The sequence below is a fragment of the Eleutherodactylus coqui genome, chromosome 6, assembly GCF_035609145.1.
Source record: "Eleutherodactylus coqui strain aEleCoq1 chromosome 6, aEleCoq1.hap1, whole genome shotgun sequence".
NCBI classification, from domain to species: Eukaryota; Metazoa; Chordata; class Amphibia; order Anura; family Eleutherodactylidae; genus Eleutherodactylus; species Eleutherodactylus coqui.
The window spans coordinates 231,377,647-231,505,561 of NC_089842.1; the positions used below are offsets into that span (position 1 = coordinate 231,377,647).

Sequence of the window (127,915 nt, forward strand, 5' to 3'; positions counted from 1 at the left end):
CTATCCTCTACCTTGGGAACCTTGAAGCTGTGTGACAATGCATCAGCTTTGACATTCTTGGACCCTGGCACATATGTAAATACAAAATTGAAACACGAAAAAAACAATGCCCACCTTGCCTGACGAGCGTTTAAGCGCTTGGCGGACTCCAGATAAACCAGATTCTTATGGTCCATGAGGACTGTAACAGTATGACGAGCGCCCTCTAAGAAATGTCTCCACTCCTCAAATTCCCATTTTATGGCCAATAATTCCCTGTTGCTAATATCATAGCTGTGTTATGCCTGATTGAACTTCCTGGAAAAGAATGCACAGGGTTGAAGACCAGGTCGGACGGGAGATTCCTGCGAGATGACTTCTCTCACACCATGCTCAGAGGCATCGACGTCAATGATGAACAGGTGATCTAACTCCAGCTGCGCCAACACCGGTACTGTGGAGAAAGCCCTCTTGAGAAGTGCAAAGGCCTTCTGCGACAAGGAATCAACCCTAGCCCTCTTCTTGTTCCTGCCAGTCAAGGGTTTAGCCACCACCGAAAAGTTCTTAATAAATTTCCGATAGAAGTTTGCGAGCCTCAAAAAGCATTGTAACGCCTTTAAGTTGGTGGGTTTCACTCAATTGGCGATGGCTTTGACCTTGTCCGAGTCCTTCCGGAGGGCCGATGGAGAAATGACATATCCCAGAAAGGTAATTTCCTGTACACCAAAAAGGTATTTCTCTAATACCTTGCCTGACATGGCTCTCCTAATCAGGAGAGAATATCAGAATGTTATCCAAATATACAACCATGGACGTGCCCAGTATGTCATGAAAAATGGTATTGATAAAACCTTGAAAAATAGCTGGCACGTTACATAACCCGAATGGCATGACTAGAAATTCAAAATGCCCCAACGGAGTATTAAACGCGGTTTTCCATCCCCCCCCCCCCTTCCCCTCTGATACGGTTGAGATTGTAAGCTCCCCGAAGGTCTAGTTTGGAAAACCAACGGACCTCTGCAACCTGGTTGAGGAGGTCAGGAATTAGGGATAAAGAGTACTGGTTCTTGATGGTTATCCTATTCAAGGCTCTATAATCAACACAGGGCCGGAGGCCACCATCCTTCTTCTCCAAGAAAATTAACCCTGCCCCTGCGGGTGATTCGGAAGGACGTATATGTCCCTTGGCGAGACACTCAGTAATACACTCCTTCATTGACTCGGGTTTAGGAACGGTTACATTATATATTCCCCCCTTAGGGATCTTGCGCCGGGTAATAAGATCAATCTTGCAATCCCATTCCAGGTGCGGAGGTAATGTCTCAGAAAGTTGGTTGGAACACACGTCAGAAAAGTCCTCAATATACGGGGTAACACCTTTACCTTACGCTCTGTGGAATGCTCCTGGATGGAGACCAAAAGCTCACCACAAACTTGCCCCCACTGTACTAGATCAGAGGTGGACCAATCAAACTGGGGGTTGTGCTGCCGGAGCCAGGGTAACCCAAGGACTAAATCAACGGAAAGGCCCTCCATCACCAGGAATGAACAAGCCTTTGAATGTAGCGCCCCTACGGACAAAAATAGTTAATGAGTTCTCTCACTGATTAACCCTGCTGACAACAGAGTGGAATCGATACTGAGACCCGGATGGGAGGATTCACTGGTAAAAGAAATGCAGTCATAGACTTGACAAACTCAAAATTAACAAAGTTTGCGGCAGCCCTCTAATCAATGAAGGCCCAACCATTGAGGATTATACAAAATAGAGAACAGCACTAACAATTTAGAACATTCCGGAAGTAACTGAGCTCCTAGGCGATCCCTCTGGGCATTGCCTAGGAATGGAAGTTTTCCGACGGCTATTTCTTGGGGCAGCTCGGGCCCCGATGACCTGGACCTCCACTATAGGCATAATCAGTTCCTGAGCCAGAACTCCTTGTGCTCCTTTGGGGACAAGGAGCCCACTTCTATTGTCTCTACTCCGTTGGTAGCTGAGGTCAAGGGCGGATTCTCGGACCAGGTCACAGGTGGTTCTGTCTGAGTCTCGGGCACTAAGACGGCGGTCGGCCTTTACCACGATAGCCATAGCCTGTTCTAACATCTCGGGTTTGGGTATGACAACAACAGATCTTTAACAGACTCAGACAACCTAGTCAGAAACAAATCTTTCAGAGCGCAGTCATTCCTTTTGGACTCCACACAAAACTGCCGAAACTGGGAGCAGAACTCTTCCACACGATGTCTTCCCTGCCGAAGACTCAATAACTTACTCACGGCATATTCCTCCCTATCTGGCTCATCATAAATCTGGCCAAGGGCCGTAAAAAAGGTATCAACTGATTGGCGGGGCTGTGAGTCGGAGGGCAGCGAGAATGCCCAGTTTTGAGGGTCACCTCTTAAAAGTGAAATTACAATGCCTACCCTCTGGTATTTCAGACCTGACGAGTTGGGGCATAATTCAAAATATAATCTGCACGCTTCGCGGAAACCGAAGAATTTCCTAAAGTCACCAAAAAAAAAACGTCAGGTAGCTCAATCTTGGGTTCGACCCCAGAGCTGCAGCAATAGTGACAGGAGTACTAGCAATGGTGTGCTCCTGATGCTGGAGTCAAGTGGACAGATCTTGCACCAACCCTGTTAAGGCTTACACCTGATTAGCAATGGGCGCAACAGCCTCCATATCAGGGTTCAAACGGGAAGGTCAAAATAGGTTCCAAGCAACAATATGGCCAGTGTTTCTGTTAGGGCTGGCCAGGGCAAATGGACAGGGAATCCCTACGCCAACCGTCTCCCAGGTCCCTACCTACTTGCCCCCCTGGGCTAGGCCCCAGGGCTGAACTTGTGTCAGGGACCCCAAGAAGGAGGGACTGGGTGACTGACAGGTGGGAACCATGAGCTGACTATGACAATGATGCGCTAACTAGAGAATAGTCGAGAAAACAGGCTCAAATCAAAAAGTCACGAGCGGAGTACAGGAGGGCAAAAATAAAAACAGAGTCGGATGCAAGCCGAGGTCAAACCAAAAGACACGTTCCAGGTACAGGAGGGTAAGGCAGAAGCAGAGTCAAATGCAAGCAGAGGTCATACACACTATGATCAGGTCAAAGATTGCAGGTGTAGTCAGAAACATGTCAAAACAAACACTGGCACAGGAGTCTGGGCCAGCAGGGTTTATATGCAGACCTCCCAGCCCAGTGGGGCGGGGATAAGTCCCATGATGACTGGGGGGAGTCATAAAGCCCCCTCCCCCAGGCTACACGCATCCACCTGAGTACCGCACGGCCGACCAGCAGACTGGCGTGCCCACACAGGACGCAGGACGCGCCGCCGGCCACCACGACCAACACCAAAGCAGGGGGAACCCCAGACAGAGCCCTCAGACTGGGCCCCAGCCACGCCAGGATGAGCAGCCTGCACCAACCGGACACTGGCACCCTTAGTGGTAGCCCCATCTCTAACACATACCATATCTGTGATGGCCATATGTATGTGTATAAATATGCATGTAGCAATCCAAATAAGTAAATTTAAATGGCAACTGTAATCTGGTGCATTCGTTTCAACCAGGGCCACTCTTCTGTAAATAATTGAGGAGGCTGACTCCCACTGCGCCGCGCAAGTTGAAGTTGGTATTCCACTATAGCTCTACGCTGCTCATAGAGTCTGGCCAACATGTGGAGCGTAGAGTTCCACTGTGTGGGCACGTCGCACAGCAGTCGGTGCACTGGCAGATTAAACCTATGTTGCAGTGTCCGCAGGGTGGCAGCGTGCGTGTGGGATTTGCGGAAATGTGCGCAGAGCTGGCGCACCTTTCCGAGCAGGTATGACAAGTGGGGGTAGCTTTTCAGAAAGCGCTGAACCACCAAATTAAAGACATGGGCCAGGCATGGCACGTGCGTGAGGCTGCCGAGCTGCAGAGCCGCCACCAGCTTACAGCCGTTGTCACACACGACCATGCCCGGTTGGAGGCTCAGCGGCGCAAGCCAGCGGTCGGTCTGCTCTGTCAGACCCTGCAGCAGTTCGTGGGCCGTGTGCCTCTTCTCTCCTAAGCTGAGTAGTTTCAGCACGGCCTGCTGACGCTTGCCCACCGCTGTGCTGCCACGCCACGTACACGCAGACCTTAGGACTGACACAGGCAGGCCAAATATAATTTCTTTTCCTTTTTAGCTTAGGGAAGACCCCACTGCGTGTATTCAATGAATAATAAATGTCTTCTGGCCCTGCCTACACAATTCTATCCCTGTAGTATTAATGCCGGGTGCAATGCTCTGCACAGCCGGTTTTGAGAAAAAAAAAAATATGCAACACTGCTAACAGCAGCCTGGACAGTACTGCACACGGATAGAAGTGGCCCTAGAAAGGACCGTTGGGGTTCTTGAAGCCTACACTAACTCCTAACACTCTCCCTGCCTAACCCCCACTTCTGTCCCTATTGCTGGGCGCAATGCTCTGCAGATCCAATTTTGGACAAAAAAAAATAAATTACTGTGCTAACACAGTACTGCACACTAGTAGATGTGGCCCTAAGAAGGGCCGTTGGGGTTCTTGAAGCCTACACTGACTCCTAACGCTCTCCCTACAGCAGCACCAGCAGCAGCACTTTCCCTCAGCTAAGTCACAAGGCATGTGTGGCGAGCCGCGGGAGGGGCCGATTTATATACTCGGGTGACATCTGATCGCCCCAGCCACTCACAGCAGGGGGGTGGTATAGGGCTTGAACGTCCCAGGGGGAAGTTGTAATGCCTTCCCTGTCTTTCAATTGGCCAGAAAAGCGCGCTAACGTCTCAGAGAGGAAACTGAAAGTAACCGGAACACCGCATGGTACTCGTTACGTGTAACGAGCATCCCGAACACCCTAATATTCGCACGAATATCAAGCTCGGACGAGTACGTTCGCTCATCTCTATAAATGAATAAATGTAAAAAATGTAAATTGGACAATTCTTTATTACACCCATGTCCCACACTAAGAATGTGTTTTGTGTCAGTGGCCACCAAGGTTATATGTAACCACAAGCTTTTATTGTGATTGTTTCAATTTCATTTTTGTAAAAATCTTCCAATTACTTTATAAGGTTGGCCTTGTGCTAAGTAAAAAGGCAAACATAAGTGACTGCAGTACAGTTCTGTTTTAGAAAGTCAACTGTAAACATTTTCTGAAGATAATGAGATACCAAAAAAGAAGTGTCTGAGCAGATGAGTGTCCATCCTTAACAGAATGACAGATAATATCAGATTTTGAGGTCAAAAACCTGCTCTTTTAACGTTTGATATAAAACATTTGTCAGCTCTGTGCATGTCTGAAATGTCATATATATATATATATATATATATATATATATATATATATATGAACTGTGATTTATTAGGAGATGCTAACCTGTAGAAAATGGGGGAGGGGAATGGGAGTTGTCAAAAAGAAGCAGAAATTGAATGCATAGGGGAACACAACTGGTGGCGGCCTCCTGTACTCGCCCATTCCCCTTAGCACTTTATAAGGTAGGATCACTAATAAAGATTCTTACTTTGCGTCTGGTGGAGTTCCTGATCATCACTGAAGAGTATAGAGCAGGTCAGAGGATTACACTTCACATGAAGACATGGACTTGGAGCAATTTCTAATATTTGCTGGTTTAGCACTTCTGTTCTGCAAATCTGATTCTCAGATAACTGCACAAGCTCCAAATGAAGGTAATGTTCCCTGCATGATATTTCTACTACTTTAGTATCTTACGTGATATTTCACCCAGAACCCTTAGTATTCTTCCACACATTTTACTTCATAAAATTAGTATATATTCATGTGCATCAAGTTTAAATAGTAAATATTTTAAGATGATTTCTGGGAGTCAACTGTAACATAAAAGTTGTAAGTTTTCCATCAATAACATTTTGCTAACTTTATTTGTCCTGTGTCATCGCCAGAATGTTACAACATTTTAATCTTCCTTTTATGGCCACAATACTGTGACCTCAAACTTCTACAAAACTGATTTAATTGAATTTCACTTTAGGTCATTTTCATACAAATTTAGTATTTACTACACCCTTAATACTGATGAGTGTCCAAGCCCAACAGCAGGTCTTTGGACCCATACTGAATCGTAGTTTCCTGTGATGTTTGAGTTTTGGTCAATAGTCCTCCAGTCAAGCACACATAATGGTCCATACTACAGGCTCATACATACTCCCATAACATGCTCATGATAAACTGGCCAAATAGTGTTTTGGATCCAGTTCTCACTTTGACACAAACATTGCCACAAATTTTTTGTGTGTGACTCCAGCCTTAATGCATTTTTTTCTGTGCAGTAGGAAAAGTTTTCATTGCTCTCCAGCAGCCACAATGAAAGATAAAAACTGTAGACTTTAATAATCCATTAATAACATGATGTGCACATCGACAGCATCCAGAACTCACACATTGCAAACTGTACTTGCCTTTTTAATCATAGCTAATTACTGTGCTGGAGGAATGGGTACACATTTTCTGCTACATGATGGTGAGCTAATTTCTTTGTACTTTGTATGTATAATATGCAATATTTTATACACTGTAAGGTATATAGTGCTCAGATGTAACATTACATAGTGATGTAGATTATTACTATTTGTAAAAGTGATTTTTTTAACAATACATTATACTTGTTTTATTATGCATAATTGTGCCATACTGTATATACAGATGTGTCCTCCCTTAACTTGTCCCTTAACTCAACATATCCCATGATGTGTGGCATGAGATAAAAAAATAAACTGCATGTGCATACACTGAGGAGCTGGGAGGGCAAGATCTTGGCTTGTCATGGTGGCACCTACCATGCTCCCTCCCAGAGGGCACACATAGCCAAATCCTGGGCAGCACTGGGCCTCTTCTGGAAACCCCCAGCATAGGGATGCCCAATAAACATTAGGACAGGTGATGGGGTTGTCCCGGGTGGCGCCACCATTCCAGTACCCACCGGCATGAACATCGGCAGGGAAATAACTGAGCCACAGACAAGGTTATAGTACCTCAGGTCCCTGGGAATGGCCAGGGCCTAGAATAACTTTAATGGTTGATAACTTTAAGCAATGCAAGGCAAAATCAGCAGTATTCCAAATGCAGGCAAAGAGAAAAGATTGGAGATAAGCGAGCACCAAAAAGCTCGGGTGCTCGTTACTCGAGCCAAACTTTTTGTAATGCTCGAGAGCATGTTTCAAGTAACGAACCCCATTTAAGTCAATCAGAGACTCGAGCATTTTTCAAGGTGACCCATGCTCTGCATAGGGAAGGGTGTGTGATTCACCTGAAAACATCAGAAAGTGATGGAAACACCACAGAAATGGATAGGGAACATAGGGAAAGGGCAGCATGCATGGATGCATCTGAGGCTCCCAGGTCGCACTATTAGGCCAAATTGTGGGCAAGAGCCGGGTGCTCACCCCCCTAACAATTTAGTTGGGCCAGACCATAATCAGTAAGGCACACGCGCTGGCACATCTTAGCTAAGCACCACACTAGGTGGAATGAAGGCCAATCACTGCCTGTGGGTGACACCACTGCCTCTTCTCCTGTGTTACATGCTGGCATTGCTGTCCAATACCCCCCAGGACACAGGCATGATCCTGCATCCACAGCATACTGAAATTTTTTCCAGCGCACTGTTCAGCTGTCCCCATCCCAGACAGGGTAAGGCGCACCCCTTCGCCTACTCAATAGTCCACAGCGTACTGACATTTTTCCCAGCGCAGTGTCCAGCTGTCCTCATACCACATGCTCGCTTGATAGCCACCCCACCCTCATGTCTATTTATAAGTGTGTATTGGGTGAGGAGGAACGTGAGACACACACTGCAGAGGGTTGGCAGGGCCTGGCAGCGACCCTCTTTGAAATTATGGGTGATAGCCCACAATGCTGATGAGAATTGCTGATAAATTAACGTATGATCACAATTCCAATTCCATGCCACCTCTGTCACAAAATTTCATGAGCCACAAACGTAGGCATAAGGGGGACTCAGATGACAGTACTTCTACACATCTCCACAATTCAACAAACCATTCTAAAACAAAATATTTTTTTACCCAGCGTGCAGGTGAACCCCTGAAAGATTTGTTTACCAAGAGTATAGGTGAACCCTTGAAAGATTTGTTTATTAAGGCCTCCTTCCCACGAACTCGCGGCGAAAATCCGCTGCGTTGCCCGCAGCTATTAGGTTCTATTGAACCTAATAGCACAATGCTCACGATGCGTAATTCCAGCGCGGAATTACGCACCGCGATTTCTCCCGTCCTCACCCGCAGCATGCTCTATTTTCTGCGGGTGAGGGCGGGCTGTACGCACTGACGGCTTCCATTGCAGTCAATGGAAGCCGTCCGTTCACGCTATCTCCCGCTGTAACCAGCGGGAGATAGCGTGAAAAAACGCTTTCCCGCCCACCGCCGCGCGTCATATGACGCCAAATGACGCGGCCGGCCGCGTCACGTGACACGGCCGGCCGTGCACGTGACACGGCCAGTGACGCGGCGGTGGTGGGCGGTGACGGGCGGTGACGTGGCGGCGGTGGGCGGGGAAGCGATTTCACGCTATCTCCCGCAGGTAAGTATAGGGGCTCTGGGGGGCGCCGTGACGGGCTTCACAGCGTAATATTACGCGGCGGAGCCCGTCACGCTCGTGGGAAGGAGGCCTAAGAGTGTAGTCGAACCCCTAAAAGATTTGTTAACCAAGAGTGCAGGGGAAACCCTGAAAGATTTGTTTACCAAGAGTATAGGTGAAATTCTAAAAGGATTTGTTTACCAAGAGTATAGGTAAATCCCTGAAAAATTTGTGTACCAAGAGTATAGGTGTACCCCTGAAAGATTTGCTTACCGAGATTGCAGGTGAACCCCCGAAATGCTTTTTTAACATAGAGCTTGTACTTGCTAAATGGAATCCAGGTGGCGGTCCACGAACAGGCAAGCTACCGCCTGTCCCAGCTGCTGCCTCTCCCCGAGGGGCTTTTAACCAGTGCCCCAGGGAAAGACAGCATGTACTATGAAGAAATTAGAGTGGCCAAACCAGGACAATTTATTCTGTCTCAGTGTCAGATAGCTGGACACTGCGCTGGGATACATTTGTGGACTCTGTGGGGGTATGAAGCTGGAACCAGCACCTTTGCTGAACTCTAGTGGTGAACCTTTTTAAAATTGGAGGCGGCCCTCAGATAAAATTGTTTTGAGAGAGCCTGGAGACAGCCCTCTGAAAAAATGATTTTTACAGAGCCTTTTGGCACTCTGAAGAATTGGCTGTTCAGCGTGCTGACATGCTAGTTTAGGAGGAGAAGGAAGATCAGAGAAGGATAGACCAAGCTACTTCTACCCTTTTTGGGTTGCTAGAGGGTGCATGGTTCTCCAGTTCCATCTTACAGATACTTTATGTTAAGCTGCTTTCCACCGCTGGAGAATATGATGCTTATGTTAAGCAGCTTTCCACCGATGGAGAACTCTGGGGAAATCCAGGCTTGGTTCATCTTAATAAGTGTAAGCCTGTCGACGCTGTCAGTTGACAGGTGGGTACACTTATCCGTGATAATCCCCCAGCAGCACTAAACACTCTCTCTGATAACACGCTAGCGGCAGGCCAGCACCTCCAAGGCGTACAGCGCAAGTTTGTACCACGTGTCCAGCTTTGACCCCCAATAGTTGAATTGAGCACAGGGATGACGGAGGAGGTTGGTACGGTCAGCTATGTTCTACCTCACCATCTTTTTACACTGTTCCCTCCTTTTCAGCCTTGACTGGGGAGTGGTGACACAGTCTGGCTGGGGTGCCATAAAACTGGCAAAGGCCTTGGAGAGTTTCCCCTGCCTGCGCTGGACATGCTGCCTGCTCCCCTCATCTCCCCTACTAGTTGGCCCACAGAACTACGTCCTCTACCGCTAGCATTGTCAGATGGGAAGTTTAGTATCAGCTTTTCCACCAGGGCCTTGTGGTATTGCATCACTCTGGTACTCCTTTCCTCTTTGGGAATGACAGTGGAAAGGTTCTCCCTATACCGTGGGTCGAGAAGGGTGAACACCCATTAATGTATGTTGACCAGAATGTGTCTAACGCGAGGGTCACGGGAAAGGCAGCTTAACATGAAGTCAGCCATGTGTGCCAGAGTCCCAGTACGCAACACATCACTGTACTCACTAGGAGGATGACTCTCAGTCTCCTCCTCCTCTTCAGCCCAAACATGCTGAACAGATGTGAAGGAAGTAGCATGGGTACCCTCTGCAGTGTGGCCAGCAGTCTCTTCCCCTTTTTCTCCTCCTCCTCCTCCAATATGCGCTGAGAAACAGACCTGAGGGTGGTCTGGCTATCAAGCGACGTATTGTCATCTCCCATCTCCTGTTCTATCTGCAAAGCATTGGCCTTAATGCTTAGCAGCGAGCTTCCCTGCAGGCAAAGCAGCGGGATGGTTACGCTGATAATAGCCGCATCGACGCTCCTCATTTGTGTTAATTTCTCAAAGTATTCTAACACCTGACAGATGTCAGACATCCATGCCTACTCCTCTGTGAAGAAGTGCAGAGTCTGACTACCACTCCGGTTGCCATGTTGCAGCTGGTATTCAACAATGGATCTACGCTGCTCGTAAACCCTGGCCAACATGTGCAAAGTTGAATTCCAGCGCATGGGCACGTCGCACAACAGTCAGTGAACTGGCAGCTGGTTGATCCAGGGATTAGTCTGATTGCAATTAGGGAGTCGGGAAGGAATTTTTTCACTAAAAGGATTAATTTGCTCCTGCCTCTTGGGGTTTTTTGCATTCCTCTGGATCAACAACATAGGAGGATAAACAGGCTGAACTAGATGGACATTGTCTTCATTCCGCCTTACATATTATGTTATTATGCCTGGTTGGAGGTTCAGCAGAGACAGTCACAGATCTGTGTGGTCCATCAATCCCTGTAACAGCTCTTGGATGGTGTGCCTCTTGTCACGTAAGCTCAGGAGTTTCAGCACGGCCTGTTAACGCTTCCCCATGGCAGTACTGCAGCACCTCAAGCTACTGACTGAAGGCAAAATGCTCACAGATGGTAATTGAGAGGTGGAGCAGGAGGGGGGGTTGGAGGAGGTGGCATAATAAGCCAGAGAAACCATGACCAAGGTAGGACCCGCAATCCTCGGTATGGGTAGCACGTGAGTGGACCCAGGGTCAGACTCGGACCCACCCTCCACCAGGTTAACGCAATGTGCGTCAGGGAGATGTAGTGTCCCTGCTCGCCGCACTTGTCCATGTGTTGGTGGTTAAGTGGACCTTCCCAGTAACCACGTTGGTGAGGGCACGGTTGATATTCCGTGACAAGTGCTGGTGTAGGGCAGAGTCGGCACAGCGGGAAAAATTGTGGCGACTGGGGACCGAGTAGCGAGGGACTGCCGCTGCCATGAGGTTGCAGAAAGCCTCAGCTTCTACCAGCCTATATGGCAGCATCTCCAGGCTCAGCAGTTTGGAGATATGCATGTTTAGCGATTGAGCATGCAGGTGGGTGGCTGAATATTTGCGCACACGTGCGCTCTAATGTTTGTGCTATGGACAGCTGAACACTACACTGGGAAACATTGGTGGAGGCAGTGGAAGACCGTGCAGCCAAAGGGGTGGGTGCAGGGTGGGACACGCTTGTGCCTACATCCTGGGAGGGGGATGGCATCTTAGTGCCAGCATGTGACACAGGGGAAGAGGCAGTGGTGTGACCTGCAGGCGGTGAATGGCCTTCGTTCCACCTCATCGGGTGCTTAGCTATCATATGCCTGCGCATGCTGTTGGTGGTCAGGCTGGTAATGGTGGCTCCCCTGCTGATCTTGGTGCGGCACAGGTTGCACCCCACTGTTTGTCGATCGTTCGCACTTCACGGTTCCTTGCGTTTTAGTGAGTCCCTACACTAATATAAATGCATCACAGAAGGGGAAATTAAAAATTAAAAACAATCACAGAAAATGGCCGTTACTTACTGAGTGAAGACTGCATATAGATGCATCCTCCCACCATGCAGGTTGCTGACTACAAAATGGAGGAGCAAATAACACCTGTGCAGGACACCGATAAGACAGCCACTCACACTGCCTCTTGATATAGAGGGGGATGGCTGCTTGGTGTATACTCCCACACATAGAGGATACATGGTGCCAGACCATTCTGATATAGGTAGTTCACCATGCAGATCAGCAACCTATTAATGACGCCATGCTAATTCGGCAGGTTGCCCTACATTTCCTTCAGTGAACCACATTGGTACTGCCACCCTGGGCTCCCCGTGGAGTCTTAAAGCCACGCTGCATGTGAATGATAGATAATAAATGCAAGACATTGGTTGGATGTTGGCCAAGATACATGAGCCTCACTCAGTAAGTAACGGCCATTTTCTGTGATTGTTTTTAATTTTTTATTTACCCTTCTGTGATACTCTAGAGTGAGGAACTAAAGTAGCGCGAGACTTGGGTAAGACACACGCAGGCGCAATAGATATCAATGGATGTCGGGGGTTTCCGGCAATAATGCAAGAGGAGGGTAAGTCCCGCACAGCCGCAGTAGCTTCTATATTACACTGGGATGTTTCCCTGATTATGACAACATGCCGTCGAAAAGGAATGCTGTCTGGTGAATTATTGCACCATAGATGCTGCTTGGATCTATACTGAAAATCTGCACTACTAGGCCTTAGTCACACGGGCGTTTTTTCGCACGATTTGCGCATCGCATGACGGATGCGCATGCGCAAATCGCGTGACCGACGCCGTAAAATCGGCCGAAAAAACGCCCGAAAATCTGCTCCTAGCCGCGTTTCATTAGAAACGGGCCGGAGCTGTCCAGCGCATTGCATTCAATGGAGCCGGCAATGCAACCGTCTCCATTGAAAGCAATGGGCTGCCGGCGAGCGCTGGATGAATTGTCGGGAAGGGCTTAAATATATAAGCCCTTCCCTGCAATTCATCCTAAAATGTGTTAAAATAAAAAAAAAATTGTATACTCACCTTTCCGCTGCAGCCGGAGTTCTGCCGCGGCCGCTGTCAGTTCTTCTGAACTGCTTCTCGGCACTATTCAGCTGGCGGGGCTTTAAAATCCCCGCCTGCTGAATGATCTGCCTCTGATTGGTCACAGCCTGACCAATCAGAGGCAGGTTTCACTCACACACCCATTCATGAATGTGTGAGTGACTGCTGCCTCTCATTGGCTCAGCGGGACCAATCAGGGGCAGCTCCCGCTGAGCCAATGAGAGGCAGCAGTCACTCACCCATTCATGAATTCATGAATGGGTGTGTAAGTGAAACCTGCCTCTGATTGGTCAGGCTGTGACCAATCAGAGGCAGATCATTCAGCAGGCGGGGATTTTAAAGCCCCGCCGGCTGAATAGTGCCGAGAAGCAGTTCAGAAGAACTGACAGCGGCCGCGGCAGAACTCCGGCTGCAGCGGAAAGGTGAGTATACAATTTTTTTTTATTTTAACACATTTTAGGATGAATTGCAGGGAAGGGCTTATATATTTAAGCCCTTCCCGACAATTCATCCAGCGCTTGCCGGCAGCCCATTGCTTTCAATGGAGACGGTTGTATTGCCGGCTCCATTGAATTCAATCGGCAAACATCGTTCTTCTCTGCCACAGCTGTTACAGCTGTGGCAGAGAAGAATGATTTGTATTCTATATGTTCTCTATGGAGTCGGCGCTGCTGCCGCCGGCCCCATTGAGCGCATATAGAGAAGAGAACAGGAATCGCAGATCGCACATAGGTGCGATCTGCGATTTCTGTTCTATAATTTATCGGACGAGCGCATAAAAAGCGCTCATGTGTCCGATACCATTGCAAAGCAATGGTTTTATAAAATCGCCGGACGCATGCGCAAATTGCGGCTAAAAACGCCCGTCTGACTAAGCCCCTAATGTGTGGATTTTGATGCAGAATTGAAATTAGCAGAATTCTGCATCAAAATCTGCAATCTGATAGAAAGACATGGATGGGGCAGGAAAAGGATATAGAAATGATCTGCTCAGGAGTAATAGTCCAAGATAATATTGTGGTTAGTTGTTGTGGTATATAATTATATAGCCATCATGGTAAATGTGTTTCTTCTTATTCAGACAGTAATCAGCTGAGACTGGTAGATGGTCCTGGTCGATGTGCGGGCAGAGTGGAGATTTATCATGGTGCTAGATGGGGGACGATCTGTGATGACTCCTGGGATAAAGCAGATGCAGATGTGGTCTGTAAGCAGCTGGGCTGTGGTCATGGTGTCAAAGCTACAACTGGAGTCTACTATGGGAGAGGAACCGGGGATATCTGGCTGGATGGTGTAGAATGTAGAGGAAATGAGACACACATCCGAGACTGTCCAGCACAGCCGTTTGGTGATCATAACTGTGATAATGAAGAAAATGCTGGTGTGCTATGCTCAGGTAAGAGTTTTACATGTTCTTATCTTTGATAAGCTAAATTAAAATACGTATACATATTTATATTGTGCCATTTATATATCCGTAATATATGTATATAGTTACATTGTGTGAGGTGTGAGGGGCGTAGTGGTGGATGGTCGCTACGTCGCCCCTAGGTACCGGTACTATGCATAAAGGGACTGGAGGAAGGTCATGTCTCGCTCTCAGACATAAGAAACCAGGAGCGTAATGTGGTCTCCAGCAAGCAGTTGCTGGAGATCTAAAATATCCGGGCCTGTTTTTTTTTAATGGATGGCAGGTTGGTAGTGGGGCTGTCCATTCCACCTCCTCCACTCCAGGGTGTGGGCGAGCTCAATCAGCACAGGTGCTGAGGCTGAGCCAGTGCTAGTGTGCACATAAATAGAAGGTGCACGGACACAGAAGAGAGCTAAGATGGCTGCTGGGTCCTGGCAGCCTGTGTGACCGGCTGGACATAGAAGCCCCGCTGTGCGCCGCACCTGTTACGTTCGACCTGATTAGGCCGGGACGGCCTGATCGCTGGATTGTGGTATATTATTTGTTTGCCTGATCGCTGGATTGTGGACTATTATTTGTTTGCCTGAAACTAAGGCTGGACTTTTTATGTTTCTATTATAAAAATAAACGCAGGACACGCCTGCTTTGGATTGCATCCGCTGGCGTTCCGTCTATGAATATTGCTAAACCCGCACACTACCGAGCTAATCTGCCACAATTGGCATACTTTGAAGTTATTAGGGTACATTCATACAAGGATGCATATTCTGTGTGGAACACATCTGCTTCAAACTTTGCATGGCTCATATGTGGATTTTGAGGTGTATTTGCAATGGCAAAATTGACCCTTATGGCTTCTTCACATGGATGTGATTTAGTCCCATCATGGGGCCGTGACAATCATGGCCACTTAATGGGATGCAACAAAACCATTGATTTCAATGGTTTTATTTTCATTAGTAGTATTTTTGCCCGTTAATAGTATGGCCGTGAAAATATTGGCAGGACCAATCTTCCCACAGTTTTTTGTTTTCAAACTTGCATGCTGTGGTGTGGAGTTTGAACATCCCGGGGAGAAAAAAATCTGTCCATGTGCAACTATACTCCATAACAACGAGCACAATTAAGCATACGACCATGTGTTTTTGCCCCCAAGATCTGATGCAAAATCTGCAAACTTTAATTTTTTTTCTATACCAGTGGCCTATTTCCGGGCGTCCTTTGAGTGGGACGCCCAGAAATTTTCCGGGACGAGCTCCACTGCCCATAGTGATATAGCCTGGACGATTTCCAGGCTATGTTTCACTATGGGACCTGCAGATCACAATTCCATAAGCTGTGGCATTGTACTCTGCCTGCACAGTCCCACACAGAACAGTGCAGGACTTTAAAAAAAGAAGCAGGAAGATATTACCGATCTGCCAGCAACCTCCTGCTGCTTTTTTTAGACTCCTGCACTGCTTTGCTTACCGGTTGCCACAGAGACCATCGGCTTGTCACAAGCCGTCCAATGGTCTCTGTGGCAGGGAGAGCTGGTGCTAGGCTGTCAGAGGATAGCCAGGCACCAGCTCTTACACAGCAGAGAATGGAGAAAACCTCTGATCTCTGCTGTGTTAGCCATTTACATGCCGCAGTCTATGCGACCGCAGCATGTAAAGGGCTAACACCATCGGACCCCCGCAATGTGATCAGGAGGTCCTGATGGATCTCTGTGAAAGTCCTCTAAAGGGACAAAAATTTCAAAACAGTAAAAAAAATAGTAAAAAAATTATAAAAAAAATAAAAATAAAAACACCTTTCTCCCTTTACTTTGTAAAAAATTAAAAACAAAATTACATATGCGGTGCCGCTGCATTCATAATGACCCAGATAAGGAGGGTAGTACATTATTTAACCCCTTAATGAGGCGGCCCACTTTTTTTTCTCACTTTTCATTTTTTCCTGCCCCCTTTTAAAAAATCACAACTCCTTTATTTATTCATCGACGTCGCTACATGAGGGCTTTTTTTGTGGAATGAGTTGTATTTTTAAATGGTACTTTTTAAAGTACCATGTAATGTACTGAGAAACTTTTAGAAAACTCTAAGTGTAGTAAAATTTAAAAAAAAATTACATTCCAGCATCCTTCAGTGTGTTTTGTTTCTACGGAACACAAACTGCAACAAAAATGACATGATAACTTTATTCTATGGGTTGGTACGATTACTACGATACCAAACTTTTTTTTTTCAAAGACATTTAATGTTTTAAAATTATTTTCTGCTGCATCTTCCGCATGCAATAGCTTTTTAATTTTTCTGTCGACGTAGTTGAGCGAGAGTTCATTTTTTGCAGGATGTCCTGTACATTAGTACCAATTCGGAATACATACGACTTTTTGATTGCTTTTTATTGCATTTTTTCTGGGAGACAGGGTGACTGAAAAAGTGCATTTCTGGCGTTCTTTTTTTTTTTTTGGACTACGTGAAACGTGTGTGGTAAATAATGCACTTTGATAGATTGGACTGGATTTATAGACACGGCAATACAAAATATGTATTTTTCTTTTATGATTTTGATTTTTTATTATAGAAAAGGAGGGTGATTTAAACTTTTGTTACTTTTTTTTAACTGTGAAAAAGTAGCAAAAAAGAAAAAAAACTATTATAATTTGGTATTAGCATAATTGTACTGGCCTTTAGAATGACTTTAATATATTATTTATGCTGCTCAGAGAATGCAGTGAAAAATAAAAATAAAAAACATGCCAGTATTACAGATTTTGTTAATCTTGCCCCTAGAAAAAATGCAATAAATAGCAATTAAAATTTTACATGTTCCTAAAAATTAGACAAATGAAGACTAGAGTTCACCCCACAAAAACAAGGCCTTCTAGAGCTGTGGCAATGTAAAAAAAAAATCATAGGGCTCTTAGAATGTGGCGACATAAAAGGAAAACTTTAAGAAAAAAAATGTTTTAAATGTCCAAAAATAGCAAAACATAAAAAAACTGTATAAACTTGGTATCGCCGGAATCGGGCTGACTTAGAGAATAGTGTTATCACAATATTTATTCTGCATGCTGAATGCCGTAAAAATGAAATTCAAAAAACAAATGGCAGAATTTCTTTTTTTTCCCCTAATCTCCCTACAATTTTTTTACAAAAGCTATACAATACATTATATATACCCCAAAAATTATGCAGTTAAAAAGTACAATTTGTCCTGCAAAAAACAAGCTCTCATAAGGCGGTGTCAATGAAAAAATGAAAAAGTTATGGCTCTTGGAACGTGACTGGAAAATTAGTTGAAATAAAATGATTGGCCCATTTAAAAAGCCTGCCTTGGTGAGTCTGATAGGGTGGTAAGAAACTCGCCACTGAAGGGGTTAAATAACATATGAGCTTTTTTAATTTTATCAAGGTTTTGAAAGCATCTGGTTTATAAACTTTTAGCTAAATTTGCAGTTTCCTTAAAGAATTCTAGCTTTTTATTTCTGTGCTAAGTAGACCTTCCTGAAGTCGGGTTTAACTGCATACTTATCTTGCATTAGTACACTCCTATAAAACGCTTGTCATACCCTCACATTAGAAAATGGAAAATAGATACTCTCCTCTCCCTTGAAGTTACATATAGTAAAGAGAACATGTGCTAACATGCAGGGCACCACGGCAAAGTTTAAAATGTTTTGAGGGTGACAAACGGTTTCATTCCACCATAATATTTATTTTTGCATTTGGTGACAAGAAAAAAACTTTTAACATAGTTTATTATGTGCTCAGTGTTTCACAATTACAGGATGATGACGATGATAATGCAGGGTTAGAGTTCCCATGAGACATGAGAGGTCTCCATCTGTGGAGTGGACTTGCAAAAAAAAAAAATGTCTATTAATAAGAAATAAAGCTATATTATAGACAGTTGATCAGTTGTCAGTGTAGTAGTCTTCAGCTGTATACAAATAATGTAGATCTGATATATCTTGCTGATGATTACTAGTTAGTTTTCTGATAAAATGTGAGGTTATTTGGATAAGGGATGCGGTCTAGGGTAAAACAGGACTCATCATTTCTGTCCAGTATGTTCATAACATAGAGAGTCACCACACATAGAGATCGGTAACTATGTTTAAAGGGTTGGTCAATTTATAGCTAAAATTAACAAATGTGGGATAAAGAAGTAAATATACAACCTATTGATATATACTGTATTTCTAAGTTCTTTTCTATTTTATCTATTTGAAAACCAACAACCCCTTGCTGAGAAATTGCTACAAATGAAGGGGTATGTAATGAGACATGTCATTGCCTCCTCCATTGAAGCACACTGCACCTGCTTTTTGAACTTGTACAGTTTCTGGACATTGAGAATCTAGCACAGTGTGTTCCAATGGAGTAGACCCCAAAACAGGGGTTTTGTACATAGATATTCTGGTTTAGCATACATCCCTAGTCATATTGCAAATCCTTTTTAAGGGTCAGATATGGACTCATAAGTTCGCTATCATTCTAGTACGTAGGTGGCACTCTGGAAGATTATTCCATTTCATTTGAATGGAGGAGGCGGCATGACTATCCTAATCACACGACCCTTCATCTGTTGCTATCTTATGGAGGGTCAAGTTGTTTGTATAGACAAAACAATATTAAAATGTATCTACATGGAATGATAATCATAAAAAAAAAATCCCTGGATCATTAGAATTTAAACTATTATCGTTCAGTATAAACAAAGCCAATGAAAAACAATAAACAGTAATTGTTTTGCTTTTAGTTCATCGTTAGAGATGAGCGAACGTGTCCGTTACGGACACATCCGCACCCGGACACCGGCTTTGCCGAACACTGCAGTGTTCGCGCGTAAAGGTCCGGGTGCCGCCGGGGGGCGGGGAGATGCGCGGCGGCGCGGGCGGCAGTAGCGGGGAACAGGGGGGAGCCCTCTCTCTCTCCCTCTCCCCCCCACTCCCCGCCGCACCCCCCCGCGCTGCCACGGCGGCCCCCGAACTTTTTCGCCCGAACACTGAAGTGTTCGCAAAGTTCGGTGTTCGGGCGAAAAAGGGGCGGGGCCGAACATGTTCGCTCATCTCTATTCATCGTTCATTTTATACAGGCATAAAAATCATTGTTAGTTCATTTGCTAAATGTTAGCTTTAAACACCGATCGTTCAGTCATTCCCAATCACTAGTACAGAGAAAAGAACAACTGACCAATACTATTAAAGGTTTTTGTTGTTGTTTTTTTTTTTTAATTTGTATGTTTAAAATAACTGCCCGAGTGAATGAACAAATTGTCATAGGTTGCTTGGACGAATGATCTCTTGTTCAAGACCCCTAGAATCTTGTTCCACATCCAAGAACCAACATCGTTACAGATAGACGGCTTGAGATAGAAACTTGATGCCCTTCTTCATAGGGGTTGTTTTTAGGATAACAAGGCTGATCAAGAAATATTTGTGTTTTCTACCTTATGAATGAGGCACTTGCATTCCATAATAATGTTCTCGTGTTGTGTTGTAGTTTACTGACTACTGACAACAGACTCTAAATCTAGAAATATATATATTTATATTTTTTACATTTGCTCATGTTATCGGACCACACTAGTACCGATCTTTTAACGTTGTTGTCAGGTTTCAAATTGGTAGATATGGAAGCCCATGATAAGAGGATTTTCAGCAGTATCTATAAACAACGCAAAGTAATTTGTGCTACAGCAAGATGCTTCTCATGAGAACTCAAGAGAATTCTGTTTATTTGAAGACATTGCAAGTTTTTATACAGAAAGAGAAAGTGTGTTATCATTTAAAGGTTATTATTACAAAGGTTACAAAGATTATTGATCAAAAGGCTTATTGACATCTGCTGACAAAACAGTCTTAAAGGTCTTAAGGCTCGCCTAGATAAGGAAATAGCTGTGGTCAGGGAATTGATATCTCATTGTAGTATATTTCTGCATATTTTCTATGTCTTTATCTCAATATAGTTTAGTATTGCTGACTTTTTGTTGACTTTCCTTATCTTATGACCTTTGATTCCGGCACTACACAGCATAGGTATAGTTTCTATGTAAGATTCAATAGTTTAAATAAGATAAGAAATACATACACTTATTGTAACCTGAAACTTAACAGTTTATGTGCCGTGACACTCACGACAAAATAATACAACTCTGGGCAATATTAGACAAGTCGTTCATTACAATATATTCACACACGAAAAAAAAATATTTAAACTTGTTATATTGATGAATAAGTAAAACTTACAAACAAGTGCAGTTTCAATGTTCTGTTCCAGATCATATAGTAAAATACTTGTTTATACCAATGCAAAGTTCTAGAGTGCTTCATGACATTCTAATATTACAGGAAAATCAAATATGCATACTGATATTCTAGAAATTTAAAAAAGGGGAGTGGAGGGGAGGTTGGAGTCTTGGAAATGTATGAAGCAGAGACATATGTATGTATATTATATATAACACAACCTATTATTTAGATATTCCTTAATTTTAAATAGTTCAGTGAATTTTGGTTTATCATTCTTTAGGTCACATACAATACCAATTATTTGACGGGCCTCATCGGTGTTCAGGCTATTTAGTAGTACAACATGGTGAAACTTGGGAATCTGTTTGTGAGATTGATGCAGAGCTAAAAACAGCCAATGTCCTCTGTAGAGAGCTCAACTGTGGAGAAGCAGTGCAAACATCATGGACCTTTAGAAGACCTGGACCAATATGGAGTGAGCAATTCCATTGTGTTGGTAATGAGTCCAGGCTATATGACTGTTCAAGACAGGACAGAGAAGGAAACTGCACCAAACAAGTTCCTGCTGTTATTAAATGTAAAGGTATGTGATACTTCTTTGTAACATTCTAATTCATATAACATCAAAAAAGCTGTGGATTTTATAAATCAACTGCAGGGAACACTGGAGTATCTCTGCAGGATTTCCAGGCTAATTTAGAGTTGAATACTGCTTTCTTTCCTATTTTAAAACATTTGTGCTGCTTTTTCTTTCAAACTACCAGAATTTTTTTTAACCACCTTACAGTTCACCCTGAACAGAGCTTGTTCTACAGAAAAAGGACATTATAGTTTTGGATAAACTGAGCTTGTTTTAACTCAAGTTGGGGTAGCTCCAGTTCTATCAGTGCTACCAACATGCCTACTCTGACACTTTTAAATGAAGCATAGCTGTTGCAGTGATAGAGCCAGAGCAATAGCCCTTTGACGTGGGATCAGGAATGGTGTATATACCGAAGGGTGGCTACAAGGAATGAGCATGCTGCATGTAACACCTGTGCTTCTCCCATTTATACCAGAGAAGGGATAATATGGATCCAGCACAGTAAATTTAATTCATAAATAGAGATGAGCGAGCACCAAAATGCTCGGGTGCTCGTTACTCGAGTCGAACTTCCCGCGATGCTCGAGGGTTCGTTTCGAGTAACGAACCCCATTGAAGTCAATGGGCGACTCGAGCATTTTTGTATATCGCCGATGCTCGCTAAGATTTTCATTTGTGAAAATCTGGGAAATTCAAGAAAGTGATGGGAACGACACAGAAACGGATAGGGCAGGCGAGGGCCTACATGTTGGGCTGCATCTCAAGTTCTATGGTCCCACTATTAAGCCACAATAGCGGCAAGAGTATGCTCCCCCCCCCCCAACAATTTTTACTTCTGAAAAACCCTCATTAGCAAGGCATACCTTAGATAAGCACCACACTACCTCCAACAAAGCACAATCACCGCCTGTATGACACTCCGCTGCCACTTCTCCTGGGTTACATGCTGCCCAACCCCCCCCCCCCACACGACCCAGTGTCCACAGCGCACACCAAAGTGTCCCTGCGCAGCATTCAGCTGCCCTCATGCCACACGCTGGCCTCATAGCCACTCCACCCTCATGTCTATTTATAAGTGCGTCTGCCATGAGGAGGAACCGGAGGCACACACTGCAGAGGGTTGGCAGGGCCAGGCAGCGACCCTCTTTAAAAGGGGCGGAGCGATAGCCCACAATGCTGTACAGAAGCAATTAGAACTCCAATCCTGTGCCACTTTCGTCAGGAGCTGCAAACATGGGCATAGCAATGGGGAATCCATGTGCCACACAGTATTCATTCTGTCAAGGTGTCGCATAGTTCAATCCACAGTGCAAGGGGAAAGCCGTCAGCGCTCTGCCCCCTACCTAAGTCAGTCAGTGCCTTTGTGCCAGACAGGTCAAACACCGCAATGGGAACTAAGTTTGCACCAACAGCATAGGTGGGTCCTAGGAAACCCAAGACATGAACAAAAAATTGATCTGAGCGGCCAAACATGGCAGACTTGCACCGCACCCACGACATAGGCCTCGACCCACATCTTCAGCAATCCTAGGCAGGAAGCGGACTTTCACTGCACCCAGGACATAGGCCTCTGCACAAACCCTCAGCAATCGCGGGCCTACTGCGGACTCCAATGCTAGCGTAGCTGTGCACGTCTCATTAGCGCTGTATTGCTCCTGTAGTTTGTCCCAATGCAGTGCCCCGGATAGTAGAGCTAACGTCAGATTAAATACAGGTAGGCTTCGGCCCACACTGCATGCCCCAGTCAGACCGGGGTTTTTTATAAATAGTCACAGGCAGGTACAACTCCGCAATGGGAATTCCGTGTGCACCCACAGCATGGGTGGCTCCCTGGAACCCACCGGCGGTACATTAACAAATCCCATTGCAGTGCCCTGCTCAGCAGAGCTAACATTAGATTAAATGCAGGTGGGCTTCGGCCCACACTGCATGCCCCAGTCAGACTGGGGTTCTTTATAAGTAGGCACAGGCAGGTACAACTCTGTGTGGACCGACAGCATGGGTGGGTCCCAGGAAGCCACCGGCGTTACATAAATAAATCCCATTGCATTGCCCAGCACGGCTGAGGTAACGGCAGATTAAACGCAGGTGGGCTTCGGCCCACACTGCATGCCCCAGTCAGACTGGGGTTTTTTTATAAGTAGACACAGGCAGGTACAACTCCCTAATGTGAAGTCAGTGTGGACCCAAAGCATGGGTGGCTCCCTGGAACCCACCGGCGGTACATAAACAAATCCCATTGCAGTGCCCAGCACAGCTGAGGTAACGTCAGATTAAATGCAGGTGGGCTTCGGCTTTCTTGTGTCGTTAAAGGTGAAATTCTTCGACTGCCTCCAGACGGACCAGTGCAAAGGTATTTGCCAAGAATGTTTTCATTGCTGGAGGAGGAGGGGGATGTTTTTGAGGCACTATGTGTCCTCTCCACGTGTCCGTGGTTATATGCACATTAACAGTAACCGCGTTGGTGGGAAATGGCCTCGCCGCCATCATGTCTTTGGGAAGCCTCCATTTCCACACCCCAGTGACATAGCATTAGCAGCGGTATAGGCAGAGCCCAAAATTAGTAACATTTCAGCGGTAGCATTAGAGACAGGCCCCAGTAACATATCACTAGCAGCAGTATAGGGGGAGCACAGTATTAGTTCCATTTCAGTAGTAGTAGCAGTCAAGACAGGCCCCAGTAACAATTCCGAAGCAGCAGTATAGGGGGAGCACAGTCTTAGTTCCATTTTAGTAGTAGCAGTCAAGACAGGCCACAGTAACATTCCCGTTGCAGCAGTTTAGGGAGATAGTCCCTTTCACATTTCAGTAGTTGCAGTATAGACAAGGCCCCAGTTACTTTTATGTAGCAAAAGTGTAGGCCAATCCCACACACCTTGCTGTACCATGAGTGCAGGCGAAGCCCATAAAAATTACTAGGATTACACTGTAGGCGATGGCCCCCAAAAATTGGTGTACCAACAGTACTAATGTACCTCAGAAAAATTGCCCATGCCCAACCAAGAGGGCAGGTGAAACCCATTATCGCATTGGTTTATGTGGCTTAATTTTTAACTAGACCTGGAGGCAGCCCAGTTAAAATAAAAATTGGTTCAGGTGCAAGTTTCAACGCTTTAATGAGAATTGAAACGTAAAAACATTGCTTACAAAAGTAATATGACTGAGCCTTGTGGGCCTAAGAAACATTGCCCGTTCGGCGTGATTACGTGAGGTTTCAGGAGGAGGAGCAGGAGGAGCAGGAGGAGGAGGATGAATATAATGCACAGAATGATGAAGCTAAAAGTTCCCCGTTTTTTATGGTGATAGAGAACGATGCTTCCATCCGCGGGTGCAGCCTACGTATTGTTTAGGTACTGCTGCTGTCCGCTGGTGGAGAAGAGAAGTCTGGGGCAATCCAGGCTTTGTTCATCTTTATGAGTGTAAGCCTGTCGGCACTGTCAGTTGACAGGCGGGTACGCTTATCCGTGATGATTCCCCCAGCCGCACTAAACACTGTCTCTGACAAGACGCTAGCCGCAGGACAAGCAAGCACCTCCAGGGCTGACAGCGCGAGTTCAGGCCACGTGTCTAGCTTCGATACCTAGTAGTTGTAGGGAGCAGAGGCGTCACGGAGGACAGTCGTGCGATTGGCTACATACTCCGTCACCATCCTTTTACAGTGCTCCCGCCGACTCAGCCTTGACTGGGGAGCGGTGACACAGTCTTGCTGGGGAGCCATAAAGCTGGCAAAGGCCTTGGAGAGTGTTCCCCTGCCTGCGCTGTACATGCTGCCTGATCTCCGCGCCTCCCCTGCTACCTTGCCCTCGGAACTGCGCCTTCTGCCACTACCGCTGTCTGATGGGAATTTTACCATCAGTTTGTACACCAGGGTCCTGTGGTATAGCATCACTCTCGAACCCCTTTCCTCTTCGGGTATGAGAGTGGAAAGGTTCTCCTTATACCGTGGGTCAAGCAGTGTGTACACCCAGTAATCCGTAGTGGCCAGAATGCGTGTAACGTGAGGGTCGCGAGAAAGGCATCCTAACATGAAGTCAGCCATGTGTGCCAGGGTACCTGTATGCAACACATGGCTGTCCTCACTAGGAAGATTACTTTCAGGATCCTCCTCCTCCTCTTCCTCCTCCTCTGGCCATACACGCTGAAAGGATGACAGGCAAGCAGCATGGGTACCCTCAGCAGTGGGCCAAGCTGTCTCTTCCCCCTCCTCCTCATGCTCCTCCCCCTCCTGCTCCTCTAAAACGCGCTGAGATATAGACATGAGGGTGCTCTGACTATCCAGCGACATACTGTCTTCCCCGTTCCCGAGCGCAAAGCGTCTGCCTTTATGCTTTGCAGGGAGCTTCTCAAGAGGCATAGCAGAGCAATGGTAACGCTAATGATTGCAGCATCGCCGCTCACCATCTGGGTAGGCTCCTCAAAGTTTCCAAGGACCTGGCAGATGTCTGCCAACCAGGCCCACTCTTCTGTAAAGAACTGAGGAGGCTGACTCCCACTACGCCGCCCATATTGGAGTTGGTATTCCACTATAGCTCTACGCTGCTCATAGAGCCTGGCCAACATGTGGAGCGTAGAGTTCCACCGTGTGGGCACGTCGCACAGCAGTCGGTGCACTGGCAGATTAAACCGATGTTGCAGGGTCCGCAGGGTGGCAGCGCCCGTGGTGGACTTGCGGAAATGTGCGCTGAGCCGGCGCACCTTTCCGAGCAAGTCTGACAAGCATGGGTAGCTTTTCAGAAACCGCTTTTCAGAGTCACCACCAGGTTACGGCTGTTGTCACACACGACCATGCCCGGTTGGAGGCTCAGCGGCGAAAGCCAGCAGTCGGTCTGCCCTGTCAGACCCTGCAGCAGTTCGTGGGCCGTGTGCCTCTTCTCTCCTAAGCTGAGTAGTTTCAGCACGGCCTGCTGACGCTTGCCCACCGCTGTGCTGCCATGCCGCGTGACACCGATTGCTGACGACGTGCTGCTGCTGACACATCTTGATTGCGAGACAGAGATTGCGTTGGAGGAGGAAGAGGAGGAGGGTGGTTTAGTGGAGGAAGCAGATACCATCACCGAGCTGGCGCCCGCAATTCTGGGGGTGGGTAGGACGTGAGCGGTCCCAGGCTCTGACTCGGTCCCAGCCTCCACTAAATTCACCCAATGTGCCGTCAGGGAGATATAGTGCCCCTGCCCGCCTGTGCTTGTCCATGTGTCCGTTGTTAAGTGGACCTTGCCAGTAACCGCGTTGGTGAGGGCGCGTACAATGTTGCAGGAGACGTGGTCGTGCAGGGCTGGGACGGCACATCGGGAAAAGTAGTGGCGATGAGAACCGAGTAGAGCGGGGCCGCCGCCGCCATCATGTTTTGAAAGACTCCGTTTCCACAAGCCTATACGGCAGCATCTCCAGGCTGATCAATTTGGCTATGTGCACGTTTAACGCTTGAGCGTGTGGGTGCATGGCGGCGTACTTGTGCTTGCGCTAAAACAGTTGCACTAGCGACGGCTGGACGCTGCGCTGAGAGACATTGCTGGATGGGGCCGAGGACAGCGGAGGTGAGCGTTTGGGTGCAGGCCAGGAGACGGGCGTGCCTGTATCCTGAGAGGGGGGTTGGATCTCAGTGGCAGGTTGGGGCACAGGGGGAGAGGCAGTGGTGCAAACTGGAGGCGGTGAACGGCCTTTGTCCCACCTTGTGGGGTGCTTGGCCATCATATGCCTGCGCATGCTGGTGGTGGTGAGGCTGGTGGTGGTGGCTCCCCGGCTGATCTTGGCACGACAAACCTTGCACACCACAGTTCGTCGGTCATCTGCACTCTCAGTGAAAAACTGCCACACCTTTGAGCACCTCGGCCTCTGCAGTGTGGCATGGCGCGAGGGGGCGCTTTGGGAAACAGTTGGTGGATTATTCGATCTGGCCCTGCCTCTACCCCTGGCCACCGCACTGCCTCTTCCAACCTGCACCGCTGCCGCACTTGCCTCCCCATCAGAAGACCTGCCCTCAGTAGGCTTGGGAAACCAGGTGGGGTCAGTCACCTCATCGTCCAGCTGCTCTTCCTCCGAATCCTCTGTGCGCTCCTCCCTCGGGCTTACTGCCCTTACTACTACCTCACTGATAGACAACTGTGTCTCATCGTCATCGTCCTCCTCACCCACTGAAAGTTCTTGAGACAGTTGCCGGAAGTCCCCAGTCTCCTCACCCGGATCCCGGGAACTTTCCAAAAGTTGGGCATCGGTCATGAGAAACTCCTCAGGTGATAGAGGATCTATTTTTTCGCACTCAAGGCCCGGACCCGAGAACAGTTCCTGGGAGCATGCCTGCTGTTCTGAATGTGTCATTTGCTGGGAGGGAGGAGGCTGGGAAAAGGGAGGAGCAGCAGCGAGAGGATTCAGGGATGCAGCAGTGGACGACGTAGAAGACTGGGTGGTGACGGTGAATAGTTTGCTGGATGCACTTTCTGCCATCCACGACAGGACCTGCTCACACTGCTCAGTTTCTAATAAAGGTCTACCACGTGGACCCATTAATTGTGAGATGAATCTGGGGACCCCAGAAACTTGCCTCTCTCCTAATCCCGCAGCAGACGGCTGTGATACACCTGGACCAGGAGCTCGGCCTGTGCCCACACCCTGACTTGGGCCTCCGTGTCCTCTAGGCCTACCCCTACCCCTAGCATGGTGTATTACGAGTAGAGCAGAAACAGAACGCTGTAATTAAATGTGCCGCTTATTGGCCTGTGGTTGGATGCTGACTTCGCTTACGGAACGCACAGCAGAGCCAGGAAACAATTATGCGCAAACCTGTAGTCAGACCTAGGTGCGTATGACTGAGCTACTGGGATTCACAGGGCAGAACCAGTCAAGTGGCCAAAGGCCAGTGGTAGGCCTTAAGTATTTTGCTTCAATTTTTTAAAATGGTGAGGTGAAAAACCAGACAGACACCTTATGCAGCGTATATATGTATACTCTTTCCCTCTGGCGGGATGACGGCGATCATGTAACAGACACAGCAGAGCCAGGAAACAATTATGCGCAAGCCTGTAGTCAGACCTAGGTGCGTATGACTGAGCTACTGGGATTCACAGGGCAGAACCAGTCAAGTGGCCAAAGGCCAGTGGTAGGCCTTAAGTATTTTGCTTCAATTTTTTAAAATGGTGAGGTGAAAAAACAGACAGACACCGTATGCAGCGTATATATGTATACTCTTTCACTCTGGCGGGATGCCGGCGATCATGTAACGGACACAGCAGAGCCAGGAAACAATTATGCGCAAGCCTGCTGTAACGCTTAGCTGGGTAATAATGAGCGACTACTACGCCCAGCACACACGCAGTAAACTGAAGACGGTCACAGGCAGCCCAAATATAGTATTTTTTTTCCCAATTTTTGGGAAAAAGCCCACTGCCTATATAGCCTGTATATGGATTTCCCTGTTGGAGGATGACTGTGATTATTGAAAGCACAGTGCAGCCAGAAAAAATTATGCCCAAGGCTGGGTATTAATGAGCGACTACTACCCCCAGCAAACACGAAGTAAACTGTAGACGGTCACAGGCTTAGCTGGGTAATAATGAGCGACTACTACCCCCAGCACACACGCAGTAAACTGAAGACGGCCACAGGCAGCCCAAATATAGTATTTTTTAACAATTTTTGGGGAAAAGCCCACTGCCTGTGATATAGCCTGTATATGGATTTCCCTGTTGGAGGATGACTGTGGTTATTGAAAAGCACAGTGCAGCCAGAAAAAATTATGCGCAAGGCTGGCTATTAATGAGCGACTACTACCCCCAGCACACATGCAGTAAACTGAAGACGATCACAGGCAGCCCAAATATAGTATTTTTTTACCAATTTTTGGGAAAAAGCCCACTGCCTATATAGCCTGTATATGGATTTCCCTGTTGGAGGATGACTGTGGTTATTGAAAGCACAGTGCAGCCAGAAAAAATTATGCGCAAGGCTGCAGTAACACCTAGCTGGGTAATAATGAGCGACTACTACCCCCAGCAGACACGCAGTAAACTGAACACAGTCACAGGCAGCCCAAAGATTTTTTTTTACAATTTTTTTGAAAAAGCCCACTGCCTATATAGCCTGTATATCTCTTTCCCTGTACCACTGTCCCTGCCTCAGCAGTACTGCCCCTATATTCTGTAAAACGACTGCAGACTGAAGACGCTATGGTCTGCATGCCCGATATACAAAAAAAAAAAATTGTGCAAAACTGCTAAAAGCAGCCTCAACAGTACTGCACACGGTCAGATGTGGCCCTAAGAAGGACCGTTGGGGTTCTTGAAGACGAATGTAACAGCCTAACACTCTACCTATACCAGCCACAGCAGGACGGCACTTTCCCTAATGTCTCTCAGCGTGCATCTGTGGCGAGCCGCGGGCGGGGCAGATTTAAATACTCGGGGGTCACTTGATCTCGCCAGCCACTCACTGCAGGGGGGTGGGATAGGGCTGGAACTTCACAGGAGGAAGTTGTAATGCCTTCCCTGTGTTTCTATTGGCCAGAAAAGGGCGCAAATTTCTCAGGGTAGAAAATGGAAGTGACTCGAACACCGCGTAGTGCTTGTCTCGAGTAACGAGCATCTCGAGTACCCTAATACTCGAACGAGCATCAAGCTCGGACGAGTACGTTCGCTCATCTCTAATCACAGACCATCACAAAACCATCTTTTATTGTCTCCTGGGAAAAAGAGTTGGGCGTCTCCCTATCTCAAGATGATATCAACTCAATATTAGGAACCTCTCCTTGCATCGCGACCCGAGAATCTCGCTACAAACTTCTTGTCAGGTGGTATAAGACCCCGCAGTGGCTCCACGCTTACAAATTAGCACCACAAGACAGATGTTGGAGATGCAATAGAGAGGTGGGGTCCTATCTCCACTTATGGTGGAATTGCACAAATTTGAAGCCCTTCTGGAGGGGTGTGGAGGAAATTCTGAGGAGAATTAAGCCAAGTTTCTCACTCTCACCTGAGGTATTCTTTCTATGGAAACCTACCTCGACGTTTCATCCCCGAAGAGATAAATTGATGGCCTTTCTTATTGACTCAGCAAAGGCACTGATCCCCCTGCACTGGCGATGTGATGCACCCCCCTCCTTGAAACAATGGAAGGAGAAAGTGGATAGACTTTTTAATCTCGAGGAGTTATCGAGCTGGAATAATGGCACCCAAGACAGAATCCCTAGGATCTGGAATCAATGGCGTAGTTTGAGGCTCTTGGACATTTTCTCTCATTGAGGCATCCCCTTCTTTTTCTCCTCCGGCCACCTGACTCCCCCCCCCCCCCGGTCTCCCCCTACCCATCCATCCCCCCTCAATTTTTATCTGTGATTTTTTCCTTTTCCTTTTTATTTACCCCGTCCCCATGTTGATTACTTGATAGGCAGGCAACCCTGCAAATTACATATTCCAAATTGTACGCAAGTAACCTTTTGTATTTCTTTCCTACGACTTAAGTGGAAGATCGCATTCGTATATTGTAGAGATGTTGACTGCCTATGATACCCTGTTTGTTTTGTAATGTAAAACTTTAATAAAAAATTATTTAAAAAAAAAAAAAAAGAGATCGGTTGTCTTTTTCTTAGCACTCCTTCACACGGGGAATGTGATTTTCAGCTGCCCCCATCATGGCCACATCACATCCGAAAATCATATGAATGGGAGGCAGCCGCGACCAAGTTAGTCGGCCACCTTGTAATGTATATCGTGCATTAAATATGAGCCATACAGAAGTTATTCACTTACCTGCTCCGTTGCTAGCGTCCCCATCGCCATGGATCCATCTAATTCTGATGTCTTCTTCCTTTTTTAGACGCGCTTGCGCTGTGCGGTCTTCTCCCCTTCAGCTCGGTCCAGGCACGAGCGCCGTTCTGGCTCCGCCCCCTTCTATGCGGCATTGCGTAGCTCCGCCCCGTCACGTGTGCCGATTCCAGCCAATCAGGAGGCTGGAATCGGCAATGGACCGCACAGAGCCCACGGTGCACCATGGGAGAAGACCCGCGGTGCATCGTGGGTGAAGATCCCGGCGGCCATCTTGGTGAAGGAAGAAGTAAGAAGAAGGAAGAGGTCGCAGAGCAGGGATTCGGGTAAGTAATAATTTTTTTTTTTTTTAACACTTCCATTGGGGTTGTCCTGCGCCGAACGGGGGGCCTATGGAAAAAAAAAACCTGTTTCGGCGCGAGACAACCCCTCTAAGGCCTTAGTCAGACGGGCATTTTTTGCCGCGATTTGCGCATGCGCATGCGTCCGGCGATTTTATAAAACCATTGCTTTGCAATGGTATCAGACACATGAGCGCTTTTTATGTGCTCGTCCGATAAATTATAGAACAGAAATCGCAGAACGCACCTATCTGCGATCTGCGATTCCTGTTCTCTTCTCTATATGCGCTCAATGGGGCCGGCGGCAGCAGCGCCGACCCCATTGAGAACATATAGAAGACAAATCATTCTTCTCTGCCACAGCTGTAACAGCTGTGACAGAGAAGAACGATGTTTGCCCATTGAATTCAATGGAGTCGGCAATACAGCCGCTCCATTGAAAGCAATGGGCTGCCGGCGTGCGCGGGGTGAATTGTCAGGAAGGGCTTAAATATATAAGCCCTTCCCTGCAATTCATCCTAAAATGTGTTAAAATATAAAAAAAAATTGTATACTCACCTTTCCGCTGCAGCCAGAGTCCAGCCGCGGCCACTGTCAGTTCTCCTGAACTGCTTCTCGGCACTATTCAGTCGGCGGGGCTTTAAAATCCCCGCCTGCTGAATGATCTGCCTCTGATTGGTCACAGCCCTGACCAATCAGAGGCAGGTTTCACTCACACACCCATTCATGAATTCATGAATGGATGAGTGACTGCTGCCTCTCAGCACTGAGTCAATCAGGGGCAGGTCTGACTCACATCCATTCATGAATTCATGAATAGGTGTGAGTGAGACATGCCTCTGATTGGCTCAGCACTGAGCCAATCAGGGGGCAGGTCTGACTCACACCCCCTTTACACCCACTGCAGGACGGCCGCGCGGAGCTCCGGCTGCCGGGAGAAGGTGAATATATATATATTTTTTATTTTTACACATTTTAGGATGAATTGCAGGGAAGGGCTTATATATTTAAGCCCTTCCCGACAATTCATCCCGGGCTCGCCCGCAGCGCATTGCTTTAAATGGAGCCGGCTCTATTGCCGTCTCCATTGAATGCAATGCGCTGGACAGCTCCGGCCCGTTTCTAATGAAACGCGGCTAGGAGCAGATTTTCGGGCGATTTGCGGGCGACTTGCGCGCACCGGTCACGCGATTTGCGGATGCGCATCCGTCATACGATCCGCAAATCGCGTGAAAAAACGCCCGTGTGACTAAGGCCTAAGGGTGTTTAAAAAACAAGAAAAATCTTTATTGCTCTGTCATGAATTGCTTCATTAAGCATAGATTTATGTATGAGAACATTTGCACATGTTACAAACGTTCTTTTTCCAGCAGAATTACACAGCATATCACACATTTCCTAGCTTATTGTATGCATGTTTTTGCATCCCTCATTGACCTCTATTGGCATTTTTGGTTCACAGATGCGCAGGAAAGTAGAGCATGCTGCAAATTTTTCTACGCATCCGTGTGATTCTGGCCTTGAGGGCTTATTTACAAAAGCATATATCAGTCGGGTTTTCACTAGTGTTAGCTGATTGTGCTATTTGTTCTGTTTAAAAAATGGAATGGAAATGGAATAGAGTTAGGGTGACTACTAGAGATGAGCGAGCACCAAAATGCTCGGGTGCTCGTTACTCGAGTCGAACTTTCAGTGATGCTCGAGAGTTCGTTTCGAGTAACGAACCCCATTGAAGTCAATGGGTGACTCGAGCATTTTTGTATATCGCTGATGCTCGCTAAGGTTTTCATTTGTGAAAATCTGCAAAACACAAGAAAGTGATGGAAACGACACAGAAACGAATAGGGCAGGCGAGGAGCTACATTTTGGGCTGCATCTCAAGTTCCCAGGTCCCACTATTAAGCCACAATAGCGGCAAGAGTGAGACCCCCCCCCCCCACTGTCAGCGTAAAGATCGTTCTCCTCTGCCACAGCTGTAACAGCTGTGGCAGAGAAGAACGATGTTAGCCCATTGAATTCAATGGAGCCGGCAATACAGCCGACTCCATTGAAAGCAATGGGCTGCCGGCGATCGCGGGATGAATTGTCGGGAAGGGGTTAAATATATAAGCCCTTCCCTGCAATTCATCCAGAAATGAGTAAAAATAAAAAATATATATATACTTACCTGGTCCCGGCAGACGGAGTTCAGCGCGGCAGGCTGCAGTTCTCCTGAACTGCTCTGAACAGCTGTGAGCAGTATTCAGCAGCCGGGGATTTAAAATCCCCGCCTGCTGAATGAGATGCCTCTGATTGGTCACAGCCTGACCAATCAGAGGCATCCCTCACTCACACCCATTCATGAATTCATGAATGGGTGAGTGAGGGCTGCCTCTGATTGGCTCAGCGCAGGGACAGCTGAGAGCTGCCCCTGAGCCAATCAGAGGCAGCCCTCACGATTTCGCGGTAAATAGCGATTTTGCGTGATCGCGATTTTAACATTGCAAATTCCATAGACCCTTGCAGAAAAAAAAACGCTGCAAATTTCGCAGTGAAAAAAAACTGTAGTGGGTAGTCACCCTTAGGGCGCCCACCCACTGGCAATTTGCGTTTCTCTGCGTTTTGCGTTTTTTCTCCAGTGCCATTAGAATTGAATGTACTCCCACCCACTGGCGTTTTGCGTTGCGATGCGTGGCGTTTTTTAACATAGGAACTGTCAGTTGCATATGTGTCCTTATTTTTCTCCTAATGCACCCATGAAAGTCAATGGAAATTAATGGAAACGCCGTGAAAACGCCGCGAAAACGCGGCAAAAAACGCCGCGAAAAACGCACGGAAATCGCTCACGCCGAGCCGATATACATCGTCCTCATGTGCAGGGGGCGAGGATGGAAGAGCCAGGAGCAGGAACTGAGCTCCCGTCCCCTCTCTGCCTCCTCTCCACCCCCCTGCACTATTTGCAATGAAAGGAGGCGGGGCGGGGGCGGGTCTAAGTTCTGAGACTTAGCCCCGCCCCGCCCCACCTCTCCCCATTGCAAATAGTGCAGAGGGGCGGAGAGGAGGCAGAGAGGGGGCGGGAGCTCAGTTCCTGCTCCTGGCTCTTTCAACCTCCCCCCCTGCAGATGAGGATGACGTATATCGGCTCGCCGTGAAAACCGAGCCGATATACGCTCGTCTGAATCCAGCCTTAAATGGAAAAATACAGAAATATATGTTTTTTTCATAAAACCCATTTAAATCAGTTGAGAACAAGACGGAAATGTTTAATTTAACTTTTATTTCCATTTCTTCCCCTCAAATGGAACATAGATAGGGAAATGTTCAGCTGAACCAAATGCCAGTGTGCAGAAGCCCTTATTCTGCTCATGTTATTACATATATACAATACAGTTCTGTGTCCCAAAAAATGTGTACACACTTCAACAGTGGTTTGATGTCTATATAAGGGCTTATTTACACGAGCGTATAGCAGCTGGCGTTTTCACGGCCAGACGATATACACTTCGATCTGAGCAGTGCCCCCCTTCCCTCCCCCTCACCGCCTCTCTCCTCTCCTCTGGCTGTTTGCAATGGCAGTTTATGGGACGGGGTGGAGCTAAGCTCTCACCCCTTGTCCATAGCTAGAAATGGGAGTGGGCGGAACAAAGCAGAGCTTAGCTCTGCACCCGTCCCGCCCCCACTCCACCCCCCCATTGCAAACGTCGGAGTGGAGGAGAGAGGCAGAGAGACAGCGAGGGTGAGGGGGATCTCATGCAATTTTCTCAGCCATGTGAAAGTGGCCTTAGGGAAGAATGTGCAATTTTCGGAATCACGCACAAATAGGACATGCTTCGATTTTTTGAACTCACAGTGTCGTTGCGAGCAAAAAATTGCTCATGTAAATTATTTCATTGACAATAATGGGTCATTTTCCTATGCAAGTTCAATCCTAAACACATTCCGACGGAAGTTGCATAGGAATATCACCTTTATTCACTTGCCTATATTAATAATCAGTATTTTGTAAGCCAAAACCAGGAGTGGGTCCAAAATATGGAAGAAATGCAAATCTTTCCACTTTATTTCTCTCTGTATGTTCCACCCCTAGCTATGGCTCACGAAATACTAATAAAAAATTGTGACTTGATGTTGTAGATCAGAGGTCCCCAACTCCAGTCCTCAGGGACCATCAACAGGTCATGTTTTCAGGATATCCTATAGTAAGAACACCTGTGGCAATGTCTGAGGCACTGACAATAATTACATCACCTGTGCAACACTGAGGAAATCCTGAAAACATGACCTCTTGGTGGTCCCTGAGGACTGGAGTTGGGGACCTCTGTTGTAGATGATATTCCTGGTATGTGGGGTGTAATAAGAGATATTATTATTGGTCGCTGCTCTTAGTGATTTTCTCATGAAGACTTTTGTTACAACAAGAAGTTGGCTCAAGCTTTTCTAGTCTACAGCAATCAGCTGTGATCTCCGGAGCCACGTCTGGGGATTCTGATGAATTGCTACCCATGTGATGCAGAACTTACCAGATCCACCATGTGCCCCTTTTTATTCTGGGCCATAGAGAAGGACCCCCAAGCAGTGGTCACTTCTCTAAGATGTGCACTGTGCTTAATGGGTATATGGAGAGGGAATGTCATGGTGAGATGAGTGCTGTTATATTAGTATTTACTCATTTTCATGGATTTTTATATTTATTTCTGTTTATTTTCACAGCTCCAGTGAGACTTTCTGGAGGAGACACTGAATGTGAAGGATTAATGGAAGTAAAATATCAAGAAGAATGGTGGGGAGTGAATTTTTACACTAGCCCGGGAGAAATCATTGCTAATGTGGTTTGTAGAGAGCTTGGATGTGAAACCACAAATGTACAACATCGTGCGACCAGAGGGAAGATATTTATGGATGTTTACAGGAGGAAAATGCACATACAATGTATGAGTGAACCGTTTTCCATCTCACAGTGTAAACAGTATATATATGATGGTCTACATCCTTCAGTAGATCTGATTGGAGTGAAATGTTCAGGTAAGAGACGATGCTTTTCTCCCCATACATCACACACCAGACCGGATACAGCATTATACCTGACAACATGTATAATAACTGCACCAAGAACTGGTGAGAGAATGACACTAAATATCAGCCAGACAGCAGCTTCATCCAAAGATGTTTTTTTTTCTATCAGCTATCAGTCCCATCATAGAATGGCAGAGTTAGAAGGGACCTTCAGGGTCATCTGGTCTGATCCCCTGCTCATTGCAGGATTCACTAAATCATCCCAGAAAGATATTTGTCCAGCCTTTGTTTGAACACTTCCATTGAAGGAGAGCTCACCCCCTCCTATGGTAACCTGTTCCACTCATTAATCACCCCCACTGTGAGAAAGTTTTTTCCAATATCTAATTTGTGTATTCTCCCTTTCAGTTTCATCCCATTGTTTCTAGTCTTTCCTTGTGCAAATGAGAATAGTGTAGATCCCTCTACACTGTGACAGCCCTTTAAAAATTTGCAGACCCTTTCCAATCCACTGTCTGACGTCTTCCAACATTCTGATGGAAGACTGTACAGCACTTTTGTTGGAAGATGTCCGGCATGGTATTCTTACTGCATATTACTGGCCGCTTTATTGTCGGGGGCCTCTCAGGAATGTTACATACTGCAGTACTGGCTCTAGTCAGCAGATGGAAGCATTGAAAAATGGCAGAAAGAGAAAGCCCTCTAGGAAACCCTGAATCCAAAATTTGATTGCAAAGGGTTAAGTCTCCTCTCAGCCTTATTTTCTGCAAGCTAAACATTCCCAGATCCTTTAACTGCTCCACATAGCACATGATTTGCAGACCGCTCGCCATCTTGGTAACTCTTCTCTGAACTTGCTCCAGTTTGTCTATGTCTTTTTCTGACCACTCTTTGAGTACGATCACTTAGCCAGTTGTGAATCTACCTAACAGTTGCCTTGTCAATCCCATATTTGCTCATTTTTTCAATAAATATGGTATGAAATACTTTGTCAAATGTTTTACTAAAGTCCAGATATAGTATATTTTCCTAATCAACCCAGTTGGTAATTCTGTCATAAAAGGAAATTAGATTCGTTTGTTTAAAGCTCTTTCCCGGGATTAGAAGTCAGGCTCACAGGCCTGTAGTTTCCTGGATCCACCTTCTTCCCTTTTTTGAAGATAGGGACAACATTTGCCCTCTTCTAATCTTCTGGGACTTCTATTGTTCTTCAGAAATTTTCAAAGATTATGGTGAGTGGTTCAACAATTACTTTCACTGCTTCCTTTAGCATCCTAGGATGTAATTCATTGGGACCTAGAGACTTGAATTCATTTAAGTTAGCTAAGTGTTACCTCACCCTCTCTCTGCTTATAGATAGCCTGTAATATTTTATTCACCCAATGGCATAGGGAAGATCAGTTGATGTTCCATCTACTTTCTGAGAGAAAACAGATACAAAAAAGGAATTTAAAAGTTAGTCCTCTTCTTCCTGAGTGGTTACGGGGGACAAGAGGCCAGACGCTACGTCATTGGGTATTTTGGATAAGTTTAGGTCTTTTAGGAAGGAGTCAATCTGGGATGTAACGTTAGCTTTAGTCAACGAGGTAAGTGGATCGCGGAGGTTATAGAGGCGGGAATAGAACTTTTGAAATTCCAGAGCTATTTCTGCTGTGGAGGTAAGCTGGTGTCCTTCTTGGGTTTTAATGGATTTAATAATGTTCCGGGAGTGGGCTTTTTTGATAAGGGATGAAGTGAACTTGCTGCCTCTGTTGCCCTGGGCATAGACTGCGTGTTTGAGAAAGAGACATTTCTTATTAAATTTGGCTTCCAGAAGTAATTTGAGTTCCTTTCTAAGCTTAGTTAATTTGTCTTGTGTTATCTTGATTTCTGAGTGTTTTGCCTTCTGTTCTAGTTTGGCGATTTGTTGTAATTTGTTATCAATCTCTTTTTGTTGCCTTTTCTTAGTTCTAGATCCCAGGGTAATCAGGAGTCCCCTAACAAAAGCCTTATGGGCTTCCCACACTAACGGGAACTGATGTTCTTCTGCGGTATTAATACGGAAATACTCTTCTAAGGATTTGTTCAGTTGCTTTCTATCCTGTTCTAAGTCAAGAAGGGAGGGGTTTAATCTCCAGCGCCATTCCCAGGGGGCGGAGTTAGGTACGTTTAGGTCGATATGCACCGATGCATGGTCTGAGATGAGGATCGAATCAATCCTGGCTCTCAGCGTAGCTTGTAGAAGGGAAGGGGAAACAAAGATGTAATTGAGGCGATGAAAAGACGTATGGACTGGGGAGTAGAAGGAATAGTCCCTCAAAGTAGGGTTCATACACTTCCAAGCATCCACGATCCCGATTTCTGCGAGGGTGCGGGCGAGTCCTCTCAACTTCCTCTGGGAGATCTGAGACCTCCCGGTAGAGGAGTCCATTAGGGGGCTTAAGTTTAGGTTTAGGTCACCTCCCAGGAGGATAGGGCCGGAGGCAAAGTGCCTAAGGGTTTCTAGTTGTTTGATTAACCCTGGTATCTGGTCCGTATTTGGGGCGTATAGGTTGGCAAGGGTTATTCTGGAGTGGTTTAGGGATCCCCTCAAGAATAAAACCCTGCCCTCCTGATCAGAATAACGAGCTTCACATGAGAAGGCGATAGCATTATGTAGGAGGATTGAGATGCCCTTCAAGGCCGAGGTAGGGTGGGTGCTATGAAATCCCTGCGGGAATTGCTTGTCCGGAAGGGACAAACACCTATTTCCCCTGAAGTGGGTCTCCTGCAAGAAAACAATCTTAGATCCGTACCTCTTTAGAAGAAGTGCAATGTGGTGCCTTTTGGAGGGCGAGTTGATCCCTTTGACATTGAATGTAGTGATACGCAAGGAGGTATCCACGGCGGCGGCATCCGGCATGCAGCCGAGGTGATCACAAAAGTGTGGAGAGAGGAAAGAGTTAGATTGGGGTTGAGTACTGGTGCTAGATTGAGTGATCAGGCCTGCTACAAAGGCTCTGTGAGTAGAAGGAAGGTGGGGAGGGGAGGAAGGGCACAAAGGTTGGGGGGGGGGGTGGACCAGGAACAATTACACACAAACAAATCAAATCAAGTGTTATGAATTGAAAATACGAGTAGAGCGAGGCCTATAATCGTGACCTCACTCTTAACTGAGGGCTAGTTGTCTGAACTTCAAAATCGGACAACAGACAACCGCAAATACAGCCTGAACAGTCAGGCGCCCACGAGGTCTCAATGACTTAAGGCTTAAAACATTTGTTAAATAGCAGCTCTCAAAGGACAGGAGATCAAGACCGCAAGGCTACTTAAACTTAAAAATACCAATTTTATAAATTTTGTGAAAGGAAACAGCTATTCCAAGAACGGGATCGGAGAAGAAGGCAATCGGCCCTGCCAGGGTGTTTCTTCTTTTCGGGGGGTCACCTCCGGGTGGCCGAATAGGCCCTTAGTCCCACACAAATGGCCCTGTTACAGTGCAACTATGAGGAGGGGTTGCTCAAATCAAGTGTCCTCGTTGTAGAGGGGTTCTTTGGGCTTTTTCTTTTTCCCCCTCGGTGATTTGAGGGTACCAGCCAGCTGCCACGATTCAGGGGGAGTCAGTTTTGGGAGTTTAGGAAGCTCCGGGAGAGGGAGCCAACAGGGCAGATCTATTGGGTCGAGCTCCAAGTGCTCCCAGGTCATCTGGAGACTGGATATTTAGTCGGCGGCCATTGTGGGTGATGCCGATGCCAAACGGGAAGAGCCACGAATATTTTATGTCCTTTGCCCTCAGGACATCCATAAGGGGGCGTAGAAGACGATGTTTCGCCAGCGTCGAGGGGGACAAGTCCTGGAAGATCTGTATAGCAGAGTCTCCGTAGTTGAGGTCTTTATGAGATCTTGCAGCTTTCAGGATGACTGAGGTTTCTTGAAAGGAGAGAAATCTGCAGATGACATCCCTTGGGGGCTCCGAGGAGGAGGGGGGGGGGGGGGGGTCTAAGTGCCCAGTGGATGCACTCTATAGTTATGGAGGAGGCTCTGTCTGCGCCAAGTAAAGTTCCAAAAATTTCCATGGCTACTTTGGGGAGAGAATCCCAGGATTCAAGAAGACCTTTGAAACGTATATTACAGCGCTGATTGCCGTTCTCTAGATCTTCATGCATGACTAGTGCTTGATTTATATGATCATGCTGGTCTTTGAGGACCTGGGCCATTGCTAGTGCATGGGAGGAGATCGCAGATGAGGATGATTCCAGATCCTCTACTCTGCGACCCATATGTTTTATCTCCTCCTTTATTTCCACTAATTCAGCCAGTACAGGGTGAAGAGCATTTAATATTAGCTCTATCATAAATCCTTTGGAGATGTTTTCCCTGTCCTCATCATCGGAGGAGAGCTCTCCCTCCCCCTCCTTACTGTGCGCTGCAGCTGCCTCATGAGCCGGCGCCATCTTGGAGGCTGGGTTTGGGGAGCGAGCGGCCCGTTCTTTCAAGTACCGCTGCATTCCAGGCTGGTTCTTCATGGATCGGGGGGTACCCAGCTGCTCAGTGCCTTTATCCCTGCAGGTTTTCCCCATGTCCGCGGGTTTGTGAAGCAGTGAGCGACCTCCGTGGGTGCCGCGCTGCGGGAGCTCAGGACTCAGGCGGCCATCTGACTCGGCAGTCAGGCTCCGCCCCTCAACTTTTTCCATTTATGACAATCAATAATTGTGCCAAATATCACGTTTCTATGACATTGGGAAGTGAGGGAATTAGATTCCGTACATAAAAATTGGACGCTAATTCTTTTGCACTTAGTATTGAATAATCGAGTTGGGACCCATTAACTTTTCCAATTTATGACATAATCAATACTTGTGCCAAATTTCACGTTTCTGTGACATCGGGAAGTGAAAGAATTAGATTCTGTACGCAAAATTTGGATGCTAACTCTTTTGCGCTTAGAATTGAATAATCGAGTTGGGACCCATTAACTTTTCCTATATTTGACATAATCAATGCCCGTGCCAAATTTCAAATTTCTATGACATCGGGAAGTGAGAGAATTAGATTACGTACGTAAAATTTGGAAGCTAATTCTTTTGCGCTTAGAATTGAATAATCGAGTTGAGACCCATTAATAGAGATGAGCGAGCACCAAAATGCTCGGGTGCTCGTTGCTCGATTCGAACTTTCCGTGATGCTCGAGAGTTCTTTTCGAGTAACGAACCCCATTGTAGTCAATGGGTGACTCAAGCATTTTTGTATATGATCCATGCTCCGCTTAGGTTTTCATTTGCGAAAATCTGGATAACCTACGAAAGTGATGGAAACGACACAGAAACGGATAGGGCAGGCGAGGGGCAACATGCATGGATGCATCTTAGGTTCCTAGATCTCACTATTAAGCCACAATAGCAGCAAGAGTGGCCCCCCTAACAATTTTTACTTCAGACAAACCCTCATTAGCAAGGCACACCTTAGCTAAGCACTACACTACCTCTATCCAAGCACAATCACTGCCTGCGGGACACACCGCTGCCTCTTCTCCTGGGTTAAATGCTGCCCCCCCCCCCCCGCACGACCCTGCATCCAGAGCGCAGACAAAAGTTTCCCTGCGCAACCTTCAGCTGCCCTCATGCCATACGTTGGCTTCATAGCCACACCGCCCTCGTGTCTATTTCAAAGGGGGGCGATAGCCCACAATGCTATGGAGAATCGATGAGAAATTGACATTCAATCTTCATTCCAATCCTGTGACATCTCCGTCAGGAGCTGCAAGCGTGGGCATAAAGGGGACTCAGCTGCCAGCCCAGCACTTCTACACATCTCCACAATGCAGCAATACTCTGTCTGGGAAGTATGTGAGCAGGCCCTGGGTCAGCCTCTGTCCCAGCAAACACCTTGTGTGGCCCAAGGTGCTGCGAGTGACATAGCAATGGGGACTCCATGTGTCCACACACTACTCATTCTGTTTGGGTGTCGGATACCTCATTGACAACGCAAGGGGTAAACCACCTGCACTCTGCACCCTACCCAAGTCTGTCAGTGTTTTGGGGACAGACAGGTAAAACAGTTCAATGGGAAGTATGTGTGCACCCACAGCATTGGTGGCTCCCAGGAACCCACAGACGGTACATAAAGAAATCCCATTGCAGTGCCCCAGATAGCTGAGGTTAATTGAGAGAGAAAAAACATGTTGGCTTCGGCCCAAACTCCATGCCCTAGTCAGTCTGGGGTTTTTTAAAAGTGCCAGGCAGGTACAACTCCGCTATGGGAAGTCTGTGTGCACCCACAGCATGGGTGGGTAGCAGGAACCCACAGCCGGTACATAAAGAAATCCCATTGTAGTGCCCCGGGTAGCTGTGGTAACATGAGAGAAAATACATGTTGGCTTCGGCCCACACTCCATGCCCTAGTCAGTCTGTTTTTTTTTAAAAGTGCCAGGCAGGTACAACTCCGCTATGGGACGTCTGTGTGCACCCACAGCATGGATGGCTCCCAGGAACTCACAGAAGGTACATAAAGAAATCCCATTGTAGTGCCCCGGATAGCTGTGGTAACGTGAGAGAAAATACATGCTTTATTTACAGTAGTTACAGTAACTACTCACAATCCATGCCCTAGTCAGTCTGGATTTTTTTGGGGGCCAGATAGGTAAAACACCGCGATGGGAAGACTTAGTGCACCCATAGTATACACAGACCCCTGTAATATTCCTGTAGCAAAGGTATAAGCTGACCCGAGAAACAGTTATGTTGCAGAAGTCTAGGGAGACCCCAGTAACAGTTCTGTAGTAACAGTATAGACAGAGCCGAGTAACATTTCTGTAGTAACAGTATAGGCAGACCCCAGTAACATTTATGTAGCAGCAGTATAGGCAGACCCCTGTAACATTTACGTGGCAGCTGTATAGGCAGACCCCTGTAACATTTCTGGAGTAGCAATATAAGCAGACCCCTGTAACATTTATGTAACAGAAGCATAGCCAGACCCCGGTACCATTTTTGTAGAAGTAAATGCAGACCCCAGTAACATCCTTGTGGCAGCAGTACAGGCAAAGCCCTGTAAAATTTAAGTGGCAGCAGCATAGGCAGACCCCAGTAACATCCTTGTGGCAGCAGTAGAGGCAAACCCATGTAACATTTCCATAGTTACAGTATAGACAGATCCCAGTAACATTTCTGTAGCATAAATATAGGCAGACTCCTGTAAAATTTAAGCGGCAGCAGTATATACAGACCCCAGTAACATCCTTGTGGCAGCAGAATATGAAGACCCCTGTAACATTTACATGGCAGAAGTATAGGCAGACCCTTCTAACATTTAAGTGGCAGAAATATAGGCAGACCCCTGTTACATTTTTGCAGCAGCAGTATAGGAAGACCCCTGTAACATTTCAGTGGCAGCAGTATAGGCAGACCCCCGTAACTTTCTTGTAGCAGAAGTATAGGCAGGCAGACCCAAGTACAATTTCTGTAGTAATGGTATAGGCCAGCCTCTGAAACATTGGGGTACAATGAGCGTAGGCGAAGGCCGGATAAAAATTAGTTGGATAAGAGTGTAGGCATGGGCCCGAAAAATAAGTGTACCAAGATTACATGTGTACCTCTGAAAAATGTATCAACCGAGAGGGCAGGTGAAACCCATAAATATTTTTGGAAAGATACAGCTCACTGTTGCTTAATTTGTAACAGTGCCTGTAGGCAGCCCTGTTGAAAAAATTGGTTCATGTTACAGTCTCAATACTTTTGAAACTTAGAAAAATTGTAAAAACATTGATAGATGTAGATGAACCTTTTGGGCCGCAGAGAAATTGGCCGTTCAGTGTGATGACATGTTCTTTCTGGAGGAGGAGAAGCAAAAGGAGGACAAATATCAGAGACAGATTGACAAAGCTAAATGCCCCGTTTTCCGGTGATAGAGAAGAGTGCTTTTATCTGCGGTTGCAGCGAAAATAATCTTTAGGTTCCGCTGCTCTCCACTGGTGGAGAAGAGAAGTCTAGGGAAATCCAGGCATTGCTCATCTTTATGAGTGTAAGCATGTCGGCACTGTCAGTTGGCAGGCGGGTACGCTTGTCCGTGATGATTCCCCCAGCTGCACTAAACACCCTCTCTGACAAGACACTAGCGGCTGGGCAAGCCAGCACCTCCAGGGCATACAGCGCAAGTTTGTGCCACGTGTCCCGCTTTGACACCCAATAGTTATATGGAGCAGAGGCATCACGGAGGACGGTGGTACGATCGGCTATATACTCTCTCACCATCTTTTTACAGTGCTCCCTCCGACTCAGCCTTGACTGGCGAGTGGTGACGCAGTCTTGCTGGGAAGCCATAAAGCTGGCAAAGACCTTGGAGAGTGTTCCCCTGCCTGCGCTGAACATGCTGCCTGATCTCCACGCCTCCCCTGCTACTTGGCCCTCTGAAATGCGCCTTCTGCCGGTTGCGCTGTCAGATGGGAAGTTTAGCATCACTTTGTCCACCAGGGCCCTGTGGTATTGCATCACTCTCGAACCCCTTTCCTCTTCGGGAATGAGAGTGGAAAGGTTCTTCTTATACTGTGGGTTGAGAAAGGTGTACACCCAGTAATCCGTAGTGGCCAGAATGCTTCTAATGCGAGGGTCACGAGAAAGGTAGCTTAACGTGAAGTCAGCCGTGTGTGCCAGGGTACCAGTACGCAACACATAGCTCTCCTCACTAGGAAGATCACTTTCAGGATCCTCCTCCTCCACAGACCACACATGCTGAACAGATGGGAGGCAAGCAGCATTGGTACCCTCTGCAGTGGGCCCAGCTGTCACTTCCGCCTCTTCCTCCTGCTCCTCCCCCTTCTCCTCCTCTTCCAAAACACGCTGATATATAGACATGAGGGTGCTCTGACTATCAAGCGAAATACTCTCTTCCCGGTCTCCTGTTCCAACTGCAAAGCGTCCACCTTTATACTTTTCAGCGAACTTCTCAGCAGGCATAGCAGAGGAATGGTGACGCTAATGATTGCAGCATCGCCGCTCACCATCTTGGTAGACTCTTCAAAGTGCCCAAGGACCAGGCAGATATCTGCCATCAAGGCCCACTCCTCGGTAAAGCATTGAGGAGGCTGACTCCCACTACGCCGCCCATGTTGGAGTTGGTATTCCATTATTGCTCTATGCTGCTCATAGAGCCTGGCCAACATGTGCAGCATAGAGTTCAACCGTGTGGGCACGTCGCACAGTAGTCGGTGCTCTGGCAGATTAAACCGATCTTGCAGGGTCCTCAGGGTGGCAGCATCCGTGGTGGATGCGGCGCAACTTGCCGAGCAGGTCAGACAAGTGCAGGTAGTTTTTCAGAAACTGCTGAACCACCAAATTGAAGACGTGGGCCAGGCATGGCACATGTGTGAGGCTGCCGAGCTGCAGAGCTGCCACCAGGTTACGGCCGTTGTCACACACGACCATGCCCGGTTGGAGGCTTAGCGGCGAAAGCCAGAGGTCGGTCTGCTCTGTCAGACCCTGCAACAGTTCGGGGGCCATGTGCCACTTGTCACCTAAGCTGAGTAGTTTCAGCACGGCCTGCTGGCGCTTGCCCACCGCTGTGCTGCCGCGCCACACCGACTGCTGGCGACGTGCTGCTCACATTTCTTAATTGAGAGGTAGAGGTTGCGTAGGAGGAGGAGGAGGGGAAGGGTTTAGAGGAGGTGGCATAGACCGCCGCAGATACCAGAACCGAGGAAGGACCCGCTATGCTGGGTGTGGGTAGGACGTGTGCGGTCCCAGGCTCTGACTCGGTCTCAGCCTCCACCAAATACACCCAGTGTGCCATCAGGGAGATATAGTGGCCCTGCCCACTAGTACTTGTCCACGTGTCTGTGGTTAACTGGACCTACCCTGTAACTGCGTTGGTGAGGGCACGATTGATGTTGCGGGAGACGTGCTGGTGTAGGGCTGGCATGGCACACCGAGAAAATAGTGGCGACTGGGGACCGAGTAGCGTGGGACCGCCGCCGCCATCATGTTTTTGAAAGCCTCCATTTCCACAAGCCTGTATGGCAGCATCTCCAGGCTGATCAATTTGACAATGTGCACGTTTAAAGCTTGAGCGTGCGGGTGCATGGCGGTGTATCTGTGCTTTCGCTCCAACGCTTGTGCTAGCGACAGCTGGACGCTGTGCTGAGAGACATTGCTGGATGGGGTCGAGGACAGCGGAGGTGGGCGTGTGAGTGCAGGCTGGGAGGCGCTCGTGCCTGTGTCCTGAGAGGGGGGTTGCATCTGAGTGGCAGGTTGGGGCCCAGGGGGAGAGGCAGTGGTGCAATCCGTAGGCGGTGAACGGCCTTCGTCCCACCTTGTGGGGTGCTCGGCCATCATATGCCTGCGCATGCTGGTGGTGATGAGGCTGGTAGTGGTGGCTCTCCGGCTGATTTTGGTGCGACACAGGTTGCACACCACTGTTCGTCGGTCGTTCGCGCTCTCACTGAAAAACATCCACACCTTTTAACAGCTTGGCCTCTGCACGGTGGCTTGGCGTGAGGGGGTGCTTTGAGAAAGAGTTGGGGGATTCTTAGCTCTGGCCCTGCCTCTACCCCTGTCCACCCCACTGCCTCTTCCAACCTGTCTTACTGCTGCACTTGCCTCCCCCTCTGAAGACCTGTCCTCAGTTGGCTTAGCGAACCAGCTGGGGTCAGTCACCTCATTGTCCAGTGGCTCTTCCTCCGAATCCTCTGTGCGCTCCTCCCTCGGACTTACTGCCGTTTCTACTACCTCACTGATAGACAACTGTGTCTCATCATCATCGTCCTCCTCACCCACTGAAACTCTTGAGAGTTGCCGGAAGTCCCCAGCCTCATCACCCGGACCGCGGGAACTTTCCAAAGGTTGGGCATCGGTCACGACAAACTCCTCAGGTGAGAGAGGAACCATTTTTTCCCAATCAAGGCAGGGGCACGAGAACAGTTCCTGGGAATCTGTCTGCTCATCAGAATATGTCATTTTCATAGAGTGAGGAGGCTGGGAGGAAGGAGGAGCAGCAGCGAGAGGATTCAGAGTTGCAGCAGTGGACGGCGTAGAAGACTGGGTGGTCGATACATTGCTGGATGCATTTTCTGCCATCCACGACTGGACCTGCTCACACTGCTCTGTTTGTAATAAAGTTCTACCATGTGGACCCGAAAATTTTGATATATAGCTGGGGACCACAGAAACTTGCCTCTCTCCTAATCCCGCAGCAGCCGGCTTCGATTCACCTGGACCAGGAACTCGACCTGTGCCCACACCCTCACTTGGACCTCCGCGTCCTCGTCCGCATCCACGTCCTCTAGCCCTACCCCTACCCCTCAGCATGGTGGATTACGAATAGAGCAGACACAAAGCGGTGTAAATAATTATGGAATTATTTGCGTACAGTTGGAGGCAGACAGCGGTTATGTAACGCTAACTCCAGGCAGAAACAAAGAATACTTAAGGCTGCAAACAGGCCTAGCCGTGCAATAGTGATGCAGTACAACTCCCAGCAGCCACTTAGTAGTTTTCAGACGGTCAGAGGTAGCCCTAAGAAGGAGCTTTTATTTAAATTTTTTTGAAAAAGAATACCGGCTATATAGCGTGTATATGACTTTCCCTCTATCAGTGGCTGTCACCGTACGCTGTGCGTGAAGTTGATGGTAGACACAGAGCGGTGTAAATAATTATGGAATTATTGGCGTACAGTTGGAGGCTGACAGCGGTATTGTAACGCTAACTCCAGACAGAAGCAAAGAATACGGAAGGCTGCAAACAGGCCTAGCCGTGCAATAGTGATTCACTACAACTCCCAGCAGTCAGTAAAATGCACACAGTAACAGGTAGCCCAATGGAGGAGCTTTTTTAATATGTTTTTGAAAAATAATACAGGCTATATAGCGAGTATATGACTTTCCCTCTATCAGGGCCTGCCGCCGTACGCTGTGCGTGAAGTTGACGGCAGACACAGAGCGGTACAAAAAATTACGGAATTATAGTCGTACAGTTGGAGGCTGACAGCGCTTATGTAACGCAAACTGCAGCCAGAAAAAAAATATACAGAAGGCTGCGAACAGGCCTAGATGGGTAATAGTGAAGCACTACAACTCCCAGCAGCCACACAGTAAAATGCACATGGTCACAGGTAGCCAAACGAAGGACTGTTGGGGTTCTTGTAGACAGGATTCTACACTACCACTGTCCCTGTCTCACCAGCACTGTCCCTATACTCTGTATAATTGACTGCAGACTGAGAACGCTTTAGCAGTAATCGCTATAAAAAAAAAAATGGGCAAAACTGCTCCCAGCAGCCACAACAGTAATGCACACGGTCAGATGTGGCCCTAAGAAGGACCATTGGGGTTCTTGAAGATGCTAACACTATCCCTGAATGAGTAACAGCACCTTCCCTAATCTCTGCCAGCGTTTGTCTGAGGCGAACCGCGGACGGGACCGCTTTAAATACTCGGCGGTAATTTGATCTCACCCAGTCACACGCTGCAGGGGGGTGGCATAGGGCTGGAACATCACAGCAGGAAGCTGTAACGCCTTTCCCGCATGTCTATTGGCTAGAAAATGGTGCTAAACATGCAGGGAAGGAAATGGAATTGACTCGAATAATGCTTGGTGCTCGTCTCGAGTAACGAGCATCTCGAACACCCTAATGCTCGAACGAGCATCAAGCTCGGACGAGTGTGCTCACTCTTCTCTACCCATTAGCTTATCATATATATTCACGTAATTAATGCTTGTGCCAAATTTCACGTTTCTATGACATCGGGAAGAGAGAGAATTAGATTCCATACGTAAAATTTGGACGCTAATTCTTTAGCGCTTAGAATTGAATAATCGAGTTGGGACCCATTAGCTTTTCCTATTTATAACATAATCAATGCTCGTGCCAAATTTCATGTTTCTATTAAATGAGGAAGTGAGAGAATTAGATTCGTATGTAAAATTTGGACGCTAATTCTTTAGCGCTTGGAATTGAATAATCGAGTTGGGACCCATTAACTTTTCCTATTTATGACATAATAATCAATGCTTGTGCCAAATTTCAAGTGAGAGAATTAGATTACGTACGTAAAATTTGGACGCCAGTTCTTTTGAGCTAGCATTGAATAATCGAGTTGGGACCCATTAACTTTTCCTATTTATGACATAATAATCAATGCTCATGCCAAATTTCATGTTTCTATGACATCGGGAAGAGAGAGAATTAGATTACGTATGTAAATTGTGGACGCTAATTCTTTTGCGTTTAAAATTAAATAATCGAGTTGGTACTGCTTTACTTTTCCTATTTTGGACATAATCTATGCGTGTGCCAAATTTCATGTTTCTACGACATTGGGAATTGAGAGAATTATATTCTGTACGTAAAATTTGGATGCTAATTCTTTTGCGCTTAACATTGAATAATCGATTTGGGACCCATTTTTCCCCCTATTTTGGACATAATCTATGCTCGTGCCAAATTTCATGTTGCTACGACATCGGAAGTTGGAGAATTATTGGCGAGTCAGTGAGTGAGTGAGTGAGTGAGTGAGGGCTTTTGTCTATATATATATATATATATATATATATATAGACTAGTTGATATGCCCAGCTTCGCCCGAACTAATTTGTTACTGGTGTTTATCTGGTATTCACACGGAAAAACTTATAAAGTCGTGGTTACTTTAGAGATACCGAGGAAAAAAATATGTTCACCATTTTGCATGGTTCTTTATGTTACCCAGGAAACGCCATGTGGAGGTAACCATGCAATGTTTCCTCTATATAAAACTAGCTAATATACCCGGCTTCGTCCGAGTTAATTTGGTACTGGTGTTTATCTGGTGTTCACACGGAAAATCTTATGAAGTCGTGGTTAGTTTAGAGATACCGGAAAAACATATGTTCACCATTTTGCAAAGTTCTCTGCGTTACCCAGGAAACACCATGTGGAGGTAACCATGCAACATTTCCTTTATATAAAATGACATCAGGAAGTGAGAGAATTAGATTCCGTAGGTAAAATTTGGACGCTAATTCTTTTGCGCATAGAATTGCACAATCGAGTTGGGACCCATTAACTTTTCCTATTTATGACATAATCACAGCTCGTGCCAAGTTTCACCATTCTATGACACCGGGAAGTGAGAAAAATACATCCCCGTACGTAAAATTTGGACGCTACTTCTTTTCCGCATAGAATTGAATAATCGAGTTGGGATCCATTAGCTTTTCCTATTAATGACATAATCAATGCTCGTGCCAAATTTCACATTTCTATGACACCGGAAAGTGAGAGAATTAGATTCTGTACATAAAATTTGGACGCTAATTCTTTTGCGCATAGAATTGCACAATCGAGTTGGGACCCGTTAACTTTTCCTATTTATGACATATTCAATGCTCATGCCAAATTTCACCTTTCTATGACACCGGAAAGTGAGAAAAATACATCCCGTACGTAAAATTTAGACGCTAATTCTTTGGCGCATAAAATTGAACAATTGAGTTGGGACCCATTAGCTTTTCCTATTTATGACATAATCAATGCTCCTGCCAAATTTCACGTTTCTATGACACCGGAAAGGGAGAACATTACATTCCGTACGTAAAATTTGGACGCTAATTCTTTTGCACATAGAATTGAATAATAGAGTTGGGACCCATTAGCTTTTCCTATTGATGACATAATCAATGCTTGTGCCAAATTTCACGTGTCTGTGACACCGGAAAGTGAGAAAAATACATTCCGTACGTAAAATTTGGACGCTAATTCTTTTGTGCATAGAATTGAATAATAGAGTTGGGACTCATTAGCTTTTCCTATGTATGACATAATCAATGCTTGTGCCAAATTTCACGTGTCTGTGACACCGGAAAGTGAGAAAAATACATTCCGCACGTAAAATTTGGATGCTAATTCTTTTTTGCATAGAATTGAATAATCGAGTTGGGAACCATTAGCTTTTCCTATTTATGACATAATCAATGCTCGTGCCAAATTTCACGTTTCTATGACACCGGAAAGTGAGAAAATTACATTCCGTACGTAAAATTTGGACGCTAATTCTTTTGCGCATAGAATTGAATAATCGAGTTGGGACCCATTAGCTTTTCCTATTTATGACATAATCAATGCTCGCGCCAAATTTCACGTTTCTATGACACCGGAAAGTGAGAAAAATAGATCCTGCACATAAAATTTGGACGCTTATTCTTTTGCGCATAGAATTGAAGAAATGAGTTGGGACCCATAAGCTTTTCCTATTTATGACATAATCAATGCTCCTGCCATATTTCACGTTTCTATGACACCGGAAAGTGAGAAAATTACATTCCGTACGTAAAATTTGGACGCTAATTCTTTTGCGCATAGAATTGAATAATCGAGTTGGGACCTATTAGCTTTTCCTATTTATGACATAATCAATGCTCCTGCCAAATTTCACGTTTCTATGACACCGGAAAGTGAGAAAATTACATTCCGCACGTAAAATTTGGACGCTAATTCTTTTCCGCATAGAATGGAATAATGGAGTTGGGACCCATTAGCGTTTCCTATTTATGACATAATCAATGCTCGTGCCAAATTTCACGTTTCTATGACACCGGAAAGGGAGAACATTACATTCCGTATGTAAAATTTGGATGCTAATTCTTTTGCACATAGAATTGAATAATCGAGTTGGGACCCATTAGCTTTTCCTATTTATGATATAATCAATGCTCGTGCCAAATTTCACGTGTCTGTGACACCGGAAAGTGAGAAAAATACATTCCATACGTAAAAATTGAAAGCTAATTCTTTTGCGCATAGAATTGAATAATTGAGTTGGGACCCATTAGCTTTTCCTATTTATGAAATAATCAATGCTCGAGCCAAATTTCACGTTTCTATGACACCGGAAAGTGAGGGAATTAGATTCCGTACGTAAAATTTGGACGCTAATTCTTTTGCGCATAGAATTGAATAATCGAGTTGGGACTCATTAGCTTTTCCTATTTATGACATAATCAATGCTCGCGCCAAATTTCACGTTTCTATGACACCGGAAAGTGAGAAAAATACATCCCGCACGTAAAATTTGGACGCTAACTCTTTTGTGCATAGAATTGAATAATCGAGTTGGGACCCATTAGCTTTTCCTATTTATGACATAATCAATGCATGTGTCAAATTTCACGTTTCTTTGACACCGGAAAGTGAGAAAATTACATTCCGTACATAAAATTTGGACGCTAATTCTTTTGCGCATAGAATTGAATAATCGAGTTGGGACTCATTAGCTTTTCCTATTTATGACATAATCAATGCATGTGCCAAATTTCACGTTTCTTTGACACCGGAAAGTGAGAAAATTACATTCTGTACGTAAAATTTCGACGCTAATTCTTTTGCACATAGAATTGAATAATCGAGTTGGGACCCATTAGCGTTTCCTATTTATGACATAATCAATGCTCGTGCCAAATTTCACGTGTCTGTGACACCGGAAAGTAAGAAAAATACATTCCGTACGTAAAATTTGGACGCTAATTCTTTTGTGCATAGAATTGAATAATAGAGTTGGGACCCATTAGCGTTTCCTATTTATGACATAATCAATGCTTGTGCCAAATTTCACGTTTCTATGACACCGGAAAGTGAGAAAATTACATTCCGTACGTAAAATTTGGACGCTAATTCTTTTGCGCATAGAATTGAATAATCGAGTTGGGACTTATTAGCTTTTCCTATTTATGACATAATCAATGCATGTGCCAAATTTCACGTTTCTTTGACACCGGAAAGTGAGAAAATTACATTCCGTACATAAAATTTGGACGCTAATTCTTTTGCGCATAGAATTGAATAATCGAGTTGGGACTCATTAGCTTTTCCTATTTATGACATAATCAATGCATGTGCCAAATTTCACGTTTCTTTGACACCGGAAAGTGAGAAAATTACATTCTGTACGTAAAATTTCGACGCTAATTCTTTTGCACATAGAATTGAATAATCGAGTTGGGACCCATTAGCTTTTCCTATTTATGACATAATCAAGGCTCCTGCCAAATTTCACGTTTCTATGACACCGGAAAGTGAGAAAATTACATTCCGCACGTAAAATTTGGACGCTAATTCTTTTCCGCATAGAATGGAATAATGGAGTTGGGACCCATTAGCTTTTCCTATTTATGACATAATCAATGCTCGTGCCAAATTTCACGTTTCTATGACACCGGAAAGGGAGAACATTACATTCCGTACGTAAAATTTGGATGCTAATTCTTTTGCACATAGAATTGAATAATTGAGTTGGGACCCATTAGCTTTTCCTATTTATGATATAATCAATGCTCGTGCCAAATTTCACGTGTCTGTGACACCGGAAAGTGAGAAAAATACATTCCATACGTAAAAATTGAAAGCTAATTCTTTTGCGCATAGAATTGAATAATTGAGTTGGGACCCATTAGCTTTTCCTATTTATGACATAATCAATGCTCGTGCCAAATTTCACGTTTCTATGACACCGGAAAGTGAGGGAATTAGATTCCGTACGTAAAATTTGGACGCTAATTCTTTTGCGCATAGAATTGAATAATCGAGTTGGGACCCATTAGCTTTTCCTATTTATGACATAATCAATGCTCACGCCAAATTTCACGTTTCTATGACACCGGAAAGTGAGAAAAATACATCCCGCACGTAAAATTTGGACGCTAACTCTTTTGCGCATAGAATTGAACAATCGAGTTGGGACCCATTAGCTTTTGCTATTTATGACATAATCAATGCTCCTGCCAAATTTCACGTTTCTATGACACCGGAAAGGGAGAACATTACCTTCCGTACGTAAAATTTGGACGCTAATTCTTTTGCACATAGAATTGAATAATCGAGTTGGGACCCATTAGCTTTTCCTATTTATGACATAATCAATGCTCGTGCCAAATTTCACGTTTCTATGACACCGGAAAGTGAGAAAATTACATTCCGTACATAAAATTTGGACGCTAATTCTTTTGCGCATAGAATTGAATAATCGAGTTGGGACTCATTAGCTTTTCCTATTTATGACATAATCAATGAATGTGCCAAATTTCACGTTTCTTTGACACCGGAAAGTGAGAAAATTACATTCCGTACGTAAAATTTCGACGCTAATTCTTTTGCACATAGAATTGAATAATCGAGTTGGGACTCATTAGCTTTTCCTATTTATGACATAATCAATGCTCGCGCCAAATTTCACGTTTCTATGACACCGGAAAGTGAGAAAAATACATTCCGCACGTAAAATTTGGACGCTAACTCTTTTGCGCATAGAATTGAACAATCGAGTTGGGACCCATTAGCTTTTGCTATTTATGACATAATCAATGCTCCTGCCAAATTTCACGTTTCTATGACACCGGAAAGGGAGAACATTACCTTCCGTACGTAAAATTTGGACGCTAATTCTTTTGCACATAGAATTGAATAATCGAGTTGGGACTCATTAGCTTTTCCTATTTATGACATAATCAATGCATGTGCCAAATTTCACGTTTCTTTGACACCGGAAAGTGAGAAAATTACATTCCGTACGTAAAATTTCGACGCTAATTCTTTTGCACATAGAATTGAATAATCGAGTTGGGACCCATTAGCTTTTCCTATTTATGACATAATCAATGCTCGTGCCAAATTTCACGTGTCTGTGACACCGGAAAGTAAGAAAAATACATTCCGTACGTAAAATTTGGACGCTAATTCTTTTGTGCATAGAATTGAATAATAGAGTTGGGACCCATTAGCTTTTCCTATTTATGACATAATCAATGCTCGTGCCAAATTTCACGTTTCTATGACACCGGAAAGTGAGAAAAATACATTCCGCACGTAAAATTTGGATGCTAATTATTTTTTGCATAGAATTGAATAATCGAGTTAAGAACCATTAGCTTTTCCTATTTATGACATAATCAATGCTTGTGCCAAATTTCACGTTTCTATGACACCGGAAAGTGAGAAAATTACATTCCGTACGTAAAATTTGGACGCTAATTCTTTTGCGCAAAGAATTGAATAATCGAGTTGGGACCCATTAGCTTTTCCTATTTATGACATAATCAATGCTCGCGCCAAATTTCACATTTCTATGACACCGGAAAGTGAGAAAAATAGATCCTGCACGTAAAATTTGGACGCTTATTCTTTTGCGCATAGAATTGAAGAAATGAGTTGGGACCCATTACCTTTTCCTATTTATGACATAATCAATGCTCCTGCCATATTTCACGTTTCTATGACACCGGAAAGTGAGAAAATTACATTCCGTACGTAAAATTTTGACGCTAATTCTTTTGCGCATAGAATGGAATAATGGAGTTGGGACCCATTAGCTTTTCCTATTTATGACATAATCAATGCTCGTGCCAAATTTCACGTTTCTATGACACCGGAAAGGGAGAACATTACCTTCCGTACGTAAAATTTGGACGCTAATTCTTTTGCACATAGAATTGATTAATCGAGTTGGGACCCATTAGCTTTTCCTATTTATGACATAATCAATGCTCGTGCCAAATTTCACGTTTCTATGACACCGGAAAGTGAGAAAATTACATTCCGTACGTAAAATTTGGACGCTAATTCTTTTGCGCATAGAATTGAATAATCGAGTAGGGACTCATTAGCTTTTACTATTTATGACATAATCAATGAATGTGCCAAATTTCACGTTTCTTTGACACCGGAAAGTGAGAAAATTACATTCCGTACATAAAATTTGGACGCTAATTCTTTTGCGCATAGAATTGAATAATCGAGTTGGGACTCATTAGCTTTTCCTATTTATGACATAATCAATGCTCGTGCCAAATTTCACGTTTCTATGACACCGGAAAGTGAGGAAATTACATTCCGTACGTAAAATTTGGACGCTAATTCTTTTGCGCATAGAATTGAATAATCGAGTTGGGACTCATTAGCTTTTCCTATTTATGACATAATCAATGCATGTGCCAAATTTCACGTTTCTTTGACACCGGAAAGTGAGGAAATTACATTCCGTACGTAAAATTTGGACGCTAATTCTTTTGCGCATAGAATTGAATAATCGAGTTGGGACCCATTAGCTTTTCCTATTTATGACATAATCAATGCTCGCACCAAATTTCACGTTTCTATGACACCGGAAAGTGAGAAAAATAGATCCTGCACGTAAAATTTGGACGCTTATTCTTTTGCGCATAGAATTGAACAAATCAGTTGGGACCCATTAGCTTTTCCTATTTATGACATAATCAATGCTCGTGCCAAATTTCACGTTTCTATGACACCGGAAAGTGAGAAAATTACATTCCGTACGTAAAATTTGGACGCTAATTCTTTTGCGCATAGAATTGAATAATCGAGTTGGGACTCATTAGCTTTTCCTATTTATGACATAATCAATGCATGTGCCAAATTTCACGTTTCTTTGACACCGGAAAGTGAGAAAATTACATTCCGTACGTAAAATTTGGACGCTTATTCTTTTGCGCATAGAATTGAATAATAGAGTTGGGACTCATTAGCTTTTCCTATTTATGACATAATCAATGCATGTGCCAAATTTCACGTTTCTTTGACACCGGAAAGTGAGAAAATTACATTCCGTACGTAAAATTTCGACTCTAATTCTTTTGCACATAGAATTGAATAATCGAGTTGGGACTCATTAGCTTTTCCTATTTATGACATAATCAATGCTCGTGCCAAATTTCACGTTTCTATGACACCGGAAAGGGAGAACATTACCTTCCGTACGTAAAATTTGGACGCTAATTCTTTTGCACATAGAATTGAATAATCGAGTTGGGACCCATTAGCTTTTCCTATTTATGACATAATCAATGCTCGTGCCAAATTTCACGTGTCTGTGACACCGGAAAGTGAGAAAAATACATTCCGTACGTAAAATTTGGACGCTAATTCTTTTGTGCATAGAATTGAATAATAGAGTTGGGACCCATTAGCTTTTCCTATTTATGACATAATCAATGCTCGTGCCAAATTTCACGTTTCTATGACACCGGAAAGTGAGGAAATTACATTCCGTACGTAAAATTTGGACGCTAATTCTTTTGCGCATAGAATTGAATAATCGAGTTGGGACCCATTAGCTTTTCCTATTTATGACATAATCAATGCTCGCGCCAAATTTCACGTTTCTATGACACCGGAAAGTGAGAAAAATAGATCCTGCACGTAAAATTTGGACGCTTATTCTTTTGCGCATAGAATTGAACAAATCAGTTGGGACCCATTAGCTTTTCCTATTTATGACATAATCAATGCTCCTGCCATATTTCACGTGTCTGTGACACCGGAAAGTGAGAAAAATACATTCCGTACGTAAAAATTGAAAGCTAATTCTTTTGCGCATAGAATTAAATAATTTAGTTGGGACCCATTAGCTTTTCATATTTATGACATAATCAATGCTCGTGCCAAATTTCACGTTTCTATGACACCGGAAAGTGAGAAAATTACATTCCGTACGTAAAATTTGGACGCTAATTCTTTTGTGCATAGAATTGAATAATCGAGTTGGGACTCATTAGCTTTTCCTATTTATGACATAATCAATGCATGTGCCAAATTTCACGTTTCTTTGACACCGGAAAGTGAGAAAATTACATTCCGTACGTAAAATTTCAACGCTAATTCTTTTGCGCATAGAATTGAATAATTGAGTTGGGACCCATTAGCTTTTCCTATTTATGACATAATCAATGCTCGCGCCAAATTTCACGTTTCTATGACACCGGAAAGTGAGAAAAATACATCCCGCACGTAAAATTTGGACGCTAACTCTTTTGCGCATAGAATTGAACAATCGAGTTGGAACCCATTAGCTTTTCCCATTTATGACATAATCAATGCTCGTGCCAAATTTCACGTTTCTATGACACCGGAAAGTGAGAAAAATAGATGCTACACGTAAAATTTGGACGCTTATTCTTTTGCGCATAGAATTGAACAAACGAGTTGGGACCCATTAGCTTTTCCCATTTATGACATAAGCAATGCTCCTGCCAAATTTCGAGTTTCTATGACACCGGGAAGTGAGAGAATTAGATTCCGTACGTAAAATTTGGACGCTAATTCTTTTGCGCATAGAATTGAATAATCGAGTTGGGACCTATTAACTTTTCCTATTTATGACATATTCATTGCCCGTGCCAAATTTTAAGTTTCTATGACATTGGGAAGTGAGAGATTTAGATTCCGTACGTTAAATTTCGACGCTAATTCTTTTGCGCTAGAATTGAATAATCGAGTTGGGACCCAATTACTTTTCCTGCTTTGGAGATAATCTATGCTTCTGCCAAAATTCATGTTCCTACGACATCGGGAAGTTGGAGAACTTTTGGCGAGTCAGTCAGTGAGTCAGTGAGTCAGTGAGTGAGTCAGTGAGGGCTTTCGTCTTTATATATATATATAGATGACATGAGGAAGTGAGAGAATTAGATTCGGTACGTAAAATTTTGACGCTAATTCCTTTGTGCTTAGAAATGAATAATTGAGTTAGGACCCATTAACTTTTCCCATTTATGACATAATCAATACTCTTGCCTAATTTCAAGTTTCTATGACATTGGGAAGTGAGAGAATTAGATTACGTATGTAAAATTTTGACACTAATTCTTTTGCGCTAGAATTAGATAATCGAGTTGGGACCCATAAACGTTTCCTATTTATGACATAATATTCAATGCTTGTGCCAAATTTCAAGTGAGAGAATTAGATTACATACGTAAAATTTGGACTCCAGTTCTCTTGTGCTAGAATTGAATAATCGAGTTGGGACCCATTAGCTTTTCTTATTTATGACACAAATAATGCTCTTGCCAAATTTCACGTTTCTATGACACCGGAAAGTGAGAAAAATACATTCCGCACGTAAAATTTGGATGCTAATTATTTTTTGCATAGAATTGAATAATCGAGTTAAGAACCATTAGCTTTTCCTATTTATGACATAATCAATGCTCGTGCCAAATTTCACGTTTCTATGACACCGGAAAGTGAGAAAATTACATTCCGTACGTAAAATTTGGACGCTAATTCTTTTGCGCATAGAATTGAATAATCGAGTTGGGACCCATTAGCTTTTCCTATTTATGACATAATCAATGCTCGCGCCAAATTTCACATTTCTATGACACCGGAAAGTGAGAAAAATAGATCATGCACGTAAAATTTGGACGCTTATTCTTTTGCGCATAGAATTGAAGAAATGAGTTGGGACCCATTACCTTTTCCTATTTATGACATAATCAATGCTCCTGCCATATTTCACGTTTCTATGACACCGGAAAGTGAGAAAATTACATTCCGTACGTAAAATTTTGACGCTAATTCTTTTGCGCATAGAATTGAATAATTGAGTTGGGACCTATTAGCTTTTCCTATTTATGACATAATCAAGGCTCCTGCCAAATTTCACGTTTCTATGACACCGGAAAGTGAGAAAATTACATTCCGCACGTAAAATTTGGACGCTAATTCTTTTCCGCATAGAATGGAATAATGGAGTTGGGACCCATTAGCTTTTCCTATTTATGACATAATCAATGCTCGTGCCAAATTTCACGTTTCTATGACACCGGAAAGGGAGAACATTACATTCCGTACGTAAAATTTGGATGCTAATTCTTTTGCACATAGAATTGAATAATTGAGTTGGGACCCATTAGCTTTTCCTATTTATGATATAATCAATGCTCGTGCCAAATTTCACGTGTCTGTGACACCGGAAAGTGAGAAAAATACATTCCATACGTAAAAATTGAAAGCTAATTCTTTTGCGCATAGAATTGAATAATTGAGTTGGGACCCATTAGCTTTTCCTATTTATGACATAATCAATGCTCGTGCCAAATTTCACGTTTCTATGACACCGGAAAGTGAGGGAATTAGATTCCGTACGTAAAATTTGGACGCTAATTCTTTTGCGCATAGAATTGAATAATCGAGTTGGGACCCATTAGCTTTTCCTATTTATGACATAATCAATGCTCACGCCAAATTTCACGTTTCTATGACACCGGAAAGTGAGAAAAATACATCCCGCACGTAAAATTTGGACGCTAACTCTTTTGCGCATAGAATTGAACAATCGAGTTGGGACCCATTAGCTTTTGCTATTTATGACATAATCAATGCTCCTGCCAAATTTCACGTTTCTATGACACCGGAAAGGGAGAACATTACCTTCCGTACGTAAAATTTGGACGCTAATTCTTTTGCACATAGAATTGAATAATCGAGTTGGGACCCATTAGCTTTTCCTATTTATGACATAATCAATGCTCGTGCCAAATTTCACGTTTCTATGACACCGGAAAGTGAGAAAATTACATTCCGTACATAAAATTTGGACGCTAATTCTTTTGCGCATAGAATTGAATAATCGAGTTGGGACTCATTAGCTTTTCCTATTTATGACATAATCAATGAATGTGCCAAATTTCACGTTTCTTTGACACCGGAAAGTGAGAAAATTACATTCCGTACGTAAAATTTCGACGCTAATTCTTTTGCACATAGAATTGAATAATCGAGTTGGGACTCATTAGCTTTTCCTATTTATGACATAATCAATGCTCGCGCCAAATTTCACGTTTCTATGACACCGGAAAGTGAGAAAAATACATCCCGCACGTAAAATTTGGACGCTAACTCTTTTGCGCATAGAATTGAACAATCGAGTTGGGACCCATTAGCTTTTGCTATTTATGACATAATCAATGCTCCTGCCAAATTTCACGTTTCTATGACACCGGAAAGGGAGAACATTACCTTCCGTACGTAAAATTTGGACGCTAATTCTTTTGCACATAGAATTGAATAATCGAGTTGGGACTCATTAGCTTTTCCTATTTATGACATAATCAATGCATGTGCCAAATTTCACGTTTCTTTGACACCGGAAAGTGAGAAAATTACATTCCGTACGTAAAATTTCGACGCTAATTCTTTTGCACATAGAATTGAATAATCGAGTTGGGACCCATTAGCTTTTCCTATTTATGACATAATCAATGCTCGTGCCAAATTTCACGTGTCTGTGACACCGGAAAGTAAGAAAAATACATTCCGTACGTAAAATTTGGACGCTAATTCTTTTGTGCATAGAATTGAATAATCGAGTTAAGAACCATTAGCTTTTCCTATTTATGACATAATCAATGCTTGTGCCAAATTTCACGTTTCTATGACACCGGAAAGTGAGAAAATTACATTCCGTACGTAAAATTTGGACGCTAATTCTTTTGCGCATAGAATTGAATAATCGAGTTGGGACCCATTAGCTTTTCCTATTTATGACATAATCAATGCTCGCGCCAAATTTCACATTTCTATGACACCGGAAAGTGAGAAAAATAGATCCTGCACGTAAAATTTGGACGCTTATTCTTTTGCGCATAGAATTGAAGAAATGAGTTGGGACCCATTACCTTTTCCTATTTATGACATAATCAATGCTCCTGCCATATTTCACGTTTCTATGACACCGGAAAGTGAGAAAATTACATTCCGTACGTAAAATTTTGACGCTAATTTTTTGCGCATAGAATGGAATAATGGAGTTGGGACCCATTAGCTTTTCCTATTTATGACATAATCAATGCTCGTGCCAAATTTCACGTTTCTATGACACCGGAAAGGGAGAACATTACCTTCCGTACGTAAAATTTGGACGCTAATTCTTTTGCACATAGAATTGATTAATCGAGTTGGGACCCATTAGCTTTTCCTATTTATGACATAATCAATGCTCGTGCCAAATTTCACGTTTCTATGACACCGGAAAGTGAGAAAATTACATTCCGTACGTAAAATTTGGACGCTAATTCTTTTGCGCATAGAATTGAATAATCGAGTAGGGACTCATTAGCTTTTACTATTTATGACATAATCAATGAATGTGCCAAATTTCACGTTTCTTTGACACCGGAAAGTGAGAAAATTACATTCCGTACATAAAATTTGGACGCTAATTCTTTTGCGCATAGAATTGAATAATCGAGTTGGGACTTATTAGCTTTTCCTATTTATGACATAATCAATGCATGTGCCAAATTTCACGTTTCTTTGACACCGGAAAGTGAGAAAATTACATTCCGTACGTAAAATTTCGACGCTAATTCTTTTGCGCATAGAATTGAATAATCGAGTTGGGACTCATTAGCTTTTCCTATTTATGACATAATCAATGCTCGTGCCAAATTTCACGTTTCTATGACACCGGAAAGTGAGAAAAATACATTCCGCACGTAAAATTTGGATGCTAATTATTTTTTGCATAGAATTGAATAATCGAGTTGGGAACCATTAGCTTTTCCTATTTATGACATAATCAATGCTCGTGCCAAATTTCACGTTTCTATGACACCGGAAAGTGAGGAAATTACATTCCGTACGTAAAATTTGGACGCTAATTCTTTTGCGCATAGAATTGAATAATCGAGTTGGGACCCATTAGCTTTTCCTATTTATGACATAATCAATGCTCGCACCAAATTTCACGTTTCTATGACACCGGAAAGTGAGAAAAATAGATCCTGCACGTAAAATTTGGACGCTTATTCTTTTGCGCATAGAATTGAACAAATCAGTTGGGACCCATTAGCTTTTCCTATTTATGACATAATCAATGCTCGTGCCAAATTTCACGTTTCTATGACACCGGAAAGTGAGAAAATTACATTCCGTACGTAAAATTTGGACGCTAATTCTTTTGCGCATAGAATTGAATAATCGAGTTGGGACTCATTAGCTTTTCCTATTTATGACATAATCAATGCATGTGCCAAATTTCACGTTTCTTTGACACCGGAAAGTGAGAAAATTACATTCCGTACGTAAAATTTGGACGCTTATTCTTTTGCGCATAGAATTGAATAATAGAGTTGGGACTCATTAGCTTTTCCTATTTATGACATAATCAATGCATGTGCCAAATTTCACGTTTCTTTGACACCGGAAAGTGAGAAAATTACATTCCGTACGTAAAATTTCGACTCTAATTCTTTTGCACATAGAATTGAATAATCGAGTTGGGACTCATTAGCTTTTCCTATTTATGACATAATCAATGCTCGTGCCAAATTTCACGTTTCTATGACACCGGAAAGGGAGAACATTACCTTCCGTACGTAAAATTTGGACGCTAATTCTTTTGCACATAGAATTGAATAATCGAGTTGGGACCCATTAGCTTTTCCTATTTATGACATAATCAATGCTCGTGCCAAATTTCACGTTTCTATGACACCGGAAAGTGAGAAAAATACATTCCGCACGTAAAATTTGGATGCTAATTATTTTTTGCATAGAATTGAATAATCGAGTTGGGAACCATTAGCTTTTCCTATTTATGACATAATCAATGCTCGTGCCAAATTTCACGATTCTATGACACCGGAAAGTGAGGAAATTACATTCCGTACGTAAAATTTGGACGCTAATTCTTTTGCGCATAGAATTGAATAATCGAGTTGGGACCCATTAGCTTTTCCTATTTATGACATAATCAATGCTCGCGCCAAATTTCACGTTTCTATGACACCGGAAAGTGAGAAAAATAGATCCTGCACGTAAAATTTGGACGCTTATTCTTTTGCGCATAGAATTGAACAAATCAGTTGGGACCCATTAGCTTTTCCTATTTATGACATAATCAATGCTCCTGCCATATTTCACGTGTCTGTGACACCGGAAAGTGAGAAAAATACATTCCGTACGTAAAAATTGAAAGCTAATTCTTTTGCGCATAGAATTAAATAATTTAGTTGGGACCCATTAGCTTTTCATATTTATGACATAATCAATGCTCGTGCCAAATTTCACGTTTCTATGACACCGGAAAGTGAGAAAATTACATTCCGTACGTAAAATTTGGACGCTAATTCTTTTGTGCATAGAATTGAATAATCGAGTTGGGACTCATTAGCTTTTCCTATTTATGACATAATCAATGCATGTGCCAAATTTCACGTTTCTTTGACACCGGAAAGTGAGAAAATTACATTCCGTACGTAAAATTTCAACGCTAATTCTTTTGCGCATAGAATTGAATAATTGAGTTGGGACCCATTAGCTTTTCCTATTTATGACATAATCAATGCTCGCGCCAAATTTCACGTTTCTATGACACCGGAAAGTGAGAAAAATACATCCCGCACGTAAAATTTGGACGCTAACTCTTTTGCGCATAGAATTGAACAATCGAGTTGGAACCCATTAGCTTTTCCTATTTATGACATAATCAATGCTCCTGCCAAATTTCACGTTTCTATGACACCGGAAAGTGAGAAAATTACATTCCGTACGTAAAATTTGGACGCTAATTCTTTTGCGCATAGAATTAAATAATCGAGTTGGGACCCATTAGCTTTTCCCATTTATGACATAATCAATGCTCGTGCCAAATTTCACGTTTCTATGACACCGGAAAGTGAGAAAAATAGATGCTACACGTAAAATTTGGACGCTTATTCTTTTGCGCATAGAATTGAACAAACGAGTTGGGACCCATTAGCTTTTCCCATTTATGACATAAGCAATGCTCCTGCCAAATTTCGAGTTTCTATGACACCGGGAAGTGAGAGAATTAGATTCCGTACGTAAAATTTGGACGCTAATTCTTTTGCGCATAGAATTAAAAATCGAGTTGGGACCTATTAACTTTTCCTATTTATGACATATTCATTGCCCGTGCCAAATTTTAAGTTTCTATGACATTGGGAAGTGAGAGATTTAGATTCCGTACGTTAAATTTCGACGCTAATTCTTTTGCGCTAGAATTGAATAATCGAGTTGGGACCCAATTACTTTTCCTGCTTTGGAGATAATCTATGCTTCTGCCAAAATTCATGTTCCTACGACATCGGGAAGTTGGAGAACTTTTGGCGAGTCAGTCAGTGAGTCAGTGAGTCAGTGAGTCAGTGAGTGAGTCAGTGAGGGCTTTCGTCTTTATATATATATAGATGACATGAGGAAGTGAGAGAATTAGATTCGGTACGTAAAATTTTGACGCTAATTCCTTTGTGCTTAGAAATGAATAATTGAGTTAGGACCCATTAACTTTTCCCATTTATGACATAATCAATACTCTTGCCTAATTTCAAGTTTCTATGACATTGGGAAGTGAGAGAATTAGATTACGTATGTAAAATTTTGACACTAATTCTTTTGCGCTAGAATTAGATAATCGAGTTGGGACCCATAAACGTTTCCTATTTATGACATAATATTCAATGCTTGTGCCAAATTTCAAGTGAGAGAATTAGATTACATACGTAAAATTTGGACTCCAGTTCTTTTGTGCTAGAATTGAATAATCGAGTTGGGACCCATTAGCTTTTCTTATTTATGACACAAATAATGCTCTTGCCAAATTTCAAGTTTCTATGACATCAGAAAGTGAGAGAATTATATTCTGCATGTAAACTTTGGACGCTAATTCTTTTGCACTTAAAATTGAATAATTGAGTTGGTACCGCTTTACTTTTCCTATTTTGGACATAATCTATGTTTGTGCCAAATTTCATGTTTCTACGACATCAGGAAGTGAGAGAATTAAATTCCAAGCGTAAAATTTGGACGCTAATTCGTTTGCGCTTAGAATTGAATAATCGAGTTGGGATTTATTAACTTTTCCTATATTGGACATAATCTTTGTTCGTGCCAAATTTCTTGTTTCTACGACATTGGGAAGTTGGAGAATTATTGGCGAGTCAGTCAGTCAGTCAGTGAGTCAGTGAGTCAGTGAGAGAGTAAGAGCTTTTGTCTTTACATATATAGACTAGCTGATATGCCCGGCTTCGCCCGAGTTAATTTGGTACTGGCGTTTATCTGGTGTTCACACGAAAAATCTTATAAACTCGTGGTTAGTTTAGAGATACCGAGGAAAAAATATGTTCACCATTTTGCATGGTTCTTTACGTTACCCAGGAAACACCACGTGGAGGTAACCATGCAATGTTTCCTTTATATAAAATGACATCAGGAAGTAAGAGAATTAGATTACGCTCGTGAAATTTGGACGCTAATTCTTTTGCGCTATAATTGAATAATCAAGTTGGGACCCATTAGCTTTTCCTGTTTATGACATAATGAATGCTCGTGCCAAATTTCACGTTTCTATGACATCAGGAAGTGAGAGATTAAGATTACGTACCTAAACTTTGGACGCTAATTCTTTTGCGCTTAAAATTGAATAATCGAGTTGGTACCACTTTACTTTTCCTATTTTGGAAATAGTTAGAGATGAACGATCACCAAAATGCTCGGGGTGCTTGTTGCTCGAGTCGAACTTTCCGCGATGCTCGAGAGTTTGTTTCAAGTAACAAACCCTATTGAAGTCAATGGGTGACTCGAGCATTTTTGTATATTGCCGACGCTCGCTAAGGTTTTCATTTGTGCAAATCTGCAAAACCTACGAAAGTGATGGAGAAGACAAAGATACAGATAGGGCAGGCGAGGGGCAACATGCAGGGCTGCATCTCAGGTTCCCAGGTCTCACTGTTAAGCCACAATAGCGGCAAGAGTGAGCCCCCCTCCCCTAACAATTTTTACTTTGGACAAACCCTCATTAGCAAGGCACACCTTAGCTAAGCACCACACTACCTCCAACCAAGGACAATCACTGCCTGCGGGACACACCGCTGCCTCTTCTCCTGGGTTACATGCTGCCCAACACCCCCACCACCACCACCACATGACCTCGCGTCCGCAGCGCACACAAAAGTGTCCCGGCGCAGCCATGAGGAGGAACCGGAGGCACACACTGCAGACGGTTGGCAGTGCCAGATAGCGACCCTCTTTAAAAGAGACAGGGCGATAGCCCATAATGCTGTAGAGAATAGATGAGAAATTGCCGTTCGATCTTCATTCCAATCCTGTGCCACCTCAGTCAGGAGCTGCAAACGTGGGCATGAGTTACATAGCTATGGGGAATTCTTTTGCCCACACAGTATTCATTCTGTCTAGGTGTCACATAGCTCAATTGACACCGCAAGGGCAAAGCCATCTGCACTCTGCCCCCTACCCAAGTCAGTCAGTGTCTTTGTGCCAGACAGGTCAAACACCGCGATGGGAACTAACTGTGCACCAACAGCATAGGTGGGTCCTCGGCAACCCAAGACATGAACACTAAATAAATCAGAGCGGCCAAACATGGCAGACTTGCACCGAGCCAACGACATAGGCCTCAGCCCACAGCTTCAGCAATCGTAGGCATGAAGCTGACTTCGATGCTAGTACATCTGCGATGGGCTCATTAAATCAGTTAGCTTTCCTTTCACCGCTTAAATGACTGGATTATCAGGAAAAAGCTCCACAGCCCCAACCTGGCATACTTGCACTTCCCCTGGGACATAAGCCTCGGCCAACAGCTTCAGCAATCGTAGGCAGGAAGCGGACTTTCACTGCACCCAGGACAAAGGCCTCTGCACAAACCCTCAGCAATCACGGGCCTAAAGCAGACTCCAATGCTAGCATACCTGTAAACATCTCATTAGCCCAGTATGCCTCCTCTTGTTTGTCTCAATGCAGTGCCCCGGATAGCTGAGCCAACATGAGATAAAGTACAGGTTGGCTTCGGCCCACACTGCATGCCCTAGTTAGTTTGCCCTTTTTTCATAGTCACAGGCAGGTACAACTCCGCTATGGGTAGTCTGTGTGCACCCACAGCATGGGTGGCTCCCTGGAACCCACCGACTGTACATAAATAAATCCCATTGCAGTACCCCGGATAGCTGAGCTAACGTCAGATATAATACAGGTTGGCCTTGGCCCAAACTGTATGCCCGAGTCAAGCTGTTTTTTTTAATTAATAGTCACAGGCAGGTACAACTCCGCTCTGGGAAGTCTGTGTGGACCCACAGCATGGGTGGGTCGCTGGAAACCACCGACGGTACATTAATAAATCCCATTGCATTGCCCCGGATAGCTGAGCTAACGTCAGATAAAATACAGGTTGGCTTCGGCCCACAGTGCATGCCCAATCAGTTGTTTTTTTTTTGGGGGGGGGGGGCAGATACGTAGAACACCGCGATGGGAAAACTTAGTGCACCAATACTATGCACAGACCCCTGTAATATTCCTGTAGCAAAGGTATAAGCTGACCCCACTAACAGTTATATTGCAGAAGTCTAGATAGACCCCAGTAACATTTCAGTAGTTACAGTATAGACAGACCCCGGTGACATTTCGGTAGCAGCAGTATAGGCAGAGCCCAGTATTAGTAACATTTCAGTAGTAACAGTATAGACTGACCCCAGTAACATTTCAGTTGCAGCAGTATAGGAAGAGCCCAGTAACATTTCAGTAGCAGCAGTATGGGCAGAGCCCAGTATAAGTAACATTTCAGTAGTAACAGTAAAGACAGACTCCAGTAACATTTCAGTGGTAACAGTATAGACAGACCCCAGTAACATTTCAGTTGCAGCAGTATACGCAGAGCCCAGTAACATTTCTGTTGCAGCAGTATAGCAGAGCCCAATAAAATTTCCGCAGAAGCAGTAGAGGCATAGGCAAGTATTAGTAACATTTCAGTGGTAACAGTATAGAGAGACCCCAGTAACATTTCAGTTGCAGCAGTATAGACAGAGCCTAGTATTAGTAACATTTCAGTGGTAACAGTATAGACAGATCCAGTAACATTTCAGTTGCAGCAGTATAGGCAGAGCCCAGTAACATTTCAGTAGCAGCAGTGTAGGCAGAGCCCAGTAATAGTAACATTTCAGTAGTAACAGTAAAGACAGACTCCAGTAACATTTCAGTTGCAGCAGTATATTCAGAGCCCATTATTAGTAACATTTCAGTGGTAACAGTATAGACAGACCCCAGTAAAATTTCAGTTGCAGCAGTATACGCAGAGCCCAGTAACATTTCTGTTGCAGCAGTATAGGCAGAGCCCAGTAACATTTCAGTTGCAGCAGTATAGGCAGAGCCCAGTATTAGTAACATTTCAGGGGTAACAGTATAGACAAACCCCTATAACATTTCAGTTGCAGCAGTATAGACAGACCCCAGTAACATTTCATTGGCAGCAGTATAGGCAGAGCCCAGTAATAGTAACATTTCAGTAGTAACAGTAAAGACAGACTCCAGTAACATTTCAGTTGCAGCAGTATATTCAGAGCCCATTATTAGTAACATTTCAGTGGTAACAGTATAGACAGACCCCAGTAAAATTTCAGTTGCAGCAGTATACGCAGAGCCCAGTAACATTTCTGTTGCAGCAGTATAGGCAGAGCCCAGTAACATTTCAGTTGCAGCAGTATAGGCAGAGCCCAGTATTAGTAACATTTCAGTGGTAACAGTATAGACAAACCCCTATAACATTTCAGTTGCAGCAGTATAGACAGACCCCAGTAACATTTCATTGGCAGCAGTATAGGCAGAGCCCAGTAACATGTCAGTTGCAGCAGTTAAGGCAGAGCCCAGTAACATTTCAGTTGCAGCAATATAGGTAGAGCCCAGTAACATTTCAGTTGCAGCAGTATAGGCAGAGCCCAGTAACATTTCTGTAGTTACAGTATAGACAGACCCCAGTAACATTTCAGTTGCAGCAGTATAGGCAGAGCCCAGTATTAGTACCATTTCAGTGATAACAGTATAGACAGACTACAGTAACATTTCAGTTGCAGCAGTATAGACAGACCCCAGAAACATTTCAGTTGCAGCAGTGTAGACAGACCCCAGTAACATTTCAGTTACAGCAGTATAGACAGACCCCAGTAACATTTCAGTTGCAGCAGTATAGGCAGAGCCCAGTATTAGTAATATTTCAGTAGTAACAGTATAGGCAGACCACAGTAACATTTCAGGAGCAGAAGTATAGGCAGACCGAAGTAACATTTATGTTGCAGAAGTATAGGCAGACCCCTGTAGCATTACTGTGGCAGAAGTATAGGCAGGCAGACCCGAGTTACATTTCTGTAGCAAGATTGTAGGCCAATCCCTGACACATTGGTGTACCATGAGTGTAGGCGAAGGCCAGAAAAATTACTTGGATTACAGTGTATAGACAGACCCCAGTAACATTTCAGTTGCAGCAGTATAGGCAGAGCCCAGTAACATTTCAGTTGCAGCAGTATAGGCAGAGCCCAGTAACATTTCAGTTGCAGCAGTATAGGCAGAGCCCAGTAACATTTCAGTTGCAGCAGTATAGGCAGAGCCCTGTAACATTTCTGTAGTTACAGTATAGACAGACCCCAGTAACATTTCAGTTGCAGCAGTATAGGCAGAGCCCAGTATTAGTAACATTTCAGTGGTAACAGTATAGACAGACCCCAGTAACATTTCAGTTGCAGCAGTATAGACAGACCCCAGTAACATTTCAGTTGCAGCAGTGTAGACAGACCCCAATAACATTTCAGTTACAGCAGTATAGGCAGAGCCCAGTAACATTTCAGTTGCAGCAGTATGGGAAGAGCCCAGTAACATTTCAGTTGCAGCAGTATAGGCAGAGCCCTGTAACATTTCTGTAGTTACAGTATAGACAAAACCCAGTAACATTTCCATAGCAGCAGTATAGGCATAGCCCAGTATTAGTAACATTTCAGTAGTAACAGTATAGACAGACCCCTGTAACATTTCAGTTGCAGCAGTATAGGCAGAGCCCAGTATTAGTAACAATTCACTGGTAACAGTATAGACAGACCCCAGTAACATTTCAGTTGCAGCAGTATAGACAGACCCCAGTAACATTTCAGTTACAGCAGTATAGGCAGAGCCCCGTATTAGTAACATTTCAGTAGTAACAGTATAGACAGACCACAGTAACATTTCAGGAGCAGAAGTATAGGCAGACCGAAGTAACATTTCTGTCGCAGAAGTATAGGCAGACCCCTGTAGCATTACTGTGGCAGAGGTATAGGCAGGCAGACCCGAGTTACATTTCTGTAGCAAGAGTGTAGGCCAACCCCTGACACATTGGTGTACCATGAGTGTAGGCGAAGGCCAGAAAAATTACTTGGAATACAGTGTAGGCGAGGGCCCATAAAATTAGTGTACCAACAGTACAAATGTACCCCAGAAAAATTGCTCAACCGAGAGGGCAGGTGAAACCCAGTAACATTTCAGTTGCAGCAGTATAGGCAGAGCCCAGTAACATTTCAGCCACCCTGCGGACCTTGCAACATCGTTTTTTTTCTGCCAGTGCACCGACTGCTATGTGACATGCCCACACGGTGGAACTCGGCCTATGCCCACACCCTCATTTGGAAATCCGCGTCCTCACCCTTGTCTAAGCCCACGTCCTCTAGCCCTACCTCTCAGCATGGTAGATTACGAATAGAGCAGACACTAAGCGGTTTAAACAATTTTGTTAATTATTGGCATGCAGTTGGAGGCAGACAGCGCTTATGTTACGCAAACTGCAGCCAGAAAAAAAATTATACGCAAGACTGCAAGCAGGCCTAGCTGTGCAATATGCAATAGTGATGCACCTGAACTCCCAGCAGCCACGCAGTGAAATGCAGACGGTCACAGGTAGCCGTAAGAAGGATTTTTTTTTTCAATATTTTTTAAATGCAATGCAGGCTATATAGCGTGTATGGGACTTTCCCTCTATCAGGGGCTGTCGCCGTACACTGTGCGTGCAGTTGACGGCAGACACAGAGCGGTGTAAAAAAATTTTAAATTATTGGCATGCAGTTGGAGGGAGACAGCGCTTATGTTACGCAAACTGCAGCCAGAAAAAAAATAATACAGAAGCCTGCAAGCAGGGCTAGCTGTGCAATAGTGAGGTACTAGAACTGCCAGCAGCCACGGAGGTAAAAGCACGCGGTCACAGGTAGCACTAAGGAGAACCGTTGGGGTTCTTGTAGACAGGATTCTACACTAGCACTGTCCCTGCCTCACCAGTACTGCCCTTATACTCTGTATAATTGGCTGCAGACTGAGAACGCTATAGCCTGCAGCCACAACAGTTATACACTAGGTCAGATGTGGCCCTAAAAAGGACCATTGGGGGTTCTTGGGGACGCCAACACTCTCAGTATAGCACCAGCAGCACCCAACCTAATCTCTGCCAGCGCGTGTCTGAGGCGAGCCGCAGGCGGGACTGATTTAAATACTCGGCGGTCACGTGATCTCACCAGCCACTCACTGCAGGGGGGGTGGGATAGGGCTGGTTCATCACAGGAGGAAGTTGTAATGCCTTTCCTGCCTGTCTATTGGCCAGAAAATGGCGCAAAACTTTCAGGGAAGGAAATAGAATTGACTCGAGTAACGCGTGGTGCTCGTCTCGAGTATCAAGCACCCCGAACACCCTAATGCTCGAACGAGCATCAAGCTTGGATGAGTACGCTCGCTCATCTCTAGAAATAGTCTATGCTTGTGCCAAATTTCATGTATCTACGACATCGGGAAGTGAGAGAATTAGAATCTGTACGTAAAATTTGGACACTAATTCTTTTGCGCTTACAATTGAATAATCGAGTTGGGACTAGAGATGAGCGAACGTACTCATTACGAGTACTTACGCACCCGAGCACCGCCATTTTCGAGTACAGCAGTACTCGCGCGTAAAGATTCGGGTGGCGCCGTGGCGGCACGGGGGTAGCAGTGGGGAGTGGGGGGGAGAGGGAGAGAGAGAGGGCTCCCCCCTGTTCCCCGCTGCTCCACCCCGCACCGCCGCGCCTCTCCCCGCCCCCCGGCGCCCCACGAATCTTTACGCCCGAGTACTGAAGTACTCGAAAATGGCGGTACTCGGGTGCGTAAGTACTCATTACGAGTACGTTCGCTCATCTCTAGTTGGGACCCATTTACTTTTTCTATATTGGAGATAATCAATGCTCTTGCCAAATTTTTTTTAAATTTATTAAATTTTTATTGACATTTGAATAACATACATTGTACAAGTAATAAAATTGCAATAAAATGAGGTGCTAAATAACATATTACACAAAGGTGCTTATCCTATTATTTGTGAGAAGGGAGAAGGCAAAGGTGGGGGGGGAGGGGGGAAGGTACAGGGGGAGCAGGAGAGTGGGAAGGGGGAAGGAACCTGGAGCCCCAGGTTGCGAGAAGTTGAAATAATAATCGCACGATGTGTAACTAAGCTTAGGTAAATTATCTGCATTAAGTATGTACTTTTGGAAACTTCTTGAATGACAAAACAGAAATTAAACATAACATTTGGCAGATCGCACAGTCTTAGATTATGTTGTTTTCCATAGTCCCCAGACCTCCTTGTATTTCTTTAGAGAGCCATCTCTTAATGCCAACCATTTTTCAAATAGTTGTTGTTCCGCCATCCGGTCTATAAATTCGTTATAGGAGGGAGGGGTAGGGGATTTCCAGCGTCTAGCTATAATTGCCTTAGCCGTCATCAGAGCGTGGGCCAATAGATATCTGATGTTTGGGGGGTGTTTGTTTAAGTCGATTAAGAGTAAGATCATTTTTGGTAACCTGTCTACACGGATATTCAGTGTTTTGTCAAGAAGATTCAATACTGGGGTCCAGTAATTGTTTAATTTGGCGCATGACCAAAAGATGTGGGTGAGTGTACCTTTTTGGCCACATTCTCTCCAACATTGGTCATTACTGTGATGGAATCTCGAGGCCAATAGGCTAGGCGTGAAGTACCACCTCAAGTTGATTTTAATCTGTGTTTCTAAAATACCCATTCCTTTGGTGGAGCCGCACGCTATTTTATATGCTGATTACCATGCTTCTGTCGGTATTTTCCCCTTTAATTCTTTTTCCCAATTAAGAATATGGGACTTTTTTTGTAGGGAGGTATTGTCGGTTAGTATGTCATAAAAATATCTAGTATCAGATTTACCTTTTATAGGAGGAGTCGTAATTTTCCCTAAGACAAGTCTGGAGATTTTAGCGTTGTATATGGGGTTTTTCTTTAAGAAGGCCGACACTCTTGCGTATTTGAACATGTCACTGTCCGTTAATTTAAATTCTGCGCACACGTTTGTAAATGATTTCAATCCCTTTTTAGCGACAAGCATATCCACTGTTTTAATGCCCTTCTGCCTCCAAGGTTCCACATTTATGTCCGGTATGAATATGTTTAATATTTCCAGTGGGAGGTCTGGTTTTTTGCAGAGATCCTGTGTCGTTGCTTTTTTGGAAAATTCCTTCCAGACCTCCATGGAAGCCACTACCATTGGAGAGGGGTCTTTTAATATTATTTTTAGGTCGGGATGGGCACGCGATGTCGCAAGAGATGCCGCTAATAATAGTAAGTTCCCTTTAGGGGGATTAATGCAGGAGGTTTCCATGCCCACCCACGCCATGGCTCCGTCCCCTCTTACCCAGTTTCTAGTTTGATTCAAAATTGTTGCTTTAAAGTAACTCTTAATGTCGGGTATGTCAGCGCCACCCTTTCTGCGGTGGAGAGACAGGATGGGGAGGGCTATGCGCGGTCTACCTCCGGGCCAGATAAAGTCTGTTAACTGACGTTGTAATTTTTTGAGGGTGTTATTTGAGGTCGGGATCGGTAAAACTCTAAATAAATACAAAATTTTTGGAAGGATTTTCATCTTATACGTCATTATTTTCCCTAGCCAAGAGAGGTTAATCCCCGAGAGGTAATCTAACTCTTTTTGAATTGTTCTCATGAGTGGTACGAAGTTTGCAGTCTCAAGATTATTGGTGTTTGCTGTTATCGTTGTGCCCAGGTATGGGATGCCCTCGGAACCCCACTCAAATGAAAAATCTGCCTGAAGGGCCCGCTTTAGATCTTTTGCAACGTTGAGTCCCAGTATCTTTGATTTGTTAATGTTTAATTTATAATATGAGACCTTAGAGTATTGATGTAGAATATGGTACGCTGCTCTCAGGGAAGCCAGAGGGGAGGACATAGTGAGGACGATGTCGTCCGCAAATAAGCCGATCTTATGCTGGCGAAAGCTGTGTGAGATACCCTTTATCTCTGGAGAGGATCTAATCACCTCCGCCAGCGGTTCCACCATTAGAATGTATAGTATGGGGGAAAGCGGGCATCCCTGACGGGTGCCGTTGGATATTACAAACTTGTCCGACATTACCCCATCAATTAAAATCTAGCAGACGGGCAGGAGTACAGGGCCCGGACGGCGCAAATCCCTCCCTCCCCGAGGCCGAATTTCGCCAAAGTTTGAAAAGCGTACCCCCAATGGACCCTATCGAACGCTTTTTCTGCGTCTAAGGCCAGCATGATTGCCGGTGTGCCTGAGATTTTTGTAGAGTGGATAAGGTTAAGAAGCCTCCCCGCGCCGTCCGAAGCCTGCCGCCCCTTCACAAATCCCGCCTGGTCAGAGTGCACCACATCTGGGAGAACGCTGAGCAGTCTGTTGGCCAATATCTTTGCGTAGATCTTAGTATCTGTGTTAAGCAGAGAAATTGGCCTGAAATTTGCAGGATCGTTTGGTTCTTTACCCTGTTTAGGCAGCACCACTACAGTGGCTTGGAGCATTTCCTCCGGGAAGACTCCTTTAGACATCACTGAATTGAGGGTGTTCCCCAAATGTGGTGAGAGACTGTCTGCAAACAATTTATAATATTCGGATGAGAAGCCGTCTGGCCCTGGGGCTTTCTGGCTTCTCATAGAGAGGATTGTCTCCAGTAGTTCTGGAGTTGTAATTGGGCTTTCCAAGGTGTTTGACAAAGATTTGTCTATTTGTTGAAGGTCTATTTTATTCAGGAATTTCCCAATACTCTCTTCTGTGGGGTGGGGAATTAGCGGGTCCTCCTTTAGATTATATAAACTGCTATAATATGATCGGAATGTTTCCAATATTTGATCGGGGTGGGTTATTTTGTGTTCTTTTTTTTGGGAGTTCCAAACATATGGGATAGAGGCCTTGATTACTTTTCTTTTGACCCTATTAGCCATCCATTTTGTTGGCTTGTTGGTTGAAGAGTAAATGTTAGCCCGGTGGGAGGTGATCTCTTTATCAAAATCTCCTTGTAGCACCTTACGTAGTTCTAATCTAGTAGTGAATAGCTCAGAATATAATTCCTGGGTAGCTTTGGTTTGTAGTTGTTTTTCTAGAGTTTGGATTTTTTGCATTAATGTGTCTGTATTTTTTAGTTTTTCTCTTTTGTACTTGGCCCCTATTTTGATGAAAATACCTCTCATGTAGGCTTTATGGGCCAGCCATAGAACCTCAGGGCTAATATCTGGCGTAACGTTTGATGTAAAGTAAGATTTTATTTCATCATGTATTTCTTTTTGGATTTTGGGAAGTTTCATTAAAAAAGTATTATTCCTCCACGTTTTATTTGTCTGACGGTTTATTCCAAATGCTAGGGATGTCGTTATCGGAGCATGGTCCGACCACGTTATTGTTCCCACATTTGCCTCGACCACCGAGCCAATGAGTGACTTATCCACCAGACTAAGATCGATGCGGGAAAAGGATCTATGTCGGGACGAGAAGAAAGAGTATTCTTTTGATGATGCATTAAGACACCTAAAGGTGTCATATAATGCTGCTCCTCTAATCCATCCGTTTAGGGATCTGCTTCCTCTGGTTTCACGGGATGAGGTGTCCAATTGTCTATCCGGGGCCAGGTTGAAGTCCCCATTAACAATTAGTGCGCCTCTTACTACACGTTTTATTTTTTTTTTGCAGTTTATTTAAAAAACTTATCTGCTTTGAGTTCGGGACATACACATTCACTATGGTGAGATATGTGTTTTTTAGGGATCCACTCAGGATTATGTATCTCCCCTTTGAGTCACAGATTTGTGAATCAATTTTAAACTGGGCCGACTCTTTAAATGCAATTAATACTCCTGCTTGTTTCTTTGTCGCGCATGCATGTATGATCTGAGGAAATTTTTTATGTGACATTCTGTGACTATCTGTGTCTAATAGGTGCGTCTCCTGTATACATACTACATCCGCGCCGATACGGCAGGCCTCCTTCCATACTGCGTTTCTTTTAAAGGGAGTGTTCAGGCCGTTGGCGTTCTGTGACATCATTTTGATTGACATTTTCCCTTGAGATTGCTTCTGCTGAGGTGGGACTGAGGATGAAGAAACCTGTGCGACACTGCCGGAAAACAAAAACTACCAAAACATATAAGAACAATATGCATATCAACATTATAAGGTAGCCTAACTTTTGAGGTCAACCCAAAACGATGGTGGTATTCTACTCTTTGAATAACGGTTGATGCACAACATATAAACCACCAACCCAACATCGCTCCAAAGCGGGCAAAGTGGTTGTGCCCAGAAGAATTGTTGTAGCGAGGGTACGGTTTTGACCAAAGTGTTGCACAAGCTTGCGCCTGCGTTTCCATTTGGGGGGGATAAGTCTCTTGCGGTGAGAAGACTCCTATATGCTTAGTTTTAAGCGAGGTAAAGGGAACAGTCTCTTTTCCTAGGACTCAAAATACAGTTCGTGGTACAGTTAGGTAGCATACTTCTTGGCGCGGATATCGATGTTGCGTGTATCGCCTCTGCCCTGAGTTGTTGTAGTTTGATCTTGGCACTTTAAACCCCAGGATTTTAACATCTCGGCAGCAGAGGTGGGGTTTAGGAGGACGTGTGTGGTGTTTGCTCTGGAAACGATCAATTTGGTAGGAAAGCCCCACCTGTAAGGGACATTAGCCTCCCTGAGAGCTGCTGTTATCTTGGCGAATCCCTTCCTTGCCTCCATTGTGGCCTGTGATAAATCAATAAAGATGCGAAGCTCTGAGTAGGGGCTTGGAAGTACTTTCAACCTCCTAACGGCGGTCATCAGAGCTTCCTTGGTGCTGAAGTGGTGAATGCGTATAATGATGTCTCTCGGAGTGTTTTCCTTAAGGAATTTTGGAAGAGGGAGCCTATGAGCTCTATCGATTTTTAACTCCTGCTCTGGGACCTCCGGTAGAATTTTGCGGAGAAATCGTGTCACAAAACTCGTAATCTCCGTATTGGTTACTTTTTCTGAGACCCCTCTTATCTTGACATTATTACGGCGATTCCTGTCCTCAAGATCAGTTAGTTTTTGCTGTAGTCTGGTTACGTTTGCCTCTAGGTCGTAATGGGCGTCTATTAGGGAATTGTGGGATTTCACCAGTTCTCCCATTTTTGTCTCAGTTTTCTCTATGCGGGTATTAACTTCTTTAACTGATGAATCAACATAGGAAGTTATATTTTTTATATCTAGCTGAATAGTGTTGTGAAGCGCCATAACGATCTCCTTAATATACAGCTCCGATGCAGGTTTGTTGGATGCTGAGAGGTCAGCTAAGCTGTTTTCTCTCTGGGAGTTGGCAGTTTCATTCTGTGAGAGGGAATTGGTTAGGCAGGGGTCGTCCGCCATTTTCTGCCTTTGTTTTTCTGGACTGTCAGTGGGCGAGGAGGGGGGGAGGATAACGGCCGCATGTCTGACGCCATTTTATGCTTTTTGTCCCCTTTAGCGATTCCCCCCTCTCCCCGTGAGCTCAGTGTTTGATACCCTGGATGTGATTTTAAGCTCACTGATGTGACCTTGTGTGGAGCGTTATGTGCCGGTGGCTCACCTGCCGCTGCAGCTCTCCGAGTAGTTTGTCTCTCCTCCGTCTGCTTCCCGCTCTCTGCCAGCTCCTCCGGTGCCATGACAGATGAGGTAGCGCGCTCGGGGGAGAAGTCCTGCCGAACGCTGTGTGCCGACAGCTCTCCTGCCGCTGCAGTGCTCCGGGTGAACAATCCCCCCTCCGTCTGCTCTCTGCACTCTGTCTGCTTCTCCGGTGCCCTGACAGGTAAGACAGCACTCCCGGGGGAGAAGTCCTGCTCAGCGCTGTGTGCCGACAGCTCTCCTGCCGCTGCAGTGCTCCGGGTGATCAATCCCCCCTCCGTCTGCTCACCGCTCTCTGTTGGCTTCTCCGGTGCCCTGACAGGTAAGACAGCACTCCCGGGGGGGAAGTCCTGCTCAGCGCTGTGTGCCGACGGCTCTCCTGCCGCTGCAGCGCTCCGGGTAATCAGTCCCCCCTCCGTCTGCTCACCGCTCTCTGTTGGCTTCTCCGGTGCCCTGACAGGTGAGACAGCGCTCCCGGGGGAGAAGTCCAGCTGAACGCTGTGTGCCGATGGCTCCCCTGCCGCTGCAGCGCTCTGGGTGCACAGCTTCTCCTTCATCTGTTCTCCGCTCTGTGCAAGCTTCTCCGGCGCCATGACAGTTGAGGTAATACGTGCGGGGAAAAAGTCCTCTAATCTCGCCGGCTTCCCTCTGGTGTTTTTTCTTCTTGGCATTACCGGGTGCCAGGGATGCTTACTGAGGTTTTTGGCTGTTTTCCTCCTCTCCTCGGTCGCTTTGAAGTCGCTGGGAGTCAGTATTACAACGGAGCGTGAGCTCAAGCGTCTGCTCCGGAGCCTCACCAAGCCACGCCCCGCTCTTGCCAAATTTAATGTTTCTACAACATCGGGAAGTTGGAGAATTATTGGCGAGTCAGTCAGTGAGTCAGTCAGTGAGTCAGTGAGGTTGTCGTCTATATATAGAGACTAGCTAATATACCCGGCTTCGACCGAGTTAATTTGGTAATGGTGTTTATCTGGTGTTCACACGGAAAACTACACAGAATGTCCACCTCACACACGCTGCTCATAACACACAGATCAGATAGATTACTCTCAGTGTATAGACAGATAAGAGAGAGATTTATCTCAGACTGTATGTGAAAATGTCACCACACAGAATGTGCCACCTCACACACGCTGCTCATAACACACAGATCAGATAGATTACTCTCAGTGAATAGGCATATAGGAGAGAGATTTATCTCAGACTGTATGTGAAAATGCCACTACACAGAATGTCCACCTCTCACATGCTGCTCATTTTTACCCTGAAAGGTAATGCCCCTTTTTATTCAAATTTCCTACCCAGACTGAAGGTTGCAGCCCCTTGTTATACTCCATTCCAGCAGTCCATGTCCACTTCCTTTTGTACTTTACAGCCTTTCAATACATACGACAGTCAGTTTTATTCCTGTCAGTATATACTCATATTTCGAAATGCGTTTTGTTTTGCTGAGAAGATAACTGTCTCATATATTGTGGGGTACAGATATGTTATTAGTTACATAACATAGGAATGGTCATGCCAAATTTCAAGTTTGTGCAGTACAGATGTGTGTTAATACTTAAATTACATAGGGGGTCACTTATGCATAGGATTGAATAATCAAGTTGCAACCCTTTAAATTTCCAATATTTAGTAGGCAAAGAATGGTCATGGCAAATTTCATTTGTGCTGTAAAAATTTGTGTAATTATTTGTTGCATCGGGAAGTGAGAGAATTAGATTATGTACATAAAATTTAGACGCTAATTCTTTTGAGCTTATAATTGAATAATCGAGTTGGGACCCATTAGCTTTTCCTATTTATGACACAATTAATGCCCATGCCAAATTTCAAATTTCTATGACATCGGGAAGTGAGAGAATTAGATTCCGTACAAAAAATTTGGACACCAGTTCTTTTGCGCTAGAACTGAATAATCGAATTGGAAACCATTAGCTTTTCCTATTTATAACATAATCAATGCTCGTGCCAAATTTCTATGACATCCCGAAGTGAGAGAATTAGATTCCATATGTAAAATTTGGGCGCTAATTATTTTGCGCTCAGAATTGAATAATCGAGTTGAGACTCATTAACCTATCCTATTTATGACATAATAATCAATGCTCGTGCCAAATTTCATGTTTCTATAACATCGGGTAGTGAGAGAATTAGATTACGCACATAAAATTTGGATGTTAATTCTTTTGCGCTAGAATTGAATAATCGAGTTGGGACCCATTAGCTTTTCCTATTTATGACACAATTAATGCCCATGCCAAATTTCAAATTTCTATGACATCGGTAAGTGAGAAAATTAGATTCCATACTTAAATTTGGACGCCAGTTCTTTTGCGCTAGAATTGAATAATCGAGTTGGGACTAGAGATGAGCAAGTATAGTCGCAAAGGCACATTACTCGAGTGAGTAGTGCCTTAGCCGAGTATCTCCCTGCTCGTCTCTAAAGATTCGGGGGCCGGCGCGGGTGACAGGTGAGTTGTGGTGTGGAGCAGGGGGGGAGAGAGGGAGAGAGAGATCTCCCCTCCGTTCCTCCCCGCTCTCCCCCGCCGCTTCCAGACCCCCGAATCTTTAGAGACGAGCGGGGAGATACTCGGCTAAGGCACTGCTCGCTTGAGTAATGTGCCTTAGCGAGAATACTCACTCATCTCTAGTTGGGACCGATTAGCTTTTCCTATTTATGACACAATCAATGCTCGCACAAAATTTCAAATTTCTATGACATCGGAAAGTGAGAGAATTAGATTGTGTACGTAAACTTTGGACGGTAATTCTTTTGCGCTTAAAATTGAATAATCGAGTTGGGACCCATTAACTTTTCCTATTTATGATATAATAATCAATGCTCCTGCCAAATTTCAAGTAAGAGAATTAGATTACGTACGTAAAATTTGGACGCTAATTCTTTTGCTCTTAGAATTGAATAATCGAGTTGGGACCCATTAGCTTTTCCTATTTATGACATAATCAATGCTCGTGCCAAATTTCACGTTTCTATGACACCGGAAAGTGAGAAAAATACATCCCCGTACGTAAAATTTGGACGCTACTTCTTTTCCGCATAGAATTGAATAATCGAGTTGGGATCCATTAGCTTTTCCTATTTACGACACAATTAATGCTCATGCCAAATTTCAAATTTCTATGACATCGGGAAGTGAGAGAATTAGATTCCATACAAAAAATGTGGACGCCAGTTCTTTTGCGCTAGAATTGGGACCCATTAGCTTTTCCTATTTATGAGACAATCAATGCTCGTACCAAATTTCAAATTTCTATGACATCGGAAAGTGAGAGAATTAGATTGTGTACGTAAACTTTGGCCGCTACTTCTTTTGCGCTTAAAATTGAATAATCGAGTTGGGACCCCTTTACTTTTCCTATTTTGGACATAATCTATGCTTGTGCCAAATTTCATGTTTCTACGACATCGGGAAGTTGGCGAATTAGTGGCGAGCCAGTCAGTCAGTGAGTCAGTCAGTCAGTCAGTCAGTGAGTCAGTGAGGGCTTTCGTCATTATATATATACATATGCCTGGTTGCTTCATGAACTACTGCCAAGAGTGAAAGAGAGTTTGAACTTGAGAAGCGATTCCAGGATATCACATGGATTTTTGCCTTCTGGTCCCTCTGGCAATCCTATGAATCTGAGGTTGCATTGTCACAGCCTGTTCTCCATATCATCTAATTTCTTCTACAGTGCTACTAAGCTGGAGCATTAGATCATCCAAGGAATGCCTCCTGGTGCTAAGATGGTGGCTGCATGGAAGGAAATATAGATCAGGGGCCTTTGGGACTTTCACACTGCCTCCACAGCTCAAGCATTCAGGGAGCATCAGCCCCACTGTACAGCGGACAAGAGATGGCAGGGATCTGCAAGACGCAGACCGTCAGGCCAAATGCCTGCTGGGGCTGCCGACGTCGGTGGCGCAATATCACTCACCAGGCTCTGCTGTAGTGAAGGGCAGACAGTAGCTTCGCCTTGTGAGGGCCTCCAATTCAGCCCCCACCACAATCCACTGAGCGGGGGGATTCCAGCTGGGCTCTCCCGGATGCCAGTGCCCGATACTCGAGCCTGGGGATGTTCGGGCCTAAAAGGTCGCTGTGAATTCCCTTTGCAGAAGAGACCTTGAAAAGGCTCTAAATGTTCTCCCAATGCTAGGGAGGATGGACTCAGGCTTAAGCAGGATGGCACTGGATTGCGCATTCCCAGGGCGAAGCTCTCCCAAGCATGCTATGTCTCTTGGCTAGCTAGGCTATGCCCCCTGTAGATGAGTTTCTTATTTTTTTTTCCTAGTAGCTTGAGATACCTTGCACAGTTTCTTAGCATGCATGGTAGGTTGGAACCAACACATGCACTTTTTATCATAATGTACACTGTGTTTTGTACGCAGTAATTGCGGTACAAGACTCCCATTGATTTCAATGGGGCGTCATAGACCTGCGCTTGATCGCAACATTTCTTATCACCGTGATTTTCAAGTGCTGTCTGCTCCATTTTGCAGCATTTAATGCACTTCATCATCCATCACAATCATGGGGTGCTTTAAAACCCACTATCAGAGGCAAAAGCCTGCATCTAAAAAACTGGTAAAATTGTGGCAAAATGCCACAATGAAAATCACAGTGTTTTGTGAACACTGTGTGTGTGAGTGGCTTTAGACTAAAAATCTCTCCCCAAGAATGTTTTTAAAAAAGTCTAGCTGTTTGTATAGACAAAGCAACATTACAATGTATCTATGGTAGTGTGAGGAGCTGAACTTGCCTGGACTTCTCATTGTGCTTTACAGCTGTAACCATTGTGCTACTTAGGGCCCTTTTACATGACATAACTATTGTTTAAACAAATCACTGGATCGTTAGAATTTTACGAAATCATTCAGTCTGAACATGGCCGATGATTGAATGATGAACCCAATTTTTTTCGCTTATTGCTCATTTTATACAGGCATAAAAATGATTATTGCCTCATTAGCTAAATGTTCACTTTAGGCCTCCTTCACACGGGTGACAAGGCATGCGTGAGAAAGTCACAGCGATATCGCATCGCTGCATCTTCTCGCGGCAATACCGCGATTTCGTAGCGCTACAAAGTCGCATTTGGTTCAATCACAGCCAAGCGTCAGCCAATCACAGCCAGTGCTTCCAGAAGGCGGGGATTTTTCAATCTCCAGTCAGTAGATGAAGAGGAGAAACAGTGCCAGGACCCAAGGAGAAGCTGTGGCTGCAGTGGAGAGCGCTTCTAAGGTGAAGTATTTGTTTTTGTTTTTTTATTTTTCCCTAAGCGTCAGCCAATCACAGCCAGTGCTTCCAGAAGGCGGGGATTTTTCAATCTCCAGTCAGTAGATGAAGAGGAGAAACAGTGCCAGAACCCAAGGAGAAGCTGTGGCTGCAGTGGAGAGCGCTTCTAAGGTGAAGTATTTGTTTTTGTTTTTTTATTTTTCCCTAAGCTAGGTCTTAGATTTGGGTTTGACAGTAGGATTTCCTACTGTCAAAGTTGCATCACACATGCATGCGATGCGATGCAACAGAGAGGAAGGCTCCATAGAGAAACATGGGCGACAAAAACCTTGTGTGTTGCGGGCATATCGCCAGACCCGCGAGGTTTTTTGTGTCGGGTTGTTGCATGCTACAAAACATTGCAGGTGTGAAGTAACCCATAGGAAAGCATGGGCTTCACATACCTGCGATTTGTAGCATTGTAGCAAAGCAACAAAATCATGCGACTTTGTCGCCTGTGTGAAGGAGGCCTTAAACACCGATCAGTCAGTTGGTCTTTTTTAATCTGTGTGTTTAAACTGACCACCCAAGTGAACAAGCAAACTGCGTCATGGTTTGCTCTGTTGAACGATTTCTCGCTCAAGACCCTTAGAGTCTTGATTGTTCTAGCCTTGCGCAGTTGCATGTTTCCTGAATCCAGGGATTAGGTTATGATTGCACTTGCTCGATGGCTAATCACAGTAATTGCTGGATTATTTAGACCTCCAGCTTTGTACTTCCTGTACCTGATAATTGTGCCTTATCAGTGTACAGTTGTCCTAAGCTTCACTAATACTCATCTCCTGTTTTATCAAGCTTTGCATAGCTTGGCCATGATTGATGTCTTACTCCTGTATAAAAAGCTGTCTTGTGTCTCCTTTAGGAGAGCACCAAAACGTGTTTGGGGACACCTAGGGGGTTAGTGGATACGGGGATGGTATAGTCTCTCCCCAGGAGAGCACCCAGAAGCACCCATACATGCATCTGGCTTGGTTTAAAAATCTCAATCATTGTAGACTTTTTTTAATATATGGTCAACTGAATTGAAGGAATGCTGCTTTCCAATAGATGGTGCTGTAGAGGTATTTTTCCATCTTTGTGATTTGCATAAATTTTCCAGAGGAGCATTGCCTTATAAGTCTCCTTCCTTGGCTTTTAGGTGTCCCCCTGTAGAGGTATTTTTCCATCTTTCTAATTTGCTCCTATGTAATATTTAGAGATGAGCGAGCACACTCGTCCGAGCTTGATGCTTGTTCGAGCATTAGGGTACTCGAGATGCTCGTTATTTGAGTCGAACGCCACGCGGTACTCGAGTCAATTCCATTTCCTTCCCCGCATGTTTAGCACCATTTTCTAGCCAATAGACATGCGGGGAAGGCATTACCACTTCCTCCTGTGACATGCCAGCCCTATTCCACCCCCCAGCATTGAGTGGCTGGCGAGATCATTTGACCGCCGAGTACTGAAAGCGGTCCCACCCGCGGCTGGCCTCAGACACACGCTGGCAGAGGTTAGGGAAAGTGCTGCTGCTGATATAGGGAAAGTGTTAGCGTAGGTCCTGTTTTCAAAAACCCCAACGGTCCTTCTCAGGGCCACATCTGACTGAGTGCATTACTGTTGTGGCTGGCTGGAAGCAGTTTTGCACAATTTTTTTTTTTCATCTCGGGCTGTGCAGGCTATTTCTGCTATAGTGTTCTCAGTCTGCAGTGTTTTATACAGAGTATAGGGAAAGTGCTGCTGCTGTGCATTTTACTTGGGGCCTGCTGGGAGTAGTAGTGCTTCCATTTTTGTATTATGCAGCTAGGCCTGTCTGCTGCCTTTCAGTAAAATGTTTATTCAGGCTGCAGTGCCATACAATACCGCTCACACGTTGAAAGTGCACTCAAATATTTTCTAGCCTGCTGCGAACGACTCAGTTTATACCGTTCTGTGTCTGCAGTGAATTAGACACAGAGCGTTGGGCCACAGCCATTTCTGTAGGGGAAGTTATATGCACTATACAGTCCGTATCCTCCGTTCAAAAACCCCAAAGCACCTTCGTTGGGCTACATCTGACCGTGTGCATTTTACTTGGGGCCTGCTGGGAGGAGTAGTGCTTCCATTTTTGTATTACGCAGCTAGGCCTGTCTGCAGCCTTTCAGTAAAATTTTTATTCAGGCTGCAGTGCCGTACAATCAGCTCTCACCGTGAAAGTGCACACAAATATTTTCTAACCTGCTGCAAACGACTCCGTTTATACTGTTCTGTGTCTGCAGTGCATTAGACAGTGGTCTCACCGCTAAACAGTACTGTAATATTACCGGGGCCACTGCAAAGTATTTCAGCTCTGCCGCTGTGCAGAGCGTCTCATAATACCCTTTCCTTGGTGGGGTTGAGAAAGCCGCAGTTACCAGCACTATCCACTAGCTTTAGAGTCTTCTCTCACTCCACACAGCCTCTAAATCTACAAGTCTCTGCAAGCAGTAAATTACCCCTAGGTATCAGCGCAAGACAGCGGGTTCCTTTTTTCAAGTCACAGCATTGAGCCTCCGATATCTACAAGTCTCTGTGTGCGGTGAATTAAGCCACAGTTGTCAGTGCTGTACAGTAGGGTAATTTATTTTGGCCCTGCTCTATTCTTAATCCGCCATGATGAGGAGTAGGATTAAGGGTTGAGGACGTGGACGAGGACGCGGACGTCCAAGCGAGAGTGTGGGCACAGGCCGAGTTCTTGGTCCAGGTGAATCACAGCTGGCTGCTGCGGGATTAGGAGAGAGACAAGTTTCTGGGGTCCTCAGCTTCATATCACAATTTATGGGTCTGTGTGGTAGACCTTTATTACAAACAGAGCAGTGTGAGCAGGTCCTGTCATGGATGGCAGAAAATGCATCCGGCAAAGTATCGACCACCCAGTCTTCTACGCAGTCCGTCCACTACTCCCGGACTAGGGACTGCAACTCTGAATCCTCTGGCTGCTGCTCCTCCTTCCTCCCAGCCGCCTCACTCCATGAAAATGACATATTCTGAGCAGGCAGACTCCCAGGAACTGTTCTCGGGTCCCTGCCATGAGTGGGAAAAAATGGTTCCTCTCTCAGCTGAGGAGTTTGTCGTGACCGATGCCCAACCTTTGGAAAGTTTCTGGAGTCCGGGTGATGAGGCTGGGGACTTCCGGCAACTGTCTCAAGAGCTTTTTGTGCATGAGAAGGATGATGATGATAAGACACAGTTGTCTGTCAGTGAGGTAGTAGCAAGGGCAAGTCTGAGGGAGGAGCGCACAGAGGATTCGGAGGAAGAGCAGTTGGACGATGAGGTGACTGACCCCACCTAGTTTGTTAAGCCTACTGAGGACAGGGCTTCAGAGGGGGAGGCAAGTGTAGCAGCAGCAGGACAGGTTGGAAGAGGCAGTGGGGTGGCCAGGGTTAGTGGCAGGGCCAGAGCAAAGAATCCCCCAACTGTTTCCCAAAGTACCCCCTCGCGCCAAGCCACCGTGCAGAGGCCTAGGTGTTCAAAGGTATGGATGTTTTCAGTGAAAACACGGACGTTCCGACGAACAGTGGTGTGGAACCTGTATTGCACCAAGATCAGCTGGGGAGCCACCACTACCAGCCTCACCACCACCAGCATGCGCAGGCGTATGATAGCCAAGCATCCCTCCGGTTCACACCACTGCCTCTTCTCCTATGCCCCAACCAGCCACACAGATCCAATCCCCCTCCCAGGACACAGGCACGAGCGTCTCCCGGCCTGCACCCACATCCTCACCTCCACTGTCCTCCACTCTATCTAGCAATGTCTCTCAGCGCAGCGTTCAGCTGTCGCTAACACAAGCGTTGGAGCGAAAGTGCAAATACGCCGCCACGTACACGCACACACAAGCTTTAAATGTGCACATTGCCAAATTAATCAGCCCTGGAGATGCTGCCTTACAGGCTTGTGGAAACGGAGGCTTTCAAAAACATGATGGCTGCGGCAGTACCACGCTACTCGGTCCCCAGTCGCCACTATTTTTCGCGTCCCAGCCCTGCACCAGCACGTCTCCTGCAATATAAATCGTGCCCTCACCAAAGCGGTTACTGGGAAGATCCACTTAACCACGGACACATGGACAAGTACTGGTGGGCAGGGCCACTATATCTCACTGACAGTTCAATATAGAAGAGATTACTTGAAAAAGACCAAGTGTCGAAACGTTGTATTTCTTCTACCTGCAACCACTGGGAGGAATAAAGGAAGTTTTTGAATGAAGCACCGTGTATGAGGCCATCATCTCTCTTTGTGCATATATCTCACTGACGGCACATTGGGTGAATTTGGTGGAGGCTGGGACAAAGTCAGAGCCTGGGACCGCTCACGTCCTACCCAAACCCAGAATAGCGGGTCCTACCTCAGTGCTGCTATCTGTGGCGTTTTATGCCACCTCCTCCAAACCCTACCCCTCCTCCTCCTCCGCCACCTCTGCCGCTCAATTAAAAAGTGTGAGCACGTCGCCAGCAGTCGGTATCGCCGGCCAAATAGTGGTGGGCAACCGTCAGTGGGTCGTGCTGAAACTACTCAGCTTAGGTGACAAGAGGCACAAGGCCCCAGAACTGTTGCAGGGTTTGACATAGCAGACCGACCGCTGGCTTTCGGCAAGGTGCGCCGCGTCTGCGCACATTTCCGCAAGTCCACCACGGACGCTGCCACCCTCAGGACCCTGCAACATTGGTTTCAGCTGCTAGAGCACCGACTGTTGTGCGACGTGCCCACACGCTGGAATTCTATGCTGCACATGTTGGCCAGGCTGTACGAGCAGCGTAGGGCAATAGTTGAATACCAGCTGCAACATGGGCGGCGTAGTGGTAGTCAGCCTCCCCAATTCTTTACTGAGGAGTGGGCCTGGATGGCAGATATCTGCTAGGTCCTCGGAAACTTTGAGGAGTCTACCCAGATGGTGAGCGGCGATGCGGCAATCATTAGCGTTACCATCCCGCTGCTTTGCCTGCTGAGAAGTTCGCTGCAAAGCATAAAGGCCGACACTTTGCGATTGAAACAGGAGACGGGGGATGAAAGTTTGTCACTTGATAGCCAGACCACCCTTATGTCTATATCTCAGCGCGTTTTGGAGGAGGAGGAGGGGAAGGAGCAGGAAGAGGAGGGGGAAGTGACAGCTGGGCACACTGCAGAGGGTACCCTTGCTGCTTGCTCTCATCTGTTCAGTGTGCAGGGGCTGAAGAGGAGGATCCTGAAAGTCATCTTCCTAGTGAGGACAGCGATGTGTTGCATACTGGTACCTTGGCACACATGACTGACTTCATGTTAGGCTGCCTTACGTCAGACGTATTCTGGCCAACACGGATTACTGGGTGTACACCCTTCTAGACCCATGGTATAAGGAGAACCTTCCCACTCTCATTCCCGAAGAGGAAAGGGGTATGAGAGTGATGCAATACCACAGGGCCCTGGTGGAAGAAGTGATGCTAAACTTCCCATCTGACAGCGCTAGTGGCAGAAGATGCAATTCTGAGGGACAACTATCAGGGGAGGCGCGGGGATCAGGCAGCATGTCCATCGCAGGCAGGGGAACACTCTCCAAGGCCTTTGCCAGCTTTATGGCTCCCCAGCAAGACTGTGTCACCACTCCCCAGTCAAGGCTGAGTCGGAGGGAGAACTAGAAAAAGATGGTGAGGGAGTACGTAGCCAATCATACCACCATACTCTGTGATGCCTCTGCTCCATACAACTATTGGGTTTCAAAGCTGGACACGTGGCACGAACTTGCGCTGTAAGCCCTGGAGGTGCTGGCTTGCCCTGCCGCTAGCGTCTTGTCAGAGAGGGTGTTTAGTGCAACTGGGGGAATCATCACAGATAAGCGTACCTGCCTGTCAATTGCCAGTGCCGACATGCTTACACTCATAAAGATGAGCAAAGGCTGGATTTCTCCAGACTTCTCTTTTCCAACGGCGGAGAGCAGCGGAACCTAAAGATTCTTTTTGCTGCAACCGGAGAAAAAAACATTTTCTATCAGCGGAAAAAAAGGGGGAATTAGCTTTGTCAATCACTCTTGGATATTATTACTCCTCCTACTCCTCCTCCTAAAACAGCATGTCATCACACTGAACTGCCAATTTTTCTGAGGATCAAAAGGCTCTGCTTATAATTTTTTTTACAATTTTCAAAGTTTCAAAAGTATTGATACTTTAACAGAAACCAATTTTTTTCACAGGGCTACCTCTAGGCTCTGTTACAAATTAGGTAACAGCAAGCTGTATCTTTAAAAAATGTTTCTGCGTTTCACCTGCCCTCGCAGTTGAGCAATTTTTCAGGGGTACACTTGTACTCTGGGTACACCAGTTTTTCTGTCCCTCGCCTACACTCATGGTACACCAATGTTTCAGGGGTTCGGCTATACTCTTGCTACAGAAATTTTACAGGGGTCTGCCTGTACTTCTGCTACCGGAATGTTACTGAGGTCTGCCTATACTTTTACTACATGAATGTTACAGGGGTCTTCCTATACTTCTGCTACAGAAATGTTACAGGGGTCTGCCTATACTTCTGCTACAGAAATGTTACAGGGGTCTGCCTATACTTCTGCTACAGAAATGTTACAGGGGTCTGCCTATACTTCTGCTACAGGAATGTTACTGGGGTCTTCCTATACTTCTGCTACAGGAATGTTACTGGGGTCTGCCTATACTTCTGCTACAGAAATGTTACTGGGGTCTGCCTATATTTCTGCTACAGGAATGTTACTGGGGTCCGCCCATACTTTTACTACAGAAATGTTACAGTGGTCTGCATATACCTTTGATACAGAAATGTTACGGGGGTCTGCCTATACTATGAGTGCACAAAGACCTCCCATCGCGGTATTTTACCTATCTGGCACAAATACACTAACTGACTAGGGTAGAAATGTGGGCCGAAGCCAAGGTCCTTGGCGGGGTGAAATTCTCCCATGTTTGGGCACTCTGATTTCTTTCTGTGTAATACTATCTTTGTGCACTGACAGCATAGGCAAGCCCAAGGAACTCAAAGACTTCCCCTTGCGGTGTTGAGCTATCTGTGTGGGGACACATGGATTTCCCATTGCTATGTAACTCAGGCACCTTGGGTCACAAAAGGAGGAGGCTGGGACCGAGTCGGACCCTGGACCCGTCACGTGCTTCCCACACAGACTATAGTGGGTCCTGGTCATGGTTTCTTGGCCTTGCAAGGCCACCTCCTCCTCCTGCTTGCTGTCATGAGATCAGCACTGGGCAACATGTATTTTCTCCCGTGTTACCAAAGTTATCTGAGACACTGGTTTGGGCCAAAGAAGAGGAGCGTTACTGCATTAATGAGACGTTCACTGCTGTACTAGCATTGGAGTCCGCTTTATGCCCACGATTGCTGAGGGTGTGTGCAGAGGCCGAGGTCCTCGGTGGAGTGAAAGTCTGCCATGTTTGGGCACTGTAATTTCTTCATGTTTATTACTTTCCTTGAGTTCCTTTGGCTCGACTATGCTGTGGATGCACAAAGACTTCCCTTAGCGGTGTTTTACATGTCTGGCACAAATACACTGACTGACTGTGGCAGGGTGCAGAGTGCAGATGGCTTTCCCCTTGTGGTGTCAATTGAGCTATCTGACACCTACACAGAATGAATAGTGTGTGGACACATGGATTCCCCATTGCTATGTAACTCACGGCACCTTGGGTCACACAAGGTGGAGGCTGGAACCGAGCCTAATCCAGGGCTCGCTCACATACTTCCCACACAGACTATAGCGGGTCCTGGTCATGGTTTCTTGGCCTTGTAATGCCACCTCCTCCTCCTGCTTGGGGTCAGGGGATCAGCAATGGGCAACGTGTATTTTCTCTCGTGTTACCACAGGTATCTGAGACCCTGGTTTGGGCCAAACAAGCTGCTGTACTAGCATTGGAGTCCACTTTATGCCCACGATTGCTGAGGGTGTGGGCAGAGGCCTATGTGGGGAAAATGCAACTATGCCAGGTTTGGCCCATGGAACTTCTTCCTGGTTAATCCAGTCTTTGGAGCGATGAAAGCAACCATAACTGATTTAATGAGACATTTACAGCTATACTAGCATCGGAGTCCGCTTTATGCCCACGATTGCTGAGGGTGTGGGCAGAGGCCTATGTCCTGGGGGAAATGCAACTGTGCCAGGTTTGGCCCATGGAACTTCTTCCTGGTTAATACAGTCTTTGGAGCGATGAAAGCAACCATAACTGATTTAATCAGACCTTCACAGCTATACTAGCATCGGAGTCCGCTTTATGCCCACGATTGCTGAGGGTGTGGGCAGAGGCCTATGTCCTGGGGGAAATGCAACTGTGCCAGGTTTGGCCCGTGGAACTTCTTCCTGGTTAATCCTGTCTTTGGAGCGATGAAAGAAACAATAACTGATTTAATGAGACCTTCACAGCTGTACTAGCATCGGAGTCCGCTTTATGCCCACGATTGCTGAGGGTATGGGCAGAGGCCTATGTCCTGGGGGAAATGCAACTTGCCAGGTTTGGCCCGTGGAACTTCTTCCTGGTTAATCCTGTCTTTGGAGCGATGAAAAAAACAATAACTGATTTAATGAGACCTTCACAGCTGTACTAGCATCGGAGTCCGCTTTATGCCCATGATTGCTGAGGGTGTGGGCAGAGGCCTATGTCCTGGGGGAAATGCAACTGTGCCAGGTTTGGCCCGTGGAACTTCTTCCTGGTTAATCCAGTCTTTGGAGCGATGAAAGCAGCCGCAACTAATTTAATGAGACCTTTACTGCTGTACTAGCATCGGAGTCCGCTTTATGCCCATGATTGATAAGGATTTGTGCAGAGGCCGAGGTCATGGGCGGAGTGAAAGTCTGCCATGTTTGGGCACTGTAATTGCTTCATGTTTAATACTTTCCTTGGGTTTCTTGGGCTCGCCTATGCTTTGGGTGCACAAAGATTTCCCATTTCGGTGTTTTAGCTATCTGGCACAAATAAGTGAATGACTTAGGTAGGGCACAGATGGCTATCTGACACCTACACAGAATGAATTGTGTGGGGACACATGGATTTCCCATTGCTATGTAACTCACGGCACCTTGGGTCACACAAGATGGAGGCTGGTACGTCAATCTATCATCAATTCTCAACAGCATTGTGGGCTATCACCCACATTTTCAAAGAGGGTCTCTGCCTGGCCCTGCCAACCCTCTGCAGTGTGTGCCTCCGGTTCCTCCTCATCCAGTACGCACTTATAACTAGACATGAGGGTGGTGTGGCTATTAAGCGAGCATGTGGCATGGGGCAGCTGAACGCTGCGCTGGGAAAATTTTGTGTGCACTGTGGACGCAGGGTCGTGCGGGGGGCTGGACAGCAATGCCAGAATGTAACCCAGGAGAAGAGGCAGCGGGGTCACCCGCAAGCAGTGATTGTCCTTGGTTGCAGGTAGCGTGGTACTTTGGCTAAGATGTGCCATCGCGTGTGCCTTTGTCTGAAGTAAATTGTTAGGGGGTGACGCCAGACTCTTGCCCCCATTTTGGCTTAATAGTGGTACCTGGGTGCCTCAGATGCAGCTATGCATGGTGCCCCTCCCCTTCTCTATCCGTTTCTGTGGTGTTTCCATGACTTTCAGTTATCAGCTATGCGGAGCATTGGTCCCATACAAAAATGTTCGAGTCTTCCATTGACTTCACTGACGTTCGTTACTCGAAACGAGCTCTCGAGCATCGCGGAAAGTTCGACTCGAGTACCGAGCACCCGAGCATTTTGGTGCTCGCTCATCTCTAGTAATATACTCTGCAAACATCTAGCTTCTGCTTACTTCTTTACATTGTTGAACTCCACCTTGTTACATACAACTCCTAGTAATGCAACTCCTCAAAGTCTTACATATTCTGCATTACTACTGGCTAATATACTGAACTATGTTGGTTGGATTCCAACGTCACTGAGGCAGAAGCTGCTTATTTTAGTAAAACTATCAATTCACTGACTAGACGCCTAAAACAAATTGTCACTCTGAAAAATGTAAGAAAACTTATATTGACTGAAAATCCACCATCAGAGCTGTTGGCTATTTATCTTTGATTATTTTTGGCATTTCAAGATATCTTTTCTAACATTTTTGAGAGTGGCAATTTGCTGATGCTAAAATCCAGCGATTAAGCTACATTATTTTCTCTTGGGGAAACAAACTCACCAGCAGCTGTAAAGGGAAGGTGCGGGTTTCTCTGAGTATCAATCTCAGTCTTAAGAAGACCAGTGATAAAGGAGTCCATCGGGGTTAAGGGCCTGATTGGTCCACCCATATCCCCCCAAACCTTGTCTGGGGAAGCTCAGCATCTGAATATCACTAGGGTCTTGGCCTCCCACACTATGGTAACAGAAGGGTAGGGCCCCTATAAGTACCTATTATTAGGGAACAGGTTCTAAGCAACATCATTTATCCTGGTTTAGATGGACGATATCCATTTTTCTGTGGAGGACCACCACCAAGGTATCTTCCTAACACTGTATGACGGTATTTAGGTCCCTGAAGATCATAGACCAGCTAGAAAATTCCTCCAGGTTGCAGGACAAATCTATTCTAGCTCTCCATTGAGATATTGAGGGAGGTAGTTTTTGCATCCACAGAGGAGGAATAAGTGCCTTTGCTGCGTCAATTGTATGTGCCAACAATTTCTGCTTTAGAGGGTGAAAGCACCCAGAGGGTCTCCATAGAAAAATGATTTCCAGGGATAGTGTAAAATTACGAGCTAGCTTCCAGAGAGTCATCTCCACTTCGCGCCAGAAGGGGGTCAGGATCTGATATTCCCACCAAATGTGTAAATATGAGCCTGTACCCGTCCCACATCTCCAGCATTTATCACATACAGTTAGTTTGTGGTCAGAGAGCCACTGCGGTGTCCTATACCATCTAACATGTAGTTTGTAATGGGCCTCCTGTGAGAGAATGCATGGGGATAGGCCATAAGCCAACTTCAGGATTAATTGGATGTCAGATGGAGATAAAACAATATGTAGTTTCTTCTCCCAAGAGGAGTTGAATACGGGTTTCGAAGTTAAAGAGGGTGAGATAAAGTGCTTCCAAAGGAAGGCTATTTTCCTGTGGTTAGGTCTGTTCTCGTCCACCACTTTCTCAAATGAAGTGAGAGGCCTTGTGGAGGGATGTGACCTAAGGAAGTCCCCAATTACTTATCCCACGTGTGCTAAATGTAGAAATGACATAGGGTGGCCGGGCAGAAGGGAACGCGTGGCTTCGCCCGGGCCCAGATGGGCCAAGGCCTGTAGCTCTCTGATGGGTCTGTTCTTAAATTTAGACCAGATCTTACTCAGGCATGGATCTGGAGGAGTCCCCATGAGGCTGGGCAGCACGCGCAAAGGAAAGATCGGGGAGGGCGTCGGAGCCAAAGTCTCCCTTCACAGATCCCAAGTCTCGCACGGTCCCCGCACAAGGGGGTTGAAATGCTTATTTCTGTAGAAATTTTTCCTAGGGAGCCATAGATCCTCCACCAAGGTATCTCTGTATGTCTCACTGACTAAGTGAAGCAGTAGTGGGCCTCTCATAGGAGTGGTCAGCTCCAACCAATAGCTGAGGTGAGATGCTAAGTAGAAGTTGTGGATGCAAGGTAGGCCAATTCCCCCCTTCCTCTCTCCTTCTTATCATAAGGCTATATGCCAGCCTTGATCTTTTTAGCCTCCATATGAATTTAGTGAATAGTGAGTGAAGGATGTGGAAGAAAATAGGTGGGAGATAGATTGGAAGGGTTCGGATCTGATACAGGATTATTGGGAAAATATAGGATTTTAGTATGTTTTTCCTCCCGAACCACGAGATATATGGATGGTCATAGCTCTTTAAGAGGGTCTTCATTTTAGCAATGAGTGGTGGAAAGTTGGAGAGGTACATATCTCTGTTTTTCTTGGTGAGTTTCACCCCAAGAAAATCAATTGCTGAGTTGAACCAGGAGAACGGGGATCCCGTCATCAGGTTTTTACATCGTGTAGTGGGGATAGAGACGTTTAACACTGTTGATTTGTTGAAATAAATTTTAAAATTGGACAGGGTCCCAAATTGTTCCAAGCTGCAAGTGAGTTTGGGAAGGCCCTTCTCTGGGTTGGTAATAAGAAATATGATGTCATCCGCAAATGCCGCTGTCGACAGTTCATGTCTCCCAACTGAAAGGCCCCATATCTCCTGATCCAACCTAATACTCTGAAGCAGGGGTTCTAAGGCTAGAATAAAGTGGGTGGGAGAGAGAGGGCAGCCCTGGTGTGTGCCATTCTTTATATCGAAAGGCGGTGACAGGGTATTATTGATTTTCAGTCTGGCGCAGGGTTCCGAGTATAGTGAAAAGATAGCTGTGACAAATGGGGAAGGAAAGTTGTAGTGAAGGAATACAGAGTTCATGTATAGCCAGTCGACCCTGTCGAATGCCTTTTCAGCATCTGTGCTTACTAAGGCCATAGGTAATCCTTTCGATTGGGTTTGGTACATTAAGTGGAGGATGCGTATACAATTATCTCTTCCTTCTCTGCCTCTTACAAAGCCTGCCTGTTCCCTGTTAATCAAATTTGGAATTCAAGTTTTTATTCGTTTCGCGAGAGGTTTGGCCCAGAGTTTTATATCTAGATTAATTAGAGAGATGGGCCTATAGCTGCCACACAACTCCGGATCTTTATTATCCTTATGGATAAGGGTGATGTGCGCTTCTTGGGCCTGTTTTGGAAGTTCGCCACCCTGGAGGAGGGTATTAAAAACTTTGGTTAGGCGGGATACTAATGGAGACCGGAAGGTTTTATAATAGACTAGCTTACCCGTCGCGCGTTGCGGCGAAGACAGACATACATACATGCATTTGTTTTTATATATCTAGATAACAACCAATCACAGCGCAACTTTCAAGTTACCTCAGCGGTATAATATATAACAACCAAGCACAGCAGCTTTCATGTTACCTCAGCAGTATAATATATAGCAACCAATCACAGCACAGCTTTCATGTTACCTCAGCGGTATAATATATAGCAACCAATCACAGCACAGCTTTCATTTTACCTCAGCAGTATAAGAAATAGCAACCAATCACAGCACAGCTTTCATTTTACCTCAGCAGTATTTGAAATTGCAACCAATCACAGCACAGCTTTCATTTTACCTCAGCAGTATAAGAAATTGCAACCAATCACAGCATAGCTTTCATTTTAACTCAGCATTCTCAATATCCAGCAATTGTCTTGCGAAACGTTCGGAGGATGCATCATTTTGTAGTTGAACACGCATCCCGTTGCTCGCAATGCCTTTTGCTTTTGTGCTTGAGATAGAAATCAAACGATCTTTGTCTGGGGGGCATAACTATCGACGATGCTCGCTCGCACGCGCGCCACCTATCGTAGGATAGATGCACTATGCCAGTAATCTTCCCAGGAGTGTACTCAACAACTTTTCAAAGTTTCATGGCGATTAGATGAATAATGTAGTAGCGCAAAAAGGACAGACAGACATACATTCCTCTTTATATATATATAAATGACATCAGGAAGTGAGAGAATTAGATTCTGTACGTAAAATTTGGACGCTAATTCTTTTGCGCTTAGAATTGAAAAATCGAGTTGGGACCCATTAGCTTTTCCTATTTTTGACATAAGCAATGCTCGTGCCAAATTTCAAGTTTCTATGACATTGGGAAGTGAAAAAATTAGATTCAGTATATAAAATTTGGACGCTAATTCTTTTGCGCTTAGAAGTAAATAATCGAGTTGGGACCAATTAATTTTTCCTATTTTTGACATAATCAATGCTCGTGCCAAATTTCAAGTTTCTATGACATTGGGAAGTGAGAAAATTAGATTCCGTATGTAAAATTTGGACGCTAATTCTTTGGTGCTTAGAATTGAATAATTGAGTTGGGATCCATTAACTTATTCTATTTTTGACATAATCAATGCTCGTGCCAAATTTCAAGTTTCTATGACATTGGGAAGTGAGAAAATTAGATTCCGTTCGTAAAATTTGGACGCTCATTCTTTTGCTGACCAACCACCGCCCCCACGACCCAGTGTCCACAGCGCACACCAAACTGTCCCTGCCCAGCCTTCAGCTGCCCTCATGCCACGCCACCCTCATGTCTATTTATAAGTGCGTCTGCCATGAGGAGGAACCGCAGGCACACACTGCAGAGGCTTGGCACGGCTAGGCAGCGACCCTCTTTAAAAGGGGCGGGGCGATAGACCACAATGCTGTACAGAAGCAATGAGAAATCCAATCCTGTGCCACCTCCATCTGGAGCTGCACACGTGGGCATAGCAATGGGGAACCTATGTGCCACACACTATTCATTCTGTCAAGGTGTCTGCATGCCCCAGTCAGACCGCGTTTTTTTATAAATAGTCACAGGCAGGTACAACTGGGAATCCCCAACTCCGCAATGGGAATTCCGTGTGCACCCACAGCATGGGTGGCTCCCTGGAACCCACCCGCTGTACATAAATGTTTCCCATTGCAGTGCCCTGGTCAGCAGAGCTAATGTCAGATGAAATGCAGGTTGGCTTCGGCCCACACTGCATGCCCCAGTCAGACTGGGGTTCTTTAGAAGTGGACACATGTAGTTACAACTCCGTGTGGACCCACAGCATGGGTGGCTCCCTGGAACCCACCGGCGGTACATAAAAATATCCCATTGCATTGCCCATCACAGCTGAGGTAATAATGTCATGTTTAATGCAGGTGGGCTTCGGCCCACACTGCATGCCCCAGTCAGACTGGGGTTCTTTAGAAGTGGACACATGCAGTTACAACTCCCTGTGGACCCACAGCATGGGTGGGTGCCAGGAAGCCACCGGCAGTAAATAAATACATCCCATTGCAGTGCCCAACACAGCTGATGTAATGTCAGCTGTAATGCAGGTGGGCTAAAAATTAATTTGATTACACTGTAGGCGAGGGCCCACAAAAATTGGTGTATCAACAGTACTAATGTACCTCTGAAAAATTGCCCATGCCCAACCAAGAGGGCAGGTGAAACCCATTAATCGCTTTGGTTAATGTGGCTTAATTGGTAACTAGGCCAGGAGGCAGCCCAGTTGAAATAAAAATTGGTTGAGGTGAAAGTTTCAACGCTTTAATGAGCATTGAAACGTATAAAAATTGTTTAGAAAAATTATATGACTGAGCCTTGTGGGCCTAAGAAAAATTGCCCGTTCGGCGTGATTATGTGAGGTTTCAGGAGGAGGAGCAGGAGGAGGAGGATGAATATAATACACAGATTGATGAAGTGAAAAGGTCCCCGTTTTTGATGGGGATACAGAACGATGCTTCCATCCGCGGGTGCAGCCTACGTATTGCTTAGGTATCGCTGCTGTCCGCTGGTGAAGAAGAGAAGTCTGGGGAAATTCAGGCTTTGTTCATCTTGATGAGTGTTAGCCTGTCGGCACTGTCGGTTGACAGGTACGCTTATCTGTGATGATTCCCCCAGCCGCACTAAACACCCTCTCTGACAAGACGCTAGCCGCAGGACAAGCAAGCACCTCCAGGGCATACAGCGCGAGTTCAGGCCACGTGTCCAGCTTCGACACCCAGTAGTTGTAGGGGGCAGAGGCATCACGGAGGACGGTCGTGCGATCGGCTACGTACTCCCTCACCATCCTTTTACAGTGCTTCAGCCAACTCAGCCGTGACTGGGGAGCAGTGACACAGTCTTGCTGGGGAGCCATAAAGCAGTCAAGGGCCTTAAAGAGTGTTGCCCTGCCTGTGCTGTACATGCTGCCTGATCTCCGCGCCTCCCCTGCTACCTGGCCCTCGGAACTGCGCCTTCGGCCACTAGCACTGTCGTATGGGAATTTTACCATCAGTTTGTCCGCCAGGGTCCTGTGGTATAGCAACACTCTCGAACCCCTTTCCTCTTCGGGTATGAGAGTGGAAAGGTTCTCCTTATGCCGTGGGTCGAGCAGTGTGTACACCCAGTAATCTGTAGTGGCCAGAATGCGTGTAACGCGAGGGTCACGAGAAAGGCATCCTACCATGCAGTCAGCCATGTGTGCCAGGGTACCTGTACGCAAGACATGACTGTCCTCACTAGGAAGATCACTTTCAGGATCCTCCTCCTCCTCAGGCCATACACGCTGAAAGGATGACAGGCCAGCAGCATGTCTACCCTCACCAGTGGGCCAAGCTGTGTCTTCCCCCTCCTCCTTATCTTCCTCCTCCTCCTCCTCCTCATCGCGCTGAGATATAGACAGGACGGTGCTCTGACTATCCAGCGACATACTGTCTTCCCCCGGCTCTGTTTCCGAGCGCAAAGCGTCTGCCTTTATGCTTTGCAGGGAACTTCTCAAGAGGCATAGCAGAGGAATGGTGACGCTAATGATTGCAGCATCGCCGCTCAACACATTGGTAAACTCCTCAAACTTTCCAAGGACCTGGCAGATGTCTGCCATCCAGGCCCACTCTTCTGTAAATAATTGAGGAGGCTGACTCCCACTGCGCCGCCCATGTTGGAGTTGGTATTCCACTATAGCTCTACGCTGCTCATAGAGCCTGGCCAACATGTGGAGCGTAGAGTTCCACCGTGTGGGCACGTCGCACAGCAGTCGTTGCACTGGCAGATGAAACCGATGTTGCAGGGTGCGCAGGGTGGCAGCGTCCGTGTGGGACTTGTGGAAATGTGCGCAGAGCCGGCGCACCTTTCCGAGCAGGTCTGACAAGTGTGGGTAGCTTTTCAGAAAGCGCTGAACCACCAAATTAAAGACGTGGGCCAGGCATGGCACGTGCGTGAGGCTGCCGAGCTGCAGAGCCGCCACCAGGTTACGGCCGTTGTCACACACGACAATGCCCGGTTGGAGGCTCAGTGGCGCAAGCCAGTGGTCGGTCTGCTCTGTCAGACCCTGCAGCAGTTCGTGGGCCGTGTGCCTCTTATCTCCTAAGCTGAGTAGTTTCAGCACGGCCTGCTGACACTTGCCCACCGCTGTGCTGCCACGCTGCGCGACACCGACTGCTGGTGACGTGCTGCAGCTGCTGACACATCTTGATTGCGAGACAGAGGTTGCGTTGGAGGAGGAGGAGGAGGAGGAGGAGGGTGGTTTAGTGGAGGAAGCATACACCGCTGCAGATACCACCACCGAGCTTTGGCCCGCAATTCTGGGGGTGGATAGGACGTGAGCGGTTCCAGGCTCTGACTCTGTCCCAGCCTCCACTAAATTCAGCCAATGTGCCGTCAGGGAGATATAGTGGCCCTGCCCGCCTGTGCTTGTCCACGTGTCCGTTGTTAAATGGACCTTGGCAGTAACCGCGTTGGTGAGGGCGCGTACAATGTTGCGGGAGACGTGGTCGTGCAGGGCTGGGACGGCACATCGGGAAAAATAGTGGCAACAGGGAACTGAGTAGCGTGGGGCCGCCGCCGCCATCATACTTTTGAAGGACTCCGTTTCCACAACCCTATACGGCAGCATCTCCAGGCTGATAAATTTGGCTACGTGCACGTTTAACGCTTGAGCGTGCGGGTGCGTGGCGGCGTACTTGCGCTTGCGCTCAAACACTTGCGCTAGCGACGGCTGGACGGTGCGCTGAGAGACATTGGTGGATGGGGTCGAGGACAGTGGAGGTGATGGTGTGGGTTCAGGCCAGGAGACGGTAGTGCCTGTGTCCTTAGAGCGGGGTTGGATCTCAGTGGCAGGTTGGGGCACAGGGGGAGAGGCAGCGGTGCAAACCGGAGGCGGTGAACGGCCTTCGTCCCACCTTGTGGGGTACTTGGCCATCATATGTCTGCGCATGCTGGTGGTGGTGAGGCTGGTGGTGGTGGCTCCCCGGCTGATCTTGGCGCGACAAAGGTTGCACACCACTGTTCGTCGGTCGTCTGCACTCTCAGTGAAAAACTGCCAGACCTTTGAGCACCTCGGCCTCTGCAGGGTGGCATGGCGCGAGGGGGCGCTTTGGGAAACAGTTGGTGGATTATTCGGTCTGGCCCTGCCTCTACCCCTGGACACCGCACTGCCTCTTGCAACCTGCCCTGCTGCTGCCCTTGCCTCCCCCTCTGAAGACCTGTCCTCAGTAGGCGTAGCAAACCAGGTGGGGTCAGTCACCTCATTGTCCTGCTGCTCTTCCTCAGAATCCTCTGTGCGCTCCTCCCTCGGACTTAATGCCCTTACTACTACCTCGCTGATAGACAACTGTGTCTCATCGTCATCGGCCTCCTCACCCACTGAAAGGTCTTGAGACAGTTGCCGGAAGTCCCCAGCCTCATCCCCCGGACCCTGGGAACTTTGCAATGGTTGGGCATCAGTCACGATAAACTCCTCTGGTGAAAGAGGAACCACTGCTGCCCAATCTGATCAGGGGCCCGAGAACAGTTCCTGGGAGTCTGCCCGCTCCTCAGAATGTCTCATTTTCATGGAGTGAGGAGGCTGGGAGGAAGGAGGAGCAGCAGCCAGAGGATTCTGAGTTGCAGCAGTGGACGGCGCAGAACTGTGGGTGGACGATAGGTTGCTGGAAGCACTTTCTGCCATCCACGACAGGACCTGCTCACACTGCTCATTTTCTAATAAAGGTCTACCGCGTGGACCCATTAAATGTGCTATGAATGTGGGGACGCCAGAAACGTGCCTCTCTCCTAATCCCGCAGCAGTCGGCTGCGATACACCTGGATCAGGAGCTCGGCCTGTGCCCACACCCGGACTAGGGCCTCCGCGTCCTCGGCCGCGCGCACGTCCTCTAGGCCTACCCCTACCCCTCAGCATGCTGTATTACCAGTAATGCAGAAACAGAACGCTGTAATTAAATGTGCCGCTTATTGGCCTGTGGTTGGAGGCTGAGTTCGCTTACGGAACGCCAGGAAATAATTTGGCGCAAGCCTGCTGTAACACTTAGCTGGCTGCGTATGATTTTGTAGAACTACTACACCCAGCACACACGGACCCAGAACACTGAGCACAGTGACAGGCAGGCCAAATAGATTTTTTGCCCAATATTTTTTAGAAAAGGCCCACTGCGTATATTCAATCAATAATATATGTCTTCTGTCCCTGCCTCCACAATTCTGTCCCTGGAGTGTGTCACAGAACTGCAGAGTGTTGCACTGTTATTAACTGCAACAGAGCGGTGATTTCAGAGCCAGGAAATAATTTGGCGCAAGCCTGCTGTAACACTTAGCTGGCTGCGTATGATTTTGTAGAACTACTACACCCAGCACACACGGACCCAGAACACTGAGCACAGTGACAGGCAGGCCAAATAGATTTTTTGCCCAATATTATTTAGAAAAGGCCCACTGCGTATATTCAATCAATAATATGTCTTCTGTCCCTGGAGTCTGTCACAGAACTGCAGAGTGTTGCACTGTTATTAACTGCAACAGAGCGGTGATTTCAGAGCCAGGAAATAATTTGGCGCAAGCCTGCTGTAACACTTAGCTGGCTGCGTGTGATTTTGTAGAACTACTACACCCAGCACACACGGACCCAGAACACTGAGCACAGTGACAGGCAGGCCAAATAGATTTTTTGCCCAATATTTTTTAGAAAAGGCCCACTGCGTATATTCAATCAATAATATATGTCTTCTGTCCCTGCCTCCACACTTCTGTCCCTGGAGTATTACTGCAGAGCGCAATGCTCTGCACGGCCGATATACCAAAAAAAAAAAAAGTGCAACACTGCAAAAAGCAGCCTCCACACTACTGCACACGGTTAGATGTGGCCCTAAGAAGGACCGTTGGGGTTCTTGAAGCCTACAATAACTCCTAACGCTCTCCCTGCCTAAGCACTTCTGTCCCTGGAGTATTACTGCAGGGCGCAATGCTCTGCATGGCCGATATACCAAAAAAAAAAAAAGTGCAACACTGCAAAAAGCAGCCTCCACACTACTGCACACGGTTAGATGTGGCCCTAAGAAGGACCGTTGGGGTTCTTGAAGCCTACAGTAACTCCTAACACTCTCCCTACAGCAGCTCCAACATGATAGCACTTTCCCTCAGCTATGTCACAACGCATCTGTGGCGAGCCGCCGGAGGGGCCGATTTTTATACTCGGGTGACACCTGATCTCGCCAGCCACTCACTGCAGGGGGGTGGTATAGGGCTTGAACGTCGCAGGGGGAAGTTGTAATGCCTTCCCTGTCTTTCAATTGGCCAGAAAAGCGCGCTAACGTCTCAGAGATGAAAGTGAAAGTAACCCGAACATCGCGTGGTGCTCGTTACGAGTAACGAGCATCTCGAACACGCTAATACTTTAAGTGAGAGAATTAGATTCCGTATGTAAAATCTGGACGCTAATTCTTTAGTGCTTAGAATTGAATAATCGAGTTGGGACCCATTAGCTTTTCCTATTGATGACATATTTAATGCTCATGCCAGATTTTATGTTTCTACGACATCGGGAAGTGAGAGAATTAGATTTTGTACCTAAAATTTGGACGCTAATTCTTTTGCGCTTAGAATTGAATAATCGAGTTGGGACCCCTTTAAATTTCCTATTTATGACATAATCAATGCTTCTGCCAATTTTCAAATTTCTATGACATTGGGAAGTGAGAGAATTAGATTATGTACGTAAAATTTGGATGCTAAGTCTTTTGCGCTAAAATTGAATAATCGAGTTGAGACCCATGAACTTTTCTTATTTATGACATAATCAATGCTCATGCCAAATTTTCAATTTCTATGACATCGGGAAGTGAGAGAATTAGATTACGTACGTATAATTTGGATGCTAATTCTTTTGTGCTAGAATTGAATAATTGAGTTGGGACCCATTTACTTTTCCTATTTCGGACATAATCTATGCTTGTGCCAAATTCATGTTTCTACGACAGCGGAAAGTTGGAGAATTAGTGGCGAGTCAGTGAGTCAGTCAGTGAATCAGTGAGTGAGTGAGTCAGTGAGGGCTTTCGTCTTTATATATATAGATAAGTGGGAGGCCATCTGGGCTCTGGCTTTTTCCAGGGGGGGAGGAGTATAATGTTTTCTCAACCTTCGATTCCGTTAACGGAACCAGTAGTGAGTTTGCCGCCTTCTCGTCCTGCCCGGGTAACTGTAGATTTTCTAGAAAGTTGTTAATTTGCTTTCTGGTGTTGCTAATATCGTCTTGGGGCGGCCACGGGCGAAGATTATACAGCTGGGAGTAAAATTTCTGAAATTCGATAGCTATGCCTGGGGTGGACGAGACCTGCAAACCTGACTGGGTTTTAATTGAGTTGATATGGTTCTTAGAATGGGCCTTCTTGATCATTGCAGACATGTATTTACTGCCATGGTTCCCCTGGGCAAAGACCATGTGTTTAAGGTGGAGGCATTTGTTATTAAATCTCGACTCAAGGCAGAGTTTTAGTTCTTGTCTAAGAGCGGTCAGTTTGGAAAGGTTTTCTTTGGTAGTGGAAAGCTTGGTGACATATTCTAGTTTGGCAATTTGTTTCAGGCGATCCTCTATATCCTTTTGTTGTATTTTTTTCTTCCTAGAGCCGAGCGCAATCAAAATGCCTCTTATGAAGGCCTTATGTGCCTCCCAGACTAGGGGCACTGTTTGGTCTCTATTCATGTTAAGAATAAAGAATTCTTCTAGAAGTTTGGAGAGGGAGGACTTGTCCTCTGCAGAGTCTAGGAGTGAGGCACTGAGCCGCCATCTCCATTCTCGGTGGACGTTACATAAAGGAAGTAGGTCTACGTGTAGTGTAGTGTGATCCGATACGGTAGTGGCAGCAATGTTTGAGTTTGGATAAGGAGGATAGGGAGTAGAAAAAATGAAAATATAGTCTAGCCTCTGAAGCGATGTGTGGACCTGGGAGAAGTATGTGTAATCTTTAACTGTGGGGGAAAGTTGGCATCCACCAATCCCAACTCTGATAAGCTGTGAATAAGTTTCCTCAGTTTAGTCTGGGAGACCTGGGAGCGTCCTACTGACGAGTCCAACAGGGGAGTCATTGTGAGATTAAAATCGCCCCCTATAATGATGGGGCCGTCCGCAAACTCTTTAAAGGGGTTGCCCCACGAAAGCAAGTGGGTCTATACACTTCTGTATGGCCATATTAATGCACTTTGTAATGTACATTGTGCATTAATTATGAGCCATACAGAAGTTATCAAAAGTTATTCACTTACCTGTTCCGTTGCTGGCGTCCTCGTCTCCATGGTTGCCGTCTAATTTTCGCGGTCTAATGGCCAAATTAGACGCGCTTGCGCAGTCCGGGTCTTCTTATCTTCTCAATGGGGCTCCGTGTAGCTCCGTGTAGCTCCGCCCCGTCACGTGCCGATTCCAGCCAATCAGGAGGCTGGAATCGGCAATGGACCGCACTGAAGCCCTGCGGTCCACCGAGAGAGAAGATCCCGGCGGCCATCTTCAGCAGGTAAGTAAGAAGTCACCGGAGCGCGGGGATTCAGGTAAGCGCTGTCCGGTGTTCTTTTTTAACCCCTGCATCGGGGTTGTCTCGCGCCGAACGGAGGGGGTTGGAAAAAAAAACAGTTTCGGCGCGGGACAACCCCTTTAAGTGTCTCCAACTGCCCGACCAGCCAGGCCACTTGGTTAGAATTGGGGGAGTACAAATTAGCTAGCGTGATCTTAAAGTTATTGATATGACGCCTTAAAAAGAGGGCTCTACCTTCCCCATCAGAAATCTGGGCCTCACAGTTAAATGTAATGGAACTATGAAAGAGGATTGAGACCCCTTTAGAAGCCGATGTCAAGTGGGGGTTGTGGAATCCCTGAGAATACTGTTTGCCCGGCAGAGAAAGACACTTACCCCTCTTGAAATGCGTTTCATGTAGGATAACAATTTCGGATCGATATTTTCTTAGAAGTTGCGCCACATTGTGTCTCTTGAAGGGTGAATTTAAGCCCCTTACGTTGAAGGAAGTGAGGCGGAGGCGGTCCCCCATGTTAGGTCGTATCGAAAAAGGTGGACCAAATCACAAGGTTAACCTGAGGAGAGAGAAGTCTAAAGCTTTAGATGAGGCGTTCTGGCTCCAAGTAGCAGTAGGGATTGCTTTCAGGGGGGAGTGGGAAAAAACACACGAGTTGAAGGTGGGATACACGAGGGTAGGGGTAGACGGCTATAGATAAAAACTTGGTTATAAAAAGACCAAAAAGTCCTAAGACAGTCAGTGGGGGGTGTCGTGTAGAAGGGGTAAACCCACTCAGGTGGGGCAGCTGGAGCACAAAAGCGAACCAGGCAGAGAACCCAAAATACACAAAAGCCTGCCCTGAAAGACACCATTAGGACCTAAATAAAACAGAGTAAGGCAATGTTATAAAGTTGGTTTAGGGAGAGAGAGAGAACACAAAAACGATAAAGTAGTGCAAGAAACTGTGGCCCAGGTGGGTGGGGCCGAGGCCATAGTCATCTCGGGGTTAGTGCCAGAATCCCGTTTGGCGAGCGCACAGTCCAGGAAACAGTCACCCGATCTTAGCTTGGATGGGCGGTGGCCCTCGCACAACACAACGCAATTTCTGCGGAGGGTCCTCAGAGGAGATAATAAGGGTCCGGCTCTGATTTCTTCATTCGACCCCTGTGGTAGTTTCTCTGCTCTTTTTCTTCTTACCCTAGGCGATTTTGAATTTCCTGCTGTGCTCCATTCAGTTGGGGGTAGCAGCTTGGGAAATTTCAGTAATTGTGGGAGTGGGAGCCAGCAAGGCAAATCTATAGGCTCTAGTTCCAGGAACTGCCAGCATGCCTGCAGGTCCTCAGGGGCCCGGATGTTCATTCTTTGGCCCTTGTGCAAGATACCCAGGCCAAGCGGAAACAGCCAGGCATATTTAATTCCTCTCTCCCTTAAGGCATCCAGAAGAGGACGGAGAAGCTGGTGTTTGTTTAGGGTAGTCGGGGCAAGGTCCTGGAAGATCTGGAGAGGGGCGTCTGCGTATTGTAGGTCTCTGCGGTTCCTGGCGGCTCTTAACACGGTGAATGCGTCTTGGAAAGAGAGTAACTTGCAAATCACATCTCTAGGTGATTCTGAGTTCGCCAGAGGAGGCCTAAGGGCCCTATGTATCCGCTCGATGGTAATGGAGGAGGCTCTTTCGGAGCCCAATATAAGTGAGAATATTTCCCTGGCTACCTTTGGTGAACAGTCCACAGCCCATGATTCTGGCAGTCCTTTGATACGGACATTGCACTGCCTGTTTCTGTTCTCCAGATCCTCCTGCATTATCAGGGCTCTATAGTTAAGTGGTTGTGTTGCTCCTGCAAGACCTGCACCATTTCTGTAGCATGGGTCGTTAAGGATGCTGCAGAGGATTCCAGATCTTCTACCCGCATCCCCATATGCCTGATATCTTCCTTATTTTCTGCTAATTCAGACAATATGGGGTGGAGGGCTTTCATTATTGGGTCATTCATAAACCCCCTGGATACTGTCTCGCTGTCTTCACCATCAGACAGAGCCTCCTCCTCCCCCTCCTTACTGTGATATGCAGCAGAGGACTGAGCCGGCGCCATCTTGGAGGGGAACAGCGGCGCGTGGGAGCTCTTTTCCTTCAGGTCCCGCTGCATGTCAGCCTGTCCCCTGTTCGTCCTCGGGATCCCTGCAGGTTCCGATCCTCTCTCCCTCCCGATTCTCTTCATTTTAGAGCCTTAAGAAGCAGCTGAAGGTCCGCTGTGGGTGTCGTGCCAACGGAGCTCTGCACTCAGGTGGCTATTCATAACAGCGGTCAGGCTCCGCCCCTCCTCTCGGGGTTTTTTGCCTTCCTCTGGATCAACAACATAGGAGGATAAACAGGCTGAACTAGATGAACATTGTCTTCATTCGGCCTTACATATTATGTTACTATGTTATTGGCTTTATCACTATATTGTGATTAGGGGTCAGTGTAATTGACACTAGTTCCTTCCTCTTTTGTGTATTTGTATGTCCAAAGATGGGAGGTTCTGTTGGATTCAACATCCAAGAACCAACATTGGGAACCTGGTGCCTTTCTTCATAGGGGTTGTTTTAGGGATAATAAATATTTGTCTGTTCCCAACCATGCTATGAATAAGTCACTTGCATTCGATAATAATGTCTCCACATTGTGTTGTAGTTTACTGACAAATGACACCAGACTCTGAAGCTAGAATTTATTTATTTTTTTAATTAGCTCACAACACTATTATAAAACTGTGGGCAAAATTAGACAATTTGTTCATAACACTAAATTTATACCAGTACAAAGTTCCAAAGTCCTTCATTACATTCTGATATTACAGGGATATTACAGGGAACTCAAAGATACCTACTGGTATTCCAAAAATAAGAAAAAAAAATGGGTGTGGGGTTGGAGTATTTTTTATATACAGCACAACATTATGTAGGTATTGCTTGATCTTAAACAGTTCAATGACTTTTGGTTTATCATTCTTTAGGTCACAAAGAATACCGATTAGTTAACGGGCCTCATCAATGTTCCGGCTATTTAGTAGCAAGACATGGTAATACTTGGGGATCTGTTTGTGAGATTGATGAAGAGCTAAAAGCAGCCACCGTCTTCTGTAGGCAGCTCAGATGTGGAGAAGCAGTGCCAACATTACTGAACGGCACAAGAATACCTGGACTAATATGGAGAGAACAAATCAATTGTGTTGGTAATGAGTCCAGCCTATATGACTGTATAAGACGGGACATAGGAGGAAACTGCACCAAACAAAGGCCTCCTGCTATTGAATGTAAAGGATACTTATGTAAGATTTTCATTCAGATAGCATCATCAATGTTGTAGATTTTATGAATCAACTGTAGGGAACACTGGAGCGTCTGTGCAGGATATCCAGGCTATTTTAGAGGCGAATACTTTTTAAAAATATTATATCATTTGTGCTGCTTTTTCTTTCAAACTACCAGACAAGTTCTTTAACTGCCCCAAAGTGCACCCTGAATGGAGCGTGTTCCACAGGTTAACAACATTACAGTTTGGATAAACAACTGAGCTTATTCTAATTCAAATGGCTGTGACCTTTGCACCCTTGTCCCAGGAGAGGCGTAACATAGACTTTTTTATTTATGTTACCCGCATACACACACCTTTTCAATTAGAGAGCATATTTGCTCTCTGATGGTTGAAGGGTCTTTTTTCACCGAAAAGAGTGAAAGGATGAGCACTTGCTCAGCTAATCATTTCTTTATATCGTTTAACCCCATAAATGACAGTAATTTCTGACTGTGGTAGCTAATAGAGATGAGCGAGCCTACTCGGCCACGCCCCTTTTTCGCCCGAGTACCGTGATTTTCGAGTACTTCCGTACTCGGGCGAAAAGATTCGGGGGGCCCCGTGGGTGAGTGGGGGGTTGCAGCGGGTAGTGGGGGGGGGGGAGAAGGAGAGAGAAAGGGCTCCCCCCTGTTCCCCGCTGCTACCCCCTGCTCCGTCACGCCTCCCCCCCCCCCCCGGTGCCCCCCGAATCTTTGCACCCGAGTACTGAAGTACTCGAAAATCGCGGTGCTCGATCGAGTAATTACTCGAAACGAGTAGGTTCGCTCATCTCTAGTAGCTAAATTTTTTTAAAATACTGTATTTGTTCCCCTTAGATAACGCTTTGAATATTTGAAAACAAATTGATAAAAACTACAAGTAATTTGCATTGCCGCATCAATAAAAAACGATGCTAAAATATTAGATAATTTATCCAGCACAGTAAATTCCATTCATAAATAAATAAAAGTGTTTTATATTCATCTCATTTCCTTTAAAATAGGAATGAAAGTCAATCCAAAAGTTTTTTATACCTCAATGTTATTAGTAAAAACTATAAATCACCTGACAAAAAATGAGACCTCATTAAGTTTTGTTGATAGAGAATTAAAAATGCTCTCTTCTTGTGGCGTGGGGCTACACAAACAAAAAAAGGCCTTATATGGTTAAAAAGATAATTAGCCAAAATAAAACCTGTATAAATCTAGGCTTGTCATAATTGGCCAGGCAGTAAAATTGACCCAGTTTTTGCCAAACTGGATAGGATATGTCTAACCCATTTTTTGTCATAAAAAAAAAATCTAAACTTACCTATCCCTTCCCTGCCTGTCTCCTTATCACATCTTCTCCTGGTTGAGCTTCTCCAGTGCCCCAGGTCAGCTCACTGCAGGCTGGGCCCAGCTTGTTATGAGGGCTGCTTATCACAAATTCCTTCCGGCTGGGTCAGTGAAGGTCACATCCCTGTGCTGTAGCTTCACTGCCTAAGAAGGATTTGTAATCTATTTCAATGACAGCTGGCATGAGCAATCTCTGAAGAAGATAGGCAGTCCTCCTGCTGACCTGTGAGCTGTGACGTAACGTTCATTGGAAGACTGGCAACCAATTGTACGTAACCTCACAGGAAGGAGAAGAATCAGAAAGCTGGAGGTGAAGTGACCCCCTGGACTGCAGGAGACAGGAGAAGATAAGGGAAGTGAAGATTTGGTAAGTAGACTGATGGGGGAGGAATAGATAAGTATAGCATTTTTCTTTTTTAGTGACAGAACCCCTTTAATGATGTCACTAAATGTGTCTTCCATTTTGCATATTGGCAGCAGTTTTATTAGACAACTGCATCACAACCATATGTAACATAGGCACAGTATAACCAGCAGCCATTTTACAGATGAGCACAGAATCGAGAAGCTGGTGCTGTATGGAGATCGCTCACTTGATGCATGTGGTGTGGCTGCAGATCAAAATGTTTGTGCTGTAAAAGCTGGTTTTGGGGAAGCAACCAAAATGGTTACTGTGATCACAATGACCACCCATGTTATCTGCCTGATGAAAGACAGGCTACAGTGCCTCAGAGACAATCATGTGTTATCATCACTGGAGGAGGAAGGGATACCAATCTCCCAAATGCCTGGCCAACGCGCCTTTACTCAACACTGCAGGAAGGTTTGTTCTGGACAAGAAAGGGAGGTGTCTCCTATAACACATTTCTACTCTTATGGCAGAAGTATAAAGGAAGATCAGAGGGAAGAAAAAGAAGAGGATGAGGATAATAGAGATCCAGATGCAAGGGAGCAGGCTACATAGTGTTAATTCTTGCTATTCTACATAGCTGGTGGGACCAGCTGGAGAACAGTCTTAGGCCAGACCCCAAGCAATGTGGGCCATTGCCCTTAGGCAAATGAAAATTTTCTAAAGCACATAAAACAGGTGTAGCTATACAGCTTTTCTTTAGAGAAGGACGTGCTTGGGTTATCTGTTCACCTGGCAGAATTTGTCCTTTGAAAATTGATCATATTGCATTTAAATTACGTAGCAAACATGCCGTCTCCTTTGGTATAATTTTTGATCTAAGTGACCCTGTGTGGGCCTTCTTTTGTTTTCAGTGCCACCCCTGTGCTATAAGTGACCCCTACACCATTGTACACTACTTTTACCCCTTTTTGGAAGGAACACAGTGTTTCACAGATGTGTGGCTGTATTCCTATGCAACATGACTGCGTTGGGAACCTTCTGGAGGACAAATTAATGAACCCAATTTTTACTACCAATTGCTTTAATGAGAGTCGTAATTGGCCGCCCTGATTCACATTGCTTTTGGTAAAGTTGTTCTGATACAAACAGATCATTTCACTAATTGCTCATCACTAGGCATAATCACAGTGAGCCACAAAGTTACGATAATAATTATACCACATGGTGAACACTGTTATAATAAAGCCCACATAACAATGGTGAAATAGCTTTGCTACCCATTGCCCCTCCCCCCAGTGAAAAAATTACTAAAAGTTATGCCATACATTATAATTCACAGAAAACCCCCTAAAGAATAACCTAAAAACAACCATTTTATTGATAAATAAACAAACCCACGAGGTGTAAAGAGACAAACACATATACAGCCAGATTCTATGGCAAAAAAAAAACAACATAGTACAAAGTTGAACAAATCCCAAAGATGTGAAAAGGGGGTGACAAAGCCCTAATGTATGGTAATGCCTAATAAAGGGAGAATTGTAAGCTGGATAGACACCCCCCCCCCCCCCCCCCCCGCATAAATATCACTAGGCTAGCTAGTACTTTGTTGTGGTATTTGACACCAGGCCTCCGAACGGTGGTTGAGGACTGTGGCCAAAGATCAGCAACTGAGGAGCCAAAGATGTAAAAAACACTTGATGATAAACGCTAAAACGGCAGTCAATATGTTTCGTAGCCATGCAGCACCCTTAGAGGTGTCCAGCAAAGGCCCTCATTGGGATACAGAGGACAGATAAACCAGACCCTCAGAGGGGTACAGACAGATACAATGCACAGGAAAAGCAGGACATTTAAACTTTGACAGTAAAGAAAGGGGGCAGGAGATCAAAGGTTAGCCGCGCCATCCACTGCCTCCATATATTACCAAAGTATAATGTATGCAAATATTCTTTACTTTTAGTATAATTACATTAATACTAGAGATGAGCGAGCACCAAAATGCTCGGGTGCTCGTTACTCGGGACGAAATTATCGCGATGCTCGAGGGTTCGTTTCGAGTAACGAACCCCATTGAAGTCAATGGGCGACCCGAGCATTTTTGTATATCGCCAATGCTCGCTAAGGTTTTCATTTGTGAAAATCGGGGCAATTCAAGAAAGTGATGGGAACGACACAGCAACGGATAGGGCAGGCGAGGGGCTACATGTTGGGCTGCATCTCAAGTTCACAGGTCCCACTATTAAGCCACAATAGCGGCAAGAGTGCCCCCCCCCCCCCAACAACTTTGACTTCTGAAAAGCCCTCATTAGCAATGGATACCTTAGCTAAGCACCACACTACCTCCAACAAAGCACAATCACTGCCTGCATGACACTCCGCTGCCACTTCTCCTGGGTTACATGCTGCCCAACCCCCGCCCCCCCACGACCCAGTGTCCACAGCGCACACCAAACTGTCCCTGCGCAGCCTTCAGCTGCCCTCATGCCACGCCACACTCATGTCTATTTATAAGTGCGTCTGCCATGAGGAGGAACCGCAGGCACACACTGCAGAGGGTTGGCACGGCTAGGCAGCGACCCTCTTTAAAAGGGGCGGGGCGATAGTCCACAATGCTGTACAGAAGCAATGAGAAATGCAATCCTGTGCCACCTCCATCTGGAGCTGCACACGTGGGCATAGCAATGGGGAACCTATGTGCCACACACTATTCATTCTGTCAAGGTGTCTGCATGCCCCAGTCAGACCGCGTTTTTTTATAAATAGTCACAGGCAGGTACAACTCCGCAATGGGAATTCCATGTGCACCCACAGCATGGGTGGCTCCCTGGAACCCACCCGCTGTACATAAATGTATCCCATTGCAGTGCCCTGGACAGCAGAGCTAACGTCAGATGAAATGCAGGTGGGCTTCGGCCCACACTGCATGCCCCAGTCAGACAGGGGTTCTTTAGAAGTGGACACAGATGCATTTACAACTCCCTGTGGACCCACAGCCTGGGTGGGTGCCAGGAAGCCACCGGCGGTACATAAAAATATCCCATTGCATTGCCCATCACAGCTGAGGTAGTAATGTCATGTTTAATGCAGGTGGGCTTCGGCCCACACTGCATGCCCCAGTCAGACTGGGGTTCTTTAGAAGTGGAAACAGATGCATTTACAACTCCCTGTGGACCCACAGCATGGGTGGCTCCCTGGAACCCACCGGCGGTACATAAAAATATCCCATTGCATTGCCCATCACAGCTGAGGTAGTAATGTCATGTTTAATGCAGGTGGGCTTCGGCCCACACTGCATGCCCCAGATAGACTGGGGTTCTTTAGAAGTGGAAACAGATGCATTTACAACTCCCTGTGGACCCACAGCATGGGTGGGTGCCAGGAAGCCACTGGCGGTACATAAATATATTCCATTGCATTGCCCATCACAGCTGAGGTAGTAATGTCATGTTTAATGCAGGTGGGCTTCGGCCCACACTGCATGCCCCAGTCAGACTGGGGTTCGTTAGAAGTGGACACAGATGCATTTACAACTCCCTGTGGACCCACAGCATGGGTGGGTGCCAGGACGCCACCGGCGGTACATAACAATATCCCATTGCATTGCCCATCACAGCTGAGGTAGTAATGTCATGTTTAATGCAGGAGGGCTTCGGCCCACACTGCATGCCCAGTCAGACTGGGGTTCTTTAGAAGTGGAAACAGATGCAATTACAACTCCCTGTGGACCCACAGCATGGGTGGCTCCCTGGAACCCACCGGCGGTACATAAAAATATCCCATTGCATTGCCCATCACAGCTGAGGTAGTAATGTCATGTTTAATGCAGGAGGGCTTCGGCCCACACTGCATGCCCAGTCAGACTGGGGTTCTTTAGAAGTGGACACAGATGCATTTACAAGTCCCTGTGGACCCACAGCATGGGTGGGTGCCAGGAAGCCACCGGCGGTACATAAAAATATCCCATTGCAGTGCCCAACACAGCTGATGTAACGTCAGCTGTAATGCAGGTGGGCTAAAAATTAATTTGATCACACTGTAGGCGAGGGCCCACAAAAATTGCTGTATCAACAGTACTAATGTACATCAGAAAAATTGCCCATGCCCAACCAAGAGGGCAGGTGAAACCCATTAATCGCTTTGGTTAATGTGGCTTAACTGGTAACTAGGCCAGGAGGCAGCCCAGTTAAAATAAAAATTGGTTGAGGTGAAAGTTTCAACGCTTTAATGAGTATTGAAACGTACAAAAATTGTTTAGAAAAATTATGTGACTGAGCCTTGTGGGCCTAAGAAAAATTGCCCGTTCGGCGTGATTATGTGACGTTTCAGGAGGAGGAGCAGGAGGAGGAGGAGGAATATTATACACAGATTAATTAAGCTAAAAGGTCCCCGTTTTTGATGGGGATACAGAACGATGCTTCCATCCGGGGGTGCAGCCTACGTATTGTTTAGGTATCGCTGCTGTCCGCTGGTGGAGAAGAGAAGTCTGGGGAAATCCAGGCTTTGTTCATCTTGATGAGTGTTAGCCTGTCGGCACTGTCGGTTGACAGGCGGGTACGCTTATCTGTGATGATTCCCCCAGCCGCACTAAACACCCTCTCTGACAAGACGCTAGCCGCAGGACAAGCAAGCACCTCCAGGGCATACAGCGCGAGTTCAGGCCACGTGTCCAGCTTCGACACCCAGTAGTTGTAGGGGGCAGAGGCGTCACGGAGGACGGTCGTGCGATCGGCTACGTACTCCCTCACCATCCTTTTACAGTGCTCCCACCGACTCAGCCGTGACTGGGGAGCGGTGACACAGTCTTGCTGGGGAGCCATAAAGCAGTCAAGGGCCTTAAAGAGTGTTGCCCTGCCTGTGCTGTACATGCTGCCTGATCTCCGCGCCTCCCCTGCTACCTGGCCCTCGGAACTGCGCCTTCGGCCACTAGCGCTGTCGGATGGGAATTTTACCATCAGTTTGTCCGCCAGGGTCCTGTGGTATAGCAACACTCTCGAACCCCTTTCCTCTTCGGGTATGAGAGTGGAAAGGTTCTCCTTATACCGTGGGTCGAGCAGTGTGTACACCCAGTAATCCGTTGTGGCCAGAATGCGTGTAACGCGAGGGTCACGAGAAAGGCATCCTAACATGAAGTCAGCCATGTGTGCCAGGGTACCTGTACGCAACACATGGCTGTCCTCACTAGGAAGATCACTTTCAGGATCCTCCTCCTCCTCCTCAGGCCATACACGCTGAAAGGATGACAGGCCAGCAGCATGTGTACCCTCACCAGTGGGCCAAGCTGGCTCTTCCCCCTCCTCCTCATCTTCCTCCTCCTCCTCCTCCTCCTCCTCACCGCGCTGAGATATAGACAGGAGGGTGCTCTGACTATCCAGCGACATACTGTCTTCCCCCGGCTCTGTTTCCGAGTGCAAAGCGTCTGCCTTTATGCTTTGCAGGGAACTTCTCAAGAGGCATAGCAGAGGAATGGTGACGCTAATGATTGCAGCATCGCCGCTCACCACCTGGGTAGACTCCTCAAACTTTCCAAGGACCTGGCAGATGTCTGCCAACCAGGCCCACTCTTCTGAAAATAATTGAGGAGGCTGACTCCCACTGCGCCGCCCATGTTGGAGTTGGTATTCCACTATAGCTCTACGCTGCTCATAGAGCCTGGCCAACATGTGGAGCGTTGCGTTCCACCGTGTGGGCACGTCGCACAGCAGTCGGTGTACTGGCAGATGAAACCGATGCTGCAGGGTGCGCAGGGTGGCAGCGTCCGTGTGGGACTTGCGGAAATGTGCGCAGAGCCGGCGCACCTTTCCGAGCAGGTCTGACAAGCGTGGGTAGCTTTTCAAAAAGCGCTGAACCACCAAATTAAAGACGTGGGCCAGGCATGGCACGTACATGAGGCTGCCGAGCTGCAGAGCCGCCACCAGGTTACGGCCGTTGTCACACACGACCATGCCCGGTTGGAGGCTCAGCGGCGCATGCCAGCGGTCGGTCTGCTCTGTCAGACCCTGCAGCAGTTCGTGGGCCGTGTGCCTCTTATCTCCTAAGCTGAGTAGTTTCACCACGGCCTGCTGACGCTTGCCCACCGCTGTGCTGCCACGCCGCGCGACACCGACTGCTGCCGACGTGCTGCTGCTGACACATCTTGATTGCGAGACAGAGGTTGCGTAGGAGGAGGAGGGTGGTTTAGTGGAGGAAGCATACACCGCCGCAGATACCACCACCGAGCTGGGGCCCGCAATTCTGGGGGTGGGTAGGACGTGAGCGGTCCCAGGCTCTGACTCTGTCCCAGCCTCCACTAAATTCACCCAATGTGCCGTCAGGGAGATATAGTGGCCCTGCCCGCCTGTGCTTGTCCATGTGTCTGTTGTTAAGTGGACCTTGGCAGTAACCGCGATGGTGAGGACGCGTACAATGTTGCGGAAGACGTGGTCGTGCAGGGCTGGGACGGCACATCGGGAAATGTAGTGGCGACTGGGAACCGAGTAGCGCGGGGCCGCCGCCGTCATCATACTTTTGAAAGCCTCCGTTTCCACAACCCTATACGGCAGCATCTCCAGGCTTATAAATTTGGCTATGTGCACGTTTAACGCTTGAGCGTGCGGGTGCGTGGCGGCCTATTTGCACTTGCGCTCCGACACTTGCGCTAGCGACGGCTGGACGGTGCTCTGACAGACATTGGTGGATGGGGCCGAGGACATCGGAGGTGAGGGTGTGGGTGCAGGCCAGGAGACGTTAGTGCCTGTGTCCTGAGAGGGGGGTTGGATCTCAGTGGCAGGTTGGGGCACAGGGGGAGAGGCAGCGGTGCAAACCGGAGGCGGTGAGTGGCCTTCGTCCCACCTTGTGGGGTGCTTGGCCATCATATGTCTGCGCATGCTGGTGGTGGTGAGGCTGGTGGTGGTGGCTCCCCGACTGATCTTGGCGCAACAAAGGTTGCACACCACTGTTCGTCGGTCGTCTGCACTCTCAGTGAAAAACTGCCAGACCTTTGAGCACCTCGGCCTCTACAGGGTGGCATGGCGCGAGGGGGCGCTTTGGGAAACAGTTGGTGGATTATTCGGTCTGGCCCTGCCTCTACCCCTGGACACCGCACTGCCTCTTGCAACCTGCCCTGCTGCTGCCCTTGACTCCCCCTCTGAAGACCTGTCCTCAGTAGGCTTAGCAAACCAGGTGGGGTCAGTCACCTCATCGTCCTGCTGCTCTTCCTCCGAATCCTCTGTGCGCTCCTCCCTCGGACTTACTGCCCTTACTACTTCCTCACTGATAGACAACTGTGTCTCATCGTCATCGTCCTCCTCACCAACTGAAAGGTCTTGAGACAGTTGCCGGAAGTCCCCAGCCTCATCCCCCGGACCCCGGGAACTTTCAAAAGGTTGGGCATCGGTCACGACAAACTCCTCCATGCTGTTGCACTGTGGACTGGAATACAGCGGTGATGTAACAGCCAACACAGAGCCAGGAAATAATTTTGCGCAAGCCTGCTGTAACACTTAGCTGGCTGCGTATGAGTTAGGACAATTACCCCCAGCACAGACCCAGTAACACTGAGGACAGTCACAGGCAGCCCAAATAGATTTTTTTTCCCAAATGTTTTTGGAAAGGCCCACTGCCTATATTCAATAAATATGTCTTCTGTCCCTGCCTCACCACCACTACTGGCCCTGGACTATGTATAATTACTGCAGGGCGCAATGCTCTGCACGGCCGATATACAAAAAAAAAAAAGTGCAACACTACAAAAAGCAGCCTCCACAGTACTGCACACGGTTAGATGTGGCCCTAAGAAGGACCGTTGGGGTTCTTGAAGCCTACAATAACTCCTAACACTCTTCCTATAGCAGCTCCACCATCAGCAGCACTTTCCGTGAGCTATGTCTGAATGCATCTGTGGCGAGCCGCGGGAGGGGCCGATTTTTATACTCGGGTGACACCTGATCTCGCCAGCCACTTACTGCAGGGGGGTGGTATAGGGCTTGAACGTCGCAGGGGGAAGTTGTAATGCCTTTCCTGTCTTTCTATTGGCCAGAAAAGCGCGCTAACGTCTCAGAGATGAAAGTGAAAGTAACTCGAACATCGCGTGGTACTCGTCACGAGTAACGAGCATCTCGAACACGCTAATACTCGAACGAGTATCAAGCTCGGACAAGTACGTTCGCTCATCTCTAATAAGGATATACCATAAATACAGAGAAAAATACACACAAAAAATGCTGCGTTTTAACAAAATAGTGAGTCCCCTCATCATGGATCTAATATGGAGCATAAACGCACTCGTCTGAAAGTAGCCTAATTGAATTTTCAACAATATAAAATAAATAAGTTACATAAACGGAGCCTGAACTCCGTTACAGTGGCACTTGTTCAGGACTACAGCAGCGGAAGATTGGGAGAACTAACAGAGAGAAGAGGGGAAAGCATCTGGGAACCCCACACCCACCTAGAGGTCAGCTAGATATGCAAAACTACCTCAAAGAGTGAAGTGTCTGCTCTCCCCATGCGTCCGGCAAGAGGGCGCTGAGCCAAGAAGCTGCAGCAGCTCACAGCACAAGGGTTGATTCAGAAGCAGTAATAGTCTATAATATAATCAATTGGCCATTCACAGAATAGACTTGCTAAAAGATACTCTTTATTAATTCAACTTAAAACCGTATAGACGTGGGGCCCATGTGATGCCAGAGGGGGAGGTATACGTCAGGTGTGAGTATACAAACACCTGATGTATACCTTCCCCTCTGGCATTACATGGGCCCCACGTCTATACAGTTTTAAGTTCAATTAATAAAGAGTATCTTTTAGCAAGTCTATTCTGTGAAGGGGCAGCAGCTCACAGCACAGAGCAGGAAGAAGAGGCTTCCACAGACCAGTCACCCCTCTGAGATGTGCATTATGTTAAAGGCCATATGGAGAGGGGATGTCATGCTGAGAAAAGCGATGTTATATTATTACCTTATATTCATGCATTTGTATATTCCTTTCTGTTTCTTTTCACAGCTCCAGTGAGACTTTCTGGAGGAAACACTGAATGTGAAGGATTAGTGGAAGTGAGATATAAAGAAGAATGGTGGGGAGTGGATTATTACATAATCAGCAGAGAAAAGATTGCTGATGTGGTTTGTAGAGAACTGGGATGTAATACTACAAATGTACAACCTCGTGTGACCAGAGGGGAAATATTTGTGGATGATAGGAGGAGGATATTGGATCTACGTTGTACTGGAGAAGAGTCAATCTTATCACACTGTGAATATAAGACATATAATAATCTACATCATTCTTTATTTATGATTGGAGTGAAATGTTCAGGTAAGAAATGTCTCTTTTTTCTCCACACATCACACAAAAATATTTATGGATGATGAGAGGATGATGTTGTCTCTACAATGTACTGGAGAAGAGTCGTCCTTGTCATAGTGTGATTATATTCCATTTGGTCGTCTAAAGCCTTCTGCAATTCTGATGGGAGTGAAATGTTCAGGTAAGATACATCTCCCCACACATCACACACCAGACTGGATACAGCATTATACCTGACAACATGTACAATAACTGCAGAATGACTCTAAATATTAGCCGGGCAGCAGCTTCATCCAAAGACGTTTTCTGTCACCAATCAGTCCCATTATAAAGGGTTATTATACTGGTGTAATGATGCCTCTGTGTACATGTCTATGGTAGGGCGATGATGGGACTTATAGTTTTGGGTATGAGATGTGTTAGAGCTGGTGAGATCTGCCGGGGGAAGACGCTGATTGCTCCGTTATAAGCGCTATAAAAGGTAGTTCATTACTGTTGTCCATCTCCCACATACATTGTGATAAGTCACAATTATCAGCTGTACATATTGGTTAGCTGCAGAGCTGGACTGCCCATATGGTAATTCTGATAAATACCACATGGCCTCATGTCCGCTGTGGATCGCCTACTGTCAGTAACATGGTGGTGAAGGACACTTGATGATATATTCATGTGACCAGTACATGAGGACAGAGCTCAGCAGTACTGATGATAGGTGGTTGTAAAGGACCTGTGATGATATAATCAGATGGCCAGTACATGAGGGCAGAGCTCAGCAGTACTGAGGATGGGTGGTGGTAATGGACCTGCGTTGATCATATAATCATGTGACCAGTAGATGACAACAAAGCTCAGCAGTACTGAAGATAAACGTGGAGAAGGACCTGTGGTGATATAATCATGTAACCAGTACATAAGGGCAGAGCTCAGCAGTACTGAGGACAAGTGGTGGTGAAGGACCTGTGATGATATATTCATGTGACCAGTACATGAGGACAGAGCTCAGCAGTAATGAATATAGGTGGTTGTGAAGAACCTGTGATGATATAATCATGTAACCAGTACATGAGGACAGAGCTCAGCAGTACTTAGGATGGGTGGTGGTGAAGGACCTGCGTTGATGATATAATCATATGACCAGTACATGACAACAAAGCTCAGCAGTACTGAGGATAGGTGCGGTGATATAATCACGTGACTAGTACATGAGCACAACAAAGCTCAGCAGTGCTGAGGATAGGTGGTAGTGAAGGACCTGTGATGATATAATTACATGACCAGTACATGACGGCAGAGCTCAGCAGTTATAACGATACGTGGTGGTGAATGACCTGTGATGATATAATCATGTGACCAGTACATGAGGGCAGAGCTCAGCAGTACTGAGGATAGGTGGTGGTGAAGGACCTGTGGTGATATGATCACGTGAGCAGTACATGAGAACAGAACGCATTAGTAATGAGGATAGGTGGTTGTAAAGGACCTGTGATGATATAATCATGTGAGCAATACATAAGAAGAGAGCTCAGCAGTACTGAGGATAGGTGTTGGTGAAGGACCTGTAATTATGTAATCATGTGAACAGTACATGAGAAGAGAGCTCAGCAGTAATGAGTATAGGTGGTGGTGAAGGACCTGTGATGATATAATGAAGTGACCAGTATATGAGGGCAGAGCTCAGCAGTACTGAGGATAGGTGGTGGTGAAGGACCTGTGGTGATATAATAATGTGACCAGTACATGAGAACAGAGCTCAGTGGTACTGAGGATATGTAGTGGTAAGGAGCTGTGATAACGTAATCATGTGAGCAGTACATGAGAACAGAGCTCAGCAGTACTGGTGATAGGTGGCGGTGAAGGACCTGTGTTGATATAATCATGTGAGCAGTACATGAGAACAGAGCTTAGCAGTACTGAGGATAGGTGGTGGTGAAGGACCTGTGATGATGTAATCATGTGATTAGTACATGAGAAGAGAGCTCAGCAATACTGAGGATAGGTGGTGGTGAAGGATCTGTGATGATATAATCATGTGACTAGTACATGAGGACAGAGGTCAGCAATACTGAGGATAGGTGTTGGTGAAGGACCTGTGGTGATATTATCACGTGAGCAGTACATGAGAACAGAACACATTAGTAATGAGGATAGGTGTTGGTGAAGCACCTGTAATGATGTAATCATGTGAACAGTACTTGAGAAGAGAGCTCAGCAGTACTGAGGATAGGTGGTGGTGAAGGAGCTGTGGTGATATAATAATGTGACCAGTACATGAGAAGAGAGCTCAGCAGTACTGAGTATAGGTGGTGGTGAAGGACCTGTGATGATATAATGAAGTGACCAGTATATGAGGGCAGAGCTCAGCAGTACTGAGGATAGGTGGTGGTGAAGGACCTGTGGTGATATAATAATGTGACCAGTACGTGAGAACAGAGCTCAGTGGTACTTAGGATATGTAGTGGTAAGGACCTGTGATAACGTAATCATGTGAGCAGCACATGAGAACAGAGCTCAGCAGTACTGGTGATAGGTGGTGGTGAAGGACCTGTGATGATATAATCATGTGAGCAGTACATGAGAACAGAGCTTAGCAGTACTGAGGATAGGTGGTGGTGAAGGACCTGTGATGATGTAATCATGTGATTAGTACATGAGAAGAGAGCTCAGCAATACTGAGGATAGGTGGTGGTGAAGGATCTGTGATGATATAATCATGTGACTAGTACATGAAGACAGAGCTCAGCAATACTGAGGATAGGTGTTGGTGAAGGACCTGTGGTGATATTCTCACGTGAGCAGTACATGAGAACAGAACACATTAGTAATGAGGATAGGTGGTTGTGAAGGACCTGTGATGATATAATCATGTGAGCAATACATAAGAAGAAAGCTCAGCAGTACTGAGGATAGGTGTTGGTGAAGGACATGTAATGATGTAATCATGTGAACAGTACATGAGAAGAGAGCTCAGCAGTACTGAGTATAGGTGGTGGTGAAGGACCTGTGATGATATAATGAAGTGACCAGTATATGAGGGCAGAGCTCAGCAGTACTGAGGATAGGTGGTGGTGAAGGACCTGTGGTGATATAATAATGTGACCAGTACATGAGAACAAAGCTCAGTGCTACTGAGGATATGTAGTGGTAAGGACCTGTGATAACGTAATCATGTGAGCAGCACATGAGAACAGAGCTCAGCAGTACTGAGGATAGGTGGTGGTGAAGGACCTGTGATGATATAATCATGTGAGCAGTACATGAGAACAGAGCTTAGCAGTACTGAGGATAGGTGGTGGTGAAGGACCTGTGATGATGTAATCATGTGATTAGTACATGAGAAGAGAGCTCAGCAATACTGAAGATAGGTGGTGGTGAAGGATCTGTGATGATATAATCATGTGAGCAGTACATGAGAAGAGAGCTCAGCAGTACTGAGGATAGGTGTTGGTTAAGCACCTGTAATGATGTAATCATGTGAACAGTACTTGAGAAGAGAGCTCAGCAGTACTGAGGATAGGTGGTGGTGAAGGACCTGTGGTGATATAATAATGTGACCAGTACATGAGAAGAGAGCTCAGCAGTACTGAGTATAGGTGGTGGTGAAGGACCTGTGATGATATAATGAAGTGACCAGTATATGAGGGCAGAGCTCAGCAGTACTGAGGATAGGTGGTGGTGAAGGACCTGTGGTGATATAATAATGTGACCAGTATGTGAGAACAGAGCTCAGTGGTACTTAGGATATGTAGTGGTAAGGACCTGTGATAACGTAATCATGTGAGCAGCACATGAGAACAGAGCTCAGCAGTACTGGTGATAGGTGGTGGTGAAGGACCTGTGATGATATAATCATGTGAGCAGTACATGAGAACAGAGCTTAGCAGTACTGAGAATAGGTGGTGTTGAAGGACCTGTGATGATGTAATCATGTGATTAGTACATGAGAACAGAGCTCAGCAATACTGAGGATAGGTGGTGGTGAAGGATCTGTGATGATATAATCATGTGACTAGTACATGAGGACAGAGCTCAGCAATACTGAAGATAGGTGTTGGTGAAGGACCTGTGGTGATATAATCACGTGAGCAGTACATGAGAACAGAACACATTAGTAATGAGGATAGGTGGTTGTGAAGGACCTGTGATTATATAATCATGTGAGCAATACATAAGAAGAAAGCTCAGCAGTACTGAGGATAAGTGTTGGTGAAGGACCGGTAATGATGTAATCATGTGAACAGTATATGAGAAGAGAGCTCAGCAGTACTGAGTATAGGAGGTGGTGAAGGACCTGTGATGATATAATGAAGTGACCAGTATATCAGGGCAGAGCTCAGCAATACTGAGGATAGGGGTTGGTTAAGCACCTGTAATGATGTAATCATGTGAACAGTACTTGAGAAGAGAGCTCAGCAGTACTGAGGATAGGTGGTGGTGAAGGACCTGTGGTGATATAATAATGTGACCAGTACATGAGAACAGAGTTCAGTGGTACTGAGGATAGGTAGTGGTAGGGACCTGTGATAATGTAATCATGTGACCAGTACATGAGAACAGAGCTCAGCAGTACTGGTGATAGGTGGTGGTGAAGGACCTGTGATGATATAATCATGTGAGCAGTACATGAGAACAGAGCATAGCAGTACTGAGAATAGGTGGTGTTGAAGGACCTGTGATGATGTAATCATGTGATTAGTACATGAGAAGAGAGCTCAGCAATACTGAGGATAGGTGGTGGTGAAGGACCTGTGATGATATAATCATGTGACTAGTACATGAGAAGAGAGCTCAGCAACACTGAGGATAGGTGGTAGTTGGACCTGTGATGATATAATCATGTGAGCAATACATAAGAAGAAAGCTCAGCAGTACTGAGGATAGGTGTTGGTGAAGGACCTGTAATGATGTAATCATGTGAACAGTACATGAGAAGAGAGCTCAGCAGTACTGAGGATAGGTGGTGGTGAAGGGACTGTGATGATATAATGAAGTGACCAGTACATGAGAACAAAGCTCAGTGGTACTGAGGATATGTAGTGGTAAGGACCTGTGATCACGTAATCATGTGAGCAGCACATGAGAACAGAGCTCAGCAGTACTGGTGATAGGTGGTGGTGAAGGACCTCTGATGATTTAATCATGTGAGCAGTACATGAGAACAGAGCTTAGCAGTACTGAGGATAGGTGGTGGTGAAGGACCTGTGATGATGTAATCATGTGATTAGTACATGAGAAGAGAGCTCAGCAATACTGAGGATAGGTGTTGGTGAAGGACCTGTGATGATATAATCATGTGAGCAGTACATGAGAACAGAGCTCAGCAATACTGAGGATAGGTGTTGGTGAAGCACCTGTAATGATGTAATCATGTGAACAGTACTTGAGAAGAGAGCTCAGCAGTACTGAGGATAGGTGGTGGTGAAGGACCTGTGTTGATATAATAATGTGACCAGTACATGAGAAGAGAGCTCAGCAGTACTGAGGATAGGTGGTGGTGAAGGACCTGTGGTGATATAATAATGTGACCAGTACATGAGAACAGAGCTCAGTGGTACTTAGGATATGTAGTGGTAAGGAACTGTGATAACGTAATCATGTGAGCAGTACATGAGAAAGAGCTCAGCAGTACTGGTGATAGGTGGTGGTGAAGGACCTGTGATGATGTAATCATGTGATTAGTACATGAGAAGAGAGCTCAGCAATACTGAGGATAGGTGGTGGTGAAGGATCTGTGATGATATAATCATGTGACTAGTACATGAGGACAGAGCTCAGCAATACTGAGGATAGGTGTTGGTGAAGGACCTGTGGTGATATGATCACGTGAGCAGTATATGAGAACAGAACACATTAGTAATAAGGATAGGTGGTTATGAAGGACCTGTGATGATATAATCATGTGAGCAATACATAAGAAGAAAGCTCAGCAGTACTGAGGATAGGTGTTGGTGAAGGACCTGTAATTATGTAATCATGTGAACAGTACATGAGAAGAGAGCTCAGCAGTACTGAGTATAGGTGGTGGTGAAAGACCTGTGATGATATAATCATGTGAGCAGTACTTGAGAACAGAGCTCAGCTGTACTGAATATAGGTGGTGGTGAAGGACCTGTGATGATATAATGAAGTGACCAGTATATGAAGGCAGAGCTCAGCAGTACTGAGGATAGGTGGTGGTGAAGGACCTGTGGTGATATAATAATGTGACCAGTACATGAGAACAAAGCTCAGTGGTACTTAGGATATGTAGTGGTAAGGACCTGTGATAACGTAATCATGTGAGCAGTACATGAGAACAGAGCTCAGCAGTACTGGTGATAGGTGGTGGTGAAGGACCTGTGATGATATAATCATGTGAGCAGTACATGAGAACAGAGCTTAGCAGTACTGAGGATAGGTGGTGGTGAAGGACCTGTGATGATGTAATCATGTGATTAGTACATGAGAAGAGAGCTCAGCAATACTGAGGATAGGTGGTGGTGAAGGACCTGTGATGATATAATCATGTGACTAGTACACGAGGACAGAGCTCAGCAATACTGAGGATAGGTGTTGGTGAAGGACCTGTGATGATATAATCATGTGAGCAGTACATGAGATCAGAGCTCAGCAGTACTGAGGATAGGTGTTGGTTAAGCACCTGTAATGATGTAATCATGTGAACAGTACTTGAGAAGAGAGCTCAGCAGTACTGAGGATAGGTGGTGGTGAAGGACCTGTGGTGATATAATAATGTGACCAGTACATGAGAACAGAGTTCAGTGGTACTGAGGATAGGTAGTGGTATGGACCTGTGATAATGTAATCATGTGACCAGTACCTGAGAACAGAGCTCAGCAGTACTGGTGATAGGTGTTGGTGAAGGACCTGTGATGATATAATCATGTGAGCAGTACATGAGAACAGAGCTTAGCAGTACTGAGTATAGGTGGTGTTGAAGGACCTGTGATGATGTAATCATGTGAGCAGTACATGAGAACAGAGCTCAGCAATACTTAGGATAGGTGGTGGTGAAGGATCTGTGATGATATAATCATGTGACTAGTACATGAGGACAGAGCTCAGCAATACTGAAGATAGGTGTTGGTGAAGGACCTGTGGTGATATGATCACGTGAGCAGTACATGAGAACAGAACGCATTAGTAATGAGGATAGGTGGTTGTGAAGGTCCTGTGATGATATAATCATGTGAGCAATACATAAGAAGAAAGCTCATCAGTACTGAGGATAGGTGTTGGTGAAGGACCTGTAATGATGTAATCATGTGAACAGTATATGAGAAGAAAGCTCAGCAGTACTGAGTATAGGTGGTGGTGAAGGACCTGTGATGATATAATGAAGTGACCAGTATATGAGG

At 45.6% G+C, this 127,915-nt stretch overlaps 1 protein-coding gene across 1 annotated transcript; it reads left to right on the forward strand.

The window, feature by feature from the left end:
- Nucleotides 1-5,539: 5,539 nt before the first annotated feature.
- LOC136571866 (scavenger receptor cysteine-rich type 1 protein M130-like) lies at nt 5,540-121,678 on the forward strand. Its single transcript, XM_066572484.1, has 7 exons — nt 5,540-5,673; nt 14,063-14,377; nt 20,917-21,219; nt 36,002-36,313; nt 109,264-109,578; nt 120,255-120,566; nt 121,620-121,678. The coding sequence occupies exons 1-7, from the start codon at nt 5,583-5,585 to the stop codon at nt 121,676-121,678; spliced, it is 1,707 nt and encodes a 568-aa protein (XP_066428581.1). The 5' UTR covers nt 5,540-5,582.
- Nucleotides 121,679-127,915: the final 6,237 nt, after the last annotated feature.

Excerpts from the sequence above, each read along its gene's own strand:
- LOC136571866 (XM_066572484.1), top strand. The coding sequence starts at position 5,583 with ATGGACTTGGAGCAATTTCTAATATTTGCTGGTTTAGCACTTCTGTTC. Across the intron at positions 109,579-120,254 it reads TGAATGTAAAGGATACTTAT|CTCCAGTGAGACTTTCTGGA; the intron begins GTAAGATTTTCA and ends TTCTTTTCACAG. Across the intron at positions 120,567-121,619 it reads GATTGGAGTGAAATGTTCAG|TACATGAGGACAGAGCTCAG; the intron begins GTAAGAAATGTC and ends TCATGTAACCAG.